The following is a 125,945-nucleotide window of genomic DNA, read 5'->3' on the forward strand; positions in this document are numbered from 1 at the left end:
CTCTTGCCCAGGCTGGAGTGCTGTGGCACCATCTCAGCTCACTGCAACCTCCACCTCCTGAGGTCAAGCGATTCTCATGCCTCAGCCTCCCAAGTAGCTGGGACTATAAGCCTTCACCACCATGCCTGGCTAATTTTTGTATTTTTTGTAGAGATGATGTTTCACCATGTTGGCCAGGCTGATCTCGAATTCCTGACCTCAGGTGATCCACCTGCCTTGGCCTCCCAAAGTGCTGGGATGACAGGCGTGAGCCACCACGCCAGGCCCATCATATACTTCTCCTGTGACTTTAGACAACTCATAATTTTTGTTGAGCCTCAGACTCCTCACTTTTAAAATGAGGCTAATAAATCCTCAAAAGGTAAATGGAGAATTACCCTATGAGCCAGCAATTCCACTCCTAGTCATATACCCAAAAGAATTAAAAACAAGTACCCAAAACGATACTTGTGCACAAATGTTCAAGGCAGAATTATTCACAAGAGTCAAAAGTGGAAACAATCCAAGTGTCCATCAACGAATGAATAAAGAAAATGGAATATTACCCAGCCATAAAAAAGAAGGAAATTCTGACACTTGCTACAACATGGACGAATCTGGAAAACATGCTAAGTGATAAAAACAGACACAAGAGGCCACACACAATATGTGATGAAATATTGTGATTCCATTTACGTGACATATCCAGAACACGTAAATCCACAGAGACAGAACACAGCTGGTGGTTGCCAGGGGCTGGGGGCAGGGAGAATAGGAAGTCACTGCTTAATGTACATGGAGTTTCCTTTGGGGGTGATAAAATGTTTTAGAACTAGTTAGAGGAGTTGGCTGCACGGCATCGTGAAGGTACTAAGTGCCACTGGATTGTGCATCTTTAAAATCGCTACTTTTATGTTATGTGAATTTCATCTCAATAAAATACTTTTTAATGGGGCTAATAATAAAAACACCTGCCCAGCCTGGTGTGGTGGTGTGCGCCTGTAATCCCAGCTACTGGGGAGGCTGAGGCAGGAGAATCACTTGAACCCGGGAGGCGGAGGTTGCAGTGAGCCGAGATCGCACCACTGCACTCCAGCCCGGGAGACAGAACAACACTCTGTCTCAAAGTAAATAAATAAATAAAATAAAGAAAAAACCTGCCCAAGGAGTAAATGTGAAAATCTATGGAGCGATGTTTGAGCAACTTAAAAACCCTATTTCCTGTTTCTCTCTACCTTATTTCTAGAGTGGATCATTAGGGCATCACTTTTTCAAACATACAGCTAAAACTCAGGCAACCTGAGGCCCACCCAGCACCAACTGGGGCGTCAACCAGGAACAGAACTTTGTACTGTCCTGAGGTCCCTTGGCTAGGAAGCTGCAGCCATGTGGATCCATGTAAACAAGAGGCTTCCTGCTGTTAATCTAAACTCCAGCGCCAGAACCCCGCACAGCAGTCAGTCCTGCAGGCAGAAGAGCCTTGAGGCACCATGAAAACCACTTACAACATTTTTTTTTTTTTTTTTTTGGAGACAGGATCTTGCTGCGACCCAGCGAGCGCAGCGCAGTGCAGAGCTGCAATCACGGCTCACTGGGCTCAAGCAATCCTCCCACGTCAGCCTCCCGAGTAGCTGGGACTACAGCTATGCACCATTACCACACCTGGCTCCCCTGAAAACTCTGAATGGGAGGATTGGGCACTTCAACTAAACACAAAATACAACTTAAAGAAAAACAATTCAATACAGGCTTCTCAGAGGGAAGAACCACAGAACTGGTGCTATGGTAGGCTGCTCATGGCACGAGCAAGGCGCCTGGGCTGGAATCTGCCCCAGCTCTACCACCTTCTATATGGGGCACCTCGGCCAGGAGCCAATTATCTTATCTAACAAATGGGGCTTATTGAAGCACCTACCGCACAGGGCTACAGTCAGGATTAGGCCAGTAAACACATGCGCCAGAAAGAGAGTAAGTGCTTAACAAATGTTAGCTGGTGTTGTCGAGGAAAAGGTGATGGATGAAAAGAAACACTGGTTTTGCTCTTTGGGGGACCTGGTGGGGTGAGGAAGACTGGAGTCCCCTTAGAGCAGCTAACCCAGCTGGGTTGCAGCCTTTAGCCATCCCTTTGCTACACAGAAAGTGGCCCTGCTAACCCAGCTCAGCTTAGATCACTTAAAGGAGCAAGGGGCTGTGACGTCATTTAAAGCAACATGAAGCACTGTAGGCAGGATGTGGGCAGGGGAAACTCTGGGTCAAAGGACAGTGACAAAAAGGGAGAGAGAAGGTCAAAAGGGATATTCTGAAACTAAAGCAAGGAGCAGCTGGTAGGGACTGGGAGCGGGTCAGGAGTGGAGATGACTTGTATTTCAGGGGTCTCACCAGACACAGGAAGAGCCTTCTTTTGTTGTAACCGTGAAAAGGGAGCTCTGAAATGTTGTCCCCTGCCATGAGAACACTTGGAAAGTCCAGCTCTCAAAGCAGAATTCACCACACAAGCAGCTCCTTCCGAGGAAAACCACAAATACCGTAAATTCCACAGACAGGGACCCTCCATGCAGGCGGCCCTGACCTGCTCGTCTAGTTCCCACCTGAATTGAAAACCTCATCATGAGCATGAAGTGTTCTGCGAATCAGCAAAGACCGACAGCCTTTAGCAGCTGCAAGGTGCAGAAGTGAATAGGAATTAGGACATTATGTGGTTTTCTGTGGTGAAAACCATGCTCGTCCTTTGTAATATCAACCACTGTCCTCATCATCCTACTACCCTCCCCGTGCCTGGAGCCTCCCAACCCACTACTGCTACAGTGTGGGGACCGAGGGGAGCCCCAGCTGGAAGGGCTGCAATACAGCTCCCCGTGTGGTCCGCCTGTGTCCTGAAATCCAGTTCCCACCAGCCTCTGAGCAAGGAGCCCAGTGAACTAGCGCTCTGGACAGTCCCAGAGGAAGGGGGCTTTGGGCCTTGTTGAAATGCGTCTTCGGACTGTCTTCAGTCTTCCATACACACATTTTATTAGCTGTTCACAGTAGGTCAATACTGGTATTCTGTGAGGGACAATACGAAAAAGGAAAGGTGTCCTCTACTAGAAATAACTTGAAGCTACAGTTCTACAGGATTTTTTCATGTCTATAGTATTTCCTCCCCCTCTCAACAAACACACACACACTGTCCTCTGCCCACTCCCACCTCCACCCCTCCAACATTGACACAGGGAAAAGACTTTAAGTTGGATGGCAGGAAACTCGCAGTTAAATGGATTAAGATTCAGAGATCAGAGTCAGAACTGATTTCAGGTGCATCCGAAATTTTTATTCCAGAGATGGGGTGACTTCATTTTTTCTGTTACCCGGGCTGAAGTGCAGTAGCACAGTCATAGCAGTCATTGAGCCCACCCCTGAGCTCAAGTGATCCTCCCACCTGAACCTCTTGAATAGCTGGAACTACAGACACGTACCACCACGCTTGACTAATTTTTTAAAATTTTTAGAGAAGTTGAGGGGGGGTCTCACTATGTTGCTTAGGCTGGTCTTGCTGAACTCCTGGCTTCAAGCAATTATCCCATCTCAGCCTCTATTTTTTTTTAAATACAAGTGATACATGTTTATTGTAGAAATTTTTAAAATTACAATTATGCAGGAAAAAATAGGAAAAACTTAAGCATCCCAATCTTGCCATTCAGAAACTACTATTAAATTTTTAAGTTCCAATTTACATACACACACACACACACACATATACACATACACACACACCACACACACACATACACACACACACATACATACACACACACATACACACACGCACACACACACACATACACACACGCACACACACACACAGAGGATTGGGGAGGGGAGCCCCGCCTCCCACCCCAGCTCATTTGAAGGTGAAGGTGGAGAAAGTCTGGGAGGTTGAAGCTAGGTGCGTGGATGCATGGAGCCAGATAAGACTAGCAACAAGGAAGAAAGCATGACTACTGGCATGGCCTCTGAGACCCAGACTGTCCCTGAGCCACAGCTCAGCCCCATGAAAGGTTGTTTATCCTCCTGGTTCTTTGCAGAAAGTGGCACAGCCTGACCCCTTGCAGGATCAAGGCATATGCGGGACAGGTGGGAATTCTGGCCAGATGGTGTCTCCTTCCAGGGCACCAGCAGGGACTGGATCATCCTCTGACACCTCAGTAGGCCATAGGAACCATGAAGCCAGGGAGAGAATTTGAGGGTTCATGCTCCTGACACATGGGAAACACCCCTAAGGCCCTTCAGTTATAACTAGAGAGACAGAGGAAGAAAGTGCTGCTGTTCCGCAAATGAAGTCCACCAACCAGGGGAATTTGAGTAATGACGATGAATGTGACTTCATTTTTTTCAAAGAGTGTTGAAGCCTGGGAAAATTAATATTTCTATATATATATTCTTAAATATAAAATCGGATCATACCATAAATCAATTAGTAAGCTGTTTGCTTAAGATCTCATAAGCTTTTTTTCTCCCTGTAGATTAATAGATAATTACATAATAATGCGTTTCAAACTGTGTTCTATAGTTTTACCAAATTCTGGAGACCTGTGAAGGTATTTCGGGGCCCCTACAGAGGGTAGAAGACATTTTGCAGATGGAAGGAAGAGATGATGAGTCCCTACTCCCAAGTCAACCTAGAAGAGCATTACTTTTTTGTATTTTTTATTTAAGTTACAAAAAAAAATTATTGGAGAAACAAGCCACAGTAACAAACAAATTTAGAAAATAAGATAAAATTCCCAAAGAGTTCTTCAAATCGTCAGATATTTGGTCAATATTCAGAGTAAGATCCAGAGGTCACACGTTACATTTGGTTGACAAGTCTGTAGGTTTCTTTTTGTAAGTCACATTTTTGTTGTTGTTGTTATAGCCATTCTCTGGGACTTAATGACTTTAATATCCTTTTTTTTTTTTTTTTTTTTTGAGACAGAGTCTCACTCTGTCACCAGGCTGTAGTGCAGTGCTGCGATCCCTGCTCTCTGCAACCTCCGCCTCTCGGGTTCAAGCTACTCTTATGCCTCAGCCTCCAGAGCAGCTGGGACCACAGGTGCGTGCCACCATGCCCAGCTCATTTTTGCATTTTTAGTAGAGACTGGGTTTCACCATGTTGGCCAGGCTGGTCTTGAACTCCCAACCTCAAGTGATCTGCCCGCCTCAGCCTCCCAAAGTAGAATAGCTTTACTTTTAAACAGTTCTACACACTGGGATTCTAGAAAGACTGATTATGAAAAAGTGGAGGTGTCCTTTACTAGAAATAATTTGAAACCACAGTTCTGCATGATTTTTTAATGCTGTATAGCATTTCATTGTGTGGATAAATGATAATTTATTCATCAAGCCCCTATTTCTGGATATGTAGGTTGTGTGCAAGTGAGGAGTTGTGTTCACCTGCAAATATCAAACTCCTGAAAGACTGACTTGGACAAATTAGATTTTTTTATATATATAAAATAAAAAGTCAGAAAGAGGCTGCACTGACATTGGTTATTGGGTAATGGTCATCTCCAACAGGCCACTGGGACTCCAGAGCAGGACAAAGGGGGACAGGGGTGCAGAATTACAGGTCAGAGGATGCTGGTAACTGAGTGGATTCCCCTGATAAAGCATTTTCCTGCCTGGTATCTCCCAGTGACTTCTGCTTTACATCTCATTGGCCACCCTTACCTGCAAAGCGTCCAGAGCATGTGGATTGCATTGCCCCCATCCCGCCACAAAACTGGGGTTCTGTTAGTAAGGAAGAAGAAAAGATTAGAAAAACAAACCTTTGTCATGAAAATCCTTTTCCCCATATCCTTGGAGCTACATCACAAGTTAATTTTTTCCTTAAGAACAAGTCACAGAAAGGAAATTGCTCCTTTAAAGAGCTGTTAGGCAAAGGATATGTAATTGCAATTACATAGGAGGAATAAGTTCAAGAGCTCTGTCCTGCAGCATGGGGATTACAGTTTGTGACAATATATTGTATTCTTGAAAAATGCACAGAAAATGGATATTAAGTGTTTTCACACACAAAAAAAAACCTCTGTGAGGTAATTAGCTAAATTTAACCATTCCACAATGTACAACTACTTCAAAACATCATGTTGTACATGAAAAATACATACCATTTTATCTGTCAATTTTTTTAAAAAGGCAGCACATTTGTTCTCAGACTTCTCTAACAATTTGCCCTTTAGAAACATTATACTAAGAAACATTGTATTTATATTCCCACCAGCAGTGTCTAACAAAAAAAAATCTATTTAACAAAAACACTGGGATAATCTTCTCATTTTGGTTCTTTGCTAATTTAATAAGGAAATTTTTTATAACTTTTTTCGTAATTGTTTAAAAATATTTCCAAAATATGTAATAGTCCTGATTCCATTCCTGTCAGTGGGATGTGTATGCCCTGGAGTGGGGCTTCTTAAATTTTCACAGCTACACAAATCACCTGGGATCTCATTAAAATGCAGGTTCTGATGCAGCAGGGTCTGGGGTCTGCTAAGAATCCCATTTCTTACAAGTTCCCAGATGACGCAGGTGCTGCTGGCCCACAGATCACACTTTGGGGAGGGGGTTCCTAGACGCTCTACGGATGCAATTTTGTTATAAGACAGAATTATGTCTGATTGTTGAGTGAGAACGCTCTCTTCCCTGAAGACAACCAACTTGCACACCTGAGGGTCAAACCAACAAACCTCGTCAGAGTGGATTCAGGGTAAACCAAATCTCTTCTCATATGATACAGAAGTGAACAACTTAGCTCTGCACCATTCAACACAAGATTTCTGAGTGAGCTTGGAGGCCCTGCAAAAACTGACAGCTGCCTTAAACAGGTTAAAGTTTGGGGAGGGGCCAAGAAAGCCAAGTACCTCCAAAGCAATGACCTAGACAGAGGTGAGAGCCTGGAGGAGCCCAGAAGGCAAAAATAATGATCCCTGATGGTGGGCACCTGGGGAAAGTGTCACGCTGTCAAGGCCTTGCAGGACCCTCGGTTAAAATACTAATCTGCGTTCAGTTCTCTTTATTCTCACCCACGTCAAATCCTGGCCGGCGGCCGAGCTTCACACACTTCCTGACCTTAGGGATTTGAGCTGGCTGAAAAGATTCTTCCTGGCTTTGGCAAAAACTAAATTCCTGGATGAGATTATGCCAAAGGCCTGGGAGATGAGAGGAGAAGGGGAAGGAAGGGAGGAAGAATCCGGAGCCAGGCAACATAAGGAGCAGCTATGGAGACTCAGAGGGTCTGGGGAACACCCAAAGTGGGAACCAAGGCACCCACCCCAGGCAACCTGACCAAGATGCCTGTCTGTATTAGTCCATTTTCACACTGCTGACACAGACATACTAGAGACTGGGTAATTTATAAAGAAAAAGAGGTTTAATGGACTCGCAGTTCCACGTGGCTGGTGAGGCCTCACAATCATGGCGGAAAGTGAAAGGCATGTCTTCCATAGCAGCAGACAAGACAGAAAGAGAGCCAAACAAAAGGGAAAACGCCTTATAAAACCATCAGATCTCGTGAGACTTATTCACTACTACAAGAACAGTGTTGGGGAACCTGTACCCTGATTCAGTTATCTCCCACCAGGTCCCTCCCACAAGAAGTGGGAATTATGGGAGCTGCAATTCAAGATATTTGGGTGGGGACACAGCCAAACCGTATCACTAGACGCAGACCATATCACGTACACACAGCCCAGCCACAGGGTCTGAAGGACCTAGGTGGTGTAGGGGTGAGAGACAGGGAGGGGATGTCTGCGGGGATTGTTTTGGTTCACACTGTATACCTGGAAGTCCGATTTGTCTGATCTTAAGATAGCCATTCCAGTCTTCTATGCTTCTGTGCTTAGGGTTTGCAGAATACAGCATATCCTTTACCGTCTGAGCCCATCCATGTCCTTATCTTTAAAGTGTGTCTCTTTGTAAACCTTTTTGTCATAATTAGACTGGGCCATGGGCTACAAAAAAATAATAATAATAACAACATTTATTTGGTAGAAGAGGGATGTGGTATTTACAGGGCAGAGAACGTCCCCAAGAGTCATAAGATGAGTCATTAACATCACTGGCATCAACTAAGTATCTTCTTAATCAGTGAGAAACCAGGATACAGGTGAGAAAGAATTAGAGAGCCGATTCGAAGTTGAGGTCATGGGGACAGCAGCTTCTGTGGCTCCTGGATACGCTGCGTGTCCAACCACAGGACTCATGTGAGAGCTTTTCAACCAGGAAGAGGGTTTGAGAGTGTGTGTGTGTTTGTGTCCACCTGCCAGGTGGGCTTAGCCCATGCACTGCCCATTTCCCTAACAACAGGGCCACCAACCATGAAACCCCTCCCAGGGGCATGAACACTCTCCTGTGGCCTTTAGTCCACACCTACAAATGTCATGCACCACCCACAGTGAGAAACAGAGACCAAGAAATCCCCGCAAACGTAGCTAAGAAATAGCTTTCATTTCCTGAGTTCAGTCATTTTCAAACCAGCTGCACCTACCTGGGAAGATTTTTTAAGTGCCAACGCCTGGGTCACATCCCCAGGTGACTCTGCTTCTTTGATCTGATGGTGGGGTGAGGTATCTGTGTTTTATTTATTTATTTTTATTTTTTTGAGACTGACTCTCACTCTGTATTTTTTTGGACTGACTCTCACTCTGTCACCCAGGCTGGAGCGCAATGGCACAGTCTTGGCTCACTGCAACCCCCAGCTCCTGGGTTCAAGCAATTCTCCCACCTCAGTCTCCTGAGTAGCTGGGATTACAGGCACCTGCCATCATGCCTGGCTAATTTTGGTATTTTTGTGGAGGTAGGGTTTCACCATGTTGGCCAGGCTGGTCTCGAACTCCTGACCTCAGGTGATCCTCCCACCTCGGCCTCCCAAAGTCCTGGGATTACAGGCATGAGCCACCATGCCCAGCTGGTATCTGTATTTTTTGAGGCAATTTCCACTTAAGTCAATATTTCTAAAGCCTGCATAAGTATACTGAATGTGCAAACAAACCCCTTTTGCATGCTGAGAATATCCCAGAGGGGACCCAAGTAGAAAGCCACCTGTTTTAAACAGTCAGGTCTATGTTATTCTGTGGCATGGCCAATGACACCTGGGCTGGCTGGCTGCTGACGACAACTCACGGAGTGGAATGTGACCAGGCAATCTCAGCACCCATCAAAGGCACCAGCCCACTGGGGAATGGCTTCTGACACTCCTGGTCCTGAGACTGCAGGAGGGAGAGACCCACAGCCACAGAACACCCAATGGGAGCCCTGCTTGCCCCATGGGAAATAATTAGCCGTGAATTGCCCCATTACTTGATACCTATCTCCAAGGTCAATGTGAATGAATAGGTCTCTTTGCTTGATTTCTTCCCCCAGAGCAAATGTTTCAATGATCTCCACACTCCTCCTCAATTCAGAGTCCACTGTCCAGCACATTTGAGCCCCTCTATGAAAACAAGCTCCTGTGTGGGTATAATGTAAATAAAACCATTGCCATCTGAAACAGTGTTTCTTGTTCAACCCTGCTTGCAAAAGCTTACTCAACCAGCAGAGACAAAAAGCAGTGCTTTTCAAAGTATGAAAACTACCCATTATCCCATTAGAGAGATGCCGGTTACAGAAATGCCGGTGGAAGTCGGAAGCTTCTGGCTTCAGGCAGAACTAGGGAGTTTGAAGCTCACTTAAAATGAAAAAAGTAATGCTCTTTTCTTCTTTGGGACTCACAACAGCTAGTTCATAGTGTGAAGCCACAAAACCTGACCTTTTAAAAATGATATTGTCCTAAGACTAGGAGGTTGGAAGAGACGAGAAGGTTTTCATTTAAAGAATGAGAGTTTTTTCTGGCCCTTTGGCCAAACTGAATCCCATCCACTTGTCCAATCCAAGATCCTCTTCCTGGATTCACTATCTCCAGATGGGAACTTGCTAGATTTCATTCATTAAAACCAAGGCTCCCGCTTGCAGGCACCAGTTCCCATCTGCTGCCACATCTTTGCAGTATCAGCTCAGCCTTTCCTCTTCTGGCACCAGTTTATGGGCTCCTGTAGAACCACAGGTAGGTGTATGACAGGGGCTTTGTGCCTTGAGTGAAAAACTTACTCACCCAAGACAAAAGTGCCATTCCACATCCATTTTCTGCAGACATTTCAATACAAAAATGATTGAGGTGGGAGGTGGGAGCACGGGGGAGGACTGGTGGATTATGCAGGGATCTTGTGGCTGCCAAAACCCAAAATATATTTCCCTGCTGCTTATAAACAGCAGTAGAAGGTCACAGCCACCTCCGTCTGAACTTCTGTCTGCTTGATAAGAGCAGTTGAAGATGTATAAACATTGCTTCTCCCATCTTCCACTCACTTTCAGTGAAATACTACTTAAATACAATCAAGACGACACATCTTCAATATTTAACAGCTCGACTATGGCCCTGGCCTGCCAGAGTGGATATTGTGAAGACCAGAGCAGGTGGGGGAGAACACTATTTCTTCTGAACCCTGAAGCGGGGGTGGCTTTGCAAAACAGAAAGCCTTGCAAGTAAGCAGACTGAGTCATCACCTAGGATAAGTGACAGCCGTCTTAACACACTGCATGGCCTTAGATTTTACATCAGCCAACAAAGATAATGAGATTTCTGCCTTCTCTTATACAGACATTCCACTGGCCAGATATCCTTGTCCCACTCAACATGCAATTGTTTGTGGGATAATTTTACCCTCGAGGATCCACTCTCTGGATCCGCTGTCTCCAGGTGGGAATGTGCTAAGTTTGCTAGCACCTTGCTACAATATTCTCTGTAGCTGGAACTTACAGTATGGAATTTGAAGAACAGAATAATAGTAGTAGCTCCTCTGCACACCCAGATACTCAGAGGCAGATTTTTCTGCATGAAGGGGGACTGCTATCATGGTCCTGGACATTAAGGACACTTTAAAAGTAAGTTAGCACTGCCCTCCATGGCTGGCTGCTCTGTGGACACCCTGGGGAAGAAGCACTTACTAAGAAATGATTAGACCTGGATTCTGACCTTCGTCCTGAAGTGTGTGGTCTGTATGTATGTGTGTGTGTGTGTGTGTGTGTGTGTGTGTGGGTGGGTGTGGGTGTGTTTGTGCACGTGCGTGCGAGCATGTGTGTGACTATGTGAGCATGTACACACATGCATGCTTATTTTCTAGGTCTGGTTCTCCCTCATCTGTCAAATAGCAATGATATTACCTGACCCATCTACTTCACAGGATTGCCTGGTAGATCAAAAAGAAATTGATGTATTAGGGTTTGTATTAGTCCATTCTCACACTGCTATAAAGAACCGCCTGAGACTGGGTAATTTATAAAGGACAGAGGTTTAATTGACTCACAGTTCTGCATGACTGGGGAGGCCTCAGGAAACTTACAATCATGGAGGAGGGCAAAGGGGAAGCAAGACACCTTCTTCACAAGGCCACAAGGCAGCAGGAAGGAGAAGTGCAGAGCAAAGGGGGAAGAGCCCCTTATAAAACCATCAGATCTTGTGAGAACTCACTCACTATCATGAGAAGAGCACAGGGGAAACTGCTCCCATGATGCAATTACCTCCACCTGATCCCTCCCCTGACACATGGGGATTATGGGGATTATGGGATTTGCAATTCAAGGTGAGATCTGAATGAGGACACAAAGCCGAACCATATCAGGGTTCTTCCAGTGAGACAGGATGCATATAGAGAGATCTATTAGAAGGAATTGGCTCACAGAATTACAGAAGCTGATAAGTCCCCAAATCTGCAGGGTGAGTCAGCAAGCAAGACCCAAGAGAACGGATGGTGCACTTACAGTCTGGGTCCAAAGGCCTGAGAACCAATAGAGCTGATGGTATAAACTTCAATCTGAAGCCTGGCAGGTTGAAGACCTAGGAAGAGCTGATGTTTCTATTCAAATCCAAAGGCAGGAAAAAGTTGACGTCCTAGTTTGAATGCAGTCAAGCAGACGAAATTTCCTCCTACTGAGGGAGGGTTGGCCTTTTTGTTCCATTCGGGCTTTCAGTGGATTGGATGAGGCCTGGCCACATCAGGGAGGGCCATCTGCTTTACTCAGTCTACCAATTTAAATGTTAATCTCACCCAAAACACCCTCACAGAAACACCCAGAATAATGTTTGACCTAATATCTGAGTACCCCTGGGCCCAGTCAAGTTGACACATAAAATCAACCATCACAGTGGAGTCAGAGGCAGCACCGAGTACTGGAAAAAACACCATTTCTGGAGGTCAACAGCACAAGGTCAAGTTCCAGCTCTCTTGCTTCCTAGTTGTGTGATCTGCAGGTTACTCAAACTCTCTGAAGCTGCCTCAGTTGCCTCATCAGTAGAATAAGGATGACAGAAGAATCAGTGTCTGACACATAGCAGGCACCAAAGCATTGGCTGTTTTGGATGCAAAAAGTACTTTTCAATGGTTCCATTTGCCCTTTGCATTTAATGTGCATAATTATTTTGGACAAAAGGGGCTGTCAGACACGGAAAATATATAGGAAGAGAAAAGGAGGCCTTACTATCAACAAAGAAAAATAATGAACCAGCAAGTGATGTAGACCTTATTTAACAACCTTACCCTTAAGTTAGTAGACCAGGATCTGTGGGCCTTGGAGAGACATCAGAACTGCTAGACTGTGTGGCTCAGCTCCTCAATATGAAACTCCTCCTTTACTTTCCCGTGGACACATATTTGCCTTGGAACCTAACGGTGGGGTGGCTGTGGCCCTTGCAGAGCGTGGGCATGTTTCACATTGTATGCATGCGTGCTGGAGGATAGTGAAACCGAATCCATTTGGGACCTGACACTGTCATCCACCAAAAAAGCAAAATATTTTCCCATCTAGAATCAAAGTAGAAAACCACTCTCACAGTTGGTTTGGGTTTTAAAGGCACACCAATGGTTGAAAAATGGTTTGTGGTCCAGACAAAACTTGAGCCAACCCAACACTTCATTACAGTGCTGGTTCCCCTTCCAAAGTCCTGCTGCAGCACGTGGGCGGTGTTAGCATCCCTCTGGAAGCTGAAATGGACCCAGAGAAGGGAGTCATGGTTACAGGAGACCTACATGGTACAGCAAGAAATGCAGAGGCTGGGCTGGCCAGACGAGACTGCTGGGGGCCAGCGTAGAGCTCTCACAGAGTGTGAGATATTTGGGGTTTGGCAAACCTGAAGAAGCAGGCTGCCAAGTCCCACAGCTCCCTCTCCCCTTGGTGTATTTCAAAGGAAATTAAATCCACATGTTTCTGATTTGCTGACACTTCAGGCTCATCCAAAGGTGGTTTTGCAAGAGTGGTTTGGACACAAGGAGCCCAAAGAAACCCTAATTATTATTGTTATTTTTCATTTTGAAATGCAGACCTGTACACTTACATAATCCATGCCATGCCTACAAAATCAGACCCCAGTTTTGCCTTACCAAAACTTTTTGTCCCGGGCCCACCGGCGACAGGTCATTGAAGTCAACTAGAGAAGAGAAACGATGACTTTAACATCCAGCCTAGAAATCCGCCTTGAAAATAGCACCTAAGAAATGCCATCGCTGGCATTCAAAAGCAAAAGCACTGCATGGATTGGGTCTATGGATCTCGTAATTTCCTTAGACTCTGGGCTAAGGGGCAAAAACCTAAATTCAAGATGGTAGGTCCTGGATGTGGGGTCTGAGGTGCAAGGATATGGAGCTCAGAACCTCAAGAGAAAGGAACCATCACAAAAGTGTTCTCTAGAATGTTCTCAAATGACCAGCCATATCTGTGAATGAAACTCTGACAAGCTGCAACCAAAATTTGGCTTCAGGGACAGAGAATCTCATTATACACTTAGAAATAACTTAGCACTTTTGGATGTGACCTGTGACCCCTCCAAGCCCAGCCACATGCAAACAACTGACCAGAGAGGTCAGGGACCAAAGAGCTCCTGTCTTCTGACCCAGGAGTGAACATTGTCCATTCCTCCTATCCCTCTCCCATTTAAGGCTTTTCCATTCACTTCAAGGGGCCTCCTCTCCTGCCATGAGTGAGTTCTCCTGACAGAAGCAGTGGCTTTGTCCTGGTGCATGGCAGTGTGCTCTACACGCTCGATAAACGAGCAATGAAGGCTGAGAAAATGAATTGGAAAACAACCTTCTCCAGTCTCTCCGCTCCCGGGCTGGAATTTTCAAGCTCCTGCTCTCCTGGTCCTCAGAACTTCGCCGTTTCTCCGTTTCTCCTGCCTTTTTAAAATCCAGGTAGCAGCCCAGCATCGTGCCTCACACCTATAATCTCAGCACTTTTGGGAGGCTGAGGTGGGTGGATCCCTCGAGCCCAGGAGTTTGAGATCAGCCTGGGCAACATGGCGAAACCCCGTCTCTACAAAAAATACAAAAATTAGCTGGGCACAGTGGTGTGTGCCTGTGGTTCCAGCTACCTGGGAGGCTGAGATAGGGGGATCGCTTGAGCCTACGGAGGTCAAGGCTACAGTGAGTTGTGACCGCATCATTGCACTCTAGCCTCTGGGCAACAGAATGAGATCCTGTCTCGAAACTAAGACAATAAAATAAAAGAAAATCCAGGTAGCCCTTTCTTCTCAGGTCTCAGCTGAGATGTCCCATCCTGGGAAGGCTGCTTCTTTTCAGCCCAGCTTGGGAGGCCTGCCCCCAACCCATATTGAGCTTCCCTCCCTTCCAGGTGTGTGTACATAGATACATACTCATGTTTAGCTAATGAAGTACAAGGTCACCTGCACAGGCTGCCTGCCCACCGGACTGCTGGCCCCTTGAGGCCAGGAACCAGGGCCATCTCTGTCACCCTCTTCCCAGAGCTTGGCACCGAGGAGGTGGGAAATTGGTACTGGTCCTCTAAGCAGCTTTGCTCCCTAACCCTGCAACCAGCCTTCGCCATCAAGACAGCTCAGTTCTGTGAACTGTACAAACCATGAGTCATTAGAGTCTTATCAGATGCTTCGAGACTAGTGCTCACGTGAGTTAGTTTGCTAGGGCCGCTGTGACAAAGTGCCAAAGGCAGGGTGGCTTAAACAACAGACATTTATTGCTGAACAGTTCTGGAGGCCAGAAGTCTGAGATCAAGATGTTGGCAGGGTTTGTTCTGAGAGCTCTGGGGGAGAATCTGTTCCAGGCCCCTCCCTTAACTTCTGGGGGTCGCTGGCAATCCTCAGGCTTATAGAAACATTGCCCCAGACTCTGCCTTCACCTTCATATGGGGCTCTCCCTGCGACTGTGTCCAAAATTCCCCCCTTTTAAAAGCCACCAGTCATCCTGGATTAGGGATCACCCTAACGGCCTCATCTTAACTGGATCATCTGCAAAGACCCCAATTCCAAATAAGGTCACGTTCAGAGATACTGGGGTTCAAGACTTCAACATTTTTGTTGAGGGGGACAAAATTCAACCTGTAACTCCTCAACCTATAATACCACTCTTCCAGTAAAGAAAAAAACATTTTAAACCAACTTAAAATTCTCATTGAAATAAAGTAACCATTTAATTTATTGCCCAAACTGGAACATTTTTTGAGAATAAAAGAGAGTGCTATTGATAATTTTGAAGCGAAAATGAGCCGCCCAGTCTGGGCCACATGGCCACCCTCTGTGGCTAAGCTCATTTCTCAGCCCTTCCCATGCAAGGATGCGGTTTTACCTTCACTGCAAATCCCTCTTTGTTTGTGTTCCCCAGCAGGTCCAGTGTGTTTTATACACAGTCGCAGCGAAACCAAGGGATTAGCTGTATTCCGGCTGTAGTTAATTCACTGTCTCCAGCTAAATGCAAGCCCAATCTCAGCAATTAATGTGGCCAGATCAAATCAGGTTCTCTTTACACCTGTTCCCCTGCTTAATTAGGTTCTCATTTCCCAGGGGGACTCAAAGACACTGAGAACCATTAGCTCAACCCTGGATTAGGAAGGCAGCATCAGACCCACAGACATCACCATCACGCACAGGCGACGTCCCTGAGACAGCTCCAGCCCTTGTGTCTAGAAATGTGTCTTGACAACTGTGATGCCCCCAGCGTGGCCAAGGGAACGATCCCCTTTTTTGTTAGAGACTTCCTTTCATGTCGTCCCAAGGGAAGGACGTGTTCCCAGTGGTGCTCCTTTCTGAGCTAATTGTTGGACAGGAGTCAGCCAGTTAAGCCTGCCCACCTAATTAACGGAGTCTGTTATGATTTATCAAAATAATGAGATAGGGAACAAAGACATTGCTTCACCCCCCACCCACCCGCCTGATATTTTGGCCTCTTTTCTTCCTTTTGGAAGATGACCCAATATTAATGAGAAATGAGTCACTTATTGTTGGGGTGCAAATAGAGAGATAAATGACATCAGTAATTAAGTCTCAAGCCGTCTTTGGTGTAATGGAGCCATTTGTCAGGCAATATTATTCAATTAATTAATTCCATTAGGGCTACCACACTTCTCCAAACCCAGCCATTCAATTGTCAGCTCTGATCATTTGTATGATACAGAAATAGAATGGTTAATAAATGCATCATGAAAACAAAAAGAAAGTATTTTTGTCATCACAAGAAAGCTAACTAGAAGTGCGTGATTTGTGAATGTGTGAAGTGCTCATGGCCAGCCGCAAACCTCTTCCCATCACGGACTGAAATGTATCTGGTTGTTTCTTAGTTCAAATCTCTAGGAAGAAAAAGAGAGTTGGTCCAGCTCATCTTCTTGTGCCCTATCAGTAACCAGGGAAAGGAAAGGAGTCGGGTGACATGAAATGGAACTGTGTAAGGGACAAGGGCAGGCAAATACAGTGGGAGGGAAGGTTTCCAAACAGCAGCTCCCAGCCCACACGCTCCACACAGGTCTGCTGTCTTTCCTGTCTTGCCAAGTACAGAGGAGAATCCTAACGTCGGTCTGTGCCCATCCACCTCTCATGGCTCACAACGCATGTTAGTTTTGTCTCCGCTGATGCTCGTATTAATTAATAAATACACCTGCATTCTCTCTAATTCCATTACTTTTTCTGTTCTCCTTTTCAGCCCTTTTCAGTTGGTCTCAGAATTCTTTACCTCCCTCCTAGTGGGAAATTTGCCTTCAGAAAAAAGAAAGGTAACAGTCCAGAACCACAGTTAAGGAAAGTCTGCCTAAATGAATGAGTATCATCATATTCTAGAGAAAGGCCAGAAACTCCTTATGAATCTTGACATATCCCAATTTACCTCTTAATTCGTCTCCAAATCAATCTTTTCCTTTGACCAGCAATATTAACATACATAAAATACCATCTCCGTGTTTCATTTATTGTTCTGTTCTGCTTTGATTAGGTCCTAATACTCCAGAAGCACTGGGATCTGCTCATTTTCATTGTGACGCAGCAGTATTTCAGCCAAGTTTGGAATTAAATATGCCTTTACGTGCTGGCATAAAAAGCTATCTACCATTCCTAAGAAAACAGCTTCTATTCCAAACAGCTGACTTCCAAAGTCCAGAACATAATCTATTTGTAAGCTGCGTGGCTGCCTACACAGTTCCAGCCCCTTTTTTCTCACCTCTTAGCTAATCAAGTAATCTTTTGTTTCCTGAGCCCATTCTGTGGACAGGAGTGTGTAAATCAATCAACAGCGAAGGGCTCCAAAGCCTGCAAGCCAGGATGAGCAGGAACAGGCCAAGGGCAATGGTTCTCCAACTTCAGCCAGCATCAGAGTCGCCTGGAAGATACATCGCAACAGATTGCCAAAGATCTGGGGCGCAACTCAAGAACTGGCATTTCTAACCTTCCTCCTAGTGGAAAATTTGCCTTCAGAAAAAGATGGCCCAATCCAGGGAAGAGCCACTGGCCTAGAGTATACGGGACAGAGGTACAGGGAGGTAACTAGATGTTCAGAATCCTCAGCAGCCAGCCACATAACCTAACTGGTCCAAAACCCACCCTCCCCTGGGATGGATCATGACGGAGTAAACAGCCCTCCTTGGTCTCTTCTGCCTTAAGCTGTAGGCAGAGATTACACCCTAGCATGAGATGAACAATTGCCTTGGAATAGGTCAGCATCACGTGCCATTTTATAATTAAATCTACAAATGGTATGACAACTCACAAGATTTAGGGATTTCTGAATGTTTGTGAAAATATTTTGTTTTGTTTGCTGCTTTTTGTTGATGTCACACATATCCAAAGACATTCCACGGGTTTAACAAGGCTTGGGCATCTTGTGGAAGACTCAGATTCCCATCCATCTCAGAGGTGGATGGGGACCTTGACGGTTTTAATTCTGTGCACCATGATTGCAAGGGTCATCTGGTCCAGCATTTCCCAAACTTCTCTTGAGTCCCATTCACAGAGATATGCAATCCAACAAATCCCTTTGCAGTTTGTGTTCATGTCTTCATGTTGGTGTGTCATTTTAGTGTCTTGGCCTGGGTTCCCCTCAGAAGGCATAGCCTGCAACAAGGGCTTCGTAAAGGAAGATTGGTTTGGAGAGTGATCTCAGCGGACGAGAGTCGGGGTCTGAGGGTGTGAAGCAGGGAAGAAGGGAAAGAAGGTGGTGACCTGATCCATCTTATCTTCTGGGAGGAGCCTCTGAATTTGCAGCCTAGGGGAAGAAAAAAGGGAGTACTAATTTATAGACTCCCACCCCCTTTTGGCCAAGAATTTCCTCATAGAGTGTTGACTCCCTTACACTTCCAGGTTGCACAAGCCTCAATACCAGGACACTGTATCGGAGAGGCCCAGGGCAGAAACAGAGACACACAGTGCAGCCGAAACAAGGCACCTTCTGGTTACACCTGCGCATAGCTGGCTGCTCCAGCAATGGCTGGTGTGGAAGATGGGTCAGAAGGTGAGAGATACACACAGAAGATGTCCAATATAGTGTGTATGCAAAAGTAGAAACTGATAGTCAAAATATTTTCTATTTCATCAACATAAATTTCATGTTAGCTATAATCTTTAATATCAATATATTTAAAATTTTAATCAAATGTGAAGATTAACATCAAGTTTCAAGAGTGTGTGGTTAAAACCCATAAACCTTACAATGTACCTACGTGCCTCATTTCTAGAACCTGCTACCATTTCTGTGTCCACAAGAGCTAGGAAACAGTGACTACACAATAAATTTTATGATAACCATTTCAGGGCCACCAGATACAAGGAGGAAGTCAATAAAAGAGTTATTTTGTTTCAGCTGTTGGGTGCTCAGACTAAAATAAAAATTGAAATTAACCAGGAATTGGGGCATCAAAAATTGCTTTCATGACCTCATGTCTGAAATTCTTATATTTTGTGCTTAAAATATCAGCTAGCTGCTATTTGTAATCACTTCTTTACAACCATTTGTTCTCTATAAATGAAAACCAAAATTAGACATAACTGTCCCTGTCTTTTCTTTCTGTAACACTGGGTTTCTGAGGTCCAGGGGCAGACTTTGACGAGACAAAGGCCATCTTCAGATAAAGTGAAGATTATCATGAGGCAATTTACTGAATTATTAACATGAATTTCAACATCTGTGTTGCTAATGCTTCTAGCCTTTAACAAATGATCCATTCAGGATATGGGCCAAAGAACATATGGCTAAGAATAAAGGCCATTTGAAACCGCATAGGGGTTAGCATCTTTGGGGGCTCAGCACACAATGAAATTGACTGAGGCCAAATCATGAGCATGCTCAGTTGAGCAGCCCCTACTGCCACGCATGCCTACATGGGACCCACTCAGGGGCTCTGGAATCGTTCTGAGATGAAGCAGGGAGGTATTTAAATATTTCCTAAAAAATGTTTTATCATTTGAAATTTTCAAAAATGTACAAAAGTACAGAAACTAGTATAATGAGCCCTCAGATATCTCACCCAGCTCAAACAACTATCATGGCTAATCTTCAATACTTTTTTAAAAAATTTAAACAGGCATCCGTTTTGCTCCTAAAGACAGGAAACCCGGGAACATTTTCATGACCCTCTGAGGGTTTGTGACCTGCTGTCTCTGGTTCACTGACCTTATTCAATCCTCTCTTTATACAAGGGAATGCTATGCTTCTCCCATTCTGTGGCTATTTCTCATGCTCGCAGCAAATTAAGTGGACTCTGTCTATGATTTCAGCAACGGTGACATATAATCCCAGTGTTAAAGGATGGAATTTTCCAATGCAGAAGCAGCAGAAAGTGAACAGAGAAACATTGCCATGAGCAAAGGCTCCTCAACACAGTATCTCCGACTGTGCTGCAAAGCCACCCAGCGTGTGGATGAAAAGTGAAAAAAAATCTGACAATTGAGTGATTGTTCTCTCTCTACAAGCAATCCTACTATTTCTAACCCCTCCATGGGCTGCACAGGCAGCATGCAGACATTGCCTAGGCCTTCCTACAGGGGCCGGCGAGCCCGTTGTTTTCCAACAGACCAAGATCCGACACCAGGATTGCAGTCATCAGAACCTTTCCCTCCCCAGCCCCCCACACCAAAACGAAGAGGGAGTTGAGCAGGGCAGCTACTCACCTTGTCTCATTTGTTCACAAAGAATCCAAAGCCAGCAACATCGATCAGCTTCTTGCTTTTTGTCCAACTACTTGCCTACAACTCTAGAAAAACAACAGAAGTCTGCCAAGAATCTGCAGTCCCTTCAATCTCAAAATAATGACTAGCCTATCCAGTGTTTCCATCCAAGGAATTGTTGGTTCCTACACAAGAAAACCCTTTGGGTGGTGAGAGTCAGGAGTCCAAGAAAGGCATGTGGTTATTTTTGCCCCTTTCTGGACCCCGTCTGCACTTTGGAAAGAAAGGGAAATCTATTTTTGACATTGGCTATTCAGCTTTCAAATAACATCAGCCGTTAAAGCATATCTAATTTAAATGCTGATTCAAAGTTTTGCTTAATAGTAAGATGACTTTTTGGTCTCCTTCTGCTTCTTACTGCCTCAAGCACAAACACGGCTTCACATTCGCATTCTGTTTTCTTGGCAAATATGAGCTAAAGTTTTGGAATAGGTTAAGGAATTAATGCCTCCACTTTGATATGACAACTTCCATCTTTTTAAAAATAATAATATACCAGAGTGATCAAGTGGAAAGTTTCATTTTTTCATTCAGATTACAGCACTTCTAAGACTGGCCACTGCATTCAATACAATTTGTCATTAAGGAAGGAATTATGTGGTCATGAGATATGAGAGGAAAATGAAACACAGTGGGGTTGGGGGGAGAGAGAGCATTAGGATAAATAGCTAATGCATGTGGGGCTTAATACTTAGGCGATGGCTTGGCAGGTGCAACAAACCACCATGACACACGTTTACCTGTGTAACAAATCTGCAGCCCTGTACATGTATCCCTGAACTTAAAATTCAGTTAAATTAAATTTTAAAAAAAGGAAAAGAAAATGAAACACAATGGGGTCAGGGGGAAAGAATGGAAAGGACATGGTAGTTTTGGAATATTACAGTGGGCGCAGGCGTCGTTACACATTAACCTTGAGACTAAAAAGGCAGGGAATGAACATGAAGTTCACTGGAACTTTGCAAAAACTATTAAGTATTGTAGCGTCACTGACAACAACACATCTGCATCCAGCCTCCAGAGTGGCTTCCCCTCGCTGCTCCTTGCTTGAAGAGAAAGCCAAGAATTTGCATTTCATTGTTTTAAAGAGAAAAAACAAACAAACTATACTTCTAATAGCCATGAAAGCATTTGCAATCCAGAGTTCAGCTTGTCTTTTAGTTAAAAAAACAGAAAGCCGCACTGTTTTACCAAAATGATTCCTAACATGAAAGGATGGAGTTTTTGCCTTTAACTCATTTCAAAGGCAAAGAAAATTGCTCTTCTTCAAAGCCTTTGGTCGGAATTGTTCATCCAAAACAAAATAAAATTAGAAAAACAAAGCAGCTCGCCCTGCCCTCATCCCTGCTTAGCAACCACCCACCTTCTCCCAGCTGGAGCCTTTGGTGGACACTTGGTTGTGCCACTACCTGGTCTTCTAGCTGTCGATAGACACTTCTTACCCCTGATAGCTACCCTGACCTATCACTGAGGCCCCTGAAGGACTTTAAGCAGGTGTTTAACTGGTGGTGTGGAGTGACTGCATTTCAGAATTACAAGACTTTAGTTGTACTATAGAATTAACCTCTTTTTATGAAAATAAGAGAGATGGGAGTGAAAGATAATAAAAGCCACAGTGGATGGTTAAGTATCAAACTTCATTAGACATGGAAATAGTAATAAAAATATTAAACTACAAGGAAACTTGAGTTAGAATCCCCATAGGGGACAAACTGTACTAGTGTGCTTGGATCTGCCCATTATAGGACTTCAAGGCTCATATCCCATGAAATCCCTCAGTCCTGGGCAAACCTAGGGACAGGTGATCGCCTTGCAGGTGCCAGTGACTCTTAGAGACGAAAATCCAAGTGTTGACTTAGTTGGAAATCAGAAGGCTCGTCACAAATGCTCATGTACATCCTGTACCCGCCCCACTGTGAGGCTCCATCTCAGCCTCCTGTTTATTTCCTTCCTTGCACTTAAAATAACATGAACATTGTTCTGTTTATTCCTTTATTGTCTGTTCTCCTTACTCAGTGTGAGCTCCATGTGGGCAGGGGAGTCAGCCTGTTTCCCACTGAAGCCCTAGAACATTCCCCAGCAGACAAAGATGTCCAAGAAACATGTCATAAGTGCAGAACTCTCCCTCCCAAATTACTGAATTGGGCAGAATTACTGTATTCTACGGATTTTAAGAGGCACAGTTTTTCACAGGCTAACATTGCTGAGATCCAGATGCATCTTAATCAGTAGTATCTTTCAAAAGCCATCGGCCATGTGCATCCACCCAGCTGTAGCTGTTCACATTGTCATCACTTTGATTGAGATCTGTGCATTTGTTAGTTTAACCTCAGAGTTTAACTGCTGTGTAGGAATCTCCCCAAAGAAATTTCACTACGATTCAGCACTGAAATAACAAGCTATTTTGTAGTCAGAAAGGTACAGAAACCAAGCAGATGCAAAGGTGGTATTAGTGAACAACACTTATCACAGAAAGAATGATCATGAGTTCATATTTTCTTGCAAAGAAACAATCAAGTGCACCAGAAACCTCGCAAAAGAAGATACCCACCAGTTGGACAAGCTGTGTTACTTTCTATTGCCGAGATACTTGTTTCATTGCCAAATCTCTAAAAGAGATGAAGATTAATTTAAAAGGAATCTGATATCATTGACTCATATGTCATTCAGGACTGTCATTAAAGGCATCTGTCACAGTGTGTTGGCAGTGTTTTTCCTCTCCTATTGGTATAGAAAATAATGGCTGGTCTTACCATCAAATCACTGTAGACCGGACTTGATGAAATAAGATATTATAGGCTTTCTCAATCTTTTATTCAGGTCTGTGAAACAGACTGCACAGAGACCATCAGAGAGATTGCTGGCACATGGCAGGGTCAGCAGTGTAGCAGCAACTCATTCGGTCTCTACAACTTTCCCAGAACCTTCTGGTGACTGAGTTCTCTAAGGGCCCCTACTCCTGGTGAGGGATGAGACAAAGGGCCTCTGGCTCTAATACCAACTATAGTTTTCGAGTCCCTATACATTTCCCATGTTGCCCCCTCATGCCAAGTACTCTGTTGAGCTAGTCCAGTCCTGCCCCTCACCCTGGACTCCCTGCAATGCTGAATGATGCCCATTTGCAAGGCCTCATTATTATCTCAGCATCGCCCACCAAGTCCTGTCATATGTTAGTGTCTGATAAATCTCTAACACTAATTCCAATGTGTACATCACTGGCAGTTATCTACCATCTTTGGTGACAGTAGCTGCATAATTCTGGAGAAGGGATTCGTGTATCTAATTGTTTTGCTTCTACAGGACAGAAGCAGGAGAAATGCTCAGAAATGGTGCAGGTAGACCCACACAAGACAAAACCTGGTCAGTAGCCCAAACAGAAGGGTACAGTTAGGAGAGTCATTAGAGAGAGTGCAGCCCACAATTATCAACGATGATCACGTGTTGGGTTAAACAAAATGTGTCCATTTTTCTTAAAGTTTTTAAAGCCTCTCAATGCATTGTTGGATGTTGAAATCATTTCATAGTTTGTTCATTCATTTATATTTTTGTTCACCAAATAACTGAGTGCCCACTGTATGCCAGTTTACTCTGCTAGGTATGGGACATAGAAGAATGAACAAAAAAACATACAATTCCTACACAGCATATAGCACAGAGCAGGCTTTTTACTTGGGGCACATAGACCCTCCCTCCAGGTGGTTCATAATTAGAATGCAGAGGTCTAAGGAATTTAGATGGGAAGAAATTACGACATTGTCTTCACTAAACTCTCACTCCTAGAAATCATTGATTTCTTCTGTCACGTGTTTCACCTTTTTGAGAATAAAGTGTATCATTCGGTATGTAGAACTTTTGAGATTGGCTCCTTTTACTCAGCATAAAACCTCTGAGATTCATCCAAGTTGTTGGGTACGTCAATACTTCATTCCTTTTTATTGCTAAATAGGGTAGTATTCCATTGTAGAAACACACCACAGTTTATTTACCCATTGACCCACTGAAAGACATTGGGTTGTTTTCCGTTATTAGTGATAATGAATACAGCTGCTATAAACATTCATGCATAGGTCTTTGTGTGAATACAAGTTTTCAGTTCACTTGGGATTGCTGGGTCATATGTTAATTGTGTGTGTAGCTTTGTAAGAAACTGCAAAGTAGGGCCAGCCACAATAGCTCACACCTGTAATCCCAGCACTTTGAAAGACTGAGGCGGGAGGACGGCTTGAGGCCAGGAGTTCAAGACCAGCCCAGGCAACCTGGACCCTGTCTCTCTAAAAAATACTAAAAATTAGCCAAGCATGGTGGTGCCCACCTGTAGTCCTAGCTACTCAGGAGACTGAAGCGGGACGATCCTAGAGTGGCTGTGCAATTTTGCATTCCCATTGGCAGTGTAAGAGAGATCCAGCTGCTTTGCATTATTGTGAGCACTTAGTATTGTCAGTAGTTTTTATTTTTGCCATTCAATAGGTGTGTCTCATTCCATAGGTTATAATATCTCATCAGAGTTTTAGCTGGCATTTCCCTAATAGTCAATATTATTGACTATCTCTTTGTATACTTATGTATTAATGGATATTTGCTAATATTTTGTTGAGAATTTTTGCATATATGTTCATGAAGGATATTGTTTTGTACTTTTTGTACCATCTGTCTGGTTCCAGTACCAGGGTAACGTTAGCTTTATAAAATGAGTTGAGAAGTGTTCCCTCCTCTTCTATTTTCTGGAAGAGATTGTGTACAATTTATTTTATTTCTAGAAAATATTTGGTAGAATTTATCATATTTCTTGTTTAAATATTTGGTAGCATATGCTATATGGCGTGTGCTAGAATCTTGGCCTGAAGAATCCTTTTATAGAAGGTTTTAAAATACAGGCTCAATTTTTAAAATACTAATAGTGCTATTTAAGTTACCTACATGTTATCTTGGGTGAATTTTGGTAATTTGTGTCTTTTGCAGAATACATCCATTTTATCTAAATGGTCAAATTTATGAGCAGGGTGTGTAGTGATAACCTTTTTTTCATTCCTGATATCAGTAATTCATGTTCTATCTTTTCCTCTGCCAGTCTCACCAAAGGTTTATTGAACTCCTCATTATTTTTCTCCATTGTTTTTGAAATTGTTTTCATTTTTTTTTTTTTTTTTTTTTTGAGACGGAGTCTCGCTCTGTCGCCCAGGCTGGAGTGCAGTGGCGCAATCTCGGCTCACTGCAAGCTCCGCCTCCCGGGTTCATGCCATTCTCCTGCCTCAGCCTCTCCGAGTAGCTGGGACTACAGGCGCCCGCCACCACGCCTGGCTGATTTTTTTGTATTTTTAGTAGAGACGGGGTTTCACCGTGGTCTTGATCTCCTGACCTCGTGATCCGCCCGCCTCGGCCTCCCAAAGTGCTGGGATTACAAGCGTGAGCCACCGCGCCCAGCCTGTTTTCATTTTTTTAATTTATGTACTTATTTTTATTACTTCCTTTCTTTTGCTTATTTTGAGTTTATTTTGCTCTTCTTTTTCTAATTTCTTGTGGAAGCAGCTTAGATTATTGGTTTGATACCCTTCTCTTTTCTAATACAAATGCATCGTAATGATGAAATTTCCATCTAACTACTGCTTTAACTGCATCCCACAAATTTTGATATATTTTTATATTCATTCAGTTCAAAATATTTTCTAACTTCCCTGAGACTTCCTCTTTGACCTACAGATTATGTACAAGTGTGTTGTTTAATTTCTAAGGGTTTGTAAATTTTCTTATCATTCTGTTTTTTATACTTTGTATGATTTCAATTCTTTAAACGTGTGACAAATTTGTTTTATGTCCCCAGATATGGTCTATCTTAGTGAAAGTTCCATGTGAAATTGAGAAAAATGTGTATTCTGCTGTTACTGAGTGCAGTATTCTATAAATGTCAATTAGAAACAATTGCTTATCATTTAGTTCCATTTTCTATAATATACACTTGCTGACTTTCTGTTTACTAAGTTCTATTGATCACAGAGAGAGGAATGTTGAAGTTTCCAACTATAATTATGAATTTTTGTATTTCTTATCTCAGTTCTGTGAGTTTTTGCTTCATGTATTTTCAAGCTTTGCTGTTGGATACATACAGATTTAGGATTGTTGTGTCCTCTTGATGAAATGTATTAGGTATTGCCCCTTTTTGTCCCTGGTAATTTTCTTTGCTCTGAAGTCCACTTTGTCTGATATTACTATAGCCACTCTACCTTCATTCTCATTAATAATGTACATCTTTTGAATATATCTTTCTTTACTTTTAGCCCACTTATGTCATTATACTTGAAGTGAGTACAATTGACACACTTGTATTACTTATATACTTATAGATAGTACATAATTGAGTCATTTTTTAAAGTCCATTCTAAAAATCTATCTTTTAATTAGTATGTTTGATCCATTTACATTTAATGTAATTACTGATGTTTTTATTTAAGCCTATCACTTTATTGTTTGTTTTCTGTTTGTATTTTCAGTTTCTATGTTTTCTTTTTGTTTGCTTTCTTTTTGGTTACTTAAACATTTGTTAGTTATCTATTTTACCTACTGCATTTTTGTTGACTATCCCTTTGTGTAATTTTTAAGTAGTTGCTCTAGGGATTAAAATATATATTCTTAACTGTTCACAGTCAGTGTATATTTTGCCAATTCAAGTGATATATTACCATGATATATGGGTTTCTTTACCCACCCTCCTTTATGTTGTGGTTGTCTTTTTTATCAACATACATTGAAAACCCCACTAGACAATGTTATAATTTTTGCTTTCTACCATCAAATATATTTTAAAGAGCTCAAGAGAAGAAGAACAGTCTATTATGTTTGCCTAGGTGTCTACCATTTTTGTTGCTCTTCATATCTTTTTGATATTCCAACTTTCTTTCTGGTGTCATTTCCCATCTGCCTGAAGAACTTCTGTAACAATAATGCTGGTGACAATGAAGCCTTCGTTTTTCTTCACCTGGGAATGTCTTTATTTTATCGTCATTCCTGAAGGATTTTTTATTGAATATAGAATTGTAGTTTGACAGTTCTTTTCTTCTAGCACTTAAAAAATGCTCCATTTCCTTCTGTAAAATCTGTAGCTATTTAAATTATGTTGCCCTCTAAGTAATGTGCTGTTTTTCTCTGGCTACTGTAAATATATTTTTCTTTAGTTTGCAGCAGTTAATGTGTTTGGGCATGGATTTCTTTGAGTTTATTCTATTTGAGATTTCCTGGGATTCTTGAATCGGTAGGTTTCTGTTTTTCTCCAAATTTGAGAAACTTTCAGCTGTTTTTTTGTTTTTTGTTGTTGTTGTTGTTGTTGTTTTTGAGATGGAGCCTCACTGTGTTGCCCAGGCTGGAGTGTAATGGCATGATCTTTGCCCACTGTAACCACTACCTCCCAGGTTCAAGAAATTCTCCCTGCCTCAGCCTCCCGAGTAGCTGGGATTACAGGCGGCCACCATGACGTCTGGCTAATTTTTGTATTTTTTAGTAGAGACAGGGTTTTGCCATGTTGGCCAGGCTGGTCTTGAACTCCTGACCTCAGGTGATCCACCCATCTCAGCCTCCCAAAGTGCTGGGATTACAGGTGTGAACCACTGTGCCTGGCCTCAGCCATTATTTCTTTGAATTTTTTAAGGTACCACATTTTTTCTCATTTCTTTCTACGAATCCTATTACAAGAGTGTTAGACTTTTGGTATTGCCACACGGGTTCATAAAACTTGGTTCTCCTTTATTTTTCTATCTGTTTTCTCTGTATTGTTCAGGTTTCATAATTTCTATTGATCTATATTGAAATTCACTCACTCTTCTTTGTTGTCTTCATTCTGCCATTGAGTCCATCCAGTGAGATTTTTATTTCAGTTATAGTATTTTTCATTTCTGAAATTCCCTTTTGGTTCTTCTTTATATCTTCTATCTCTTTTCTAAGACTTTTTTCATTTATTTCAAGAATGTCTGCCCTTATATGTTGAAGTATTTTATAATAGCTGCTTTAAATTCTGTGTCATCTCAGCATTGACGTGTTGATTGTCATTTTCCATACTAGTTGAAATTTTACCAATTCTTCATATGTGTTGAGTAATTATTGATTGTATCTTGGATATTTTGATGATTATAAGACTCTAGATCTTATCTAAATCCTATAGAGAATATTGTTTTGTTTCGCTTGTTTTTAAAGTAGGAAATCAATCTGGCTGAGTTCAGGTCACAAGTCCCACTGGTCTTCTATGGATTATGGTTCCCATATCAGTTCTGTTTTCCAATACTTCAGATCTATCCCTTTGTATATGTACACTATCCAGTGACCAGTCTGAGACCTGGGCAATGGTTTATTTTGTAGTTCAGTTCTCTTAGTCTATCTATGTTATTTAGGGTAAGTTCTATTCTTGTATATCCCAGGGGTAAGTCTAGAAGTTCATAAACTACTTTATAGGGTTGCTTTTCCCAGCTCTTCCCACTTCCTAGTACTCTCCTGTTCCCAGGAGCTCAATTTTTTTGGTCATCTGGCCAGAAAGCCGGGGCTTTACTTAGCCTGTTCTGCTGTATACTTCCCACAACTGTATCTGTGTCCAGGGAAAAGCAGTAGGATAACAGAGTGGGAAAAAAAAAGCATTAGGGATTTTCTTCACTCTCTTGGGACAGCAGCTCCTCTGATCCAGGAAAGATTCTCCTGCCTCAGAGTTTTGGGCTCCTGTGAGCTCCTGTGCCCCTACTACCACAGGATTGCCTGGGCACTGGGATACAAGAGAATGAAGAAGAAAAAGCAAAACAAAACAGGGGATTTCTTCACTCCTTCTAAGTATTAGGAGACTTCCTTTCTGCTCCTTCAAGCCAGACTACAGCGCTCCTCCAGGGCTCTCTGTCTGCACCAGTGCCCACTTCTGGGTTTTCAGACTGCACTGAATCCAGACCAGGTGATTCTAGAGGGGGAAAAATGGTAACTCACCACCAGTTCAGCGGTACTTGAGTTCTGTATTCTTTACCAATTTGCTGGCTAACTTTTGCTTTTCAGAATCTTTAAGTAGCTATTCCATACATTCTTGTATGGGTTTTATAGCAACATTCACCGGGAGTCAGGGTGGAGTGTGCTTACTCCATCTTGCCCTGAACTAGAACCCAATGTGTTTTATTTTATGCATTTAAAACATAACTCTGGCAAAAGATCCATAGACTTCATCAGCTGCCTAGGATGGTCCATGGCACAGAAAGAACCCTTAGCCAAAAGTAAGGAAGAGACATATCAACAATCACTTGCAAACCAGTACATGCTCAGGAGAAGGAGCAACGATCTTTGGAAGCTCTTGAAGACAGCTTGAAGAGGACCTAGGCTAGTTTGGGTTCAGGAAGGCTTCCCAGTGAGCAGGGGAGGAAAAGGGTTCTCAGCAGGCAGAAAGCCATGTTCACAAGCCAGAAAACAACCAGAGCATAGAAAGTGTGAGTCATGGTCTGGGCACGGTGGCTCACCCCTGTAATCCCAGCACTTTGGGAGGTTGAAGCAGGTGGAACACCTGAGGTCAGGAGTTCAAGACCAGCCTGGCCAACATGGTGAAACCCCATTCCTACTAAAAATAAAAAAAAATTAGCCAGGCATGGTGGTACATGCCTGTAATCCCAGCTACTTGGGAGGCTGAGGTACAAGAATCGCTTGAACCCAGGAGGCAGAGGTTGCAGTGAGCCAAGATCAAACCACTGTACTCTAGCCTGGGTGGGAGAGTGAGACTCCATCTCAAAAACAAAAAAAAAAAAAAGAAAAAAGAAAGTGTGGGTCATTGCAAGAAGTTCAGAATAGCCAGAACATGAATTTCTATGGGCTCTTGAGGCCATGTAAAGAAGAAAATCACATTGTTTTATTAGATACCATTGGTGAACTATTACATTCAACGAAATTCTAAAGCACTGGAAGCTGTCATCTTGATGATATCCTTCATAGGACCCAGTTCCAGACTTCCGTCTCAGTTCTATACATAGACTCTGCTATGTAGGCATTTAACATGTGAATAAAGAATCCATTCATTTTGCATGCTTGGCAACAAACTGTTGTGGGTACGTATACCATTGGATAGTTATTTTAAATTGCTATTTCAGAGATCAAAAATTCAATGAGGAGACAAAGCAAAATACAAAAATGAAGAATGCAAAAGAATGGAATAGCCAAAGGAAAAGATGTTTAATTCCATCTTTTTCTTATTATTATAAGCTAGACGAACACCTGCAAATAACTGACATAATGCATTTCTCTGTGCTTTTGAAAAAATTCAAATTTGTCAGAGCTTAAGGCAGAGCACAAGAATAAATACAATGAAATGGAGAAAACGTGTTTAGAAATAAAAAAGAAACTAAATTCCCAAGAAGGTAAATCCAGCATGCTATAATACAATTCAAATCCCCAGAGAGAAACACACACAGACCTGTTGTGAAAAATTCAGTGGCCTTGCCACAGAGACTATGAGCTGAAACTGACCACAGGCATAGAGCTCATCTCTTCACCATGAAATAGAAGAAAAAATAGAGACCATGTATCCACACCACTATAGAATTGCTTACAAAAAATGACTAAGGATAAACTGAAAACAGGCAATAAGAGATAGTAATAGTTCTTAATTTAGCATAAGAAAAAATTTGGGCTGGACACAGTGGCTCACGCCTGTAATCTCAACATTTTGGGAGGCCAAGGTAGATGGATATCTTGAGCCCAGGTGTTCAAGACCAGGCCGGGCAACATAGTGAAACCCTGTTTCTACAAAAAGTTTAAAAATTAGCTGGGTGTGGAGGGTGTGCTCTTGTAGTCTCAGCTACTCAGGAAGCCGAGGTGGAAGAATTGCTTGAGACTGAGAGACAGAGGTTGCAGTAAGCTGAGATTATACTACTGCACTACAGCCTGGGCAACAGAGTGAAACCCCATGTAAAAATAAATAAAAGAAAAAATGTGATGCCATCCTAGGCATCACAATTTGCTTGAAAATCAAAATGGGGAAAGAGAATACATTTGGGAAAGCTTCAATCAGGCACTCAACGTTTACTGGGCACCTACTATAAGCCAAGCCTAAACTAAGCTCTAGGAGTGTGTTATAGACTGAATTTTGTCTCCCGAAAATTCATTATGTTGAAGCCCTTACCCCTGGCACCTAAGAATGTGAGTGTATTTGGGGACAATGTCTCTAAAAAGGCAATTGTGGTTAAATGAGGTCGTTATGGTGGGCCCTAATCCAATCTGATTGGTGTTTTATAAGAAGAAACTTGGCTGGGCACGGTGGCTCACACCTGTAGTCCCAGCACTTTCAGAGGCCCAAGTGGGTGGACCACTGAAGTCAGGAGTTTGAGACCAGCCTGGTCAACACAGTGAAACCTCATCTCTACAAAAAATACAAAAAAATTAACCAGGCGTGGTGGCATGCACCTATAGTCCCAGCTACTTGGGAAGCTGAGGCAAGGGAATCGCTTGAACCTGGGAGGCAGAGGTTGCAGTGAGCCAAGATTACACCACTGCACTCCAGCCTGGGCAACAGAGCAACACTCTGTCTCAAAAAAAAAAAAAAAAGAAGAAGAAGAAGAGGAAACTTGGACACAGCAGAAAGAGACATCAGGAGTGCAGCACTCAGAGGAAAGACCACATGAGAACTCAGCAAGAGGACATGGCCGGGTGCAGTGGCTCACGTCTGTTATTACAGCACTTTGGGAGGCCGAGGCAGGCACCTCATGAGGTCAGGAGATCAAGACCATCCTGGCCAACATGGCAAAACCCGGTCTCTACTAAAATACGAAGAAAATTAGGCTGGGCGTGATGGCTCACGCCTGTAATCCCAGCACTTTGGGAGGCTGAGGCGGGCAGATCACAAGGTCAGGAGATCCTAGCTAACACGGTGAAACCCCGTCTCTACTAAACATACAAAAAATTAGCTGGGCATGGTGGTGGGCACCTGTGGTCCTAGCTACTCGGGAGGCTGAGGCAGGAGAATGGCATGAACCCGGGAGGCGGAGCTGACAGTGAGCTGAGATTGCACCACTGCACTCTAGCCTAAGCGACAGAGCAAGACTCCATCTCAAAAAAAAACAAAAATAAAAAAATTAGCTGGGCATGGTGGCGCGCATCTGTAGTCCCAGCTACTCGGGAGGCTGAGGCAGGGGAATCACTTGAACCCAGGAGGCGGAGTTTGCAGTGAGCCAAGATCACACCACTGCACACTGCACTCCAGCCTGGAGACATAACGAGACTCCGTCTCAAAGATAAATAAATAAATAAATAAATAAATAAATAAATAAATAAGAAAGCAGCCATCTGCAAGCCAGGGAGAGAGGCCTCAGGAGAAACCAAACCTGCCAATACCTTGATCTGGACTGTCAGTGCCCAGGACTGTGAGAAAATAAATGTCTGTTGTTTAAGCCCCCCAGTCTGTGTGTGGTATCCTGTTACAGCAGCCTGAGCGGACTAAAACAGGTGCAAAGGTGGATGGAACTCACAGGCTTGTGAGGAAGTTGACCCGGAGACAAACAGTGACAATAACCAGAACAGGCGGCAGGGTGATGAGCAAGTGGGGGTCCTTTAAGCAGCAGAGAGAACTGAGTCCAACAAATAACCAAGAGGGTCAAAGGATACACTTAACTTCAAAACTGTCTGTACTGCTACTGCCTCTAGAAGCTAAATTCATCCTGGGATCCATCAGATTGGAAATGCCATCTGGGGTCAGACTCAGAGTATGAAGATGCACCCTTATCAAAGTAGCATCCCCAACAAGGGATTTGGGATCCTGTTGCCATCCAGATGTAAACCATCCCTGGGCAATGAGCATGAAAAATGCAGAGTTCCATCCATCCTTCAGCCTTAACCCATCTCCTGATGGTACCCATAAACAATCTAATCTGAATGATCAGACAGAAACTGTCTCAGAACATGGAGCAAAAATTCAGTGAAGTGAAAATCATAAATAAAACTATCAGAGACAGGAATACAGCTTCAAGAATATCAGCTACTGGGAGAATATTGACTATTGAGTAGTGAATAGCAGGCATTCCTGAAAAAAAAGGCGGAGGAAGATATGGAGAAACAAACTTAACAAACAAATAGAAGAAAATGCTCCTTAATTGAATAAAAACCAATTTGGGGACCAGAATGTAAACTATAAGTACAAAGCAAGTGTAATAATAATAATTTGAAAAGCAAAAAAGAGAATCCCACTTGGACACAATCTGGTGAAATTCCCAAAATCCAGCCACCAGAGAAAGAGAATGAAACACAAGAATTCTGTTACAGGCCAGGTGCAATGGCTTATGACTGTAATCCCAGCATTTCAGGAGGCAGAGGATCACCTGAGTCCAGGAGTTTGAGACCAGCCTGGGCAATATACTGAGACCTCGTCTGTACCAAAAAATAAAAACAAATTAGTCAGGCATGGTAGCCGGTGTCTGTAGTCCTAACTACTCAGGAGGCTGAGGTGGGAGGATCACCTAAGTCCAGGAGGTCAAGGCTGCAGTAAGCCATGATTGTGCCACTGCACTTCACCCTAAGCAACAGAGCAAGACCTTGTCAAAAAAAAAAAAAAGGAATTCTGTTACCTAACTGAGCTCAAAACCAAAGAGAAAGCCCAGAAATAAAGGGATAACACAGATCAGTGAGCCATAACTAAAGTCTCATAAACAGTCCAAGGCCCAGCAAAGCCAAATATAGGTTTAGCCACCTGAGCTGGGGTTCTGGGTCCACACAAGAAGAGCAGGCCAGACTGGGAACTGGAAGGAGCCAGCAGCATAAAGATAGGAGTTACCCAGAGTGACTTGGCTCCTGAAACCGAACTAGAACTCTACCCACAGGCCCAGGAAGCTTGCCTCAGACCCAGCCTGAACCGTGGCGGACAGCAAAAGAACTACCTGAAAGAACTACCCCCAAGTAATTACAATGAATGAATATATTATGGTTTCCTCCTGTCCCTGAATTCAGAACTGCCCCCACATTCATTATGGGGTGCAGATGCAAAACCGTGTCTGCCCAAATCTTTTACCTAATGACCAAGTAGAACTGCACCCACTGGAGATGGTGGCATGGCCTGTGCTCCCCACTCCTACACTTGGAGGAATGTTTGTTGAAAACATCGAAACCACACTGCAGCTGATTCTTGTCACCATTACCGCACCCTGCTGTGCTGCCCAAGGTCAAGTGCATTCTGCAGGAAGCAGCACCCTTCTGAAAATGCCACTGTGGCACCAGCTACATTGTGGGCCTTGCAGATTTCAGAAACTGTCAGAAGGCAGACTGTAAGATAGTGAGGAAAGCCAGGCTTTGGAGACACAAGAGCTGGGGGGATTTTCAAAAAGGATTGTGCTTCTTCAAATCCCAGTTTCCTCATCTGAAAATGGGAGTGACCGCAACTACTTTTTAAGGTTATCATGCAGTAGATACAATAATAACTATAACAAACAAATGAGTATTATAATGATGATGACATTTTTGGTATAAATAGAGTACTTGATTTGAAGTTTTAAAAATACCCCCAGTGGTTTGTTTTTATTTTTAGTTTCAATATGTTGCTGGAATTCCTGATAAAATTTGTAATTTATAGACAAAAGCTCAGTGCTTTGGGATGAGAAGAGGGGTCACCTGATGATGAGACAGCCAGGTGGGAGGGGGGTCCCTGGAGAAACTCCAACTAGCCTCCCCACTCAGGCGCAGCCTCAGGAAGTTCAAGACATTTGCAGCAGGGAGAGCCTGAGCTTGGCCCCTCCTCTTCCTGCATGGAGCCTGGAATTTGAGCTGTTGGGGGGAAGCACTCTAGCAGGGACCCTGGCCTAGTAAGAGTCCCTGTTTCCCCCTTTGCTTCCTTTTCACTCAATAAAATCCTGTCTCACTCACCATTCAAATTGTCTGTGAGCCTGAATTTTCAAAGAACCCCACCTTTAGCTGAACTAAAGAAAAGTCCTGCAACATTTTTGGTGCCCAACGTGGGGCTCGAGAAGCAGTGAGTGAAACGGGGACTCAAAACCTCTCATTTTTGCTTCTAAGCCTTTTCCACGCCCCCATCCCCTCTTCCCCATAGCTCCTGGGCCTTTTCATGGCCTTTTCCTTCCTTTTTCAAGACCCACCACTGAGCAGCAGCTCCCTGTCCTGCCAGGGCTGGGAAGTATGGCCCAAGAGTCCAGCATAGCCGGCTGGCTGGTTCCCAGCCACATGCTGCTGCCATAGCCTTCCCCATCCATGTTCAAGGGGTTTAACTCTATTGGACAGTAATTACGCTTAAACTTGTCTTCCTGGTGGAGGAACCACTTGCATAAGAATAAGAAGTTCTTCCCCAGGCATTTTTAAACTGTTTTTTTTTTCTTTCCCCTTATCTACCTGGTCAACAAGTTAACCTTTCAAGTTTCATTTTCTTTTAGGGGACACTTTACTAGTCCAGGCTCCCTGCAACTACGACTGTTTGTATTTTCTGTAAAGTTTTAATTGTGAAAAAGGATTTGTAGGGCTAGTCTTGGGCTGTGGGCAATCTGGTGTGCTTTGCATGTCTGTATGATTTATGTCGCAAACTTCCATCTTGCATGCCCTGGGGGCACGGCTGGTAATTGCTTGGCAAGGCTTTGTTTAGCAACCCTGCCTGAGGGGAACAGCCCTCTCAGATTTGATACCTGCATGTTTTCTTAGCCCTGTCTCTTAAAGATTCCCACCCAGCGGCTGGGTTCTCTTCAGCCTGTCTGTGTGTGTACTGTGTGTGATGCCTGGAAAAAGAGTTCTAACTAATCTAGTCCAAAGAAAGACAAGCACTTGGATATAATATTTTTTAAAGGGAAGTTAAAAGCTGTGGTACCTTTCAGTTCACATGACTTTAATCATTAAGAAATAAAAACAGCCCTAAAGACTATTGGTAAAATGCGGGTCAGATGAAGGTTTGCTAACTGTTTTGAGGTTACAAACTGCTTTTGGGGTTTTGAGAACTATTTGACTTCTCAGCTTCACAACTGGTAGGGACTGGGGACATATGGAACTAGCTAAGCCCTTAATTATGGAAGAGTCAAACCTTGGCTGCACTTAGCACACAATTAAAGCAACTTACCAAGTTTTACCTTAAAGTTAAAAATTGCTAGGAGTTAACTGAAACTACTAGAAATAGATTTACATGCAAGGTGTGTAAGAACAGTAAAATGTGTTTTATTGGTGAAAAGTTATAAGAAGACATGGAAATGTAAACCTTTACCTAGGGTTTAAAGACTGTTTTGAGTTAAATTAGGAAGAAACTTAAGGTTCAAAGAAGAGGTGGAAGAATAGTTAATCTTGTAGGAGAGGGTCTCTATGCAAACATATTAGCTAAATTCAAAACAGTATTATACCTGTAAAAAGTAAAGTAAAGATTCCTCTTCAAAAACTTTCCTCCCCATCTAATTAGGAACAAATAGTAACTTCTCTTAAAACCAAAATTTAGGCCAGGCATGGTGGCTCACACCTGTAATCCCAGCACTTTGGGAGGGTGAAGCAGATGGATCATGAGATCAGGAGATCAAGACCATCCTGGCTAACATGGTGAAACCCTGTCTCTACTAAAAACATACAAAAAATTAGCTGGGCATGGTGGCGGGTAGCTGTAGTCCCAGCTACTCGGGAGGCTGAGGCAGGAGAATGGCGTGAACCTGGGAGGCAGAGCTTGCAGTGGGCCAAGATTGCGCCACTGCACTCCAGGCTGGGTGACAGAGCAAGACTCCATCTCAAAAAGAAAAAGAAAAAAAAAGCAAAATTTATTCAAAGACCTGTGCTAACATTCTTAAATAGCTGCTGGCCATAATAAAAAAGTCAATATACTTCATGTTCTTAGGTCCCACAGTTTAGCCTAAATATTTGCCTCAGCATGCTTATACTGGTCCAAGCAAGCATTAGGTCATAGCCTGTTCCTCTTCTTTATTTAGAGGTGTTTTTACCTTTCTCAGCATTCCACAAGTTACTTCCTCCTTCCTTATTCTCCTCTGCCTTTGCCTCTTTTAAAAAGTTCTAAGCTGCTAGCCAATCAGGACAAATACAAAACGTTAAGGTCCCACTCATGCCAATGAAAACCAGACACAGCAGTAGGGTGGATGCGTCAGGTTATAAATGACCCTGTCTCCTTTGTTTGATATACTCTCATGGCAAAACTGCTGGCAAGTGTACCTTTTCTGCAAAAAATATAAAAATGGCCTTGCTGAGAAAATTAAATTTATGTTCAAGTGCTATTTCTTTATGGCACCGGGGAACAAACATTTCAAACATATGGTTTTTCTGTAAATTGAGTATTGAAATAAAAACACAACAAGGAATCCTTAAAATACTAATCTGCTATTTGGCAAAATTTATAAAGGTTTATAAAAGCTTTTTGTTTCTTTAAATTTCTAAGTCATCACTTTGGCAAAATAAATAACTTATAGTAATCTGGAACTCTATTTCATAATAGCAAATGTTTTAAACCTCGAACATTTACTAGCCTTCCCAAAATCAAACTTCAGTTTCAAAATTGTCTTTCCTGACATTTTGCTTTTTGAATACTTCAGAGGGCCCCTGGAGCATCCAGAAAAGAAAGGTAAACAGGATTATTTGACATGTTTAGGTACATGGGATTGCCAAAATGATGCTCAATCTTCTTTAGGTTATATCTTGGTGAATAATGCTAATATATGTTCCAAAATTGTATGGGATTTCTAAAATTCTAATGTCTGAGTATATGCTATCAACCATAATTAAGGTTTTTATGTTAAGTTATTGTAAACCACAGAGATAACCAAACTTCTTTGTCAATTGTGTTTCTAACTGTAACTACTCTGGACATTTTGCTGTTCATAGACAATTGTTGTCTTGTTTTAATCCTTTTCAAAAGATGGTTTATAACAGGCTATAAGACTCTGACAGGTGCTTTCAGATACAATTTCTGATTGTATTTGAGACAATCAGGTTTTGATAACTTTGGAGATAGTGACATTGGAATAAAGGAAAATGTACAGGACTCATAAAGAGCAGAAATGTTCACAAATATCAAACAAAACTGGAGTTAACTAAAGAAGCTGCACTCACGAAGCGGAAGTAAACTTTCTGACTTTTTCTTGGAATATTGCTGATCTTTGTTTTGCTTTTCATAGTCAAGGAAACGTGTTTTGAACTATTATGGCCTTTAGTAATTGAGTAAGGTATACTCCTATGAACAAAAAAAATGTGGAGCATGTTTGTTTCTCTCTGCCTGGTTCCTCTAGAATTTGGAAACTATCTGTGAGTATTCTTATGGCAACATAGTTGTTTGCATCAGTGCAATAGGAATCCATTTTTCTTTTGCAACAGGACACAATTGGAGAAAGTGATTATTTTACCAAGGCTTTGACTGGAAGCGTATGCTTCCCTTTAAGGAGTCAATCTCGACTTGCAGAGCTGATAAAAGCCCCATGGGGGAAACTGGCCTCATACGCTCATCTATGCAGTCCCTGTACAGGGTTCCTGACCTGTGGTCAGTAAAGAATGTCACTTTCTAACAGGTCTAGGAGCTCCAAGTTTATCTTGGGACCTTAAGAGGAGAGAATCATCCAGGTGTTGGAGGATACAAACCCATGGTTGGGCTCGGCTTTAGAAGGTCTTATCTGAGGCTTCTTGTGGAACGAACTTCCATCAAAGCCAATCCAAAAGGCCATGTAGAAATAATTATTCTTGCTGTACTTTATCCAAATAATCAAGCCAAGAATAAGACTAAAGTTTATTTTGCAAACCATTCAGTCCTATGATGATTTTTTTTTTAACAAACATGAGGACTGGAGAGAGAGAAATCATGTTTCCAAGCTTATAGTTGTCATTAAATTCTAAACTCACTAGTTGTTTTTAAGTTTTTGCCTACATTTTAGACTAACCCTGCTTCTTCCTGTGAACCAACCAGCAATCTCCAGCTGCAGCTCAGAAAGAACAAGAGGGATGGGAAATGTAAAAATCTGGATCAATATTCTAGTTCTGAGCAATTATTGTACAAATCCTGCCAGGTGATGGGAATAAATAGGATGCCCATCACCCAGAGGCTTTTTTGGGGGAAAGTAAAACCAAGGGAGCTAACCAAAGCCAAGTGGCATGCAGCCAAATCCCAGAAAGCATAACTATAGCTACCAGTTATCTGGGTGTGTCACAAGACATCCTTTCTTCTCTCTTGTTGGAGGACTCAGTTCCACATCTTCACCTTAGCATTCAGCTTATGATAAGGAGTCCATGCAACCCCCCAGAGACATATTTTTATCCCAAACTCAATTCCAAGCTTTGGGTCAAAGCTCTGTGAAAGAAAACTGGATCTAAGAGACCCAGATGCAGATCAAAACAGAAGTTAAGTTAAAAGGCACCGCGCAGGTGAGGGTGGCTGATTCCTGCTGATTAAGTCAAGCCCAAGCTTCCTGTTTCATGGATAAAGGCCACATTAATATCCGTGGCATAAAAGAGGTCCAGGGAACTCCAAGGCTACTGACAGTAGGTTGGAAAGAGACATAGGTGAGAGCAGATAGTTTCTATTCTCTAGGTCCTCCCTGCTTCATGGGTGCAAGTCGCTTTGTCACTCATGGCGGGACCTGCCAAGGTCACCGGGACTTGGAATGCAAGGATGGTAGAGGGAAAGAGGATGCTCTTCCACTTCTCCCTCAAGTACCCCGGGTATCTGTTAGGAAGAGAAAGGAACCAGGGATACCTGCTCCTCTCTTTCTAGATGAGTAGCCCTTCATCTTCAGTCTGTGCCCCTTTAGAATGCATCCTGAACCCCTGGGACTCCTTTGAAAAAATGCCTTCTTCTTTTCCTTTCTTTTCCTCTGTCCTCTCTTCACTGATAGGTAATTGTGTCTCTGTACTATGGGACACTCCCCTCAGATGCATCCTCCAAACTGGAAAGAGTTAATTTCCCAAACCTTAAACTGGTTGGCTTAGGACTGGGTTCAGGGGAAGGAAATCCAGAAGCCCAACATGCTAGCAAAAGGGTAAAGTTTTTTTAACCAGTTAGTTAGGCTTTTGGCCTCCCTCTCCCTGTGCAAACTGATAAAACGCCTCGGAATTTCTGAGTTGTCCTTACCCCGCACTTGTTTCGTACTGATACATGTTTTCTAATAACCCCATTTGTCTGTTCTTGCCTTCAGGCCATCAAACTCCAAGCAGTCATGCAACCGGAGCCTCTGACAATAGCCCCTTCTGCCAGGGACACTTACATAGGCCTCTGAGGGAGCTCTGATTGCCATTTCCCCAAAATGGCACCCCCTGTCAGGAGGAAGCAGGTCAGTCTTCGTTCTTATCCTAAATCTAACAGCAATTATATGTACTTCTGTCTTTTTTTGAGATGGAGTCTCGCTCTGTCGCCCAGGCTGGAGTGCAGTGGCACAGTCTCAGCTCACTGCAACCTCCGCCTCCTGGGTTCAAGCAATTCTCCTGCCTCAGCCACCCAAGTAGCTGGGATTACAGGCACGTGCCACAATGCCCAGCTAATTTTTGTATGTTTAGTAGAGACGGGGTTTCACCATGTTGGCCAGGATGGTCTTGATCTTTTGACCTCGTGATCCACCTGCCTTGGCCTCCCAAAGCGCTGGGATTACAGGTGTGAACCACCACACCTGGTCATCTGCTTCCCTTTAAAAAAAAAAAACAAAACTATCTTACAGATTAGATATGGTTGCTTCTCTTTTATTTGTGCAAATTGAAACAGAAGCAACAGGATGTGATCAAAGCCCTTTCCCTAAATTGTGGGGATTTCGGGCAAGGCACCTGCCCTCCCCTGGGATTCCATTTTCTTTACTAGAAATAACAATAGAGGCATCAGCCCCTTATTTAAATACCTACTCAGCCCAGCTCTGTGGTAAGAAAACACAGCAGAAAATGGTGGTCAGTTGTGGTGGCTCATGCCTGTAATCCCAGCACTTTGGGAGGTCGAGGTGGGTGGATCACCTGAGATCAGGAGCTCAAGACCATCCTGACCAACATGGCGAACTCCTGTCTCTACTAAAAATATAAAAATTAGCCAGGCGTGGTGGCGGGCGCCTGTAGTCCCAACTACTCGGGAGGCTGAAGCAGGAGAATTGCTTGAACCCGGGAGGCAGAGGTTGCAGTGAGCCGAGATCCCACCACTGCACTCCAGCCTGGGCGACAGAGCGAGACTCCATCTAAAAAAAAATAAAAATAAAAATAAAGAAAAAGAAAATGGTAAGAAATGTGGATTCAGACCTAAGAATGAAAACTTTACAACATGTAACAAGGCTTCATGTAAAATGCAACCAGATCTTTTGCAAGCCTGTTTGAGCAAGTAAGGAACACACATGATTCCAAAGATGGAGGTTTTCCTTGTCCTCTTTCCAGAGCAAGAAAACAAAGACCAGGGTGATGAAGAAGTAACTGGGAGCCACAGTGGCTGTAACCAAAGCTAGACCAGAGCACCTAGAATTAAACGATGTTTTCAGCTAGTTTGACTAGAAAGGCGGATGCGCAAAATGAATACTGTACTCAGCTTCTTTTCGGAAGCCCAAGCGACACTGCTCTGCCGCACATTGCGGCCTTGGAGAGAACCATCAGCAATGGAGGAAATGGACTTCGCATGTGATGCGAAGGGTTGACCGTACTTTGAATCTTGTATCCATTTCTGTTGCACTGACAGCGTTCACACGGAGAGTTCTTTCAAACGTAAAACGTAATTCTGTTGGTCACAGGCAAAAAATCATCATGCTACATCTTTTTTTTTCCACAATCAACTAGGGGGGCAGGGCGGGGGAGTATTCTTTTATGTGTTTCTTCCCCTATGCAATTCAAAATGCAAGGCGGTAGAATAATAAAATTAAATGCGCCATAATGGAAAAAACCAATTCCACTATAAAAAAGCTTTATTGCTCCATCTGAGAGAGAAGAAAGGGAGCTGGATAGTGTGTGCCTCTTCTCTTTCAAAACCAAACTGTAATCAAAAGCAAATAGGCTCAAAAACACAACAGATAAAACTGGAATTTGCAGCTGTGATCCAGAGACACAGAGTGAAGCAGCCCCCACACAAAGCGCGCAGCACACGGCATTTTGTTTTATTCAGGAGACGCCTCTGAGAAGCTCAGGCCCCTTGAGTGGGGGCCCCAGGCCCTCCGCAGTGGAGACCAGCAGGCAGCAGAGTTTTGGACAGATTAGCAGCCCCAGGGCAGGAGACAGGAGTGGAGTTAAACCATCTGCAGATCGTCGACCACCAGCAAAATAAGCCCCGCAGGCACAGAGGCTGCAGGCACCGCTGTTGCGTTCTATGGCTTGGGCAGGTGGGTCAGCGGCCCCCAGCTTTCACCAGCGGCGGGCGGGTGAGGCAGGGTAGGCCACTACCTCCCTTTTTTCTTCCCGAGAAAAGCCTAACAGGAGACGTCCCTGCCCTGCAAGCGGGTGTCTGAGGTTGCCCTCCCTGTGCCTTTGGGCTTGGGCGGCGTAGGCTGCCACCTCACTCACGCACTCAGACCCTCTGGTGATGTCACCAGATAATTTTCACGGTGGATGGATGGGTCTCTCATTGCCTCCTCCATTCATGCCTCTCATCCTAGAAATCGTTTGGCTTGGTCCAAAATGTTGGCCTTGGCCTGGCGAGGTGCCTCACGCCTGTACTCCCAGCACTTTGGAAGGCCGAGGTGGGTGGGATGGATTGATCCCAGGAGTTCAAGACCAACCTGGGCAACGTGGTGAAACCCCGTTTCTACAAAAAAATTTTAAAATCAGCCAGGCGTGATGGCGGGTGCCTGTAGTCCCAGCTGCTTGGGAGGCTGAGGTGGGAGGATCAGTTGAACCCAGGAGGTTGAGGCTGCAGTGAGCTGTGAACGTGCCACTGCACTCCAGGCTGGGCAACAGAGTCCTTGTCTCAAAAAAACAAAAAACAAAACAAAACAAAAAACTCTCTCCTAGACCCTCATTCCCTGTATAGATCTGCAATATGCACCCCCGCTACCCTGCACTCCTTCCCCCTATTCCGTTTAAAAGAGACTTTCGTTGCCACCCTTTTCCCTCCCAGGGCCCCTCCACCCTCTGGCCATGGCTGGGGCCTGGGTCTCCCGCAGGCACTCCACTTCCCTCCAGGCAGCCCAGAGCAGGTGCTATTGTTGCCACCCCAGGGCCTGTCACCATCAGGGAGGAGCTCAGCACCCCCACAGGCACCTCCTTTGGCTCCCAGCCACTCTCTGCCTTAACTCCCCTGCTCCAATGAGCTTCCCACCCCACTTCAGCCACCTTCTCCTGCAATCGCACCAGAACTTGTCTCTCCCTGAATTCCTTTCCCTCTGAAATCTGATTCTCCAGTTCGACCCTGGCATCCACCAGGGCTCTTGTTTCAGAACCCCAGTCACGACAGCAGCCAGAATTCCCTCCTTCCAGGCCGCGCGCGGTGGCTCACACCTGTAATCCCAGCACTTTGGGAGGCCAAGGTGGATGGATCACCTGAGGTCAGGAGTTTGAGACCAGCCTGGCCAACATGGCAAAACCCTATCTCTACTAAAAATACAAACATTAGCCAGGCATGGTGACACGTGCCTGTAATCCAAGCTACTCAGGAGGCTGAGACATAAGAATCACTTGAACTCAGGAGGTGGAAGTTGCAGTGAGCTATCAAGCCACTGCACTTCAGCCTGGGCAGCAGAGCGAGATTCTGTCTCAAAAAAAAAAAAAAAAAAAAAAAAAAAAAAAGAATTCCCTCTTTCCCAGGGTGGCTTCACCCACAACTCACCAGGCAGACCTTGCTTAGTTAGCTGTTAAGGTTGGAAAAAAAATCCAATTAGCTCTTGCTCACCAAGGGGTTAACTATTCATGGGTCACCTGAGAACTGATGCATCTTCCTGCTTCAAGGAATGACCATAGATTCATCTTAGGCAGAGGAGAATCAATGTCACACTCTTAAAGTTATTGCCCTAATGTCTCCTCTCCTCCCTGTCAAAGTATTAAGTTTCAAAATCTAAACACATAACTCTCACACAAATATAAAATGAATATTGAACTCATTAATGAGCAAGCCAATAGGATAGTAAAGAGGAATCAAAGAGGATTTGTGGAATTCATCAGCATTTAAGAACAAAACAGAATGCGAGGACTGCTAGGTTAGATACAAAACCAGGCCAGGCATGGTGGCTTACACCTGTAATCCCAGCACTTTGGGAGGCTGAGGTGGGTGGATCACTTGAGCCTGGGAGTTCAAGACCAGCCTGGGAAGCATGGCAAAACCCCATCTCTACCAAAACAACAACAACAACAACAACAACAACAACAAAAAATTAGCTGGGTGTAGGTGGCGAGCAGCCTTGGGCCCTAGCTACTTGGGATGCTGAGTGGGGACGATCACTTGAACCTGGGAGGTCAAGGCTAGAATGAACTATGATTGCACCACTGCACTCCAGCCTGGGTGATAGAGCAAAGCCATGACTCAAACACGCACGCACGCACACACACACACACACACACACAAACTGGTTAATGTCCTACACAGGAATAAGACCACAACTTTTCTGGTTATCTTTTCTTGGAAACAGAAATTAACAAGTTAACGTGTGACTTCACTGTGTTTGGGCTTATCACCTAGTAAACAGTAAAGTTAAACACAGGTATATTCTCCCCCAAAATAAAATAACTCCTGGGTCAGCCTGTCAAACAGTGTCCCAGCACAACACTGAGAGGACATGCCCCTTTCCGCTTTGCCTTAGTTCTAAGTTTTGGATAATTTTTCTTAATAATTCCTCAGGAGACAAAATTCTAAACTAGTTATCTCAAAATCCCCAAACATTCCTTTCTGAACATAAAAAAGAAGAAGAAGAAGAAGAAAACCATAAGTGCACTACTCACACCTCATTGGGATTTTTTTGTTTTTTTTGTTTTTTTTTTGAGACGGAGTCTCACTCTGTCACCCAGGCTGGAGTGCAGTGGCACCATCTCGGCTCACTGCAACCTCCGCCTCCCGGGTTCCGGCCATTCTCCTGCCTCAGCCTCCCGAGTAGCTAGAACTACAGGCGCCCGCCACCACGTCCGGCTAATGTTTTTTTTTTTTTTTTGTACTTTTAGTAGAGATGGGGTTTCACCGTGTTAGCAAAGATGGTCTCGATCTCCTGACCTTGTGATCCGCCCACCTCAGCCTCCCAAAGTGCTGGGATTACAGGCGTGAGCCACCGTGCCCAGCCCCCATCAGGTTCTTGATGACCAAAAAGTGACTGTTGCCCGGTAGGATCTCAGACATGGCCCGGCAGTAGGAATGGTATTTTGGCAGCCCTCCAATTACACAGATGGCCACCAGCTCTCCCAGGACTGGGCCTGGCCAAAAACAGACACTGAGTTCCAGGACAGGTCATTCAGGAATGGATTAGGTATGTTTACACCTTCATGAAGATATCATAGGACTGGAACTTGAAGGAACCTTCTGGCCAGCCTGCCTCAGGAAAACATCCCCTAGATCTTCTATGACAGATGGTGTTTCCTCTTTTGAGTCCTCCTAGACTGAGGGAGCCCAGTGTTCATCAATAGCCAGTATTTCAGCCTCCCTGGCAGGGATCGCTCTTAAGCTCTCCCTTTATGAATTTAGGGCCATTTCTTCTTGTTCTGTCCTCTATGAAAATGGCTAACAATTGATCAGTGTCTTCACCTAAAACCTCTTGACTAACTTAAAGACCATTTTTAAGCCATCATTTTCTGTTAGGCTAAATAATCCAAACTGTTATCATCTTAATTCTATTATTAGTTGTGCTTTGCTGAGAATCTCTCAGGTCAGGTCTCTTCTAAGAACAGAAAGAACATAATAAGGCCCCAGGGACAATGACTTCACAAACCAGGTTGACGATCTTCCAAATCAAATTGGCTTTCTCTAAATAAAAGCCTGGCATTTCTCTCATGTTTACAACCTAGGGAAGTTTGCAGTGATCACCCTTTAGGTTGTTTCTTATATTATTTTGCTAGTCCTGTATTTCTTGATTGTTACTGGAAATTTTTCTAACGGGCTTTTTAACACAGGGTCCTTGGTTTTAAAAATTAGGAATTGGAGTTAAAAAGAAGAAGATAAAGTCTTTATCATCACACTCAGAGATAACAACAGCTCATATGTTGGTGCTCAGCATTTAAGTCTTTTTTCCCAGATAATTTTCTTTTCTTTTGAGATATAGTTTTGCTCTTGCTGCCCAGGCTGGAGTGCAGTGGCGTGATCTTGGCTCACTGCAACCTCCGCCTCTCTGGGTTCAAGCAATTCTCATGCCTCAGCCTCCTGAGTAGCTGGGATTACAGGCACGTGCCACCACACCCGGCTAATTTTTGTATTTTTAGTAGAGACACGGCTTCACCATGTTGGCCAGGCTGGTCACAAACTCCTGATCTCAGGTGATCCACCCGCTTCAGCCTCCCAAAGTGCTGGAATTAGAGGCGTGAGCCAACGTGCCCTGCCAGTTTTAAGAAGAGAACAGGCTGTGCTGACATGCTCTGTAAGCTACTTTTTTCACATGGTAACATGGAACACGGGTGGACAACTAGTGCCTCACACCCTCCCCCAGCTCAGGGTGGCCTCACCCCCCACAGCATCCAACTGTCACCATTGCCACAAACCCAATTCAACACAGAAGCAGCTCCTACGTCAGAACCAGTCCTCGTAGCAGTTCAGATAGGCCTAGGAGGCAAAATGAAATGGATCTACCCACACTGATTCATTTACCCGAAGAGAATCAGCTCAGGAAGTGGGAGAACAACACAGCCACAAGCCTGCAAGAGTGCTCAGACAGGAAGGCTTGGGTTGAGATGTATATACACATTTTAATTTCTCAATTGACAAGCACAAATTGTATATATGTATGGTGTACAACCTGATGTTCTGATACACGTGTATATCGTGGAATGGCTAAATCAAGCTATTTAACACATATATAACTCCCCATACTTTTTATGGTGAGAACACTTAACATCTACTCTCTTAGCAATTTTCAATATACAATATATTGACTCTAGTCACCATGCTGTATGACAGGTCTCTTGAGCTTCCTCCTTCTGTCTAACTAAAGTTTGGGGTACTTTGACCAATATCTCCCCATTCTCCCCATTGACATAATTTTGAGCATGGAAACATTAGATTGGCACCAATTTGGAAGAAAACCAGCCAGCGTGAGGGTCATCTGCAAGGAAGGACTGGGTTGGCCCTAAGCACGCCATTCCGGGCCACCAAACTGCTCCTTCAGTTACGACACTGGTGCTCACATTAGGGCCCTGCCGTAGGCAGCTTGGTCAACCCACTGTGGGGCACACAGCACCCCAAGGAAGGTCCCTTTGCAGGGCAAGTCACGAGGCAGGTGAGTCCCGGGGACGTGGGCGCGCTTTCGGGACAAAGCTTGGCTTCTCTTCATTAAACTACTATTTCATTAAAGAGACTGAGAGGAAATGACAATAATTGCAGCTAACTCTTTTGCGTTTTTTTGTTTTGTTTGTTTGAGACGGAGTTTCGCTCTGTCACCCAGGCTGGAGTGCAATGGCGCCATCTCGGCTCACTGCAACCTCCTCCATCTTCCGGGTTCAAGTGATTCTCCTGCCTCAGCCTCCCGAGTAGCTGGGATTGCAGGCGCATGCCACCACGCCCGGCTAATTTTTGTATTTTTAGTAGAGAGGAGTTTCAACATGTTGCCCAGGCTGGTTTCGAACTCCTGACCTCAAGTAATCCACCTGGCTTAGCCTCCCAAAGTTACAGGTGTGAGCCAGGACGCCTGGCCTCTTTTGAGTTTTTTCCAGGAAAAATTAACACTTTTTTGCTGGTGGGAATGACCATCAAACTGCATGACCATTTTGATGATGCAGCAGGGTGAGGGGAAGTTTGCAGAGTGAAGCCCCCAGCAGGTCCGAGGGGACCGGACCTTGGGCACAGGAGATGGGAGCACCCCTCCCCTGACCCCCACCTCAGTGAGACGCAGCATCAGGAACATTCCCCGGAGCGGGGCTGGAGGGTGCAGTCACAGACACAGAACAGCGGAAGTTGTTCAAACATTTGTGGAATATTTCTTCTGATTCCTCCATTTTTTTCAGTAAAATAGGGAACAAGGCCAACCAGCAGGGGTAAAATCAGGGCCCAAAGGTACTGGAAGGTTGAGAAGGGAAAGAAGGACCTAGTTTCCTGGGAAGGTAGAGGTCTGGGGAGCTGTGCTGCCCCCAGGAGCACCACAGGCTCCTGTGTGGTTGTGGTCATGAGACCAGTCAGCAAAGATGTGCTTTTCCCCAGGCACATCCAGCCCATAGGTGCAGGCTGTGGTCGAGTCTGAGTATCATCAAGAGAGGCCCGGAGAGTTGATTGCAGCAGTAGACTTGAAATTTAAGGAGGGTGGGGAGGGCAGTGAGGGCATGAGGAGAGACAGTGGATAGCCAGTAGGGTGAGTGGGGCCCTGTAGGGTTGAGGGAATGGGGTTGGAGCCAGGGTATAAGAGGGAGTGAGCTAGGAGGGAAGAGCGAGATGTTTGCAATTACGACTCTGGATAATGTTGTTTTCGGCAATGACAGGGCCTGAGGTGCAACCTGGGAGTGGGTGACTAATGCTGGATGGATGGCAGGGTGGTGGGGAGGAGACTGGGTAGCCAGGAGGCCAGGCTTTTGGAAAGGATCACCTAAGTAACCTAAGGTCACGTGAGATTGGAGACAGTAACAGTGGCTGGGAGCTGAAGCCTTCAAGGAACACAGGAGGTAGCCTGGGGAACCACAGATGACTGAACCCCCGATGGTTTAGCCCAATGGCATAAGATTCATGTCTAGGGGTTTAGAAGGGCAAGGGGGCAATGGTCTGGATGGGACGAAGAGGATCGAAGACGCCTGCTCTACCTCTAGGCCTCATGGTAGAGAAAAGAGCCACTCCTGAGAGGGCTACAGGGGAAGCAGGGGCTTCAAGAGGCCCCAATTTCCACTGGAGCAACAAGCAGGAAATGTTTACAGAAGAGGTGGAGGTGATCAGAGACCACTGACGACTGTGAGTTCCAGGGGCCCTGAGAACAGGTTTCAGGACTGGAGAGGAAGTTGAGTCAAAGGAAGGAATGTATGAAGCCGACTGGAGATTGGGTCGCCAAGGGTGAGGGATCTTCTGGAGGGCCTGGGATTCTCATGGTGACTGTCATCAACAAGAATAAAGGGCATCGTAATATTAGTCCCAAAGTTCTCAAGGTAGATAGTAGAGCCAGGCTCTGGGGGTCAGGAGGTGGGAAGCAGGGGTCTATTGGGGGAAGCAGAAGTGCAAGGGGAAGTATGGAGAATTCATGGTGGTGGTGTTGGTGTTTTTTGTTTTTTTTTTTTTTTTGGGACAGAGTCTTGCTCTTGTCACCCAGGCTGGAGTGCCGTGGCACAATCCCAGCTCACTGCAACCTCTGCCTCCCGGGTACAAGCAATTCTCCTGCCTCAGCCTCCGGAGTAGCTGGGATTACAGGTGCCTGCCACCACAACTGGCTAATTTTTGTATTTTTTAGTAGAGACAGGGTTTCACCACATTGGCCAGGCTGGTCTAGAACTCCTCACCTCAGATGATCAGCCCGCCTCAGCCTCCCAAAGTGCTGGGATTACAGGCGTGAGCCACCATGCCCGGCCTCATGGTGGTGGTCTTAAACCCTCTCCGAACTGCACTTTGTATAGTAAGCATTGCTTTTCTGTTTTCTTAGGTCAGAAAAATGACAATCCAGGAAGGAAATCAGCAAATTGTTATGTTTATAAAATATTATAAACAGGCAATTAACAGGGAGAAAAATTCAGAATGACCGTTCCCATGAAAGTTCATGCTTATTAATAATAGAGACAATATAACTTTAAAGAGACACTTGTTGACACTTATTAGACTGGCAAGGCTTTAAAAAACGTAATACCACATAGTGGGAGGTACTTGAAAACAGAAATCTTAAATCTTGCTGATGGGTGTGTAAATGGATGCAATGACTCTGGAGAGAAATTTGTTGGTAACGGAGATGAAAACAAAAACACCCAACAAACCAGTTCTTCCCTTCTCTAGCCAGCAGTTCTTCTCAGTTCGCACGCTCATATACATGCGCCAGGAGATAGCTAACTAGCAGGAAGTCCATGGCAGCATTGCTTGAAACTGTCAAATTGGAAATGCCCACGAATAGGCAAGTGGACAAACTGGGATACAGTCACACATGGCATACTGTATGACAGGAGAAATCAGTGAACTAGGTCAACAAGCATCCACCTGATAAATCTCAAAATGAGTGCTGTAGGAATCAAAAACAAAAGCCTATCACTGAAGCTTGCATACCACGAATAAAAATCCACAAAACAATGAGTTGTAGCTGCATATATATGTATCAAAAATATAAAATATGGATATAAATGATACACACTGACTGATAATGGTTTGGGTCTGTGTCCCTGCCCAAATCTCGTGCTGAACTGTAATCTCCAGTGTTGGAGAAGGGGCCTGGTGGGAGGTGATTGGATCATGGGGTCAGTTTCTGGTGGTTTGACACCATCCCCCTAATTGTTGTCATGGCAATAGTGAGTGTTACTGTGAGATCTGGTTGTTTAAAAGTGTTAGCCCCTCCCCGCTTTCTCTCTTCCTTCTGCTCCAGCCATGTAAGACATACCTCCTTCCACTTCACCTTCTGCCATGATTGTAAGTTTCCTGAGGCCTCCCTCAAAAGCCGAGCAAATGCCAGCACCACACTTCCCATACAGCCTGCAGAACCATAAGCCAATTAAACCTCTTTTCTTTATAAATTACCCAGTCTTGGGTATTTCTTCATGGCAGTGCAAGAACAGACTATTACACTGACTTTAGACATGGCTACCTCTTGAGGGAAGGAATAGGATAAGAGGGGGGTACAAAGAATTTCAACTACACCTAATATTTTCTTTAAAATAAAAGCTCTGAAAGATATACAGCAAAAATACAGTATGTAGGCCGGGCGCGGTGGCTCACGCTTGTAATCCCAGCACTTTGGGAGGCCGAGGCGGGCGGATCACGAGGTCAGGAGATCGAGACCACAGTGAAACCCCGTCTCTACTAAAAATACAAAAAAATTAGCCGGGCGTGGTGGCGGGCGCCTGTAGTCCCAGCTACTCGGAGAGGCTGAGGCAGGAGAATGGCGTGAACCCAGGAGGCGGAGCTTGCAGTGAGCCGAGATTGCGCCACTGCACTCCAGCCTGGGCGACAGAGCGAGACTCCGTCTCAAAAAAAAAAAAAAAAAAAAAAAATACAGTATGTATTAAATCTGAGTGGTAAGTTCCTCAAATTTGTTACATTAACTTGTTATTTTTAGGTATGTTTGGATTTTTTTACAAACATAGGTTTCTAGTTTCTCAATCCATGTGCCAGTTTTAGGAAAGGAAAGGGAGTGCGAATAGCGCTACAAGGTGGGGACGCTCGCTGTTACAGCGTCATGCTTTACAGAACAGAGATTTAACCCCAAAACCATTTGGGTTAACAGAGCGGTTAACAGAGATTTCTTTAGTATTTTACTTAGCCACATTTATAAATAACTTCTTCGTATTATTTTTAGATCTGGTAAGGTATATGGAAGAGGAACAAGCTTTTAAAATATTTAACTGCTAACTTTATAAAATCGGCGCCTTTAAGATCCCTTGTGATTTTGCTTTGTGAATGACCCTTTGCTGGTGTTTTAAAAGTAATTAAAATGTATTTATTTGGAGAGTATTTGAAAACTCCTGAGCTGTCATGGTGCCTGCAGAGGGGAGTTGCTATACTTACTAATTATCCCTTTCCATGGCCTCACTAAACCCCATCCAATCTGCCTGCTCTTGAGGCTGGAAGGTAACAGGAGTACTGCATCCAGGCTCTCCTAGTACAGTCTGGCTCTTTCTGGCCACATCACCAAACTCTCTGCCAAGGTACTTTTCTAAGGGCTCCTTTCAAAGAGAAGTCCCCTTGCTCATGCAGGTGTCATAGTTGCCTAGTGGACGGGAGATGGTGGAGAATGAAAGTTTGTGTGCATGAGAAGAGGAGGCAGGATGGTGGGAGACAAGACAAGCAGAATAAGAAAAATGGTGGGAATCAAACTCCCCTTTATTGCAGGTAAAAGTTGGAGATTTACAGAAAGATGTCAAAGAGACCCTCAGCAGAAAACTAAGCAAAATTCCAGCATCAAATACAGCCTATTCTTGTTATCTGCAGTAGTTATGTTCTTTAAAGTTGCCATCAACACTGACTTAGAGAACCCTGAATCATCGCTCCTAGGGGAAATACAGGGTTAGGTTAGCCTCTGGTCACAACGCTTATGTCAACCCATCAATACGTGAGCTTGTTTTATGTGTGTTTCATTTTAAAGACGTTTACTACATACTGTTGATTAACATTGAACTCAAGGCCAATGGCACTAGAACTCATGGCTGAACAAACTTATCTAACAGGTATCTTCTCCAAAAGGCACATCACAGCCTTCTTGCGCTTAGAACACAGTCCTGCAGCACTACACTTGGGGGCCATTTTAAACAGCAGAAGCACCATGAAAAAGCACACAAATGCAAACAAACATGGCACTAAATAGTGAAAAAGACGCTTGTTTACAGTATGAGAGCTGGAACAAGAAGGCAGAGTGTTGCTTTGTTCGACAGGGAACAGACTTGTCAAGCAACTCCAATTCTTTGCTACTCTACACATATCCGTTGAATGACTGCAAAAGTACCTTGGGTATTCATTTTGAGGACATAAATTTTAGCAAGTAAGCAGACTCGCAAATATGGAATCTGCCAATAATGAGCATCCACGATACCGATTAACAGAGCCTGACACCTCTGTCAAAGTGTAACATCCGGTCTTTGACAAATAGGTGCTTAACATTTTGGGATCCGATTAGACAAAGGATGCCACATCCAAGTCACATCATTTAGCTCAATGCAAGCTTTATGGAAACTATAGAGTCTCCCACTTATTTGCAATAGAGAGGTCAAGAGTCCATTTTGCATAATCCTTACTTCAGGCATTGTCTGGTGAACAATGCACCCCTGTCTCTTCCACTCACAATGGAATTGTCTCAAGGCAAATTGCTTTCTCTGAGAAATGTGACGATGCTGGTGTTCTGGAAGCAAAGGTTCAGATGCCACACCCAGACACCAGTGCTGCTCCCCTTCAGCAGCCCAGCAGACCTGAATACTTTGGGGATGAAGTTTGGTTCCACGAGTCTTTTGTTAATCTCACTGGGTTGTGGTGGCACTAGGAATGTGCAGGATTATCCAGGTCTTACTGTTGTCACTTTAAATTTAGAGGTGAATTTTGGGGGTTGTGGTGTAGCTCTCAAAAAACTACCACCAATATGGACTTTTAGTTTCAACATGGTTTTCCTCCTGCGACTAACAGAATGTGTCTTGCCTGTATTTGGCTGTAAGCCCATGTCCCTTAAAGCTTCATTTTCAGAGAACAAAAAGAATGCTGGCAATTTGAGCCCAGCAAATGACTGTGCTGACCTCTGGGACTCCTTTGCTGTTTTCTTGTGATTAAAGACAGGCCTATTTTGTTTAGAATGAGAGTAATAGTCGGCCCCACAGAATCCACTGGCAGGTTATGAAAACAACAGCTATGCTTATCAGAACATGAAAAGAAGTGTGCAAAGAATAAGCCTCTAAGAAATTATTTTAACCCTTCCCCACCTCCATATCCTACCAACTACCAAGTTCCTTAATCATTGATGGAATAACTTCTCAGCAAACCAGGCAGTAACTCGGTCCAGGGCATTAGAGACTAGGACAGGCTCTTTGAGACCATCTGCTTCACTGGCCACATTTTCCACGTGAGGACACTTAGACCGGGAGAAGAAACTGAACATGGTCAAGGCTGGTGGGTGGAGAGTTCTCTGAGCAGGTCTCCAACCCAAAGTCCTATGATCATTCCACTACCGAATTTTTTCAAGGTGACCAAGAATCCCACAAATTGCCTTGGAAACTTCCCACCATCAACACCATACTTGTCTGTTCCCAGGTGCAGAAAACAGGCCAGGGACTGGCAGGTAGCATCACAAGGCCATTACAGGTGCCGTCATCTCTCTGCAGAGACCTCCTAATGCAAATGGCAGTAGCCCAGACCACAGCAGAGAGAGAATAATTTGTACTTTTCACACGCTCCTACGCACATTTCAAAGCACACGCTGTTCAGGAAGGAGTCGCCTGGCGAGCACTCGCCCTCTCTAGGCCACACTGCCCACCTTCTTGTAGACATCTGCACCCCTTGCCTCAGCTCTCTTTGTACTTCTCCATGGCCAATCAGTGGAATTATTTCCTTCCTCACAAATATGCAGGCAGCATGGGGTTACTCAATTCGGAAGCACATTTTATAGCAAGTTAACATGCACAAGACTCACTCTTGGCCCTTTGTGAAGATCTTTCAAGAAACCCTGAGCAACCTGACTTCCCAGTCTTACCTCCAGCCACAAGCCCTGCAGCTCTGACATTTCTACCATCCTTCCCACCATCACACCGTACTTGCCCCACTCCCAGGGGCTCCCAAAGCCCACCATGCAGTCTCGCCACCTCCCCACCTGGCCCCACTCTCCATTCCAGGCGCTAGTCAATCTAGTTCTCCCCGCTCCCCGCCCCAGTTTCCTAGCACTTGGTTTAAACATTTGTTATTATATTTACTATTGGCTGTGTTTTAGACAGCTGAACAGTCCAACCCCCACATGTGTGAGAGCCCTGAGGCCAGAACACTGCCCCTCTGATCTTTGTATCCTGCACAGAGCAGCACCTGCCATGTGTGTACTCTTGAAAGACACCCCTGGAGCAATGTGGAGAAAAACGAGCCAGTGGGAATTACAGAGCAGGGAGAATCATGAGAAAAGAATGCCTGGTCTCCAGGAGACACCAACATTTTCTGATGTTCTCAGGATTTCCGTTTGAAGACCTGAGATTTAAAACACTCCCAAGGAGCCCCAGCTCCCCGCGCTCCCCTTCTCTGGCAGCGAGGAAGCCTGGGGTCTGGCTCTAGGTGCAGGGTCAGAAGGGCCCAGAGGAGCAGGTCATCCAGAGCCAGCCCCTCGCGGCGTAATCAGGACTGCAGGGATTGGCAACGTCTACCTCCAGGAGCCTGTAAGCAGGCCAAAATGGGCTCTGCAAAGACAGACATGACTCCCAACTCCAACTCCTCCTCCTCTGGCGGCCTTGGGGATGTTATCTATTATCCTGTAAGCCTCAGGTGTCTTAAGTCATAAAACAGAAGAATATTTGGCTTAGGGGGCTGTCGGGAGGGTAAAGGAATATCCACATTGAACTCCTGCTGAAAGCACTGTGGGATCCCTCAGGTGGGTGGGGGTACACCAGGGCTCTTCCAGACTCAACTAAAAGCTTGGAAGAGCGGCTTATGTTTTCCATACTCTCTAATCTTTTAACCAAATACTTCATCTCAATCAACATACATTTGGTCTTTCAGCAAAAATCTACTGGGCTCCATGGTCCTTTGTTGACACTCCATGGTACAGTGCCTGTCTCCATTCAGACGCTTCCAGAACGATCCATGTGAATGGATCCACCATTGTGAATGTCATGGAGCAGCTTCTGTTGGGAGCAGCTCCCCCCCCTCCAAATCTGGCCATAAACTGGCCCCAAAACTGGCCATAAACAAAATATCTGCAGCACTGTAACATGTTCATAATGGCCCTAATGCCCAAGCTGAAAAGTTGTGGGTTTACGGGAATGAGGGCAAGGAACACCTGGCCTGCCCAGGGCGGAAAATCGCTTAAAGGCATTCTTAAGCCACAAACAATAGCATGAGCGATCTGTGCCTTCAGGACATGCTCCTGCTGCAGTTAACTAGCCCAACCTATTCCTTTAATTCGGCCCATCCCTTCATTTCCCATAAAGGATACTTTTAGTTAATCGTATATCTATAGAAACAATGCTAATGACTAGCTTAGTGTTAATAAATATGTGGGTAAATCTCTGTTTGGGGCTCTCAGCTCTGAAGGCTGTGAGACCCCCTGATTTCCCACTTCACACCTCTATATTTCTGTGCATGTCTTTAATTCTTCTAGCGCCGCTGGGTTAGGGTCTCCTCTAGCACCGCTGGGTTAGGGTCTCCCCTACCAAGCTGGTCTCGATAGCTTATAAGATACACCTCAGAGACTAGCTTCTTGGGCCCCCAGGCTCTCATTTTTGACCTCCCTGGGCCACCTTCAAAAAACAATCCCCTGGCTTGTCACAGGCCTGAACTGTGGCCACTATCTTTGGACTTGGGACTGCAGACTCTCAGGACCTCCACTCTCGTAGACTGCAGCCAGCATACTTTCCTCCAGCCAGGGGGCAGGGCCCACTGGCAAAAATAAGCCCTTCCGGAAATGCTGGAAGAGGAAAGGGGTGACTCTGAGTGCTGACAGGATCATGAGGATAAATATCACCTATGTCATCAACCCTGAGCACTATATCTTAAATGCTGATGTTCCTCTTAAATTCCTTTCAGAAGTCCAAGTTTCACGTCCTAAAATGCAGCCAGTCAAGCGGAGTATTGGTGAGATCAAACCAAGTACTTCTTGAAGACTCAGCCTGTCCAAAGAGGCCCACAAATAGTCAAAGCTGCAAATCCCAGGAAGATGCCCTTTCCAAGGACACAAGCCCCCCAGGGAGCATCCTGGAGCTGGTGCTTCACCCGATGCCAGCCTTTCGCCTTCGGTGCGTCATTTCCCATTGGCAACCTCCTATCCCTTTGCGCTTAACTCCTCACAGGTCTCCAGTCTGCCAGATCTGGCCCCTCAGTTCCTTGTCACATCACACAACTGGCTCCTCACCCTTCGGAGCTCAGCTTGCACATGCCCTCCCCACTCCATCCTCTGTACTCCCTCCAGCAGCTCCTGTGCAGCTAACTACACCGTACATGCTTTGTCTACCTCCATGCCAATTCTCAGTTCCACGAGGCCAGGGCCTGTCTTTGTCTACTGCTCTACTGCCAGCACTTTGCCTATCATCATCCCCTGAAGGAGCAGACCACAGCCTCGGACCACCGCCAGCCTGGGCAGGGAGACCGGATGCTCTGCTGTGACAAATAAGCGGCCTGGAAACCACCCACCTGCACGCCCTGCTCCAACACTAGGCATCCCGACAGGCCAGCGGCTGCCAGGGGGTGAGGACCCCTCAGTTGCTGAGGATCTAGCTATGCACCAACCGCTCACAGGGGAAAGACAGTGGCTTCGTTTTGGAGCTTTCAAGGAGGGGAACTGGCATACTGCACGGCTGCCCTACTTTGCCAGCCTCCTTCCTAATGCTCTCTAAATTGTGCCACGGGATTGTATGACCTGGAATACCCAATGGCGTCATCATCAGGGACCGGCAAGTGCAGGAAAAGAAAGCGCCAGTGCTATACTCGGGCCATGAGGCCAAACGCCACTAACTGAGTGGTGACAATTCACTCCAGACACCCAAGTGCCTTGCCTGAGAGGGCAAAGACAACCTTACTGTTACCAAAAGGAAAAAACAGATGGCATCAGGGTCCCTAGTTCAAGATTCCAGCTATCACTGGCAGTTGTGGGGACAAGGGCAAATCTGAGTGGGGGTTTTGTTGTCCAAGCAACAGGTATAGCAATGCTGCCTTTCCTGGGGCTGCTGAAAGGAGTAACTGAGGGAACGGACAAAAGTGTGCAGCATGGCACACGGCGTGCGTTTAATAAACTCCAAGCAAAATGGACCTCAGATCGCACCGGGTCAAAGAACATCAGGACGCAAAGTGTCTGCTACAGAGTTGGTGCTCTCGCAAGCCCTGACCGAGGGCCTGTGCTTTCAGGAAATTCCGAATAAAACAGGAAGTAGCGTATTTTCCCAGATAATCTTTACCCCTTTTATTTCCAGTCTACAGTTCTTAATGAGCCTCTACACTGAATTATTGCTCTTCAAAGAGACTTTTTATAGCTTTTTGCCTCTGGAGGAAGTTAAGCTGGATACTGCCTGAGTTCTTAATAAGCAAGGTGACAACACTGATGACCCAGTGCAGACTCAGGCAGCTGCTACACAGGGAGGAGGCGCTGGGCCACAGCGGGGAGACCGGGCCCTCCTGGCGCTTTGGGCATCTCTTGCACATCTCTCCATCCTCCGGTCTTGCCATGGTTAAAAATAAGGCAGAGGCCAGAACTCTCGGCTCCTTCTTGCTTTTCAGAGATTCCTAGAACCGGCACTTCCCCCAACATTTTACGTGCAGAAGTTCTGTCATCTGTGATGGTGACAGACACCTTGTGCAGGGCACCCCCTGGGAAGGGGGAAGGGCTAGTCGTCTTTCCAATCAGCCCCGAGGAGACCGAGGAAGAGATGCAGGTGACTGTTTTGGGGAACAGCCTCATCCTCACCCATCCTGGAAGCCATGCCACTGCTAGGAGGCTACTTCCTACAAGAGGCCTGCCCTGGGATGAGGGACAGTGGAGGAGGCAGGTGCTAGTGGCAAAGGAATGACGGGGAGCAGCATGAGAGCTTAACTGCGCCAGAACACACGTCCCACCACAAAGAGCAGCACAAACCACAATGACAAGTGAGGTGTGCAAGGGAAAGTCACTGATTTTGTGATGTGCCCAGTAAGGAACAGACAGACACACCCCTCCTCCCCTGCCTCACCCTGGCTCCGGACCTCAGTGGGTACTGGGTAATGCGTCCCCGACATTGCCAGGCACTGCCAGCTAGACTGGAGATGCAGGGCCCTGGAAGTGCACCGCACTGGGTAAGTAAAGGGAAAAAACACCTCCCGCATTCCTACAATCAAGTTTATTACTCAAAGCAAAAGTTGTCCATATAATACACTGGTCATCAATTTTTATTTCCGCATGGTTATACAGGCTGAATGACTAGCTCACAATCCCAGGAGGTATTATAAGTTTTGCTCTTCAAAAAATAGTGTTACTGTTGTAAGGGGAAAAGTCCTGACTGACAAAGAAATGACACTAATGAAAACAAAATCAAGAATGATCCACTGGTACTGCAGGTTACAGAGAAGCTGTCAGTGAGCAGTTCCCCACCTCTCGCAAGCAAAGGGGATCAAGGGCTAAAAATACCTTAGAAAAATCAAACAGCACCTGCAGCACATGCTTATATAAAGGCCAAACTTGCAAACTCTTCCTTCTCGTCCATGCTGCTCAAATGTGAAGGGATTACATATAAGGCTAAAATCTGGCAAATCTTCTCACTTCTTCTTCTTTGTGAAATATAATTTTTCTTCGAGTGGGACTGGGACAATCCCTTCACATTCTTTTAGTTCCTGGGTCAGGGGGTGTTTGACGATATTCCCTCTAATCACATCTATGTCTCGAGACAAGTGCTCCACCATGCTTTCAACAGTTGTGGTGGGTGCATAAAAATCCACCAAGAAATACCTGCAATAAAATAAAAAACTTGTGAGTGTCTGCATTTGAATTGTAACAATTCTATTATTTTGGTCAGTGTTTCCATTTTACTCTTCCTAGACAGACATCAACTACACACAAACACACACATACACACATACAACCTTGTCAAAATAGAAACTACCAGCTGACCAGCTAAACAGAATTGCAGTGTTATGCCCAATCTCCCTTTTTCTATGGCCTTTCCCATTACACTCTTGTGAAAATATGAATCCAAACCAGCTTTATGGCAAAATCACATTGCTACATGACAGATAGTGTGAAGTACTAGGAAGCATGGGGAAAAACTTCTAATCCATTGACAAGACTGAATTTTCCAAACTATTAATTAATGTGTGTGTGTGTGTGTGTGTGTGTGTGAAAACATCTATTAGATACTCTTCTAACTTTTCAAAGGATTTTCCCTGTGAACTAACACACCTAAGAGAACCATGAGCCCACAAACACAGGAAAAGATTAAGAAAGGCATGGGACTGGTCTACAACTATGTTCAATATGGACAGGGAACAAAAAGAAAATTACTGGAACCTTAAGTAAGAAAAAGAATTTACCACTCATCACCCATACCAGACTAATGTCGACGGGCATCCCGCGTGGCTCACCGGTCTTCAAAGATTGACAAGGTCCTCAGCAGCCTGCTGGATGATAGTGCAAGGAAAGAGCCCATCCCTACCCACTCCCTTCTCCTCTCAGACCTAAAAGGTTAAGCCTCCCTTGTACTGTTTGATTTGGACCATTATGTGACTAAAGGTCAGTTTTCAGCGCAGTATTTCAAAATCCTGCAGTGTTCTAGCTGGTTAAAACTATGATCTTTTTGTCATCGCTTGCCTTGTTCTAGCCATACATGCGGTTCTCAGGACTCCCAAGCACATTCCCCTCCCAGGCCTTTGCACTCGCTGGTCCTTCTGTTGGAAATGTTCTCCGCCCAACTTCCACATAGCTCATCTCTTGCTTCTATCATGTCTCTGTCCAAATGTCATCCTCTCAGAGAGGCCTTCTGTGCCCACTCTCCTAAAGCGGCATCCTCCTAGCTCCACCAACGCCCCTCACTCTCCATTGCCCTCACTCAAGGCTTTGTTTTGTTCCACAGAGTACGTTCTCACCACTGGCACAGTGTGCATTTGCTTACTGTCTGCCTCACTCCACTACAGTACAATTGTCATAGGAAGAAAGACTCTGGTGTTATCCCTAGCACTCCAAATAGAGTGCTAGGGATAGGAGTGCTCTCATGACGGGGAGCAGCATGAGACCTTAACTGCGCCAGAACACACGTCCCACCACAAAGAGCAGCACAAACCACAATGACAAGTGAGGTGTGCAAGGAAAAGTCACTGATTTTGTGATGTGCCCAGTAAGGAACAGACAGACACACCCCTCCTCCCCTGCCCCACCCTGGTTCCGGACCTCAGTGGGTACTGGGTAATGCCTCCCCGACATTGCCACATACATAATAATGGGCTCACCAAGAAGACATAACAGTCTTAAATATACATGCACCAGATAACCGAGCTTCAACATATAAGAACAGCAGAACTGAACAGAGAAATGGACACATCCAGAATCACAGCTGAAGCCTTTTAACATTCCTCTTTCAGTAATCGATAGAAATACGGAAAATCGCCAAGGATATAGAAAAAGTGAAGACCAACATTAACCAAGTGGAGTTAACTGACATTTATAGAACCCTTTACCCAACAATCACAGGATAGACATTCCTCCTAAGTAGATACAGAACATTTACCAAGGCCAACCATATTCTGGGCCATATAACATAAAGGGATTCAAGTTATACACAAAAATCTTGGAAAAATGCCTCAACACTTGGAAACTAAACAGATATCTAAATAAGCTGGACAAACAGGTAGAAGGAGAAATCAAAAGGGAAATTACAAAGTACTTTGAATTGAATGAAAAGGAAAATGCCACAAATCAAAATCTGGGGGATGCCATGAAAGCAACAGTTGTCAGGAAATTCGTATCTACTGAACACCTAGGTAAGAAAAGAAAAAAGGCCTCAAATCAATAGTCTCAGCTTCTACTTTAAGAAACTGGGAAAAGGGCAAATTAAATCCGGTAAGATGACAGAAGAGAGAGAGAAAGAGAGAGAAATCCCTAAAGCAGAAAAAAGAAAAACACAGAACATCAATGAAACCAAACACTAGTTCATGGAGAAGATTCGTAAAATTGATATGCCTCTATAGCCAGACTGTTGAGTAAAAAGAGGTAAGGTATAAATTATCGGCATTGGGAATGAGAAAGGTGAAAACGACTACAGATTTCATAAATATTAAAATAATAGGAAATATTATAAAAAATTTTTGCAAGGTCGGGCGCCAGGGCTCACACCTGTAATCCCAGCACTTTGGGAGGCCTAGACAGGCAGATCAGTTGACACCAGGAGTCTGAGAAAAGCCTGGGCAACATGGTGAAACCTCATCTCCACAAAAACTACAAAAATTAGCCAGGCATGGTGGTGTGTGCCTGTAGTCCCAGCTACTGGGGAGGCTGAAGTGTGAGGATGACTTGAACCCAGGAGGTCCAGGCTGCAGTGAGCCGTGATTGTATTACTGCATTCCAGCCTGGGTGACAGAGCGAGACCCTGTCTCAAAAAAAAGCATTACATTTAACAACTCAGATGAAATGATCAAATTCCTTGAAAAACACTGACTACCAAACCTCACTCAAGAAGTACAGATAACCTGAATAAGATATGGGTATCTTATTAAAGAAATATGTGTAGTTTAAACCCTTAAGCCCTATATCTTATTAAAGAAGTTTAAAAGCTTCCCACAATACTACAGGCCCAAATGACTTCACTGGTGAATCACACCAAACATTTAAGGCAAAAACACCAATTCTGATACAAATTCATCAAGAAAAAAGGAAGACACATCTCAATTTGTTCTGTGAAGCCAGCATTACCCTATACCCAAACCAAAGACATTACAAGAAATCAGATGAATGTCCCTCAAGAATACACATTTTAAAATTCTAAACAAAATTTTAGCAAATTGACTACTATCATATATTTAAAAATACAATATACCATGACCAAGCAGGCTTTATCCCAAGAATGCAAGATTGGCTTAACATTTGAAAAAAAATGTAATTCAAATTAAGACGTATTAACAAACTAAAAAAGAAACACCATATGATCATTTCAACAAACGCAAATGAAAGCATTTAACAAAATCCATAGCCATTCCTGATAAAAAAAAAATCTCAGCAAACTAGGGATAGAAGTGACCTCCCTCAAACTTACAAACAGCATCTTTGAAAAATCTACAGCTGACATTTCACCAACTGGTAAACATCTAAATGCTCTTCCCCTAAGACTGGGAACAAACCAGACAGTGCACTGTCACTTCTACTCAACACTGAAATGGAGGTTCTAGCCAGTGCAATAAGGCAAGAAAAAGAATAGGTATCTAGACTGATAAGGAAAAAGTGAGACTGCCTTATTTGCATATGACATGATTGTGTTTCGAGAAAGTATTGAGAAATCTACAAAAAAATTAGAACTAATGAGTTTAGCAGGATTGCAAGATACAAAAATCAATGTTATTTATATATATTAGCAACAAATAATCAGATCTTGAATTAAACATTCAATACTTACAGAGAAATCAGACAAAAGGTATGCAAAACTACAAAACGTTGCTGAAGGAAACAAAACCTATCAGGTATATCTTGTTCATGTGTAAGAAGACTCAAAATTTAGATGTCAACCCTCTCCAAGTTAACAATTGAGATCTATTATTTATTTTACTGAAATAAAATCTATTGACATTCAGTAGAACCTCAATCAAAACCCTAGAATATTGATTAGAAAGTTCATAATGGATCTAAAACAGCCAAAACAACTCTGATAGAGAATGTAAGTTGAAGGACTAACACCACCTGATTTCAAGACTTATTATAAAGCTATGGCCATCAAGACAGTATGATATTCATGTACAAATACACAGACAGATCAAAAGACTAGAACAGAGTACAGAAATAGAGATTTACAACAAATGGTGCTAAAATAATCCAGTATCCATATGCAAAAAAGGAAACTTTATTCTCTATTTGTACCATTTAAAAAATTAACTCAAAATGGGACACAGATTGAAATGTAAAATATAAAGCTATAAAACTTGGAAGCTTTTGTAAATTTGGATTAAGCAAAGTTTCCTTTGCTTCCTTTGGTTTTGGTGTTTCCACAACACCAAAACCAAAATCCATAATAGAAAAAATTGATAAATTAGATTTCATCAAAATTAGAAACTGCCCTTTGAATAAAAAGATAAGCCACTAAGATTTGTGAATTACAAGTCTGATAAGGGACTTGTATCTAGAATACAAATAACTCTCAAAACTTAATTTAAAAAAACTTTTAAACAGTGGTCAAAAGATTTGAACAGACAATTCACAGAAGACATACGATGGCAAAGCAGCACATGAAAAGATGCCTAAAGCCATTAGTCATGAGAGAAATGCAAATTAAAACCACAAAGAGATACCTACTAAAGTGCCATACAATTAAAAAGGCTGACCACACCAAGTGTTGGCAGGGATGTAGAAAAACTGGCGTTCCATGGATGTGGTGGCTCACGCCTGTAATCCCAGCACTTTGGGAGGCTGAGGCAGGCGGATCACCTGAGGTCAGGAGTTCGAGACCAGCCTGGCCAACATGGTGAAACCCCTTCTCTACTAAAAACACAAATATTAGCCGGGCATGGTGGCACGTGCCTGTAATCCCAACTACTCGGGAGGCTGAAGCAGGGGAATTGCTGGAACCTGGGAGGCAGAGGTTGCCGTGAGCCAAGATCGCGCCATTGCACTCCAGCCTGGGTGGCAGAGCAAGACTCCGTCTCAAAAAAAAAAAAAAAGTAAAGTAAAGAAAAACTCGCACTCCAGGGTGGCACAAGGTCCATGCCAAGCAACAGAGACACTCAGGCTGTGCCCTCAGGATGACTGAGGGGGAGACAGCAGCACCAGCAGTGGCAGAGACCCCCGATACCAAGCTCTTTGGGAAGTGGACGATGTGCAGATCAATGATGCAGCACAAATGATGATGTGCAGATCAGTGACATTTCCCTGCAGGATTCCACTGCAGTGAAGGAGAAGTATGCCAAGTACCTGCCTCACAATGCAGGGCCTTATGCTGCCAAACGCTTCTGCAAAGCTCAGTGCCCCATTGTGGAGTCCCTCACTAACTCCATGATAATGCATGGCCACAACAACAGCAAGAAGCTCATGACAGTGTGCATTATCAAATATGCCTTCCATTTCATCCACCTGCTCACAGGCGAGAACCCTCTCCAGGTCCTGGTGAACGCCATCATTAATGGTGGTCCCCAGGAGGACTCCACAGGCTTCGGGTGAGCAGGGACTGAGAGATGACAGGCTGTGGACGTGTCCCCACTGCACCGTGTGAATCAGACCACCTGGTTGCTGTGCACAGGCACTCTTGAGGGTGCCCTCCGGGAGATCAAGACAATTGCTGAGTGCCTGGCAGATGAGCTCATCACTGCCACCAAGGGCTCCTCCAACTCCTTTGCCATCAAGAAGAAGGATGAGCTGGAACGTGTGGCCAAGTCCAGCTACGGATTTTCCCAGCTAATGCCCAATAAACCAGTCTGCGCTTTGGGGTAGCCCCACCCCACCACACACACACAAAAAAAAAACAGCTTTCATATACATTGCTGGTGGGAATGCAAATGAAACGATTTTGAAAAAACAGTTTGGCATTTTCCTAAACATACACCTACCATTATGATCTAGCCACTCCACTCCTAGGTATTTACCCCAAAAAAATTAAAGCAGGTGTCCACACAACAACTTGTATACAAATGTTCACAGCAGCCGTACCTATAACAACCCCAAACCGGAAAAAAACAAATATTCGCCACATACAATGCCATACTACTCAGCAATGAAAAGGAGTAAACTATTGATACACACTACTGATCTCAAAATAATTATGCCGAGTGAAAGACACTAGAGTAAAAGGGGTCCATACCATCCAATTCTATGTAAGTCTAAAAAAAAAGATGTTCCTCAACTTACAATATACGCATTTCGATAAACCCGTAAGTTGAAAATATTTTATGTTGAAAATGCATTTAATACATCTAACCTAACATCACTTAGCCAAATGCCCAGAACACTTACATTAGCCTACAGTTGTGTAAAATCATCTAACACAAACCCTATTTTACATTAAGTGTTGAATAGCTCATGTAATTTTATGGAATACTTTACTGAGAGTGAGAAACAGAATGGTTGGTTATTCGAGTATGGCTTCTACTGCATCTGCAGTCACTTCTGCACCATCATAAAGTCAAAAAAAATCGACAGTGAAAGAAAAAAGATCGGTGGTTGCTTGGGATGAAGGACAAGTAGAGGGAGGAATCAAAGGAGGAGGAGGAAATTTTAGGGGTGACAAATATGTTTATTATCTTGACCGTGGTGATTTTGTGGGTGTATACATATGTCAAACCTTATTAAATTATATACTTTAAATATATGCAGTTTATTATATGCTAATCATCTCTATAAAGCTCATGATTTTAAAATGGCAGTTAAGAAGCTGAATGGGCAGGACTTGGTCAATGAGCTGATGTGGGATGGAGGCAACAGGGAGCAATTACAGCTGATGAAGACTCCCAGGGTTCCTTAAGCAACGAAATAAAAATGGTACAAACGAATCCACTATCCCACAAACTTCTTGAAGCAATGACTTGCACATTTGCTCATTGACAAGACTGCCACTTGGGCTCACTCTGAAAACTACACATAATCCTGGCCACATTTTCCAAGGTTTAATTCCACTTGCTTATTTCTACTCCATATAGCAGGTAATAGGGTTGCAATGACCCAACTTACGAATTACTCATTTATTCAAGATTTAATTATTGATTACTTACTTTGAGTTAGGCTCGGAACAGAGCTTAAAATAGTGTGATCAACCTCAAATCACCTCCTCCTTGCAACCCTCAGCCTTTTACCCAGTCACTCCCCCTGCCCCACAATAATTCCATTTGGCCACCTGGTGGGCAGTACAGCGAACTCTCACCCAACAGAGGCCCAACGCTTTTTTCCTTCCCATTTATCCATTTGCTCTTTCACTCACTATTCATCAAAATGTCCTTCCAATCTACCACAGACAAGTTATGACCTCACCCTGTCTGCCAACATTCCCACCACACTGAAGTCTATAGCAGGTAGTTTTTCTCTGAGCTCCCTCCTCTTCCTTGGCCTTGTCCAGTTTCCCTAGAAGCCTTCCTCTCTTGCTTCATTCCATTTGAAGCCCTGTGCTTAGAGTAATGTGCTGCTGAAATGCCATGCATCAGGAGGGAGGCTCTAGCAACAGCCTGACGTGCTCTGGCCATCAAGCAACCCAGACACCACCACTGCTGAGTGCTCCATGCCCCTGCCTCCAAACAGTCCACAGGAAGTCCAAGCCTGCCCTTCCTTACAGTCAAGTATTCAACTTATTCAAATAGCACCTCTGGGGCTGTCTTGGTCTTACTTATGACATTGTTCATAGCAAGCACTGCTTTCTTCCATTTTCCATTCAACTGCTTTCACAGGGTTAGAGGCTTGTGAGCTAGCCTAGGAGTCTCAACATGTTCTAAGAGAAAGTGTGTTTACAGATGCCAACAACCAACTCAACTGCCCACTAATCAATTCTCATCCAGCCCTCCTGAAAGTGTTCTCCATATACTCAGCAGTCACTCAATAATCGTAAGAAATACACCCAAAGCTTTTGGACACTATTTTGTGATAAGGGTAAAAAGAATACCCAAGGATGGAAATTGGAAGCCAGATATATCAGAAACCTCATATTTCTGAACTTAAAAAAGAAGTGTCTTTCATAAGACTCTAATTTTCAAAGTGCTTTCACAGCTTTCAGACAACTTTTGAGCAAGAGGATGAAAGAGAAGTGGCAGCTCAACTCCGTGTGGCAACTGAGGAAAAGGAGGAGAGAAAGTGGTGCCGAGTGTTGGTTGGGGTCCAGCAGCCCTCTCCCCAGCAACAATACTCCTCTAGGAGTCTTCAAAGTGGTTTCCTACACGTTGCCTCCTTTGAGTCATACAATTTAATGTAGTTAAGAAGAGAGACTCAAAAAGGTTAAGTCATTAGCCCAAGGTCACTCAGCTATGAAGTGGTCACTGCCAGGATTCAAACAGAACAGGTCTTTTGACTCCAGGACACAAGAAACCACAGATAGCTTTGGGACCAAATGGGTTACAGAATCATAGAATGGAAGTGCTGGAAAGGACCATAAAGACAAGGCAGCCCAAACCTTTCACATGAGCAAACTGAAGCCCAGAGGGGAACTGATAGGCCCCAGATCACAAAGTGAGAGTCAAGCTCCAGACTCCAGATCCCACAGCTCCCCACTCTGTATACTGTATCTCTTGCTACCTAGTACCCACATGTCGGAGGATTCTCGAGGATAAAGAGAAAACCTAGATAAAGACCTGGAAATCCTAACACTGGGCTTTCCTAGCTTCAGGAGGCTCCCTGTTGCTACCAAAACCCCTCTCTTGCCTTCACCCTCCTAACTGCTCTGACTTCCTGCCACCAGGCATGACAATGCTCCTTCAGCAACTAACCAAACGAGCACAAGCCGGCATGCACAGCTGGTGACTGGCATCTCATGCTTGTCATCCTGCTGATATGCTCCCGGGGCTGATGGGGGCAAAGACTGCTTCCACTCCCATGGCTCCCTATTACACCGTGGAAGTTTCCACAGAAAGAAAACGCCACCAAAACAGCAAAGGTGAGAAGTGACTCCGAGACAGGCGGACCTTACTATATTCGCCACTCTCCGAAGCCGAACCTCTTACCAACTCTCCCGACTTCTTCTCCCAGGGAACCAAGGTATCTCTCCCAGGCCACAAGAGAACTGACCAGAAGTCCAGGATAAAGTCAATCTCTGCCTGCTTCAGTGACCCAAGTACACAGATAAATGATCCATTATGGTTTTCCCACACAGGAAGGACCTTGACCAATTCCTGGTTGCTTCCAGTATATATCCTTTTCTTCTTACCTATTTATCTGGGCAAACTTAACTTGTTAATGAGCATCTACTATAGACAAACCTCAGGAGGCTAAATGGATGAGGCACACATGGTCTCATCCTCCTGGAATATGCAGTCCAGCTGGGCAGAGAGGCTGTACGAGCTGCTGTGTGAGCAGAAACCCAGGCTTCCACCGCAGTCCTGTGGGAGGCTGCCCATGGCGGTCAAGGACCCCTGACTCACTGCTGGGCTTTGCTAACTACAGATGACCTAAGGACTGAGAATGAGACTTTTTACAGCTATGACAACACCAAATACAGTCCCGCATTTCTATTTTTACACATGAAGAAAGCAAGGCCTGGAAACAACCTGTGTGGGGTAGTGGGGCTGGGTGGCTTTTGATGCCTGCCAAGGATCCCTTTCTCATGACAGCACAGGTCCACCAGAGACCTACAAAAATGGGAGTTAGGCTGAAAAAATGGCCTTGGAACTAACTCCCTTGATACCCGCTCCCTGCATCCTCAGGAAGGTTGCCATGGAGAAACCATTCTAACAATCAGAGGAGCTGCTGTTCAAGGGAAGGTGACCAGAAAAGGGGCTCAGTGTCTCCAGGGGAGTTAGAGCCCTCTGCCCCAACTTCCTCCTGACCCTGGGAAAAGAGAGACTCAAGAGGACTCCACAACCACAATGAGCTATCAGTGTCTGCTTCTTCCCCAGCCAAACTAGGCAGAATCAAAACACAAGACCAGAAGTCCTAACGCACGTGGACTCAAGATCAACTCCTCACTCAAGGTACAAACATTTGGATTTGACTACATTGCAACTGCCTAGACATGCCCCAAAGCTGATGTTCTTACTGAACAAAAGCTCTCCAAATAGCTAGTTTTCCATTTTCCACTTCTACTCTTGGTGATTGAATCAATAAGCACATAGATCATTTTGGGAAAATAGTCTAAAATCTAATTACGTTACACATTCCCAGCACCTTCGACCATGTGCTACATGGCACAAGTGACACGGTTCCGCATACCAGGTAGCCAGGGTCCATGCAAGCACCAACATCGCCTTGAACACAAAGCCAAGCAGTGTTTACATTTTAAAGGTTTGTTTTCCCATGTGTGGTGCTAATTATAGAATCACTTCTTCTATGAAGTTGCTATCAGCTTCACAAAACCATCTCTCTTTTCTATAGAAAAGCACGTAACTTTGACCCACGCTAACTCTGCAGAAGTGGAAGTGAGGTGATGACTGATGCCAGGCAAGAAGGAACCAAGAAAGATTCAGTACACTAATGCATTTCTCACTGCAGATAACAGTGTTCGAAAGCTGGAGCAACGGTGAACTTCTTCCTAGGTAGAACTTGCCAACATGATCTTCAAGGTGATAATGTGCCCTCCTTTACATTTCGTAAGACACTCACATGTTACAAAACTCTCTACTACATGGCCCAAACCCTCTAGAGATCTGAAAACACTCAGAGAAATGGCTTCCCCAAGACAGACTGTGCCCAATACTGGAAAACAATGCCACCAAAAACACTCCATTCACAGCAGCATGGTTGTAAGAGAGCCAGCAGCTCTCATGTCCCTTCTGCCCCTCCCCTGGAGAGGCCTAGCCCCTCCACCATTCAGTCACCATGCAGACTGCCCGGTGTTGCCAGCCCTTCCCCCACTCCCCTAGCTGTCGAGGGGGAAAAATGTGTTTTCTGATAGTGCCCTTAAATGTGAAGGTTGTATTTTCTTTATTCACTTTTGTCTTAACCCCGTATTTACAAGTTTTCCATAAAAAGAGCTTGCTTGAATTTGAGTTACATTCTTTGTCTCTCTCTCTCACCCTCCCCTTCTCCCTAGCAGACAAGTGGAAATTTCCACTGAAGCACTCAGTGGCTCACAGTGGGTGGGGGGATGGGGGAGGCGGATGGGAGGGCTTTGCAGCCCTGAAGCATCCTTGAGCCTTTTTGAAGATAGGAAACAGATCTGTCTAAATGCCAGTTCCTAGACCGTCTCAGTTAAACCTTGTTGGATTCAGGCTTCACCAAGGCAGTGAATTATTCACCTTCAAACTGAGGTACCCTCTGCATGGAAAAGCCCCATTTCTTTTTATATCTGTTGGGTCTCATACATTTTCAAAACCACTAACACTAAACCTGCTGCAGAATCCTTACAAATCTTGGGGCACTGCCACTAAAAAGAAACCTCCAAGGCCACAGCAGCCCTGTCTGAAAACCTGGTGTGGAGTACCTACACACAAGAACGGGGTCAGAACGCTGGCAGAAAGGCACGAGAACATGGAAATGTTAGCTAACGGGAAAACTACAGAGGAGAATCAATCTCCTCTAGAGAGGGTGCCAGCGCTCTTGGAGTACGCTGCAGACACATTTGGGAAGCAAGTCAGTAAAATTCCACTGATTCACCATGGAGCTGGTTATTTTTATCATTCTGCTTACCCGTAAATAGAAGGGCATCTTATATGTAGGCCAGCAGATCTCTGCTATAAGCACCTATCCAAATTTTAAAGCAGATGAGAACAGGCAAAGAACGGGCAAAACAGGCAAGAAAAACACCTTCTACTTAAGAGTTCTTATACACAGGCATTTGGAAGCCAGCCCAATCTCACTGCCATAAAATCAGACCCAGTAGAAACAGAGCAGAGGCATCCTTTTACAAAGCAGCACTAGCCCAACGCTGAAATACAGACCGCACTTTCTTGTATCGTTTCCTCTCGGTCTCAGCTCAGCCCCATCTAGTGGAAAGAGAACCGTAAGCTCCGTGCAGCCCTGGAGTGAGTGACGTGGTTCTGGCAAAGGGTGACTGTTACTATGATTCAGTAAGACGCCTGCCCCTTTTAGCATGGGTCTAAATGAGCCTCCCCTGTCACTGCTCCCTCTAGCATAAATGACATCTTCCCCTTTCAAACGCCCAGGAATACAGTAAGAATTTTCCACACCAACACCCTGTCTGTCCCGCAGAGCAGATGAGGGTGTCAGGGTGAGCACGTGCAGACACAAAGTGGAGGTAATCTCGGGGGCCTGAAACAGACCCCAGCAAATCCAGAGCTGGGAGTGACTCCCAGGCCTCTGAGCCACCCAGCTCCAGGTCGTGCGCCAATGATTTATTTAGTGTTAACAAGTTAGAGGGCTGAGATATTGTCCCAATCCCTGATAAGGGTGGCCCAATCCAGGTCCCATTCTGCTGCCAAGGGGAACACTGAATTGCATTTTCAAAAACAAGTTTAAAATGGTCCTCAGCTGAACACAAATGACTCCCCCAGTTCTACTGACCTTCAGAGATTATGAATTAAGAAAATTTCTGTGGACTAGTCTGGGAACTTAACCATCAAGTTGTTCCACTGGGAAAATAAGTTCTCAGTTATAAACAACAGACTTACAGACAAATTTCTGGAACACAACCTGTTTCTAAAGTGGAGTCTGACCAAACTAATATTTGAAATATAATGACTATATTTTTATTTTTGGCATAAACTGGAAATAGTCTTGATATAATAATAAACATCAGGTACCATTTCCAAAGTATACCCTCCTCCTCCTCTGGGCAAATTTCCCAGATAATCCTAAAAAAACAGGCTCTCCCTTACCTACTCTTTTCTTCCAGCCTACTGGGCATGTACGTGGTAAGGCAGTTGATTTGGGGGGCAGGGGGGCTGGGCATGGGAGAACAGTAGAGGCAATTGCCCAATACACAGTGAAGTCATTGGAACAGAGATACCTACCTGTCAGCCCCAGGCCTAGCTTTAGTCCTGCTGTGCTGGGCACTTTCACACACACTCCCTCAGCTGGTGCCTAGGTTAGCATTATGCAGCCAACTCTCTGATTAGACTGAAAACTCCTTGAGACCAGGAACCACGACAATCGTGAGAATCAACCTGAGACCTGTGGACACCACTAGGACATACCATTTCTCCCCACAAAACGTAAAAGCAACAAACACATGATACCAACAGTACCATGATAGAATGTGGACTCTCAGAAACATCTAGGCTCACTCCATTAGCCAGCCAAAAGCTGGCTCTTGCACACCACTGTCAGGATTCAAATCGGTGCCTTGCCGTAATTTCAGATACGTGTCATGCAGGGCTGTTCAAAAAGAGCCAAACTTTGAATGCTAAACACGTAACCAATAAGACCACTGTTTCTTCTCAACCATTTCAGAAAAGCGAGCCTCCCAGTACATAATCCACTTATTACATGTTTCTAACACTTTCTGTGGCTATGGATTAATGCACACAAAGAATCTGCCAAATGAACAAAATACCTGGTACTGACATGGTTAGGGTTAGTGATTACGGGGCCACTGCCTGAAGCCAAGAGAATATCAGACTAACCTTAAGCTCCACACTGCACACATGTAAACGTACCACCCAATTCCAAATCTTTATTCAAGTAACTTCAAACTACACTCGCCTCTCACATCCTCATTTCCCAAAAGTCACTGTGGAGAATGTTCATGAGTATTATAGAAATAAAAGGTAGCATAATCAAATACAGTGAATTAACGAACGGATCTTACTGAAGGGCTTCTCATCATTTATGTGCCAATGTACACTGTGAACCTCCAGAAGGAATTCGATCATGTAAGGCTTCCCACATCTAATTGCTCACACACACCCTACTTCTCTTTTTTTGATGGAGCATCTCTACAGAATTAGCGTTTCAGAGACCACACTTTAAAAAACATCACCTTAAACAAATAAATACCAGACTTTGATTTATCCCAGAAAATAGGCTTAAAGCCTGAACCTCCCCCACTGCAGCTGGGCACCACCTTTCTGTGTCTATATATAATACACATATATAATACAGAACACTGCTTCTCCTTTGTTGAGGAGTCTGAAAGTGAAAGAACCAGCAATAAAATCTTTAAATGTCAATGAACTAAGTGACTGCAATATATTCCTCGGCGAGGCACATGCACCTTTGCCAGGAGGGAACCCAGAAGTAGGGCCAGTGTTCTCAGCAGTTCTGGCTTGGTCCTAGTGGGCTCCTCCAGGACCTGAATTTATTCCACCCATAAAGAGAAACGGCTACTCACCCCCAACCCCCACCACTGCACACAGAGGTCTGAAAATGAACTGAGTGAACACAGCAGTTCTTGAGCCTGGTCCTCAGACAACTGACGTCAGCATTACTCAGACTACGTGTTAGTGCAGATCCTAGGATGCTTGTAATGCCAGCTCTCAACAAAGTCAAATCCTCTACTTGAAAAAAGGGCAGAAACCCGTGGAAGTACTGCATGAGTGAAGAAACTGACTTCTCTCTCCCTTCACTGCCTTCCATCCAAGAACTGCACTAATAACTCTCGGACAGTTTTTATATGCTCCTCTTTAAACAAAAAAGGCAAAAGGATCCATAACTGCACTGTTAAAACCACACCCATTTGTGATTAAGCTTAAAAGAAACAGACACACATGCTCTCCATCCCTCATTGTTGTTATGACTGTGGAAGAAGCCTAGCCACTGTGCATTTCCTGTTGCCTAGCAACGCCTCAGGCATTCTCTTCAGAGGTGTTCTCAAGAAGCTGAACACTAGCACAAAACAAGGTGAAGCAATCAAAAGATGAAATATGCAGCACGGCAGAAGGTTTAAATGCAGTAAGAAAGCCTCGATGTGAGACGCGACTCCACTCAGGCCCTACACACATACTGTACCTGCACAAGACAGCTAGACTCACCTAACTAAAAGCAACATTCTCGCCGCAGAGCACATCTGCAGAGACTGTCTTGCTGGATCCTTGTGGCAATGCAGATGGGAGACCCATTACCTGAGTTCTGTACCCAAAGAAGCCGGAAACAGAAGGGGAGGCCACAGAGTTGCTGAGTGCCAGAGGGAGCTGACTCTTCTACTCTTGGACTTTTCCCACCGCGCTAAAACCTGATTCCCATCTTCTCTAACACCCACTCCTAGGAAATCCTACAACATGAGAAGATTCAAATCTATTCCACAAATTGTTCTCAAAGAACTTCTACAAAGATAGTTATTACTACAGAATCAAATCTGTGACATGTATTTGAGGAAGCTGCTGTACATAGTAGGAGACAAAATTCCAAACTGTGATCATTACTTGGAGTAGGTATTACCATTTTTCTTTTGTGGATTAGGCTTGGGTTACAACATTAGTCAAAAACAGCACATTCTGTTATCTGCATATGTTTAAAACAGATACACTATGTATGTGGACAGCACTGTTCATCACTAAGGTATTTTAAAGGCAAAAGTTAAAGAAATGTCAGGGAAAACAGTGCTAAGGTTGACAGGAAAGGGTTCCACAAGCTAGACTTGGTAAGCCCTCTGCTCCTAGGATGGCCTAGTTTTGAACTCAGATCATAGTCTACGAAGGGCCAGCATATCACATCCCATCTGCAACACAAGACTGCCAGAGTGTGTACCCAAAGGACACCTAGGCGCAACGGGGGTCTGAATGTGAAATTTTAAGAACTTCTAATAGTAATTGAACAGTACTCTTTACTATCAAAAACGTTTTCCAAGCTCTTCATGAAGAAACTTACCCGCCTCTGTTGTGCTGCTGACTGTGGGCAGAGATCCTGTAAGGAAGCGCTCGTTCACCCAGGTTTTCCAAGTCCCTCACTATTGCTCCTCTGTCCATCAGGGCCTCTATCGTACGTTTCAAAGTAGCAGCAGTCTCTGGCTGTTTTTGTTTTGTTTTTAAAGAAAAGAAAAAAAAGCATCAGAATTAATATAAGAGCTAGAATGATTAAGTCTGCTCAGTTCCAATCATAACAGCTCTACTGGTAGGAATCGTTGGGTAAAAGCAACAGAAGCTGGTTTCGGTTAACTTAGAGAGAGAATTTATTGTAAGGATATGAGATAGCTCACTGATATGAAGGAATATCTGAAGAACCAGGCTTCGGAGAGTTCAGGGACCAGGGCAGCTCCAGGGATCTGGGAGGCAGGAACTAATGAGTGGCTTCTTCAGGGCACCTCAGCCAGGCTGAATCAGTGCCAATCACTGTCAGTCCTTGTATCCCATGACTCAAAATTCAAATTCCAGGAGAAGAGCATCTTGTTGGCAGGACACCTGAACTGCCCATCCCACCAAAACTGTAGCCAGGGGGGAAAGGGGTTGTCTCCCAAAGAAAAACTGGGAGACTGTAACCAAAAGGGGGAAAGGATGGGTAATCAGACCCAAACTCTGCCCTCATAGAGCTTACAATCTAATAAAGGACAGAACACAAAATACACATGTATGGAGAGCAGAGGGCAGAATACAGGAAATAGCATAGAGACCAGAGGGTTCACAGAAGGAAGAAACATTCAGCTGGGAGAAGGGTTTCACTAAGGAAAGTTTACTTGAAAGGCGCCTGGAAAATGATGACCAGAGGTACAAAGAATGAATGAACCAGCAACTGAGCCCCAGTGATGGGGTTCAGGGCAAGGGAGTGCTGAGAAGACAGACTGGATATATGCTGGGCACAAGTCTATGAGTAATTAAGGCCTGTTATTAAAAAAAAAAAAAAAAGCTTGAACAATATAGCATCCCATCACCCAGAGATGACTGGATGGTGAATTAAACTTTCTGGTGGATTTCTTTCCAGATCAGTTATCTCTCTATGCATATGTATACACAAGCAATTTTTGGAAGAAAGGATACTTTATAAGGATAAGCCTGAAAACTGCAATGAATGCAATGTGGAGAATGAAAGCAAGATGTGGTGAAGAAGGGCACCACAATCTGGTGGCTGGGAGAGTGGAACTGACACTACAGCTAAAAAGAGAGCTGGAGAAGCTGGTGAGGACAGTAAGAGATGAACCTGGTTTAAGACATGCTGAGTCTCAGATGCCATGGCTCCCCTAGGTTGACCTCTCCAGATGTAAATCTTAAGCTCAAAGCAGGTGGATGAGAAATACACATTTCATAGTCACCTGCACAGACGGCTCTCTGAAGCCTGAGAAGGAGGTGAGATCAATAGAAAGGGTGGAGGGGGAGAGGAAAGGAGATCACCAGCAGAACCTTGGGTAGCACAAACATTTAGGGGCTAACAAGAGGACTACTCAAAGTCAGAGAAGCAAATATAAAACGTATCGTCAAATAGGACAAGGAAAATCGGGAGACTGCCTTGTCCAGAATGACAATGGGGTAGAGGACAGAGATCAAGAAAAAGCCGCAGTGTGGTAGCTGCATGGGCATTTAGCGAGATGGGGCCAGAAAGCAGGCTGCCAAGGTTCCCATGGTAGAGGTGTGAGAACAATGGTGAGGAGGAGAAAATGCCCAGGCTCCAGGGACAAGCAACTTGAGCAACGTGTTTTAGGAGAAAACACATGGGCAAGCTGGTAGTCGAAAAGAAGCGGACCACGCAAGAGGATAAAATGTAGGATTTCTAAAATAACAACGATGACAGCTATGATTTACTGGATAACTACTCTATGGTCTAGTGTCTTATTGTTACGTATTTTTATCTTCATAAAAAAAAGCCAAGGAGGTTTACAGATTTGGGATTGGATCTCTAGAGAGATGCTGACAGGGCAGCTATTAAGTGGAAACGCCTGCTGCAAGGAGAAGGAAAGCTGTGGAAACCGTCGGGGAGGAAGCCAGAGGCACACCTTGGCAAAGACAAGGTGCACGTCTCCTCAAAGACCTACGTGAAGAGGTGCAAGCAGGGTGATTTTAAAGTGCAGGAGGAAACTTAAGAAAAGGCTACCTTCCAGAGGTTCATTTGGGGATCAAATGAAGAGAAAACTGCAGAACAAGTTTAAGTGTGCATTCTGGCAACCAAACAAAATCCACTATGTTTTTAAAATTTTCTTTCTGACAAGTGCTGCTAAAATGGTACGAAATGTGCTAAGTATTGGCTTAAGGCTTAGAAAAAAAATTCTTTACTTTCTTTTCATATTGAAGTCCATTAGGGATTTTTAAAATTCCTACTGAATCATGATGTTTATATATTTAACCAACCTTAAGATAAAACAGAAATTTCCTGAAGACAATAAAAATTCAGGCCAAAATCTCTTCCCATTAACACTAGGTAAAAAGTCTAAGGCAATTTATCCTTATGATTGTATCAAACACATTCCTAGACAGTTCTAATCATATGAAGACTACATTCTTCTCACATTTCATTATAGCTCACAAAGACATCGCCATACATCTGCAGAGGACTCATTATTAACAGCAGCACAGTATTTCATTTAACTGAAAATGCTGTTTCTTGACCTGGCATTATATCAATTAACTTATGATAAGGTAAAGGAACAGTCTATCCACATAAAGAGTCGGGTCTCAGCTTTGTTACCTGCACTCAAAAGAAAAAGGAAAAAAACCTTTGACTGATTAGTTTTCTGATTAGCTACCCAAATAAATTTCAATTCCAGTTTTGCCTGATTAAAAAGGAATATATCTCAATATCTTTTAAGTTCCAACTGAAGTGTTTACAGTATAAAACTCATTACCCTCTTCTGAAGTAAGAGCTCACAAAGTAAAAAACATTTTCTTCTTACATCTGTCTCAAAAAGGGGAAAGGCTACCTAACAAGAATGTAACTTAGGAAAATATATAAAAAAAAATTGTTTGACTTCGGTATGTCAAGGTCAAACTGTAGACTACTGGAATGGCCACATTCACCTCACTTTAATTTCAAAACACCCAGAAGTATAAAAAGAAAGGTGGAAGGAGGAGCAAAAATAATGCCCCGTAGACCTTACCTCACCATAAAGCAGGGTTGGCAAACCAGGGCTCTTGGGCCAAATCTGGCTTGCTACCTGTATTTGCAAATAAAGTCTGACTGGAACACAGCCAACTCACACATCTGCATAGTCTATGGCTACTTCTGTGCTAAAGGTAGATCTGTAATTACAAGAGACCATATGGCCCCAGAGCCTAAACTATTTACTATCTGGCCAACCTCTGTTCTACATTGTGATGGGCTGAGGGAAGCTGGCAGGTCCTTAATCCATGTACCCTAAAATGCACCACAAATAAAACCATGAGCCTGGGCCACTGACTGAGGTATAGAGGGTGTATTCCTCATGGGATATGTCATCAGGTAGACACATTGGGTTCCATCTGACGAACACCATCAGTTTGGCTGTTGAACTCACTGCAGGGCTCAGAACTGATTCCACTAATCCACTATTCCATCTGCCAAGCTCCTAATAATGTCTTTATCAACCCAGGTTGCCAACTTCAATGTTCCTCATTTGGTGAAACCTATAGATCTATTAAAATAAAATTCTTACGCTTAGAGGGGAAAAAGTTCTGCTCAATCCAGGACAATGTTCAACTTATAAAAGCATATAGTTTACAGGAAGCTAATGATCTTGCTGCCATAATTCTCATTTATAAGGTCTCTGAACCACTCAATTCCAACTATTCTAAGAGAAGTTGTGCAGGCTTCTGAAAGGCTTCTCTCACACCATCTGAAAGCAACTCCTTCAACTCTTTCCTTCAACCTACCAAATGCATCAATGAAACACATTTTTGGCAAGGCACAGACTGAGGGCTGAAAACATTCATTTGAAAAAAAAAAATACAGAAAAGAATGAATGAATGGGAATGGGAACTAGGAAAACTAGGACTATGATTCTAGTCCTAGCTCATTCACTAGTGAGTTATACAAATCTGGATATGTTATTAAAATTTATCAATTTTAAACTTGTACCTCAGTTTCCTCATCTGCTAAATTAGTAGTTCTCAATTTTCCTGTTGCTACAAGCTTCACATGAATAAACGACATTCATACTGCAATTCTCAACATCTGCTGGAGGCATACAAAGTTTGATGAAAGTCTTTCTTTTTATGCCCCCCCATTCTAATATCTTCATTACCCAAAATGCACCCCCATCCCCCAGTTCTCCTGATGCCATTCTTTTTTACTTCTAACAGCACTACAGCAATCTAAAAATATTCTTTCAGTAACTAGAATGTAAGCTACAGAAGAGCAAGGACCTTTGTCTGTCTTGTACATGACTGTATTCCCAACGTCTAAAATGGTCCACACATCATCGAACAGGTGCTAGAAATAGCAGTGCCAATTGTACCTCCTTAAGAGGGTCTCTTGCTTACTTACTCCTATCTTTCCTCAAGGAACTCTAAGTTTCCTTCTATCTCTAACATAACTTGAAGCCACTTTTCATATACAACAAAGCTCACTATCAAGATGGTAACTTTAACACTGAGGCAAAATTACAATACTAATGTTTTCCCATTTACTTCACGCAGTACCAAAATGCTGTTCACACCAATACTGTATTTCAAAAATATCTACAATTCATCTAGAAGTGAAATTAAATATTAAATATTTTATACATTTCAAATATTAAATTCCAATACACATACAAATATAAATGTTAAAATTACATTAAAATTATTTGCTGATTAGGTAAGATAAAGTACTATCCAAAAATTTAACTAAATAGTATAATACTTAAAAAAAGGTAATCCTAGAAAAAAATTAAAGCTAATTTTTGATATTAATTACTAAAACTAATGTTTAGCCTACAAAAGAAGACTTAGGGAAAACCCAAGAGCTAACTTCAAATATCTGCAGGGCTATTATGCAAAAGGTAGATTTATTTTATTTTGATTGGATTCCAAGAGTGGACTAGAATCAAAGGGTAAAAATTAGAGAAATCAAGCCGTATTTTGTAAACAAGGACACATTTCCAAAAATATACAGCTGTATGAAAATGAAGTGGGCTGCCTTGTGAAGTAGTGACCTTCCCATCACTTGAAGTACATAAATAGATACAGGATGGCTGTCGGATTAATATCTGCATGGGTGGGAGGTTGAACTCAACAACTTCTTAAAGCCCCGACCAAGACTGAATACTACTCTAGTACCACTCGTTATTCTGAAGGACATTCTGCAGTGAAGCCAGTTTTGAAAAGTGCAACTGCATAGCGATGAAGAATACATGTACTGCTAGGAAAAGTTAATGCTGCTGACTAGATTCATGCTAAGGTACCAGCTTTTCTACTCACTACTGTTTTCACAATGATCTCTTAAAAGGGTCCCCCGTAAAGCCTAAGAGTCCTCAAACCATATTTTGAAAACCACAGTTCTAGAGATGCTAATGGGAAAAGTTGCTGTAGTAAAAGATGAGAGCAAAAAGGTGGGAAGAATGAAAGGAAGAAAGGAATCTCTCCTTGTCCCCCAAATAAAATCCCCACTCAGGAAGGTTACCGAAGCTAAGAATTCATGGAAGTATCATAACCACCACCACTGGTCAATGACCAACGTTTAACCTAATTAAACGTATTTTCATCCCAGAAGAGAAACTTGTCAACAAAATTATCTTGGAAATTAGACTCTACGGGAAAGACAGTTTTAAGCCAGTGGCCTCCAATGTACCCAGCTAGCACTACCACACCCTAGTTCCCCAGAAAATAAAGCACATATAGAATCCACAACATTCAACAGCATGCAGCATCTACCTACACCTTGCCCGCCTCACGTTACAAAAAGTTATACAACACTCAAGAGCTGGCAGGACTCAGGGAAGGCAGAGCCAAGACAGAGAACTGTCAAAACCTGTGAAAATGTACATGTAAAAGTCTTTCCCATTCTTTGCTGAATCTTAATTCCAAATCTTACTTCCTTTAAAAAATTTCCTTGCAATTTAAATTTTCAAATAGAAAGGATGTCCCTGTGAATTCTGCATTGACATTCTCACAGCAATGTGAAAATTTGTGAGCCCTAACTTTTCAACAGTCAGATGGGTGACATGGAAAGTGGCTGAAGTTCTAGCAGACCTTGGGAGAACCATCTACATAAAAATATGTGAAGTGCCAGCCTTGCCTAATGACATAAGCAAAGCCCAACTATGAAATTGATTCCATAGGAACTGTTTGATGAAATATTCTTCATTGCACAGAACCTCTTTTGCCCAACAATTTATTGAATCAGGAGTTTCAGTCCTCTAAGTAATTAAGGAATAAAAATTATCGAACACAGAAACTACTATTTAAATTAGAATAAAATTCAATAAGGACAAGTCTAGAACACTAAGAAACATAAAGATGCCTACGTACAAGTTCAATTGTGATTACTTACCTCTACAGGCTGAACCTGAAGTTATAACTTGAAGTGACTAGAAAAGTAACCTTTATAAGCTTTGTAAAGGTCAAAGATAGAAAACACTTATTAAAATTTAAATGCTATACTCCTTTGCTTATGAATCATATTAAATAGGCCATTTTTAAGAAACATGGAGTAGGCTGGGCACAGTGATTCTTTCCTGTAATCCCAGCACTTTGGGATGCCAAGGCGGGCAGATCACTTGAGGCCAGGAGTTTGAGACCAGCCTGGCCAACATGGCGAAACCCCATCTCTACTGAAAATATAAAAATTAGCCAGGCATGGTGGTGCATGCCTGTAGTCCCAGCTACTCGGGTGGCTGAGGCTCAAAAATTACTTGAGCCAGACCCAGAAGGAGGTTGCAGTGAGCTGAGACTCTGTCTCAAAAAAAAAAAAAAAAAAAGAAAAAGAAATATGGAGTAACTAATGAATAAAGACTTAGCAGGCTTTTAAAAAGTAGGTAAATGGGAGGGGAAAGAAGAGACAGGAACCAAAATACAGTGACCCTGGAGCAATACAGGTTGAAACTGTGTAGGTCCACTTACAAGCAAATTTTATTCGATAAATATATTGGAAAAATTTTTGAAGAGTCACAACATTTTGGAAAAAAAAAACTTGCTCTCTAGCTTACTTTATTGTAATACAGTATATAATACACATAACATGCAAAATAACATTGGTAAGGCTTCCAGGTCAACAGTAGGCTATTGGTGAAGTTTCTGGGGAGTCAAAAGTTTACACACAGATTTTCAACTATGCACACCCCTACACTGTTCAAGGGTCTACCTGTACATAAAGTATAATAAGAAAATAACAAATAGTATAATGCAGAGAAAAACTCTCTTAATAAACCAATGCTGTGTGCTCTGCAAAAACAAAAATACCCCAAATTTTAAAAATTTTTAAATAATGTTGAAAAAAAAATACTGCAGATTCACAGGTCAGGCTTTTCAAGTGGTCATTTAATTGTTAGGCTATAGTATAGAATCTTAAGAACTGCTTAAGTTAATATATTAACTAAAAAGCACTCGTGAACATGGTATTTATATAATCATCTTTCTGAGAAACAGTTACATGCGAGAAAACATCACACATCTTTATGGGGAAGCCATTTTAAAATAACTTAAATGGCACAAGTCGAGTGTACACAGGAGATTCATATATCCTGACACCTGCATGTGGAGTGAAAGGGCAAAGTGAACGATCTCTTATGGGCAGACCAAATTCTGCGGGTATCAGAAATGTAGGTTGAAACTTAGGAAACTGCCATTTTGGTTCAACTTAACATTTATCTGGAAACATTCCTCTCAAAGTGTCTTCCTCAAGACAAGTATGTCCAAGCTGCTCGCTAGGAAGCCCATCTCCAAAAGGGTAGCTGCAGGGAAATGGAACACCAAGTCCCTGTCCCTAAAAAGTCTGTGATACAGATAGGGAGACAGACACTTGTAAGTTACTAATAAAAGGCAGATTCAAACACAGGCAATACTGACGTGAAAAGCAATGATGCCACAAGAACTCAAAAGAAGGAATTACTACTACTAACTGGTTGGTTAAAGAAAGCAGATTTCAGCCAGACCCTGAAAAATGAATACCCTGTCAGGAGGGAAAGAGGGCCACTTTGGGTGCTCTCAGAGTGGGTCTGAACTAACAGCAGACAAAAGAAAGGAAGGGAGAAAATTCTGATGAAATTTATATTTGGGGTAGAATCAGCATGGGTACTGAATTTAGTATAGGTAAAAGCCTTTGTTTTCTTCCACCTATGGCACTATCTTGCCTAGAACATTAAGATTTCAGTTTCTTCAAACACTCACCTACACTGTTGGTAAAAATGTAAACTTTCTGGAAGACAATTTGGCAATGTATATTAATTTAAAATGTGTATACCTTTAACTCCACAGCTACTTCTAGTGTGGGGGATCAGTCAGAGTGGTGGGAAAAACTACAGGGAAAGGACCCAAACCTTCTGAAAGGTTGGAATGTTCTGCAGAGCCCCAGGGGAGAACAGCTGAAGGCAGCTGTTCTATAACCCTGAGGCAGAGGCCAAGGAGTAGGTACAAGGGAGTGTAGGGGAATTTATCTTAAAGAGGCTTGTTTACTTATGTTGACCAGGAACTGACCTTTGATCATCCTCCCGCATGAGGTTCTCTGAAAGGGGAGCAATAAATGTTAATTACCTACAGGTTGTGTTTGCTCCAGGTTTTCAGCATTGTGCCGGCACTGAATAAAACCAAGCAGCTCCAGCTTCTTAGGGCTGCTCTGGCCACTAGAGCCAGGCAGTCAACTAGCTGCTCTTACACTGCATACCTGTGTCTGAGTACTCATTTCATCCGTAGGCCAGGGTCTGCGGGACACACCCAGCATTCTAGGAATTTAAGCAAACTACCATACCCATGTACCAGACTTAGCTATGAAAATGCTCATCATAAAGTTATTAGGATAGTGAACGAATGCAAATCTAATTGCCCAATGGAGACTGGTTCAATAAATGATTTCCACTGATTAAGTACTATACAACCATTTAAAAATCCACCAAGATCTCAGAAATCACCACTAAAGAACTTATTAATGTAACCAAACACCACCTGTTCCCAAAAACACCTATAGAAATTAAAAAAAAAAAAAAAACCATGGATGATTGGGAGGCTGAAGCAGGCAGATCGCTTGAGCCCAGGAGTTCGAGACCAGCCTGAGCAACATGGTTAAATCCCGTCTCTACAAAATACAAAAAAAAAATAACAATAATAATTAGCTGGGCATGGTGGGACACACCTGTAGTCCCAGCTACTCAGGAAGCTAAGATAGGAGGATTGCTTGAGGCCAGGGAAGATGAGGCTGCAGTGAGCCATGACAGTGGCACCACACTCCATCCTGGGTAACAGAGTGAAACCCTGTCGGGGTTGGGGTGGAGAATGATCCTTACATACTGGCATAAAAACATTTTAATAATAAAATAAAATCAGCATGGAGAGTACATCCATATATCTTCCAAAAGAAAAAAAAGGACTATGTAGACAAACATGGAAAAAAGTATGGATGACTATGCAAGGTATTAGTCTTCCCTAGGTAGTAAAACAAGTGGAGTATTCCATTTTTTTTTTTCTTTTACACTCTGATTTCTTTTACGATGAGCAATTAAAAGGTGTTTCAGAGACAAACTTCTTTTGCAACAAATTCAATTTTTCCTTAAAAGAATTTCTTCTCCTAAATCTATCCCAACCGCTATCTTGCCACAGATGCCATAATTTGTAAATTCTGTCTTCAAGTCCCAGATCTACACTTGGACACTGAAAACTCATTCACTGACTCCATGTCCATCCAGGCTTTTAACAATATAGTAATAATCAGAGAGATATAAACAGGTGGCTTCCAGAGGTTACTGAAAGAGTCTTGCAAGCTGGTACTTCCAGCATCATTAATTATTACAACTGGTTACTCTGTCTCTCAGGGAATGAGAGGAAAAACTGGAATCTAGAAGTACTGGTCCCAGAATCAGAGTGCACCAGAAAGACGTGACAGGACAAGACCAAGTCTGGCCCTGACACCACAGTGGCCAATGAAGCCAAGGGATGTGGAAACAGGAGCCTGCCCATTCTATGGCCATGCAGCCAGGAATAAGACTCTTGAGACCTGGGAAATCCAACATTAAGAAGTATTCTTTGGGCTATGTGATGAAAACAAAAAGAACTCAGGGAAGAATGGAGGTTAAAAAGAAAACAGGAGCAAGAAGCCAATAACTGGTCCAGTAACTGATCTGAGTTTAGCACAGCTTAATCCTGGGCCAAAACGAAGGACCCAAGAACAAGGCAGAGGCATCGTTATCTTCTCAGTGAGATAATGCATGGCTGAATTTGCAAACGTAAAAAGCAGATGACTGAGGAGTAAAGCAACTTGAGCTGCAAGGTAGGCAAAATGCCTTTAAGTCTTAAACTACACTTACCCATCCAAGGGGCCCCTGCACCAAGTGCCTGCTAAGCCATCAATACCAGCATTGGAATCAAAAGGCTATGAGCGAATAAATTTAAAATACGAACCCACTGAGCAGGAGGGAAGACATAATTATAGGAGATCTAACCTTGTGTGAACTTACTAGTTGTCAGCTATATATTAGTTAGTCATGTGCCTTGGTTAACATTAATCTCTGTAGCTCAAATAATAGTGTACCTTTGTTCCTTAATCAACTAATTTCCGAGGTTTCAAATCAAAGAATATCATTCAGATGTCATTCATTTAAGGACAAATTTGGGGGCTCACTTGCATATAATCAATCATTCCTTTCATGATTTGGGTAGTCAAAAGAAAAAGGGCAGAAATCACCAAGGAATTCCTCAGCACTGAAATCACCACCTGGGAGCTTTAAAAATAAAGGTGCCTGCATCTTATCCTCAGATATTTCAATTCAATTGGCTTAGGGATTCAAAAATCTTGGACACTAAGATTTTTTTAAAGCTCCCCAGGTGCAAACAAAAGTGAGAACCGCACTCTAGTAGGAAGCTAGCTGGCTTTGCATCCTCCCAAAGATGAATGACTCTGGCTGAATTGCAGTTTGTGAAAGATTTTAAGCAATGATCTTCTCCAACACTAATTTAAGGAACATAAAAGTTTCACTCTTTCTCACCAATAATATTGGAGTCTTGTCTCAATGTGAAATGGAAAAATGACAACCCCAGTGGGTGACTATTTGTGGTAAATACTACTGCATCAGCTAGAAACAATGCCAAAATGAAGGTACCCTGCTTGCTATTCTGAGGACATTTTAAAGTCCATGATCCTCTTGCTGAGAGGTTTCTATACTCCCCATCCCCCTTCAGATGCACTCACAGATAAAAGATAAACGGGAAGACTGGCAGGAGTCCTGGTTACTATGACAGCAAGTAAAGGAAATGCCTAAGCTTGTGAAATGGATAGTGGGAGCAGGAATCAGGTAGGCATTACTGAGCCACCTGCCTTGTTGATTGCATGCCTTCATGCACAATTCAGTTCCCTGCCTTCGCCTTATATTTCAAGCTCTTCACAGGGTAGAAGGGAGACAGCACTGGAGTGACAAGAAAACCAGGGGAGGGAACAGTCAACCAAAGATTTAGATGGTAGAGACAAAAGGTTTATAAGAAAATGAATCTTCTACATACCCATGTAAGGTTTAGCAAAAATCTCACCTGGTGGACTGGGTTAAGAGAAGTTCTTAAAATCATACATTCCTAGAATGACAAACATGGACTTTGACAAGAAAGTCAGATTTGCATAATTTGCTAAACAACAGACAAAAGCATGTCCACCAACTAGGCCAACTGCAGTGATGCTTAAATTCAAGTGGTGGGAGGAAGGCACCTAATGGACTGCTCTACTCTGCAGAGCAGGGAAGAGGAAGGACACAAACACAAAGGAATTATAGGAATAAAAACATGCATCAAGATTCAGCTACTTTTTCAGATGCCACATATGAGGGAGATCATGTGTTGTCTCTCTGTGTCTAGCTTATTTCACTTCACATAATGTCCTCTAGGCTCATCCATGTTGTTGAACAGGATTTCCTTTTTTATGGCTGAAGAGTATTCTACTGTGTATGTATACCATACTTTCTTTATCCATTCATCCACTGATGGTCACTTAGGTTGATCCACATCTCAGCTATTGTGAATAGTGTTGCAACGAACACAGGAATACAGATACCTCTTCGATGCTGATTTTATTCCATTTATCCAGTAGTAAGACTGCTGGATCATATGGTCGTCCTATTTTTAATATTTTGAGAAATCTCCATACTGTTTGCCACAATGGCTGTACGGATTTATTCCCACCAACAGTGTGCAACAGTTCCTTTTCTTCATAACCTAGTCAACATTTGTATTTTGTCTTTTTCGTAATAGCCATCCTGGCAGATACGAGGTGATATCTCAATGTGGTTTGTTGTTGTTGTTGTTGACTTGTTTTGTTTTTGATAAAGACAGGGTTTCATCATGGCCAGCCTGGTCTCAAACTCTTGATGTCAAGTGATCCACTCACCTCAGCCTCCCAAAGTGCTGGGATTATAGGCATGAGCCACCATGCCTAGCCTCAGTGGTTTTGTGTTTCTCTGAATTATGTTAAATGAAATAAGACAGGCAAAGAAAGACACATACTGTATAATCTCACTCATGACATTTTAAAAAGTTGATCTCACAGAAGTAGAGAGTAGAATGGTGGTTACCAGAGGCTTAGGTGGTTATGGGGGGGGGGGGGGCGGATTGGGAGCTGCCAGTCAAATGATATATAATCATAGACAGAGGAATATTTTTTAAAGTGTCCAGAATAGACAAATACAGACAGAAAGTAGGTAAGTAATTGTCTGGGCCAGGGGATAGTGGGGAGAGAATAGGTGTGGGGAGGGAGAATTGGGGAGTGACGACAAATGATTATGAATGTTCTAAAACTGACTGTGGTGATGGTTGCACAACTTTAAAAACCACTGGATTGTACACTTCAAATGCGTGAATTGTAAGATATATGAAGTTTATCTCAATGAAACTGTTTTTTCAAAAAGATCCAGCTACTTTCTATAAACGTGCCTTTCTTCTGTAACCCCATAGGTATCGCTCGCATTCCACATACATCTTGCAAGCATAATTATTTAGGAGTCTGTACCTATCCTTAAACCTCTTCAAGTTGCTTCTTACTCATGGTTATTAGATGCTGGAGGTCCAAAGAACTTGGCTTACAATACACGTTCAATAAATGTTTGATGACTAATCAAAGAATAAATGGAGAATTGAGAAATAAAAGTTGTTAACTGTGCTTAATATAACTAGAAAGAAAAGATTATATTGAGTTATAAAATTTAAAAGATCTTCACTGCAAAGAGGCAAACAGAATATTTTTTGAAAGACAGAGATGCATAATGAAGTTAATGCACACCCCACTAGTCAAAAGGAGAGATGCAGAGTAAAAGAACTAGAAGTAAGACAAAACACAGAAACAACGGCTAAGGCACAGGCAGAAACACTTAGCAGTGCATCCAAACTTCTAAAAGTTCTTGGGATTAAAATATAAAACCCAATGGGTATTCAACTCCTGAAGCATATGGGGAACAATACAGAACAAAAAACCTCAACTCTGAAAAGCCATGGAAAGCTGGAGAGTCAGGAACTCCTATGAAGAGACAACAGGACTTTACAGGGGGCCTACCTTAGGGTGTGCCAGTGAGATTCCAAATTAGACTTGGAAGGGGGCAAGCCCTAGGGAATGGTGGCTCTCATTTTGTTGCATTATTAGCAGTGTCTCTCCTCAATTACTGAAACATGGAGGCCACATATGAAAAGGAACCTCAACTACCTAGAAGTTATCCAGAGGAAAAAACAGAAGAGCAAGATGGTGAAGGGTCTGAAATCTATGCCCTGTGCTATACACCCAGAGAGTGAAGAACATGATGTCTAATTTCGAGACTTCAGAATACATTTATCTTCAACATTTCTCTTCAAATAAAAGTGGGGGAGGGGATAACACTTCAGAGGCACAACTTGGGAGTAAAAGCCAGAGACAGATTTAAGGTCAATCAGAAAATCCTTTAAAGTTTAGAACTTTCTGAATGTGGACTGAGCCTCCTTGGCAGGAAGGGGGTGGTGGTGCTGGTAATGTTCTATTTCTTATGGGTGGTGGTTACATACGTATTTGCTTCACAATTCCAAGTGATTCTCATTACTCATGGAATCCATATATGCCAATTTGCCTGCTTGCTAAAATTTATTTGTAGCCCCCAAATCAATACTCCCAGCAATACTGCAGTCATCTGTAGATATGCACATGTGCACAGTGTGGTGGAAAACTGCAGGCACCTATTGCACACATTCCCAGCTGAGGTAGACAAAGGCAATGTTCTGCCCTCGTTTCAGCTCACGTATCATAAACAAGGGTCCTTTGGCCGTCTATTTAGTACCATGTTTTTTTGCATGTGTGCTTTCTGGGGGTCATTTCGTTGTTTAAAATGGCTCCCAAGTGCAGTGCTGAAGGGCTGTCTGGTGTTCCTAAGCGTAAGGATGTGATGTGCCTTAGGGAGAAAATTTGTGCTAGATAAGCTTCATGCAGGCATGAGTTCTAGTGCTATCTGTCTTGAGCACAATGTTATCACTGTTAGCAATGTTATCAACAATTAGTAACTATGGTGTCTTTAAACAGAAACACACATGAAGCAAGGTCACGTATTGATTGACAAACATGCATTGACAAAAATGACATGACCATACACTGGAAGGAATCTAACGCAAGGGGCAATGATTCAGAATTCACTCATGCAGCGTTTGAGGTAAATTTACAAAACATAACTACCACAAACAACTGTGTTTACTACACTGTACATGTGTCATTTTATGGAATATGTTAAAACTCACAATAAAATAGCTTTGATGGGTGGTATTCAATACACATTGTATAAAAGAATCACCTATACAGCCTTTTTTTTTTTTTTTAATGGGACAGGATCTCACTCTGTTGCCTAGGCTGGAGTACAGTGGCACAATAGTAGCTCACTGTAGCCTCGACCTCCCAGGCTCAAGCAATCCTTCTGCCTCGGCCTCTTGAGTAGCCAGCCTCTTGAGTAGCTGGGACTACAGGTGTGCATCAGCACACGTGGCTAACTTTTGTGTATTTTGTAGATATGGGGTTTCGCTATGTTGCCCAAGCTGGTCTCGAACTCCTGGGCTCAAGTGATCCACCAGCCTCAGCCTCCCAAAAGTGCTGGAATTACAGGCATGAGCCACTATGCCCAGCCAACTACACAGCTTTTAAGGCCCCTTTGAAATGTAAACAATTTTCATCATTTAGCACTTAGAAATAAGCAGAATTTTAAAACTCCAACTGTGCCTCTGGTAGGCAACATGTTATCTCAGGGAAGGGCAGAAATGGGCAATAGGCTCTGAAATTTCAACCTTCAAAGGTTAAAGGGTAAGTACCAGAATTTCCAGGCAAGCCAGAGGGTTCAACACAAGCACCTAATTATGCTCCCACCTGAAAACCTACTAGAACTACTGTAAAGAGGTATGATTGTCAAATAAAAATGATATATATTCAAGGTAAACAATGTGATGTTTTGATGCACATATTGTGCAGGATTTTTTTTCAGGTACAACCTCACAAGAATACGAGAAGAAACATTAGCAATAACATTTTGGAAGAAAGGAAGTAGAAGTAGAAAATCAACAGTGGGAAAAACTAAGAATCAACCATACCAACACTGGGCACCTCTGGGAAGTGGGGGTGAAGTGACACTAAAATAAATACATTTGGTCAAAAGTTTAAGGACTAGTTGGATCCTGAGATGCATATTTGAAGGTTTATACTCTGTGGCAGATAAAAGAGGGGAAAAACCTTTGTCAAGGCACCTAACTGAAATTTTAGAGCACAGAGGCTAGAGGCTAGAAAATTCCTATGGTTTTATGATTTCAAATTTCTGAAGGAAAGTGCTTTCTAACCTAGAATTCTACATTCAGCCAAACTTGCAAACAAATACGAGGTAGAATACTCTATCTATGCAAAAATTAATTATAAGGTGTTACAGGATTCAACAAAATGAGTTGCATCAGTATTATCAGATTTCTCACTGCTGGAGAAGAGAAATACAAACACCGAGGGAAGGCTAAAAAGAAACCACTGGTGTTGGTTTAGAACCAGAGGCATCTGTAGATGTGCACAGTTAGGAACAGGAACATGTTCTGAGAAATGTGTCGTTAGGCAGTTTTGTTTTGTACAATCATAAAGTGTAGTTCCACACACCTAGAAGGCATGCCCTACTACACACCTAGGCTATGTGGTGTAGCCTACTGTTCTTAGACTACAAACCCACGCAGTTACTGCAGGGAATACTGTAGGTAACTGCACAACAATGATTAAGTACTTGAGCATCTAAACATAGAAAAGGTCCAGTCAAAATATGGTATAAAAGATAAAAAATGGTATACCCATAACGTGCACTTACCATGAATGGAGCTGGCAAGACTGAAGTTGCTTTGGGTGAGTGGTTAGTGAATGTGAAAGCTTAAGACATTACTGTCCACTTTTATACCCCTGGCAGCAGTTTGTTTACACCAGCACCACCATCAACAGAAGTAACGTGTTATGGTATGTTACAAGGTCACTAGGCTATAGAAACTTTTCAGTTCCATCATTTTATAGGACCACCATCATATATGTCATCCATTGTTCACTGAAACACCATTATAAGATATGTGACTCTATGTGTATTTCCTAGTTCTGTACACTGAAAGGGCCCAGAAGTCATGATACCCCTACAGCAGTGAGTACTCCAAGCCACTCTACTAAATGCCCAGTCCCCAGACTGAGGCAGGGAAATGACACGGTGCACCCAGAACATCTTACTGTGCTGGAAAATGCAAAGCACTCAAGAATTGATGGAAACGTCACAAAGGACAAAGAAACTATTGATAAAAGAAACCAGCTAAATCTGGAAACATCTGAGCAAAATAATGACAGTAATGAATAATAACTCACTGAACAAAATAATCCAGGAGTTCATACTGACAAATGAACGGGAAAAGGGGAAGCTCTTGAGTACAGTATCCTCCCCATCAAAAAAAGGCCAGAAAATAGCCATTACAGTAACAACTCAGGCAAGATTCATAGACAAATGAATGCTAAAACTAGGGGTTCAAGTTTGATGAGAAATAGGTTATTTACATGGTTTTTAAGTATCCCCCGACTAACTACATATTACCAAAGGGAAAAAATAGTAACACCGGAGAAACCTGGTGGACACCACCTTAACCAAGATCAAAGTTAATATCATCGATAATGGGACAACACATCCAATGCCTCCTAATGTGAAGCTTTAGGGAGATAGCATCACTTTTGCATTTCTGCCAAAAATGCATAGTGTGAATCTAATCATGAGGGAACAGACAAACCCAAACTGAAAAGGGACAGTCACAAAATGATTGGCCTGTATTACTTTAAAAATGTCAATACCAGCTGGGCAGAGTGGCTCACGCCTGTAATCCCAGCACTTTGGGAAGCCGAGGCAGGTGGATCACCTGAGGTCAGGAGCTCAAGACCAGCCTGGCCAACATGGCAAAACCACATCTCTACTAAAAGTACAAAAATTAGCCAGGTGTGGTGGCGCATGCCTGTAATCACAGCTACTCAAGAGGTTGAGGCACGAGAATTGCTTGAACTCGGGAGACAGAGGCTGCAGTGAGCCAAGATCGCACCACTGCATTCCAGCCTGGGCGACAGAGCAAGTCACACTTCCCCCCCCACTGCCAAAAAAAAAAAAAAGTCAATACTGTGAAAGACAAAATCCAAGAAGTGAGCCAGATTTAAGGGGGCAAAAGACATAAAAGCTAAATGCAATGAACTGGCTTCTGAAAGGGGAGGAAAAGCTGCTATAAAGACATTACTGGACCCAGGAATATTTGAATAGTCTTTTGATTCAAAATCACTGTTTCTGTCCAGTTTGATGAGTGACTGTTCTTAAGAAATATACACACAAAGTACTCAGGGAGTAAAGGGGAACAATGTCTGCAAATAGTATCTCAAATGGTTCAGAAAAAAATATTTATGCTTCAGAAGAATGGCAAAGCCAATGTGGCAGGCAGTATGTTAACCCCTGGTGAGCCTGGATGCAGTCAAGTCCTAAATTCCTCCTTCCATTCTTAACAACTTTCCTATAACTTGAAATTTCAAAATTAGAAGTGAAAAAATTAAGAATATTTTACTTTACTCTCTGTTTTACATATAATCCTATTCTCCATCAATACCTGTGAGTCAGCGTTTACAAAAATTAAAAATGACAAAAATTGGTAGGGGGAAATTCACTGGAAACCATTCACGGACCAAGGGCAAAAGAAACTGAGGTACAAACTTCTTCAACTCTGAGACCCAGAACACTACATTGTGGCGGTGTTCATACTGAAAATACTTAGTCACAGAAATATAAATTTTTCATTTTATTCAAAGTTGGTACAGAATTACTAACATTTCCATAAAATAATTACTATACTTCAGTTACAGGACAAAATACCACAGAAAGGAATGTACTTTGCAAGAAATGTAGTTCATCTTAAGTTTCCAAATACTTTTGAAGGCTAATGCAGCAGCTGGCAAAATAACACACAGTACACAAAGAACAGTGTATTTTACAGAGTCAGTAATGAAAACTGACAGCTCTTTAGCAGATATGCTTTTTTCATTTTTTAAACAATAACACTTTCAAAAACACATGAAACCAAGATCAATACATGTTTACAATTTTAAAAAATCAGATTGTACACAGTAGGTTAGAACAGACAAGTTAGAACTGTCATGATTTTAACAATCTTAAATCTACAATTTCAACTGTACTCCTTTCAATATAGAAATAACCTGCTTTATACCAAATTCTACTTTCTGCTTGCAACTAAAACACTGTACACAATGAGATGGATCCAATTAGTCAAACCTTAAAATTAAAAAAGCTGTGGACAACAGAGGGTAAACTGGAAATCCATTTACAATTCAAAAAACTCACTAATAACAAAATTAATGTTCATCAACTTCATTTATAATCACATTTGGTCTACAATGCCTAACTAAAATGACACATGTACACAATACACACCCCCAGTGTACTAACAGGTCTCTTACAAAAAATCTGAACAAAGCATCATAAGCAGGACACTGGGAAGAACATTTTCCAATGTAGACATCTTTTAAAAATGCATTAATACTTACATATCAAAATTACTAGATAAAAGCAGCAGCACTCTGCTGACATTTGGCTTAAAAATAAATGAATGAATGAAGCAATTTCACAGGATATTATTAGAAAAAGAATTGGTTTTCTTCTTGAAGAAGACTACTAACTTTTGCACAGCAACTATTTTTGATATCCATCTTATCAAAAAGAAAAAAAAAGCACTGAGAAGTATAACACAGTTCATACGTGATTGCCAACATGGGTCTGGACAAAAGAAAATGGGATGTCCAAGCAAAGAACAGGTAAATCCCTGCTCTATTTCTGAACTCTGCTGGCAATCTATAAACTGAAGCAGTAACAGTGGGGGAAAGCAAGGGAACAAATTCCATACCATCATCTGACACTAATGGAGTATGGCATTATTAAAAAAAATAAAGCTTTTGCATTTTAATAACCCCACAGAAAAGTCTATGAGCAAAAGACTTGATCTGTTTGCCACTCAAAAGTTAGAGATCTCACAGTGAAATTAGAAAACTCTAATTATACATATTTACACTGCTAGGACTACTTTTCACCTAGGCTAATTAAAGCAGTTCTCCATGAAATTATAAATGAAAGGCATTTCTGCCAAAGAAATCTCTAGAAGCATTTTTTTGTACAGTTCTTACAAACTATCTTAAATTTAAAAACATGTAAAGGTACAGAACACATAGTATGTAGGATTAACAGGTTATAACAGCTTTGCATTATCACACGTTGCTAAGCCAAGGATGTTCCTCAAACTTCTCTTTCCTGCACTTCTGGTACTCTTCTTCCCATCATCCCCCCAGGCCTGAGGTTTGATATTCTCAAATAATGTGGTAGGCTCATTCCTGGCTAGCTTTTTGCTGGCAAGAATAATCTCTCCCTCAAAGTGTTCAGGTTAACTCTTCTAAAACATCTCAAATTAGTCTACACCAGATATAGTCTTCCTTCTAGATATATTAGAGTTGACCAAGTCTTTCCCTAAAAAGGTAATTATATAAAAGAGTAGGAACAAAGGTAGTCATTTCTCTCCCATTCTGAGAATTACATCTTTTAACATATGGGCAAAATTTAAGACGAAGACATTCATTCATTCTTGATAAACAAGCTACTCGGAGGTGAAGTGAGGAGGTGGAAAAGGGCAATGCTGAGTAGAAGAACATACGTTTTCTTCTGCACACACATTAACAGATTTCATCTCATCTAGACTAGGAGAGGGTTAATGGGACAAGTGAAAGAATCCTCTCCATCCCATTGTGAAAAGAAAAGTAGCTCCTCTAGCAAATATGCTTCAGAATTAATCTGATGCTCAGAACACTCAGATCAAATTATCCTTTATTAAAATGAGGCACAGTCAAGTATAGGAAAAAAATAAAGGTAACTTCATCCCTCACATACAAACATACACAAAAAAATCAAAGACAAGTAGTATTTGCCCTGTTAAAGTATGACTTTCTGCATGTTTGGGGGGGCACTGTTAAGAGGTAATATTTCTTAAAAGATTTAAGATTTTTTACAAAAAACCCCAATGACACTACAGCTTAAAGCAGAAATGTGTCACCTGTTCCACCCACCAAAAACCTAGACATCCGTCCCTGTTTCTCTAGTTTCAAGTTGCAGTAAAAAGCCCTCAAACCCCATTTTAGCTAGTAACCCTCAAATATAATTTTGGCATTCTTGACATTCATATTCTCTCCCTCCATCAATGTGGTACAAACTTAATGAGATTATTCCTTTGGATCCCTTACCATTAGGACCAGTTTAGATACCGCATTGTCTTGGGCTTATCAATACTGTAGTCCTCATAGCAACTCTGAGACAAATACCTGGTGGCCTTTATGACTGGCACTTGTGGGATACAGAGAATACTATTAGTCTTGTGCTTTCTATGTGTGGATACACCAATGTGTGAACACGATTTTGTGCTTTCTATGGACTTTAGCTTTCTATCATGGAATATAAACTGTTGTCACATACCTGTTCTCAGATATACCTATCAACCTACAATGGAAAAACAACAAAATTAAGATCACAGAACATAAGTAACTTTAAATTTTTAATTATGGATATAAAAGAAACAACATTTAGGCTGCAACACAAATACAGAACTACCTGGTTTCACTGAACCTAAATAAAGGCGGCACATAAAGTATGTAAATATAATGCATGTTTTTTTTTTTTTTTTACTTCCTTCACTAGTTATGACAAAATTTAAGAGGAATAACAAATACAAATTTTCTGTTAAGAACGGAAAGGTGCAAACTAGCAGAGTCAATACTGGTAACCAGAAGGCACTAATCCAAACACATAAATTTCAAAAGCTGGTTATATTATGGAATATCATATATACTGGCCTGTGCCAGTTTGGGATTTCTACAATAGCAATAAGCCTCGTTTCTATTTCCACTTATAATAACAAAAAGATGAGTTACTAATGAACATTCCACTTACAGAAGTCTAGGCTATGTTGATAAATTGAAAACTTATCTAGACTACTCTGTCCAAGAGCAATAAAAAGTAAACACTCTTTTATCCAGCAGCACTAGGAAACGGTGAATTTACCAAGATAAATTAGGTTGGGGGACAGCTACTGCCAACTTGTGCTGTTGTCGAATTCACTGTAATACGTACTCCTCTTATTGATAGAGCTCTGAATGTAAACAACCTAGAAGTGAGGGGAAGAGCTTCAGTATCACGGGCAACAATTGTGTTATAGTGCTTTTCGGTGGTATAGAGCAAAACCACTGTTCCTACACTACGAAAAATCTGACACCACTGTGTTTTGTCTTGATTTGCTTGCTCTTCAGCTGCTTACTTTATTCTAGCATCCTTTCTCTTCAAGCAATCTGTGAACCCAGGTAACCGAATTTAAGAGTCATTACATAAAGTAAGGTTATTAAGTCAACAGCCTCAGACTATGTATGGTACTGCCCAAAAAGTAAAGTGTACAAGATTAGCAATGATACAGATATACCAAACAGTTTTGTTTATTTCCGAGTGAAAGACTATATGCCAATGGTTAGGGTTGTTGGTTACCAGGTAAATTAGGTGCTTACCCCAAAACAAAAAAACTAATCCCTCTTTTTATAAAGAAGTTTAGATGGAAACAGAAACACAAATTACATCAATTCTCACAACACTCCTTTAAAGGTGAATCAGTAATTTAAAGCCTTATTCTCAGCATTGGAGAGAGAGAAGTTTAAATAAAAACATTTATATGACTACTAAGTGAATAACGGTGTGGGACTCACCACTGGCAAAGCCGGTTAATTACTTTGAACCTTAACTAAATTCTCTTCTAGGAGTCAAAGTAGCTGAACAGCTAAAGTATTCCAACAGAGGACAGTCTGACAAAAACATTCCATATTAAGTGACCTTGATAGAAGAAAAAGATTTGCAGCCCTAAGTTAACCAAGTCTAGCAATCGAAAGATTACTTTTTCACAATCCAGCCTCATACCTTCCAGTACAAAAGGGTTCCTCTATATGCCAACTAATTCCAAATTTTTACTTTTACTGCAAAAAAACCTTTTTGGCATCAAAACTCCATTGTTTCTCTGCACTCTGACACCATCATTTCAAAGGGGCTCACATAAATGATCACTACTGCTCTCTCTATAATTTTTGAAAAAGGAGTTTTGAGAATAAAATAGTGCTTTTATTATTAGCCAACACAAAGTGAGAAAATCATTCTTGAGAATTAACATTTTAAGCTAACAGAAATTCAGTATACTTAAAACATAATTATATTTATTGAATCATTATTTGGATCTAAAAGTCCTCAATACTGGGGCAAAATGTCACTTTCACACACCATGCCAATATGCCTTAAAGTGAACTAAGCTGACAAAAAAATCAAAATTTGAATTTGCTAAGTGCTGAAAAGACTAGGTGTAGAACTGACACAGCAACGTGAAGGAAGACAAAGAGAAAGACCAGTCTCTCTGAATGGTAAGTGGGCATATACACATATGAAATATATCCCATTTGTAAAGAAGTCTGCTCAGGCTATTATCAACACTGAAATGCCTTCAACAACCTAGCATCTGGCCAATGCAAAATCTTACAAATACTGAAGCCTCAAAGCATTTTTCTATTAAATTATCTCTACTGTGTCAACAAACTTTGTACTTTATAATGCTTAACATCAAACCAGGGTTTAAAAATCTGAAACTTATTTATTGGTGCCCTAATTTATATGGGGAGGAGTTTAAAGTAGCTGAGAGCCAAGGTGCTTCAAGCTCTAGAATCTCATGAAAATGATTCTACATATGCAGATTTTAAGCTAATATTTGTTGTCTTTTACCAACGGGCTAATTTCTGTGTCACCCACGTACTTAATCTCACTTAATCATTTTTCTGATTTCTTAGGAAAATTCTGTTCTGGCAAGTCTCTGTAGTCACATAATTTAACAGGAAAAGTCTTGTATACATCTCTCTACCCAAACCTAGGAAATAGTGAGGTGTCACCCCCAACGACCCATGTGATCCCTTTCCAGTCATCATGCCTCTGATCAAAATTAGCCAGGGAAATCAACATAAGGTAACCCTGTAAGTTTTAACACTGCCAAGCAGGAACAGGGAAGACCTAACCTTTGAGTAGCAAGTAACTGAGTAGCTAATAAGCCGCTTTATTTGGTGGTAAAGAATGAAAATAACCCATAGGCTACACCAAATGATATTCAAAGTCGGGGGGAAGATCCATATGCCCACTATAAAGAAAATAAGCCATGGACTGCGAATACAGACACACTCAATTGGCTCTCACAAGACTTAACCCCTTGCTTAGCCTCAGGTTACAGAAGTGCATAACAACCCCCTCAGCTCAGTTCTTAAAATGTGAAGTTTCACAGAGTGATGGGCCCCAGCTAATTTCTTGAGGTATCATCCCTAAGAGCTATGGTTACCTGACCCTGGCCAGCCTCTTTGTGCCAAAAGACAATGGATCCTTTGAGCCAAGTGAAAAGGAAGCCCTAGGAGATGAGATCTATTGAATTTAGGCCAAAGGACACAGCACCACTGCTATTGCTTGATGCTTCTCTAATCTAAAGACAAAGCATAATTACTCCCAGGAAAGAACAGCTGGGGAAGAAGAAATCGGGCTCAAGTGTTTACTCTCTGGGGGTGGCAGAACAGAATATTCTGAAAGATGACCAGGGAAATTAGAGGTCCCACAAAATACGCAATAATCGTCCTGCATACCAATGTAATATGCCCTTCTCATCAGATCTTGAGATTAAAACTGCCTGAGAAGACAAAAGTCTTAAGAACTGGGGATACCATTAACACCTGGTAAGACATTTATTTTTCTCTACCTTCCAAGACCAGTGTCCTCAACTCATTTTGACTTTTAGCTATTCTAGTCAATATCAATCTTCAATTCTGAACCTTAGCTTGAGCTAATATAAAAATATACACGTTAATGTCTAAAGACCAATGTCATCATTTAGGACCCATTTAGTCAGTGTAAAGTATGAACATTTTGCTAGCTTAAGACAGTCCATGTATCATTCCAGGAACAATCATTCTAATGAAATATAGATTGAAGACTGGTCCCTGAATGAAGTTGCAATCAGCAATTCACAAACTTACTCGAGCACATTATCTATTACTGGGAAGCAATAAGAAAGACAAGCTTCAGGGACGTTAGTCTAAATAAAATGATGTTTATATTGGCAAGAATAAACAATTCTAATGAATATGCTAATAGTCATTCCTTATTTACAGACTTTAGTACTCTAAACTTGACCTACTGCTATATACACACAGACACAAGATGATGTAGCTTATGTATCTTACTAAGACAAGAGCAGAAAGAAGGTAGAGGGACCCTAATTCTCCAAACTACTAGGACTCAATGTTAAATAAAGGGAGAAAAAAAAAAATCACAAACACTTCCTATTCATTTACGCTGGATATGGAAGAGATAGGCTGCCCAGTCAATATGTCAATTATCACTGAATTACACAGTAGTGTGGTTCAAAGAAAATTTTAGTTCTTACAACTTAATGTTAATTTGAAAAATCCAAGATCTTATTACTTTCCCAAACACCAAAAGGTTGTCCCAAAGGAAGAACAGTTCCTTTGAAAAAACAGGACAAAACATTGACAACCATTTGTCCAGACACATCTGAACAAACCATGAGTCCAGATTTGGAGACCTGGTTTCTGTTCTTCCCAAATAAGACTTCATAACCTTGGACATGTCGCAGCCTCAACTTCCAAACAAGAAAAGGATGAGCTCTATCTATTTGGCCCCCAAATTATAAACCTCAAGAATAAAATTGAGAAAAAAATTCTACAAGGCACTCTAAGCTCTTCAGAAATACATGCTATTCATACATAAATTATTTTTTCATTTACAGACTCAGTCCATCAGAAAGCCTCCTGATCATGGGAAGACACTATGCTACCTGATAATTTCTAAAATTAACTTTGGACTAATCAAGTCCATCATAATGAAACTAGTTTATAGACTACAAAAAAATTAAAAAGACTGAGTTTTGATTCAAAATCTACAAAAGTATTTATGAAAGTAATTTCCCTAAATACAAGCCTAGTAAAATCATGCAATCTAAAAAGTATCAGAGATTAAAGAAAGTCAAAGAAAGTACATACATAATTTGCTTCCTTCATCTTTCATGGAGGACAAAGGACAGCGCTGAGCATACAAAGACACAGAAGTACGTAATCTGTAGAGCTTTTCTCTAACATCTTTTGTACTGTGTACCCACTAGCTGCAAGTGAGTGCCAAGCCATGTCAAGTTAGAGTCCTATAATTACACAGTCCTGTAATACTCTCCACAAGACACACTACTAACCCCAAAAGTTCTTGTTTGGCACCTCTCAAACATGCTATCCATCCTACAGAAAGACTATACTGACAACCTAACAACAGCAAAGTATGCACTGAGTTTTCTGTTACCGATGGCCAGCTTGCATTGAAACATCCTCATGCTCTAAGTCACTATAACAAAAATGTAGAGGCTGTGTACAGATGGAAAGTCTTTTGAGGAAAAAAAAAAATCAGGGAAAAACTTATCAAGGATGCAATGAGATATCAGAATTAAATTTTCCCTCTAAAAATTCAACCTTGATATATCATCATCTAATCAAATAGAGCAATCCAGCACACAAAGGCAGCGTCAATTTTTCTTCAGGTTTCTGGACATATCTTCCAACTGGATCCACTTAGGAAGGCATGTGGCTAACAATTTTTCCAAATAACAAGAACAAAGCTAGAAAATTAGCAGAATATATGAGTAATCATCTGATTCGCATAAGTTAATCAAACACTGCTTAGGGGGCTGGTCATTTCCAAACTATATGAACAACCTTAACATGATCAATAAATATGGGGATCATCAGCAACATTTACTTCATTTTCTCCCCCATAATCATTTAACAATACAATCATGACATGTAACTTTACAGGCAGACTCGTTGGTCATTTCAGTATGGTTCACTTAAACTTGAAAGTAGAAAGAAAAAAATAAAAGGAACTGGAACAAAGTTTTTCCCTAACATTCCATATACTACTGGTGGTACAAAAATACCTACAGGAAAACATTCTTTCTTTTGGCAATCAGAATCCGTAGGCTCATGCTAACAAAATGAACCTGGCAAACGAACTTGTCCTGAAACAAGTATTACACAAGCACATTCGATTTTCAGTACATAACTGATTGTACAATGTCTAAGAAATAAGTTTTTCTTAATGGTAAGAGGGATTACAGAGACAGAAAAAAAATTAGAAATGAGCAAATCTTCTACTTCAGGGTAAGAAGGTCTGCCAAGACTTGGCAGTGCAGACAGTATACCTTAATTCATGGTAACTTAACATATATTCTGCTCTAAGTGCTCTGTGAGAATAATTGGTCTCTCCTTACTTTGGTATGCAAAATTTAAAACCACATTTGCACAATTCAGTCTGTTAAGTTTTGCTTCACTTAAGTTGAAGATTTACTTTCATCCATCTCTGGGAAAATAAAGTCTTGTAAGTAGATGATTTTCTGCTAAGTAAAATTTGGCTAAAACCTACAGCGTAAACAATGCCTGAGAGATGCAACAGTTACATAACTTTTTTTCCCCAAAGACCAGTCAGTATTGTCTTAAGTTAGTGTCTCACCATATCCTTAAGTTCATAAGGAGAAATAAACAAACATGAAAATTCCAAGCGAACACACAGCAAAAAGTCCAATATTTAGTATTATTTTAACTTGCCGAGTCTCTTCTAGCATCTGTAAACAAACAGCCTCCTCCTCCATCAGGTCTCTGAGACTCCTCTTGCTGAGGCTCTTACTTTTAAAGCCACAAAACCAGTCTATGAACTTCCAGTACCGACCTCCATCCTCCGTTTCTTTCTTTCTCTCTTTCTCACCCATGAGAGCTGCTTGCCCATTGGAGTAAGCGTCAACTGGTGTTTCTGCCTCTGAATGACCTAAGGATGCCACTGGGTTGCCCTCCTCTCTGCAGGTTACCAACAGATTAACATCTTCAGGCTGAAGGCCCTTAATGCTGTCTTCAGATTTCCCGTTGGGAATGATGTGGTTGATGGTCTCATTATTCTCACTGCATCTCAGAATGCTCTTTTCTTGCATTTTGTATGGTTCCTCTTTCGGGGAGCAGCTCTCCTTCACCACCAGGTTCTTCTTAGACCAAAAGGTGGTGGTACGAATCTGTTCCTTTGTGGGAGGTGGCGTGAGAAGGCTCACAATTACAGTAATGAGTCCCGTGACCCAAAACAATCCTGTGGCCACATACATATAATGGATGTCTTTGATGAAGCCTGGCCTATTATCAGGTTGGTCACATTCTGGGGCACGGTAGGCAAAGGCCAGTACCAAACGGACTGCTCCAAGAACAAAGCCAGCCATTCCACCATAGAAAGCCCCTTGTTCATTGCAGCGCTTCCAGAAAATTGCCAGCAGGAACAAGGCTGCCACTGGGGGTGTCAGGTAATCTGCTACCTCCTGAATGTAAAGGTACATCTGGCCTCCTTGCATCTCCACGATGATTGGCACCCATGCTATGCTGATCACCACCATAAATGCCACAAATATCCTCCCCACAATCATTAACTCCCGGGAGCTTGCGCTCTTGCGGATAAGTTTGTACACATCGAGGGTGAATATGGTACTGGCACTGTTAAAGATAGAGTCCAAGTCACTCATCAGAGCTGCAATCATCACTGCCATCATTAAGCCCCGAAGGCCCACAGGAACCAGCTTCATCACCAGGCGTGGGTAAGCAATATTGGAGCAACCAGCTCTGCTTCCACACACTAGCATGCAGTGCTCTGGGTTGATGCAAGCTATATCATCAGTAAACAGTATCCTGGAAATCATTCCTGGGACAACTATGATAAACATTGGCAGGAGCTTTAAGAAGCCAGCCATAAGAGTAGAGCCTTTGGCATGAGCAATGTTTTTGGCTGCAAGGACCCTCTGCACGATGACTTGGTCAGCACACCAGTACCATACTGAAGCTGGGGTCTGCCCAAGAATGAATCCAGGCCAAGGAACATCTTCATCTGTTGGATTCCGCAGCATTTTCAGGGCTTCTTTCTTAGGGTAGACATTACAAGAATTTGTGTTGGAAAGGTTGTATGTCAATAAGATGGAAGTGACATCGGGTGAGGCCAACATGTACCTTCTCTTAACTTCCTCAAACCCGCCAATCTCCATTATGCTAATAATCATAAGTGTAAGTGCCCCAATGATCATGAGCAGAGCCTGTAGAGTGTCTGTGTAGATCACTGCAACAAGGCCTCCGGTGACAGTCAGCAAAGCAGTCATGCCAATGAGCAGGATGACAGACACATAAAGATTCCAACCCAAAGACTCCTGGATAAAGAGGGCACCCGAATACAGATCCACCGAGAGCTTGGTGAAAATATACAGAATCAGAGACAAGGCTGCAAAATAGACCTGAATCCTATGGCCACCAAATCGCTTGGACAAGTATTCAGGCATGGTATATACCCCTGACCGGATGTAAATTGGGATGAAAACCCAGCCCAGAAGTTGTAAAAGCAGTAAGGCATTGAATTCCCACGCGCCCACTGCAAATCCACTTGCAGCTCCAGATCCTGCCAGCCCAATGAAGTGCTCACTCCCAATATTGCTCACAAACAGAGAGGCACCAATTGCTACCCAGGTCATAGAGCGCCCCGCCAGGAAGTATCCACTCACGGTGCTTCTATTAGATTTCCACATGGCAAAAAAACCAATGCACATGACCAGGATAAAATACAGAGCCACTATGGCAATGTCTGCTGTGTCCAGTACAGCTCTCATTCTGGTAACTTGTGAATAATAGCGTCCAATGACAGAAGTGTCCAACTTTTTATTTATTTTTAGTAACCCCAGCCAAGTCTGTAAACCATACGTGAACTGGACTACACAGAGCAACACAGCAGGTCAAAGTCTTTGTCCTTTGGTTTGCTGTCTTGATGGTGGTGGTTGTGATAAACTTTGAAGAAGACAGTTTAAATTTTCCGCTTCTTAATTGGGATTGAGAACTTAGCTCGTACTCTTAATCCACTCTCCACAAGACCATCAGCATTTACTCAGGTGCTGGAGGAGAAATTCTGAGTTGCAGCTAAGTCTAGTGAAGCCTACTGTACCAACCCTGCAAGGCAGCAAAGACAAAAGACAAAGATTGAATTAGAGGAGGGTCTCACCACGTGATGAGGAAACTTTCAGTCTAGCAAACACGGCGCAACAAGACATTCTTTATAAAAAGAAAAAAAAATTTTTAAATACACTTCAGTTCCACAGGAAAGAGCAATCTATATGATCACAGCTGATACTTATGTCAGTGAGAATATTATCATTTTGACCTAAGGACAAAAATTCATCAACCTCATCTAAGTGGCCTAACTTCAGCAGCTAACTGCCTACCACAGCATTGCCCTTTCTTGTCTCACTGTGGTAGTCTCAGACTGGAACAGGTACTAAGATCTTAAAGCACCCTAAAGGGGAGAAAACACTAATTATATTCATAATAAGGGCACAAAAATGCAATCTTAAAATACTATGAATCCCAAGAGAGTTTGGGGCTAACTTTATGGCCAGTTAGGGTCCTGGATGGAACAGGCAGGTAGTGTTTACTAGATGTTATCACCTACCCTCAGAAAATTTAAATACAGAAAACCAAGTACTGCTCAGTCTCTGGAAATGTATTGTTATAAAGCTTCTTAAACTGATATAGTTGTCATACAGTAACTTAGAAGTTGTGAGACGCCCCCTGCCCTAATGGGAAACAAGACATTCCACACAAAACTAGAAATATCCAACTTACAAAACAACTCAAAAATTGTATTATTTCTGCTAGTTAGAAGATGCTGCAAGAAGATAAAAAGAAAACTTTAAAAGAGGTAATTTCCTTCTCTTCCTTTTCATCAGGCAGTATTTCCAAAAGAACCTCTGAGAGGATAACGGCACTGACTAAAGGTGTGATTTTATTTTTTCCTTGTAATGCTTTTTGTTGAAGGGTATAGGAAGCAGAGAAAAGGGAGGAGGAGAAAAGTTTTCTGAAGACTAAAAAATGATTTATTATTATGTCCGCCAAACCTCAACAAAACAGACATTTGTTGACCATTAGATAAATCTTCAGTAGGACCATCAGGAATTTTTCAGTTCTGGATTAAGATAATCACTCTGCAAAACAGACATTTAAATTTACCTAAAATTAAATGTATTAAAATTTGATGGCTTTTCTCCTGAAAAAGAGACAAATACTAAATTTTCAATTAATTGTAATTGTAGCTGACAGATCAATACGAAAAACATTTTTATTCAACCTAATGCCTTCCACACATTAACTTCTAAATGATTTCTCCTTTTCCAATAAGGCAACCTCAGAGTACAATGTTTTTCCATTCTTTTTCTGATGAATGTAGGCATTTTCCTTTTAAGTCCTATAAATTATACTAAAGCTACCTCTTCTCAAAACTGTTCAAAACAGACCACAGTATTAGAAACTTTACAACACGCTTCTCACTGACAAAAGGAGCTTAAACATAATGCCTAGAAACTACTGCCCTACAAAATTAGGTTCTTAGCTCTAATGCAGAAAAAACTGCCTGGATAGAAATGTCTCAATCCCATCTGCATGCCTTTTTAAAGCATTAAGCACTACAATAATTATGCTATGAAAAGTGATTTAAATCCTTTCTAAGTGTCAATGGCTGGCATAAATAAGATTGCCAGAGAAAAAGCAAAAAAAAAAAAAAAAAAAAAATCTTAAAAGTTGAGGTTTGTATCACTTCATACCTGCCAAATCCTGAAGATGATCAAATTTCTATGACCACCTTTCCCCGCCCCCAAAAGCTTTCAAGTTTTTAAACAAATGCTTTGACATTATGTAGGAAGAATCATCTAAATTTTTAATAAAATCTAATCAGATGACTAGTAAACATTATTTAAAAGGGTATCCTTAAATGTTTCTGCATAAGGGAAGCTTGTCAATTACAATGAAAACTGCTATGTCAATTACAATGAAAACTGCTGTTCGCAGTTATGAAACCCTGCCTCCAGGGCTCTCTGTTACCTAACAGCCATCCAAGTCATCCTCAGCCACTTGCTTCAATTTTCAGAAGGCTACCAGGCTAATCAGGTATCACTCTTCCCAATGGCAGTAGCAACCACGTGCTTTCCAAAGAAGGGAGAGAAAAACACAGTGGGTATTTCTGGTTTCATCTTGGGGGTGGGGGAAATAGGGTGGGTTATGTGTCATAATAGCTGCTGCAGCTTATTTGTTCAGAGAACAAAGTGCTGAAAAAGAAAACAAGCACTTCCTCAATCACTGGGAAGCACTGTTACTATCAGTAACATTGTTCTTCATTGTCAAATCTGATTTATGCAAGGTAGATATAGAAGCTATATTCTGCTGCCTGATGAATGCTCAAACTGCATGAAGTTCTCATGCTAGCCCCAACTCCTAACTTCTCTAGTAAAGTCGCTCTGCCCACAGGAGAGGTAGCAGAGAGTAGCCTAACACTAGCTCAAGGCTGAATTCTCAACTCTCCACCTAGGCTTCCTCAGATCCTTCAAAGCCACTGTGGACAGTTCCCTTCTCACTGGATACCATACCAGTCTGTGGGTAGGTTTCTAGATTTTTCCAACTTAAACAAAATACATGCAGAGACCAGCACCTGGTAAAGACTGGAAAAGGAAAAACAAAACCAGAAACAGGTCAATTTAGTTTGTAGAAATATATAAAATACTATAATGCAATACAGCTATATTTTACACTCTAGTCATAGTCACAGCCTTGAATTTCAGTCTTTCAAGAGATAAACTACATTCCTTAAAAATGGTTCTGAATATACAGTATGATATATATATACATGTTTTTCTTCCTTTTAAAGAAGTAAACATTTCTTCAACAAAATACAATGAGCACTGTCCAGGGTTCCCTTATTTTTACAAGAATACACATGGAAGAATCTTCAGCTAACATGAGGCTTTTTAACTTGTATTTTTATATTTATATATGCTTTTTGTCACAGTTCACCATTCAGGCAAACCTCTCAAGTAAAAATTATAAGACAATAAAATAGGTATAGTTATGAAAAGCATGTAGTTCCCTGGTAGTCCATTTTTTTCTTAAAAAGCTTCTGTAATGGGAGTAATACTTGTAGAATGCAAAAAGAAACAGTCCCCTAGTGGTGATAAGCAGATTTAGCCAAACCTCGAACACAAAGGTGCCTTGAAACGGAGCAGATTCCCCTTCTTCCCAAAAGAGAAGGCATCCTTCTCAGAAAGTAGTATTTTATTGTTTTGCACAGAATTAGAATGCAGTTTTGGTTCTATTCCACGTATCTGGATAAATTAAATTGTAACTGAAGAATTAATCCAAATAGAGAAGTGTAAATATAAATATTTGCTGCATTTGACCAAATAGAGGAAAAAAGTAAGACCAAATTTAAATCAGCACTCTTTCAGGTGATATAACCATGTTAACCAAAATGTAATTATTTATCACGACCAGATCTCTCTTGTACTATCTGGGTGACCATATAATTTATCTTCCAAACCAAAAACTTATTCTGGAACTATCTGTAAACTGCAGGATATATGGGCACTCTATCAAAAAAATAATAAAATAAAAAACCACCTGCCATAAAAACCAAACAAGGAACAAGAAAAATTATCTCCTATACTCAGGGCTCCAAGTCATAAGTTCAATGACACAAGCAGGCCTGCAAAGAGTAGTACGCAATAATCTTAAACGTGACCAAACAACCACCTCTTTAGCTTTGGAGTCAATTTACAAACCACACACTCAAGGTACAATCTGAGACGCCTAGTCCAGCACTCTCAATGGTAAGCTTGATGAGCCCTGCTCATTCTCTGATCCAAATGAAAAATATTCACTTAGCCAGCTAATAATTTAAGGGTTATAGAACACACAGACACCTCTGAAAACCTAATTACCTGAATTACAATCACTTTTGTGTAACCTTCCAAAAACAAAAAACATGGGCATACCCAAGCTTGTTTTCTCCCCACCCCAACAGATAGATTTCATGATTCTGTAAGAAGGCAGGTGGGTGTAGGTACTACATCTATGTAGGCGGCATGGTACAGAAGAAAACAGCACAGTTTTTAAGGGCTGGGTTCCATGCTCCATCACTTCCTAACTGTAGGATCTCAGGCAACAACTTCATCTCTATGAGCCTCAACAAGTCTCAACTGTCTGGCTTTTAAAATGAAACCAACTTGCTTCTTATGATTTATAAGGAATAAGTAACAGAAAAAGCTAGTATTGCCCAGTGCAATGGGGAGGTGGCTCAGTAAATGTCAGTTTACTCCCTACAACTTTAATATACTAGAAGTGATATTAGTTCCTTTCAAATAAAACTGTCAACTATGTGCAAGGCATATTAGGATTTTCCCAAGTTATTTATATATAGAAGAACTAGATAAAATAATGCATTAAAGACGTAGCTCTCTCAAACATTTTAGACTCCCAACTGTCTCATCAACTATTAGCTCCTACTTAAATCACGTCAAGTAAAATACAAGAAGAAAACATGTATATAAAATTCTTAAGACTTTTCATACATGCTTTCACTTTTGTCACCTTGACTCAAGGTCTAGGAAAGCAAATTCCAGTGGTGGAATAGACTACCAACGCTTGATGCAGACTGTATGTGTATTCACACAGGACCGTCCTCAACCCTTGCTTACTTTAAAAATGTGGAGCAAGGATATTGTAGCGGTTCATCAGTAACACGAAGAGCAAAACAGGTTTTCCTAATATAGCTGGCCTGAACTTCAGGCAGTTTTAAATTGTAAGTGGAGCTAAAGACAACACTACAGATTAAGTATCCCTAATGCAAAAATCCAAAATCTGAAATGCTCCTCTCAAATCCGAAACTTTTTGAGCACTGACATGATGCTCAAAGGAAATGCTCACTGGAGCATTTTGGGCTTGGGATGTTCAGATTTGGGATGCTCAGCCACCAAGTAATCTGCAATATCCCACAATCCAAAACACTTCTGGTCCCAAGCATTTAAGATAAGGGATATTCAGCCTGTACCGTAATGTTTTAATCATCCCTAAAATATAAAGAATTTGCCCTTAAATCTTTTTGACAAAACATTTCTATTAAATTTGCACCCTCATGTTTTTAAAAGTTATTAATTATACAAAACCCTGATTGGACTCAAATGGTGCTGAAGCTGTATTCTGATGGGTGAAGTTGAGGCAGAGTCGGGAGGGACTGCGGCCCTCATCCCAACCCTCTACCACCAGAACAGCTCTACTTTTATCAGTTTCTCCTGGGACAGGAGTGGGGAGGGGTTAAGGATGGATAATTTCCAAAGCAAATCATTTCCTCAAATAAAATCTTATTCACCTAGAAAAGTTCATAAACCACCAGATTTACTTCATCCATATACACTCCGCCCAAGATATATTCATTTTAACCTGATTCTACCAATGAGTTTGGCTCATCATGAATTTTTTTATAGAAATCTCAGAGAAGACCTTGTAGATATGGCAGTCAGGGAGGAAGAACAACTATGAAACTATCACTGGTTTTAACTTTTATGTGAATGATACTAGATCACATATAGGAGCAAACTCCCAACAACCCACTTTGTTAAAGATAAATGAAAACATGAAATAACAGGCCGGGCGTGGTGACTCGCACCTGTAATCCCAGCACTTTGGGAGGCCAAGGCAGGTGGATCACTTGAGGCCAGGAGTTCGAGACCTGCCTGGCCAAACCTCATCTCTAAAAAAAAAAAAAAAAAAACACAAAAATCAGCCAGGTGTGGTAGCACATGCCTGTAATCCCAGCTACTCAGGAGGCTATGGCAAGAGGATCACTTGAACCCAGAGAGGTGGAGGTTGCAGTGAGCCGAGATCAAGCCTCTGCACTCCAGCCTGGGCAACAGAGTGAGACTGTCTCAAAAATAAAAGAAAATATGAAATAACAGAGCAGCAATGCCTATTACTATGTAATCTTGACCAAACATTTGTGTAACTCAATGAGAAGAATTCAAGAGGCTCAACACTATCTGCTTGTAAAAGACTGTTTATCAAAGATAAGTGAGTTATAAATAATGGAAATTAAAAAAAAACCTTACACTAACCTAAGTCCTAACACCATCTAGGTACTGTGTCTAGTTTTATGTGCATTACTTTAATCCTTATAACAATCATGAGATAAGTACAATTATTATGACCATTTTACAGATGAGAAAACTGAAGCCATGAGGTAGTATAACTCACCCCAGGCCACAGTTGTCTGTGTTAAAGCCAGGATGTGCACTCACATCTGTATGTCTAAATAGCTTTTGCCCTTAATCACTATGCAATACTACCTTCAATGAAAAGGACATTACTGACAGGAAGAAACATTAACGATATTGATAAAAGATCATGCATGTTTAAAAAGTTGTACTTGAAAATACCCAAGATGGATATGTAACAATTGTTAACAAAGTAAGACTGCAAACAGCACATAAGATAAAAACCAGTTGAAATCTTTGTGTGATCATGTGAATGGATGTGTACGGAGAAAATGAAGAGATTAAAAGTAAAAAGAAGTCCCAGGCATAGGCTTCACATACAGCAAAGCCCTGACGAGTCAGCTGTAAGACCAGACTTATCTATGTTCTCACCATTTAAGTTCAAGGCTTTCTGCCTTCATTCTTTTTATCAGTGTTAATAATTGTCATTCCGCCAGAGGGGGAAAAATAGTAAGTCTTAAGGTGTATTCTATACTTGACCCAGTCATCACAGGCTATAGGATTCTATCTAAGCCAATCTTTATCTATCAACTCCCACAACTTTAAAACATTAAGTTAAAAGAATTAGCTGTACAATCTACAGATGCAAGGGTTCTCACAGTAAAATTTATGGACAATTGCTCTTAATGGATGAAGTGCTGCAATTGCCTATTGTTCAGGGGTATGAGTAATTTGCTCTTGCCCGAAAAACCTGTTCTACTCTCAATCCTCCCCATCTCAGAACAGCAACTTTATCCTCACTATTGCTCAGTCCAAAAATTTTAGTCATCCTTGACTGCTCACTTTCTCCCTCAACCCACATGCAATCAATCCATCAGCAAAGCCTGTTGGCTCTACTTAAAATACATCCAGAATCAAAGACAACTACTAGCACCTTGGTTCAAATCACCATTCCATCTCATCCAGATCACTGTCCCGGCCTCTTGTCTCCATGCTTCTGCCCTCAGCCCACTACAGGGCACTAGCACAGCAAGCAGTCAACCCTTACATCACAATGGACCAAACTAGCCTCTGGGACTGGCTATTTCCTATGCAGGCAACACTTTGTAACCCCAGATTTCCACAAGACCTGTCTCCTCTCCTTTTACGTCTTTGCACAAAAGTAACTTCCCTGACCATCTCAATACCTCCCTTCCAACTTTGTATTTATCCACAGTACTCAACACCTAACACGCTATAAAACTTAAAACATTTCTTCTGTCTCCTCACTACCATGTATGTAAACTCCATGAGGGTAGAATTTTCTGTGTTGTTCCTTGATGTGTCCTAGTGTCCAGAACATCATCTTACATATTACAGGTACTCAAATGTTAAATAAAAAAATCAAATATTAACAACTAAGTTCTTAGCCATCAAGACTGCTAAACTTCCAATATCCTATATTACCATCAACAGTGGGTTTTTTAAGCAACAAGAGATGCAGATTAAAGAGGCCTAAAGGGAGAAAGAGCCTCCTCCCTCCTCCACCAGTGATCTGCAATCTCAAATAGCTCCAGTTGAGGGTATGTGTAATGACAAGGCCAACTGGACTAGACAAATATGTTCATTCAGATAAAAATCTCAGTGGCCCATGACATAGTAAAAACCTGTATCTGGAGCCACCATCTCCCTCAACCTACCACCTACCACCAGTCTGGCCCACTTCCCTTCACTGTGCTAACTCCGCTGTGGAATGTGTTTCGAGTTTTACTGCTGCAACTGTCAACATCCACCTCTTAGTGTGCAGTGGTATGTGCAGACCTTCCCTGTGCGTGTCTGCTGGCAACCGTTCCCACACAGCTCAAAGAGCAGGTCAGTGCCGGCAAGCAACAACTCCCTTCAGTTCACCCAACAGAAACCCAAGCACCCTGATGTCAACTCATGAAGAACTCCCTCTTCCACCTCTCCATTACACTTGGGTTCAGAGTTCCCACAAAACTAAAAAAGTTACCTTAGTAACTAGCATTTACCAAACACCATGTGCCAACTACTAATTTTACACTACATGTTTGAGCTCAGCTAATCCTAACAAAAATCCCGGCCGGGCGCAGTGGCTCACGCTTGTAATCCCAGCACTTTGGGAGGCCGAGGCGGGCGGATCATGAGGTCAGGAGATCGAGACCACGGTGAAACCCCGTCTCTACTAAAAATACAAAAAATTAGCCGGGCGTGGTGGCGGGCGCCTGTAGTCCCAGCTACTCGGAGAGGCTGAGGCAGGAGAATGGCGTGAACCCGGGAGGCGGAGCTTGCAGTGAGCCGAGATTGCGCCACTGCACTCCAGCCTGGGCGACAGAGCAAGACTCCACCTCAAAAAAAAAAAAAAAATCCCAAGAGGCAGACATGATAATGATCCCCAATTTACAAATGAGAAAACCGAGGACATTTGAGAGGATCACTAAGGGAGTTCATGAACATCCCTTCTGAAATAAAGATGAAGAATGCATCCTTTTACAACACCTTTCAGGAAGACAAACACACACACACACAAACTAGAAATAAACACAAGTCAGATAAAATCCAGTTAACTGATGCAAAAGGACTAATGTAATGAGAAAAATCACCACCGGTGAGCCCTGAAGTAATGCACCCAGGCTATGAGTACAGGGATGCTACAATTTTCAGGAGAAAGGCTGCTGGGGTACTTCAAAATGGACGCAAGCGGCTGATAACATCTGTACCCACACCAAGAATTAATCTTTTCTCTAAAATGCAGACATGTGTCCCTCTTGATGTGATCTATCCCTCCCAAGACCACTTAAGTGCTCTTACAAAACAAAACAAAACAAAACCTGAATCTAATCAAATTTCTACCTATGGGTCTAGAGAAATTACCTGGAATAGAAGAATATATATAAACAGCATTAAGTGACCAGTCAAATCCGGAAAGGTAAAGAGTGGAGGAAGAAGCTATTACAGAGTAAGAGACTTAAGGTCATTAAGCAAACATAACTTGTGGACCTTGTTTAGATTCAGAGTCAACCAAAACTGTAGAGAGAGACTTTTGACAATTCAGGGAATTTGAACATGAACATGAGGTGTTAAGGAACTGTAGTTAGGTGTGATAAAGGCACTATGGTTGTTTAAAAGTCATTTCTGGCCGGGCGCGGTGGCTCACACCTGTAATCCCAGCACTTTGGGAAGCCGAGGCGGGTGGATTACGAGGTCAGGAGATCGACACCATCCTGGCTAACACGGTGAAACCCCGTCTCTACTAAAACTACAAAAAATCAGCTGGGCATGGTGGCGGGCGCCTGTAGTCCCAGTCCCAGCTGGGACTGAGGCAGGAGAATGGCGTGAACCCGGGAGGCAGAGCATGCAGTGAGCCAAGATCGCGCCACTGCACTCCAGCCTGGGTGAAAGAGCAAGACTCAGTCTCAAAAAAAAAAAAAAGTCCTTATTTCTTATATACTAATTACTTACAGGTGAAATGATACTACGTTTGCTTTAAAGTACTCCTGTAATAATGATTCAGTCACCATCAGATGCTAAAACCAATGCAGATTGTTGGAGAACAAAATATTCAGTCTCAAGTTTGTTATTCCATAGATCACTTAATACAAAAGGGAAATAGGGTACATTCACAATGGCGCATTCTGGTGAATGCCATCTAACCAAATGACTGCTTAACAAAGTGGTATGCCTCCTGATGTGATGCATTGACATCCCTATGAAATACTCATTCCTGTCAACAATGACTAATCTAACTCTAATCATGAAAAAGCAACTACAGTCAACTCCAAAGTGAGGGTTTCTGCAAAACAGTAGGCCTGGACTCCAAAACTCCTCAAAGTGCCATTGTTATTAATGACAAAGGCTTTGGAACTGTTAAAGGAGACTAAACAAGTAAATACATGCTCCTTGATTGAATACTGAATTAAAACACTAAAAACTATTACTGGAAGAACAGCATAAATTTCTATATGAACTGAATATTTGGTGGTAGTATCATATCAATGTCCATTTTGAATGTGATGGCTATGTTGTGGTTAGGAAGAAAGCCCTTATCCCTAAGAAAGGTATGTCAAGATGTCTGCAACTCTCAAAATAATGCAGATTAAAAAAAGATAAAATAAGGCATATTCAAACAATTAGTGATCTAGGCAAAAATACAAGTGTTAAATGAACTGCTCTTTAAGTTTGAAATTTATTTAGTCATGTTAGCCAAGGGAAATTAATGAAAAAAATTTTAAGATAAAGAAAATAGAGGTGAGGAGACTGGAAATTAACAGTTGAAGCTGAGTGGTACAATACAAAATTTCATTAAACTACTGTATTTACCATATGTATGACCAAGTCTGTGTTTTAATTCTTCAGGTTTTCCACTTGTAAAATGGCAATCACTCTACCTAACCTTAAATGGCTGAGGATTCAAAAGAATTGTATATATGTGTGTGTGTATAATATGCAGGTGTGTATATATATCTTAAATACATATACACACCTACATAACCCCTGCACCCCTACTTCAAGCCATTGCTAAGGTTAGGCATTATTAGCAACTCATCTAGCCTCCCTCAAAGGCTAGCAACTATAAGGTTTATAGAGGTAAAACATCCTACCAGGTCAACTTTGTGTTTTTTTTCTGTTCTCAGTCTACTTGGTTCCAATTTTATGTTTCTAGAAAAAAACTGTTTCTAGAAGGAAATCGTTTCTGCTCATCTTTCCATGTGACTAAGGCAGAAAACCTAAGCACAAGCATCTTCCTGGTAGACCAGATTATAATTCTCCAGGCCAAGTTATAAATAGAAGATTCAGAAATTGGGGTATTTCCTCTGAAAGATACTTTTTAGTTGGAAAACTTTAAAACCTAATTTTCTCCAAGGTCTGGAGAATATAACACTCAAGAAGTAAGAAGTAAGACCACAAAAAGGGTAACTTTAACAATATTTGGAGGGACTGGTAGAAATTATTGCCCTGAATTAAACCTAAGAAATCAAAACAGAAACATGGTATTCTAGATTATAAAGGCAGCTGGATTTTCCTCTTGCATTGCAAACATATGACAAGTAGAGGGATAGAAAAATCCAGGGAAATAGGGTCACGACTGTTTTCTTTGTATGCCAGATGACAGGAAATCTTGAGATTATCAATAGTTTCCAATGAGTCCATCCTAATCAGATAAAATACTCAAGACAATGACATTAGGAAAAATGTTTTCTTCAATCTTCTTACACACACAAAATTTGCAAAAACTCCTGGCCCTTACTTAGTCCACACATAAGAATGGCATTCCTATGAGACCAATAGTGCTACCAAAGTCTGCGAGACTTAGACTGCCCAATGGAAACTTGGTGTCTTCAAGCTTCAAGATACTATACTTCATACAACTGTTTTCTCATATGACTATTAACAAAACAGAAGGCAAGCAGTACACCAACAGAAGAATGGCAATCAAAACAACCCATGACTGGGTCATTTGCTTAACAGTGTCAAGCAGTTAAAAAACAAAACCACACACTTCAGTACCATACACCTTTCCTACAACATGCCTGACAGAGCCTACTCTCAAATTTAGCTTTTCAACTGAGCAACAGAAATTCACCTTAAATCTGAATCAAAACCAGACCGAACAGATGTTTTATATTCAGAATTCATACACAGGGCATCTGAGCACAAAATGAAAAGGGAGCAGATATCTGGAACTTATTCTGCACCTTTCTAACGGAAGCAAAGACGACACATGGATTTGCAGCAGCATCTTCCCAGCAGCTGAAATGCAAGCACAACACTACACTGCTGATCACCACAATGAGAATTTTCTCAAACTGGATTATATCCACAGCAATCCGGCTACCATAACTGCACTTGGTTTCTTCACCTGACAAAATTAAAGCACTTAACCACCAGGGTAGGTGTTACAGAGAAACTTTTAAAAACTCAAATCTAAACAAACACAAAACCAGGAATTCTCGATTCTGGGGCAGAAGCAGAAAAATGCCAGTTTATGAGGTTGGAGGGCTCCAACAAAGAAAGTTTTGCTAAGTCTGTGCTTTCTCTTGCAATTTCATTTTTAAGCTTTCATCTACACCAACCTCTACCGAGGTATGCCCAAAGTTGACAGAAATTACCTTACCTGGGACTGTAATCATAGTAAAAATGATTGGAAGGGGAAGCAAAACAAGTCAATTACACCTCGGGCCAAAAGGTAGGTAAGAACAACCTGGGATCTGAGTTCGTTTTATTTGCAATTTGATGTTATCTATCTGGAGTGGGAGTGGAAAAAAAAAAAAAAAGACAAAAAAGGAAGGTTAGTCAAGGTAATAACTTGGCTTCTATTTTATGGAAACACAAAGCCTGGTCAAAAATAAAAATGTCATCACGTCCCTGCTCTATGATCTTTACTAAGAGAGCACCTGAATTTTTTTCACGGTAATAACTATTTTCCAGGGATCATGGGTAAACTATTTTTAATTCCACAGATACACTCTGAGCAAAAAAAAAAATATTTTCTAGACAAAGCAATCTTTGCATGCCAGTAGTATTTCAAATACCTAAGAGGTTAATACAATGGGTACAAACCAAATACTACTAATACATGCCTAAAATAAGCAATCACTCAGACATTGAAAAGAAAAAGCGGACTGTGAATGTCACTCCCTCACAGTTTACACAGTGCAGCTCTGAAGCCTACATGTATATTTTAGCCTAAATGCACATATACAAGCCAACAATCCAAAACTATAGATACTACTTTCAAGAATTGAATATGCCTGCCATCACTGAATCAGTCCTACTGCAAACCAGTGACCAATTAACAAGGTGGGCTTCGTCAACATAAATGCTAAGAGATTTACAGGCTACCTACAGCTAATTATCTGAATATCTAGATTACAAAATGAGAGCCAATCTAACCCACAGATACATTACATTTGATCCATGGTACCTAAGCATTCTTCAATTAGCTGACAACATCAAAAGAAAAAAAAAACCAACCAGATTTCCTATAAAATCTGGATTTCTGGCTGGTAGGAGGAAGACAGGAAAAAAAAGCTGGCAAAACCAGGCCCACACCCCTCATAGCAATAATAGATGGGAGCAGAGTAGTAAGCACCAACACTACTAATTCAAGCATTTACTGAGCAAGAACTGTATTTCACGTTTGATCTAGTTTGGGATTCTGATGAAATAAACATAGATATAGTAAGTTTTATCTTTTAGAGTTTCTTCATTAATAAACTGGGAATAATGAAAAACTAGGCAATGAAGTTCACAGTGACTTGCCTAAGATCACAAAGCTACTTTAATGACAGAACTACACTTAACTACCTCCAAGGTCACATAACCACTTTATCTTCAAATGCCCTCCCAAATGAATTACTTCCATTTTACAAAGAAGGAACTGAGGATCCAAAAGGTTAAAGTCCTTAGGAAGTAGGTGCTAGAATCCAAAACCCAGTCCCATCTGCCTCTAAACCTCCTTCTAGTCTCCCAATGCCAGTCTTTGTTTATTCTATGGTAACACATTCAGTATCTTCATTTCTGATCTTACAAGGTTTTTCTACTCATTTATAATAGAAAACAAAAAAATCAGCACTTTTCTATAAAGCAGAAGCCTTCATACCCAAAGCCATATCCAGTCATAAAACCATATATACGTACCTTAAGTATTTTATTAAGTATTTTATTCAACGCGTAAACATACATTTATTTGCCAACCTCAATATGGGGGTCATGACAAGCACTTGGAGAATGGAATCGGTGACCTGGAGTTCCCTGATGATTTGAGTTCCTTCTGCTTGATCTAAGCGACATCTACAAATGGCATTATCTACAATTTCCAGTTTCAGCTTCATTAAAGTGGAAAGTTTAAAAGATCCTTGTAAAACACTCCACATACAGAATCCTCCTATTGTTATTTTTCTTCCCAAACTTTGAGTTATTTCAGCCATATCTAATTCTACAGTCATTATTTTAATGACTCACCTTTTATCAAGTCTTCTCAAAGAATCCAACTTGGTTTTCAGGAAACAAAGGTTTGCACTCATTTCATCAGCTCACATGATATTTAAATTATTTTATAGAAACAAGATAACCTGTCATAAAATAGTCTTGGAAATCAACACAACTTCTGGTAACATACAACTCACCCAGCGTGAGCGAAGTGCACTGACTTGTAAGCAAACTACTAGCACGAGGTCAACACGCTGTATCATAGCACATAACTGTTTTATAGAGATGAGAGTAGTAACCCCTCAAGGCAGCTTAGTAAGTATCTACCATATATGCAAAGCATAGCAGAACAGACATGAAAGACTCAACTCTCAAGAATTTGTAATCTAGCAAAGGAGGTAAAACATATTCACCAGTTGTAATACAAAGTAGAAAGTGATCCATGTGATGGGAGACATGTGATGAGATTCATGCAACCAAAGGAAAGATTAGTCTATTATACTCCTAATGGTGCAGGCCCTTGATATTTGTTTAATGTACCAAATGAGTTAAGATGAACTTGGAAGAACATGATACTGGCTTTTCATGGAGGTGGTGGGGTATTGTGGAAAGGAAGGGGGTTCCAAACAGAAAAACAGCATGATACCAGCACCAAAGAAAATAAAAGGTAACGGTATTTCTAAGAATCTGCACAACTTTGTTTACTGGGCATATAAAATAAAGTGGAAAAAAACTGAAAAGATGAGGTTAAAAAAATAAGTTGGGAGTCATACTGAGGCAGCCTTGGATGCGACTTCATGCTGCACGTATTTGAAAATGAGAAGTATGCTGTAATTCGGCAACAGTGTTGATACAATCAATTAGTATGGGAATCAGAAAGCCATCACTTAACAATGCTTTCTACTATTTCCTCGTTATAAGTCCACCTACTTAGGTGTTTTAAAGTATCTCAAGGACATATATTTGCACTACAAGCGTATTTACAGGTATTAGCTATCCTGCCCTCAGTAGTATGTCAGGAGAGCAGCTAAGAAACTGCAAGAGTCCAAGGAAGAAATAAACAACATGAGCAGTTCAACTAGGGCAGAGAAGACTATATGGGATTGAGACTGCAGGAAAAGAAAGAACTGGATTTGTTCAGCCCCAGATGACAGAAGACAGAGAAGCGATAAACAGAAATAAGCAATAACAGAGGCAACTTTGGGGATAGGCAACACACTAAGTTCTTAACCACACTGAGTTTGCAGTGCCAAGGGGATACCTAGGAGGCCATAACCAGCACAGAAGACAACAGGAAATGCCAGAGTTGCCAGCTTGTTTAAAAAGGCGGCAAATCACCCACATGAAGGTTAAAGGAATTGTACATAAAGAGAAGAGGGCCTGTAATCCCAGCACTTTGGGAGGCCAAAGCGGGCAGATCATGAGGTCAGATTGAGACCATCCTGGCCAACATGGTGAAACCCCATCTCTACAAAAAAAAAAAAAAAAATTAACTGGGTCTGGTGGCGCGTGCCTGTAATCCCAGCTATTCAGGAGGCTGAGACATGAGAATCACTTGAACCCAGGAGGCAGAGGTTGCAGTGAGCCGAGTTCGCGCCACTGCACTCCAGCCTGGGGTACAGAGCAAGACTCCGTCTCAAAAAAAAAAAGAAAGAAGAGGAAGGGAGAAATCAAGGGAGTAACCTCAGAAAACGGCACCATAAGAAGCCAAGAAAAATGTTGCACCTAGAAAATTGTGTCTATATACTCTAAATCAGGGGCTGGCACATTTCTTCTGTAAAGGACTAGATAACAAATATAAACAAAAGAATAGGTTCATGTTCCAATGTAACTTTACTTACGGACTCTGAAACGTGAAAGTTTTATGAAATTCAAGTGTCATAAAGTATTGCTGTTTTTTTTCCCACCTATTCAACTGTAAAATCTTTTCCTACTTCACAAGCCATAAAAATATAGGTGACAGGTCAGATGTGGCCCGGAAGCCACAGGCTGCCAACTCTTGCTCTAATTTCAGAGCAACAAAAAGGATAAGAGGCTGAATTAACTGTCACTTTCCAAACCCAAGGGTAGTTCTTCCTTTAGACAAATTGATAACTTACCATTCATTTGACTAATTGCTTAAATAAGGATTCCCCTAAGAGGTAACTACATGAGTTGATAACACGTGTCTTAAAAATATTGCCTTCCACTAAAAACAGATAAACTCATGAATGCATTGGAAATTCTAACACAAAGCTAAGAACATTAAATTGCAACAGCTTTTTATAACATGAGTAATCACACAGTATTTTATCATCTGTTCTCTATCCTTCCTTCCACCTTCATGTTAAACTCCATTCTGGTATTCCAGGTTTCTTTTAGATGAGTTAAACATGTAGTAGTACAAATACAGCAAAGGCACTAGATGAAAAATAATACTTCAGAATTTCCCCGTCATTGCTTTTGAACTCTTAATTTTTTGAAATTGATTTTATAATCTAAAAGTTTAGAAGATTCAATAGCAGTCTGCATATAATACTAGATATAACCTAGATTTTTTAAATCTAGAAACATCAGTATTGAATGTGTGAGTCATGAATTAAGAAAAAAAATTAGTGAAAAATGTCAGCAGTCTTCACACATACAAACCATATCTGGTGAGGAAGGACTCCTTACCCCCAAGCCATTCCTTGTACCTTAGCTGTAGCTCAGGGGCAGGAACAGGACTCCTTCCTTCTTCAATAGCTTGCTGCGGCAATAAGCTGTAACCCAAGAAAATTTAATACCAAATGAAAGTATAGCATTGTTCATAGGGTCAAGTCTTCCATTACTAGGTACCATTTTAAGTTGCCTGGTTTCAAGCAGATAAAACACAAAGAGAGATTATTAAAGACACAAGGCTAAGCTGTTTAGGGAGGGCCCACGGGAAGAAAAAAAAGACTTGACCCCTTGACAGCTAGATGTTTCCGTTTGAACTGATGTCTCCCACCAACACACAGCAGAAACTTCACTATTTCCTAGTTATCAAATGGTTGCCAAGCAAACTACAAGGACCTAGGGTTGACCTGACGCATACTTGAGTTTATTAGCACCCTACATCTCCAAAAGGTATCTAAAATACAGGCACTTCATAGGCATTACTTTCAGAACATCCTAACTTGAATAGAACTCTAGAACGAATACAAAACTTTTGCCACGTGTTCTAATCAAAAAAGGCTTGCGTTTGAAGAAAAACTCTTCATCACTCTACCAGAAAACCAACTGTTTTCTACATTTTAGTAACTGATTATACTTTTCTATATTCAAATTAAACCAAGTCAGAACTTAAACTCAGATTACACAAAACTCCTTACCCTACCAAAGTACTATTTCAATGAGTTATCTAAATGTAAAATATAATCTGCGTTGAGTATTAAACATAAAAATTACTGTTTAATAAGAATTTAAGATTTCCAAAATAGCGATCTTCTTTATTCCTATTAGAAAAATATATGAAGATATATATATAAATGCTATCTTATTGTACATGCAATGCAATCATTTAGCAAGTGAACTAGTTATTAAGCCATTAACCTTTAATTCTTCACGTAAAAATTCCTGAACGCCAATAAGAAGATTTCAGGAAAAGTATTATCCCAGGGCTTTCATAATCTATGCCAACTGTGAACACCTTCTGGGCAACGGGCATGAGACGTAATTAGCGTTCCTAAAGTAACCAACCACAAAATACTTATGTATTGCACAGATTTCTTTCCTCAGATTTCTTCTTCCTGTATACCCAAAGCATAAAAAATGTCTACAAAGTTTCATCTTTTTCCTAAGCTCCTCTACATTACACAGTATGTGGCTTTACCATTCATGTATTGGCACTTGTCTTTTACCTAACTGAAATACCAACCTTTAAAATCTAATTATCAAGTGAAACCAAAGGGCTTCAACCATTTTCCCACTCTCAAGAGAGCTCACTCACCAAACACATGACCCCTTTCTCCTCATCTACCTCAAAGTTCTCACTGCAGGGGCGCAGGGTGGAGGTGGATACAGACCTCACCATCTCACAGGCAATCCATTTCTTTTTCCATTGTCAGACAAGGTCTTCCTCACACTGAAATGAGGCTACCTGGGACTGCAGCCTTGGTCTCCCCTTTGTGGCTATGTCCTTTCACATTACAGCCTTTGAATACTGTGTTTTCCAGAAGTGAATAAAATTCTCTTGATGCTGATATGGGCGTAACAGGACTTTTAAATTCTTTTTATTCCAGAGACTCTTCTATAAATATGGTCTAAGACTGGTCTAAACAACTAGTTTTTCAAATTGCTTGTCACCTTTAAAGGCCTAGTTTCACAGCATCCATTACTTTACTGTCATATTTCAGAATTTAACCACACTTTTACCTACTTTTCACGCTAAAGTAGGGAGAAAATAGAAATAACTTTTTTTATATACACACATTTTTAAAATATCAAGCTAAATGGTACCCGAAAAGAAATTTCTTCTTAGAAAGACTAGTATCTACATTTATAAATGCCCAAACTTGGAAGTACAAAAGTAGATACTCATAATCAACTCCTACTTGCAAACTGAGAAAAACATAGTATTGGAATTTCTGGGTGACTAATTGTACAATTGTATAGTTCAATAGGACTTATTCTACATAATACACTCTTGAAATCTTTCAATGGGGGTTCCAGCAACTGACTTTGCTACAATCCAGATACTGTGACAGCCAACACAGGGCCTGCATTTTAAATTTTAAAACTTTGTAAGCTCAATTTAAAAGAGTCAAGCTAGGGTCAAAAAAAAGTAATGAGGACAGGGAGGAGTTAATATTCTCCAAACAGACTAAGAATGCTCTCCAGGCTGAGTACTACAGAGAAGAAACAGGAGAGCAGGCTGGGAGTCCAAAGGCTGGAAAAACTACAGTTTCTTAACTTCCATATCCGCTGTTAAAGTTGCCTAACACAGCATTTTCCTCAATTCCAAGATGCATAAATGATTTGGGGGAGGAAAGGAAAATACATCATATTAAAGGGGTAAAGAGGTATACACTTAATCTAAAAACGTGAAAAGATAACGCAACTTTCAACTGAAGAGCTTCAATAATACCCTTCTTGCAACAGAAGCACAAAGTGCCTCAGGTTAGAACTGTGGTTTCTCCAGGGCCTGCTACCGGTGTGCAAGCTCACAGTCTCATTTTTCATTTCATAAGCCTAGAGTTAACTTTTTAAATTCGTTTCCCCCCAAATATTCATCCTATTTTAGAATCCTATTTTCCTAAACTGAAAGCAAGCAAACTGGTCTAAAACCTGGAAGTCTTTGTGTTTGTGACACATTTACAAGCTACAGATAGGTTTTTGAACAAATAAGTGAGAAGCTGTTGTTTAATATTACTTTATTTAGGTCAAGGATCTCCTCAACGTAACTTCACCATTGTACATAAGTCACCATTGTTACAACCTTCTATCTACTGCCATGGGGCCTCTTTCTCCAAGAGGCAGTTCACCTTTATTATCTACTTTCTAGGGCTTTTTTTTTTTTTTTTTGCCCCCTTCCCTCATGCGAAGATTTCAAGGAAGGTTATTTATTATTTTAACCAAATTACACTCGGTTGATCTGAACTAAAGTGAAAAACGGGTGCTCCACATCCAAAGGCTATGTTATTACAGGACATAAAAAAATATGGTAAAAGAAATACACTTAATACTTGCAACTATGTTAACCAAGATACTTGGCAACTATGGCAAAAACAAAGGGGAGGGCAAATCTTCATTTCAAAGGTTTCAAAGGATTAGGGAATGAGCAAATATTATTGCCTACAGGTTGCCTCTTTCAGTGTCACCTGCTACCTCCCCAAGACAAGGAAAGTAAACAAAAGGAATTTCAGTAACGAATTTCCCAGGTTCTACACTTCCTAAAACACATAAATTAAAGAGAGGGCTTAAACAACTTCCACCTAATTAAAAATCTTCCCTTTTAATAATGCTTTGTTTTCACTGCTCCTATCCTTTCCGAGTTACGTATGCTGATAAGGAAGGAGGAGGGCCAAGAGGGATATTCAAGAGGCTGAATGATACAATCTTAACTTCTTCCAAATCCATGAAGAACAAGCTGGGGGACACAATGGCATGCCTGGCCAGGCTGTCTGGATCTCATAGAAAGGCACTGGCGTCCTTTCCCAGTTAACAGTATGCAAAGCACACTTCCTAACAACCTCCCGACGCTCCGTGATTGTTAGTTTATCAATTGAGCTTAGTTCGACCAAACTTGGTAATACTCCTCGCAATTGACCCAGAGCCTGATTTCAAACGTAAAAATGCGTCCACTCCGCTAGCGCTGTAGGAAGCTGTGCTTACAAAGTTCGGACGTGGTACAATGAATTTTGTTTTATTACACCTGGTGGACAAAAAAAACATACACCAAACTACGTTACCGAATTCCGAATTCACGGGAGAATGGGGATTTCGGCGACGACTTGAGGAGTACATGACCCAGGACAGAGGACGAAGTGAGCTGCCTCCGGGCCGCGGGCCCCTGTCCTTGGCCACGCCGTCACCTGAAAGGGGCTGCTGGTTCGCTTAGCATCCCTCCAAACCTGAAATCCCCTACCTCAAAATCAATCAAAAGCAGGGGTAAGAAAGTGTCTTCTGGAGGCGCAAGAAAGGCCACAACTTGGATGAATGAAACTGGTCTAAGGGCACCCGGAGCGGGATTTTCGCTGAAGTCAGAAAAAGAAAAGTCAAAGAATTTTTTTAACATGAGAGCGATTGCAAGAGACCGGGATACAGACAACGGCACAAACACGCTTTGAAGGAACGCTTTATTGGGCGCGGACGTTCCGGGCGGCCGGCGGGCGCTACAGCGGAGGCGGGCGGCGGCCGGCG

General features: G+C 42.1%; 2 protein-coding genes and 1 pseudogene across 2 annotated transcripts; 1 reads left to right on the forward strand and 2 right to left on the reverse strand.

Moving 5' to 3' along the window:
• Window positions 1-59,049: 59,049 nt before the first annotated feature.
• Window positions 59,050-112,183, reverse strand: MRPS6 (mitochondrial ribosomal protein S6). Its single transcript, XM_058427335.1, has 3 exons — window positions 112,088-112,183; window positions 75,241-75,380; window positions 59,050-59,670 (listed from the first exon to the last, which is right to left on the reverse strand). The coding sequence occupies exons 1-3, from the start codon at window positions 112,115-112,117 to the stop codon at window positions 59,481-59,483; spliced, it is 360 nt and encodes a 119-aa protein (XP_058283318.1). The 5' UTR covers window positions 112,118-112,183; the 3' UTR covers window positions 59,050-59,480.
• On the forward strand, window positions 64,656-65,340 carry LOC116482355 (small ribosomal subunit protein uS7-like; annotated as a pseudogene).
• On the reverse strand, window positions 96,440-105,403 carry SLC5A3 (solute carrier family 5 member 3). The gene has a single exon (XM_032175663.2). It carries the CDS (start codon window positions 104,739-104,741, stop codon window positions 102,585-102,587), a length of 2,157 nt encoding a protein of 718 aa, XP_032031554.1. The 5' UTR covers window positions 104,742-105,403; the 3' UTR covers window positions 96,440-102,584.
• Window positions 112,184-125,945: the final 13,762 nt, after the last annotated feature.

Source organism: Hylobates moloch, unplaced genomic scaffold, assembly GCF_009828535.3.
Source record: "Hylobates moloch isolate HMO894 unplaced genomic scaffold, HMol_V3 SCAFFOLD_14, whole genome shotgun sequence".
NCBI classification, from domain to species: Eukaryota; Metazoa; Chordata; class Mammalia; order Primates; family Hylobatidae; genus Hylobates; species Hylobates moloch.

Coding starts and splice junctions, on each gene's coding strand:
- SLC5A3 (XM_032175663.2), bottom strand. CDS start 104,741: ATGAGAGCTGTACTGGACACAGCAGACATTGCCATAGTGGCTCTGTAT.
- MRPS6 (XM_058427335.1), bottom strand. CDS start 112,117: ATGAGATGGAATGGTGATTTGAACCAAGGT. Junction 75,381..112,087: donor ATGGTGATTTGAACCAAGGT/GCTAGTAGTTGT, acceptor AAACAAAAACAG/CCAGAGACTGCTGCTACTTT. Junction 59,671..75,240: donor CAGCAGCACAACAGAGGCGG/GTAAGTTTCTTC, acceptor ATTTTATTGCAG/GTATTTCTTGGTGGATTTTT.